The sequence below is a fragment of the Lytechinus variegatus genome, chromosome 1 (assembly GCF_018143015.1).
Source record: "Lytechinus variegatus isolate NC3 chromosome 1, Lvar_3.0, whole genome shotgun sequence".
NCBI classification, from domain to species: Eukaryota; Metazoa; Echinodermata; class Echinoidea; order Temnopleuroida; family Toxopneustidae; genus Lytechinus; species Lytechinus variegatus.
The window spans coordinates 74,095,438-74,213,794 of record NC_054740.1 but is presented as its reverse complement, the minus strand read 5'-3'; the positions used below and the strand labels follow the sequence as shown (position 1 = coordinate 74,213,794).

General features: G+C 36.7%; 6 protein-coding genes across 10 annotated transcripts; 3 read left to right on the top strand and 3 right to left on the bottom strand.

Annotated features, from left to right (window-relative positions):
• Positions 1-10,417: 10,417 nt before the first annotated feature.
• LOC121422730 (cholinesterase 1-like) lies at positions 10,418-17,381 on the top strand. The gene is made up of 10 exons (XM_041617909.1): positions 10,418-11,241; positions 11,737-11,896; positions 12,392-12,469; positions 12,697-12,815; positions 13,147-13,311; positions 13,925-14,053; positions 14,499-14,663; positions 15,448-15,788; positions 16,052-16,236; positions 16,628-17,381. The coding sequence occupies exons 1-10, from the start codon at positions 10,789-10,791 to the stop codon at positions 16,720-16,722; spliced, it is 1,890 nt and encodes a 629-aa protein (XP_041473843.1). The 5' UTR covers positions 10,418-10,788; the 3' UTR covers positions 16,723-17,381.
• An 823-nt stretch (positions 17,382-18,204) lies between these two features.
• On the top strand, positions 18,205-27,318 carry LOC121422714 (cholinesterase 1-like). 2 transcript variants are annotated; one of them, XM_041617896.1, is made up of 10 exons: positions 18,205-18,643; positions 19,924-20,083; positions 20,293-20,370; positions 21,615-21,733; positions 22,168-22,332; positions 23,172-23,300; positions 23,734-23,901; positions 25,250-25,587; positions 26,301-26,485; positions 27,061-27,318. In XM_041617896.1, exons 1-10 carry the CDS (start codon positions 18,266-18,268, stop codon positions 27,153-27,155), a joined length of 1,815 nt encoding a protein of 604 aa, XP_041473830.1. In that variant the 5' UTR covers positions 18,205-18,265; the 3' UTR covers positions 27,156-27,318. The 2 variants fall into 2 exon arrangements, with proteins under 2 accessions (XP_041473830.1, XP_041473823.1); XM_041617889.1 differs by having other exon boundaries at positions 25,247-25,587.
• A 12,086-nt stretch (positions 27,319-39,404) lies between these two features.
• On the bottom strand, positions 39,405-54,469 carry LOC121422688. 4 transcript variants are annotated; one of them, XM_041617863.1, is made up of 6 exons: positions 54,296-54,469; positions 45,911-46,636; positions 45,286-45,412; positions 43,674-43,845; positions 42,510-42,543; positions 39,405-42,224 (listed from the first exon to the last, which is right to left on the bottom strand). In XM_041617863.1, exons 4-6 carry the CDS (start codon positions 43,744-43,746, stop codon positions 41,045-41,047), a joined length of 1,287 nt encoding a protein of 428 aa, XP_041473797.1. In that variant the 5' UTR covers positions 43,747-43,845; positions 45,286-45,412; positions 45,911-46,636; positions 54,296-54,469; the 3' UTR covers positions 39,405-41,044. The 4 variants fall into 4 exon arrangements, with proteins under 4 accessions (XP_041473797.1, XP_041473789.1, XP_041473804.1 ...); XM_041617855.1 differs by having other exon boundaries at positions 54,327-54,469; XM_041617870.1 differs by having other exon boundaries at positions 45,911-46,039; positions 54,327-54,469.
• Positions 54,470-61,451: 6,982 nt separating this feature from the next.
• LOC121422680 (dehydrogenase/reductase SDR family member 11-like) lies at positions 61,452-75,741 on the bottom strand. The gene is made up of 7 exons (XM_041617847.1): positions 75,379-75,741; positions 68,765-68,974; positions 67,949-68,043; positions 66,790-66,919; positions 65,675-65,761; positions 63,828-63,893; positions 61,452-62,450 (listed from the first exon to the last, which is right to left on the bottom strand). Exons 1-7 carry the CDS (start codon positions 75,514-75,516, stop codon positions 62,412-62,414), a joined length of 765 nt encoding a protein of 254 aa, XP_041473781.1. The 5' UTR covers positions 75,517-75,741; the 3' UTR covers positions 61,452-62,411.
• A 3,748-nt stretch (positions 75,742-79,489) lies between these two features.
• On the bottom strand, positions 79,490-90,843 carry LOC121406545 (dehydrogenase/reductase SDR family member 11-like). The gene is made up of 7 exons (XM_041597556.1): positions 90,594-90,843; positions 86,270-86,479; positions 83,917-84,011; positions 83,110-83,239; positions 82,296-82,385; positions 80,543-80,608; positions 79,490-79,871 (listed from the first exon to the last, which is right to left on the bottom strand). Exons 1-7 carry the CDS (start codon positions 90,783-90,785, stop codon positions 79,833-79,835), a joined length of 822 nt encoding a protein of 273 aa, XP_041453490.1. The 5' UTR covers positions 90,786-90,843; the 3' UTR covers positions 79,490-79,832.
• Positions 90,844-106,289: 15,446 nt separating this feature from the next.
• LOC121431872 (transmembrane protein 145-like) lies at positions 106,290-116,424 on the top strand. Its single transcript, XM_041629646.1, has 7 exons — positions 106,290-106,306; positions 107,139-107,175; positions 113,348-113,477; positions 113,856-114,012; positions 114,825-114,945; positions 115,332-115,385; positions 116,407-116,424. The coding sequence occupies exons 1-7, from the start codon at positions 106,290-106,292 to the stop codon at positions 116,422-116,424; spliced, it is 534 nt and encodes a 177-aa protein (XP_041485580.1).
• The last annotated feature ends 1,933 nt before the right edge of the window (positions 116,425-118,357 follow it).

Here is a 118,357-nt window from a genome sequence, read left to right as displayed (position 1 = left end):
TTAAAATAGACTGTGTATCACAATTCTGTGATTTCTGTCCACCCCTTTCTCTGATTATCATTGTGACTGACTATGCTGTTCCACTACCATTGTCCCTTGCCTTGGCTTTAATCACTGCTCAAAAACCTCTCTTTCACCCTGTATACTGTGGTAACTATCATCATAGAAAAACCTTGATTTTGATTGGCCGTTGAGCCCCCTTACCACTGTACTTATCAGAGACAAAGTCACATTGATGTAGTTGTCAAAATGATAAAGTCACCTTGATGTAGTTGTAATTTATATATGAAACAGAGTGAACAGACCATTGGTAATTTTTGTTGATTCTTCGTCCTAAATATCCTCTTTATTTTCGTCATTTCCTTAATTTTCCCTGTCAAAGGAAGGATGTGATTTACCCAGATCATGTGTAAAAAAACGATCATGATGTAAGTGCACATCTCGGTAAAGAAATGATGAAGATTACTTGGCTACCTCAAGCTGTTTATGGATTATTATTAATTTTTAAATTTAAAGAATTTGTATACATTTACTTTGTAAATAAAACATGAATGATGAAGATATATTGATTCAAGAATGGTATTGAGATCTTTACACAACATCTCAATCAGCATCACAATAGCTTTCCCATGTTTCAAGTTATTCTAAGCCGTTTTTCATTAAAAATAACAACCCCACAGTGCTTTAAGCTCTCCACCCACATCTGTAACTTAAATGTATATTCATCCATTGTTGTGGGGCTTTTTTGCTCCTGTGTTTGCTCATCATTGCTAATGCTGCTTGGCTGTATTCAGACATCAGGGGCCTTGTTCTTCATTCTTGTTTTAATAAGAAATTTGCAACAACAGTCTAAAGCTACTGAAATAGTTCAATTTGATCGTGAAATTGTTGTATAATGATAATAGTAATAGTAATGATAATTATTATAATAGCAGTAATAAGAATAGTAATATTAATAATAACAATAACAATATAGTTTGATTTATTAAGCATACTGTGTATTAGAAAAAGCTCTTTTTTTACAATTACAAGTTTAATGAAGTGGGCCTCATGTACAAATGCACATACACCGTTTATATGAATAATGAGACATATAAATTTGTTAATATATTTATGGTTATGAGGCTGAATTCCTTTTTGTAGGGAATGATAGCATATAGATGATAACAGTACTTATTGCATTATGACGAATGTGAATATTATGTTTGTGTTACTTTCTATGCATTCCATGCTTAAAATTTTGATACATCTCAATTTATTTCATTTCTGATTTACAATTCCTTTCAACCAGATTTTCTTCCTTTGAGGCTAAAACTCAGTACATGATTTATTGTTTTCCATTAGTGCAATATGAATGTTTTATCATTAAATAATTTTTACCTCCTAAATCTATGTTTTTACAATTTTAACAATATTATGCATCATAAATTGTATGACGTAGCCATTCCAGTATGCACTGTTAAAATGATTTGACTTCATAAATGTGCTCCAGGGCTTTAAGAAGTAAACATACTTGGAAGATTGAATTCAAAACATTGTTTTAAAGTAAATCTATTTATAACATGTACAGATATCATCTGCATTCCATAATATATTGAATGATAATAAAAAAAATAATTCAGTTTTTTAACACATCGTATTACAATCATCTTGACTTGTAAATAATCTTTATCGTTGACATGTGTGATGCATTTATCAATCATTGTTTAAGCTGTAATGACTGATATACACTAAATATTAAAAACAATGAAATAAAAAAATGAATGTTTATGCCTCCACCTTCTAAAACCTTGCTGAAGACATGTTATGAGATCATCTGCCTTTTCAGTTTTTGTAAGTGAATCAGAGTTGGACTTTGTCCATGTACACATGGCATTGATGATCTGTGTAGTCTATGAATAGTTGATCGTATTTTTTTTCAGATCGGGCAGTTGCAGGGGCATTGATTTTGACTGCACAGTCACAAATTCATCTAGTTATCTCTTTTTTGGTCATTGAAAAAAAGTAAAAGAAAGAAAATGTTAGAAGGGAGTGAAGTATATCATATACCCAAACATGAAATTGCATGCTTACTATGTGACTTGCTGTTGTGAATGTCTTTTTTTATCATTATTATTTATTCATATGGCAATATAAACCCATTTGTTGGCATTGCAGTTACTTTAAAAGTGTGCCTATTAAAGGGAAACTTCACCTTGACAAAAAGTTGATTGAAAACAAAATAATTAAGAATATGAAGAAAAGTTTGGGGAGAATCTGATATTGATGAAGGTTTGATGAAAATTCATCAAAGATTTTATAAGTTATTACAGTTAAACAAAAATAGATTTTTTGATTTTTGACGTCAAATGTGAGCAGCTTATGTTTTTTTTATTTAAAAAATGAATGAAATGTCATTTACTAAAAAAGATTCGAAAATTTGTTTCATTGTACATTCAGTATATCAACAGACAAATTATTATTTTTCATGTTTTTATGTTAATGAAAGAAGAAAATTTGCAGCCATCATGAACCAATAACAAATTGAAATTTATATTACATAACATATGAAACTGATGCTTGTATATGCCGTCAGAAGTCAACAATTCAAATTTAAAATCATGTTCTTAATCTTAATGGATTTTCTTCAAACTTTCACCAACATTTTCTTATATTGTTTTTGCTACAGACTTTTTGTCACGGTAAACTCGCCCTTTCAATTCTGTAAATTCCTATTTAGGGGAAAAGAAAATCAGTATTTGATAGGAAATAAGAATCTGCTTATTTCTGGAAACCTTTAGTCATTTGTCTATTTCTTTGCTGTCTGAGTTAGCAGGAATGAGTTGTCAATCAAAGATATTTACTAAAAGTGTTTAACCTCAGATCATTCATACTTGTCTGGTAAATTTTTCTATTATTTTTGCTATTATTGAACTTGTCTCTGACAAGAATAATCAGAATGGCATTCATCTGCATTAAAAAAAACGGTGGTCTATTTTGGGAGATGTATTTAGTTTTGAAAGCTAATCTTGATATGACGTTTGCTGTATATTGATGATATTTGTTGATTAGGCATACTCTTAGACAATTGTTCTTTGTTCACAAAGAATGATCATTCATTTTTCAATGCATGGTCGAGTTTTTTACCTTGAATTTATTTTGAAAGTTTGAAAAATAACCCTAAAATGATCAAGATATACAAGAACCAGGAAAATTATGAAATAATTCACAACGAATAAAATAAACTGAAAATGAATATTTTTAGTTTTTAACTCCTATAAAAAGCTATAAAGGATTAATAATAAAAGGATAGCTTTTCATGAAAAGCAGGGGCGGCGATCATAGGGGAGGGGCGGGCGTACAGTGCCCCCACTCTTTGAAGCCCTCAAGATAGTGCCCTTTTTTACACAAGAAAAATGCCCCCTCACGAACGTATAATGTGGCCCTTTCACCTGAGGATTACCCCTTTTAGGTGTGCCAATTTTTCCAAAAATGCCCCCTCTCGAATGTGTTCTGTGCCCCTTTCACATGAGAAGTACCTGTGTCATTTTTCGTAGATCAGTGCCACTTTTTACAAAAAATGCACCCCACGACCGTGTTCAGCGCCCGTTTCACATGAGAAGGACCCATTATAATTATGTGTAAACATGTGCCCCCTTGCGTTCTAGTTAGTGACCTTTCTCGAATCATTACTCCTTTTTACCAAAGAAAAATGCCCCTTATGAACGTTTTATGTGCCCCTTTCACCCGAGAAGGACCCATTTTATGCCATTAGCAAGTGTCCCGTTGCCTTCTTAAAGGTGCCCTTGCTTGTATCAGTGACCCTTTTCGCCTAAGTGCACCTTACAAACGTGCTTTGTGCCCCTTTTTTCCTGAAAAGGACAAGTCTTATGTGTTAACGAGTGCCCCTTTTAAACAAGAAAACAATATTTCCAATTTTATATGTTACTACTTATGAAGGAAAAATAATAAGAGTTATCCTAATCTATCACAAAATTTGATTTTCATTATTAAATGTGTCAAAATTTTTGCTCGCAAATTCTTGTAAATTTTATGTGATGCGACATATCTCCCTCAAAATTTTGGCCCTTTACGCCACTGTAGATTAAGTCATTCTTTGTTTTAAAATAGTGCCCCTATCAAAAGAAAGAGTGCCATTTTTTTCCTCGTGTCCCCTTCCACTTCGCTCCGCCGCCCCTGATTAAAGTGCCGATGGGAAGAAAGATTGTGATTTGTTTAATAGTGCTATGCTCTGCTTTATCCAACAATCAGGTCCACCCAATCAACAAGATGATATGAATCAATATAGAAAAATCAAACAAGCAAGCATAATGCTGAAAATTTCATAAAAGCAGATGTAAAATAAACACTCTAAAAATGAAGTGCTAATTCAGCTCTTAAAGAGCGTGTATAGTGACTGCACTTCGGAGTGCTGGTTTGTCTAGTTCAAATTTGAACGAGGAAAAAATGGCACTCTTTCTTTTGAAAGGGGCACTATTTTAAAACAAAGAAAAAATGACTTAATCTACAGTGGCCTAATGGGCCAAAATTTTTGAGTGAAGTAAGTTATTAAATTTTGAAGTTTCGCTTATTTTTCACAAAGCAGCTATATGCACAATTCAGTGATATTCAAATGAGAGATTTATGTCGCTCACTATTTTTAAAAAATTGAATTATGAATATTTCAATTTTAACAGATTTTACGATAAGGACCATCTTGAGTAAACCACAAATGTTTGAAAACAATGGACATGCAACATTTTCAGGGGGAATAAAACCTGCGAGACGCAAAAAAATGTATACATAGTGCAGTGATGATCACATTTGCGTTACTATTCATAATGCTCATGATGACTATAGATCAATCTTGTTAAATAGAGAGATCACCGAAAAACGACATTACTTCGTGTTTATTTCCTAATCAATATTTTATCATTTGATTCACTTTTCATCGATTGGACAACGAAAACATTTTCACTATGCCTATAATGGGGTTTATAAATCAGTACATTTATATCGTATTTGTCCGCGTGAATATCTTTCATTTCATTTCATTTTTAATTTCTTACACAATGATGTACAATAACGTAAATTTGAAAATGAAATGAGCTTTGTTACGCTCAATATCCGGGCTCAATGAACTTTGGACAAAGCGATTAGATGTTAAGTGCTTGATTTGTAATGAAAATGTTGACTATGTTTTGAAGTGATTGTTGATTATTTACCGATATTGTCCGCAACGTCATCAAATGAGTGTTGTGATCATGTTTTAGCGTTTATCTTTATCATTTCGTGTGATATTATGGTTGTTTCTTTGATTGACGAGGGAAAATCGTGATTACTGAATGTATAACGGCTTGACTAGATACTCCAGACTCTGTGACGTCAGTGACAGACTGTCACGCTAATATATTATGCTAGAAACAAATTGTATTTACACTTGGTAGGAGGTCTATTCTGTAATTCATTTGTTTATTTTTTTTGTCATCTCTTGCTTATAATCTGTATTATCTTTTTGTTGTTGTTTTGGGGACCCTGAGTCAATTGTGCAAACCAAATATATGCCATAATTTTTGCAGACCTGGGCCCGTTTCATAGAGGTTTAAGTTTTTATTTTTTTATTTTTTGTATGTAGCTTTGTCATAATGATCACTACCGTGGTAACATTAATTTTCTTTGGTTAATGTGCTTTTAATCCGTGGTATATTGACAAAGTCATTGTAATAGTCTTCACCACACACAGTCTGAATTTTCTAAATAACCTTTTTAAACGGCGGGGGTGGGGTGTCAGAAATTATTTACTCTACTTGAAGCTGTGAGGGTTGTAAAATTGCCCGGCATTTTAGACTACGGTATATACGGTATATACAAAATATACAAAGTTATAGGATATGCCAAGGCTTCACTTTCCATTGTAAAGTTGCGACAGCCTACTGCAGCATTGCCTTCCCGATAGGCCTCGTAAAAATATTGCGATTAATTATAATAACAATTAAACGGCGGGAAAGGTGATTTTAGCGTGAGGCCATTATTGAATTATGAACGGGCCAAGAACTCTTCAAATCCGTATGAGGGAAGGGCAATATCTACATGATCACTTTAGATTGTCTCGCCATAAAAACCCATAAAAAAATCGGAATGATTTCAGATTGAAATAAAATAAGATTAAAATGAAATAAGATTCAAATAAAGCCAGATTTAATATAAGACATTTGAATCAAGTAATCTTTAGAAGAGTAAATAAGATCAAGATAGCAGGTAAACTATTTCGAAGTCACTGCACTTTAATCATTGCATATACCAAGTAATAAATACCAAACAACATTTAAACAAACTTCTGGTTTATTCAATACTCAATCAGTCTTCAAGCGAGTTAAAATTCAATGACAAAAGCTCAGACCTGGACCTAATTGTCTTGAGTGTTTTTATCGTCACTCAGAAATTCCTAACGGGATGAATTTTCAATGGCGTTTGACTGTCTGCACATCTTTATTAATTCTATTCCTTTCAGCTCACTGTTTCGTTTCAACTTCAGGGCAGCCAAGTCCGGAGTACAAATATTTTTGGCGATCTTGTCTGTTTTCTATCAGGAGTAAATGTTATTTTTTTTGTTTATTTATGGCAGTAATGTGTTTAATTGAGCAAACAAAGGTTGAGAGGTCTAGCAAAAATTGTCCATGGGCTTGTTCCAAATTTGAAATCCATTTTGTCATGAAAGCAGGAAATGTGAAAAGCATTATGCTTTGCGAAAAATCCACTTTAGAATTGCATTTTTTTTTCATTCTCGATTGATGACGTCAAATGTATAGCTGCCACATATATCATGTTATTTGGATTTCGTGATATCTAAATTGTTTTGCCTGTGCATTCGAGACGGATTGTGCCAGTAACAGTTTAGGCTGCTTTTTGGTAGGGTTCAGAGAAAACCATATTAATTTTTTTTATATACATTAATCCTAATTTTATTTTCTCATTCTTGTTTTCAGAATATACATACGAACGTTATTATATAAACAAAGTGAAGTTTTCCTTTAGATATCGCTTTATAATGTGATTTTACAATTTTCCTCTAGGTCGAAATGACCTGTTGATCTTCAAAGAAATTCTGGCAAACACAGGTTTAGAACTGTAGAATATGAGGAAATAATGAACATCATGGGCAATGATCGGGTATTACTTGAGGTATGATTGTCATGTTTAGCATCAAATCCCTTACCGATTTCACACACACACCCTCACACACACACTTAAAAAAAAACAAGTTCACACCTAGTTACCAGTAACGCATATAGCATTTCCATGCACACACGCACACACACACACACACGCACACACCCACACACATATATATATATATACGTGTTATATTCAATTTTCCATTTCGTAATTTCGTTGTTTATGATGTGGAAATAAAGAAGGAACTTTCAACTTCCAGTAGAAAAAATATGTTTTTATTTTCGTTTGTCTTTTTTCCGTGATCATTCAGACCTCTTTGAAAAGTGACATGTTTCATTTTCCACACTAGGCCTAACGCGTAACTCGTTAATGTGGGAAATTGTCATGAATATAAATGCATGTTCAGGTGGAAGTATGTCGTGCTCCCAAATTTGGGTTGATGTGATTATGTCAAGCCATTATAAATGGAGGTATATATACTTACTTGCAAATAGTTGGGTATTCATGCGAATTAAGCGATGTTCAACTTGCCGATTTCGTTTCTCGTAAACTTACATTAAAGTCTGGTATTGTAGTCATAAGGGACTTTTTGCTCTACGACGCTTGACCTATTCAAGAACATGGAAAATGTTTTGTCAAATATGCCCTTCATGACAATGAACAACCAATAAGACTTTGTCGAAAAATGGTTAATTAAAAACAGTTTTGACTCGTACTCTGGAAATGACAGATTAGGGCACTTCATGTATAGTTATAATAATAATGCACTTCCCCATATTTTTGATGCCATGTTCCCTAAAAATCAATTTTATCTAACTACCCCACGAGACACTCTGACGAACTTCACATTCCACTTTACAGAACTTTACTGGCCAAAAATACATTCCTATTCAACGGTCCTAAATTCTGGAACTCACTCGCTAATAATGTTAAAGGACAAGTCCACCCCAACAAAAACTTGATTTGAATAAAAAGGAAATAATTCAACAAGCATTACACTGAAAATTTTATCAAAATCAGATGTAAAATAAGACAGTTAGGGCATTTTAAAGTTTTGCTTATTTTCAACAAAATAGTTATATGAACGAGCCAGTTACATCCAAATGAGAGAGTTGATGACATCACTCACTATTTCTTTTGTAGTTTATTATATGAAATAGGAAATATTTTTATTTTCTCGTTGTCATGTGAAATGAAGTTTCATTCCTCCCTGAACACGTGGAATTCCATTATTTTAACATTTTGTGCTTCAGGCAAGGAGGTCCTAATCGTCGAATTCGTAAGAATTGAAATATTGTATAATTCAAACAATGAAAAAGAAAAGAAATAGTGAGTGAGTGACATCATCGACTCTCTCATTTGGATGTAACTGGCTCGTTCATATAACTATTTTGTTGAAAATAAGTGAAACTTTGAAATATCATAACTTTCTTATTTTACATCCGATTTTGATGAAATTTTCAGCATTGTGCTTGTCTGATTTTTCTCTATTGATTCAAATCAACATTTTTCTGAGGTGGACTTGACCTTCAAAGACAGTGTCTCCTTGAATTCATTCAAACGTAAACCCAAACTTATCCTGCTTAATTCCTATAATTCTTCGCAACGGAACTAACACTTCATTATCTTGATTATAATCCTTACATTTTTCATTTTTATTTTTATTTTTTTTTCATCTATATTGTCCAGTTATATCTTTTGTTATTTCACCAGATCAAGCTGGGTTCATGGTCAGCCCTTTCCCATTCTTAGTTTTACTCCTTTTTAAAAAATAGTTGTCTTGTACTGTCCTGTCTCTTGTTTTATCTTGTCTTCTATGTCTTGTCATCCCCTCTCTCTGTTTTTTTCCTTCTGTCTTGCGCAACATATCCTTTACAACGAAGACCTTTTCGTGTGAAAAGCTTTGCATTTGTTCAGTAATTATGTTTCCATCAATATGATTTCTTTTTTCTCCTTTTCTTTCCTGTAATACATGCATGTACGCATATAACAAGTCGACTATAATTTCTTCATTTCCAACGGGGATCCACACTTTACAAGCTTTGCTTTTTAGTGGATCCCCTCATTTCCATTTATGCTCTATATTATACTGTTTTTTTTTTTTTTTGGGGGGGGGGTCTGTTTTACGAAGTAAGAATGCCCTTCTGTAAAATTGTACTTGATTTGTATTGTTTTATATTACTTTGTATTATGTTTTGAATGGAAATGAAATAAAAGAATTGAATTGAATTGATTGGCATATTTGCAATTTGCGTGAACGCCAAAACTTTGGACTAAACTGCTGTTCCGGCTCACCAATTTTCGAAGAAAAAAAAGACATCCCATCTGGTCTTTGTCATTGACGGGCATTATATTTACTGTGTTTTTGATTCTGCCCTGCATCGCGGTGACAAAACTCTCTAATCTGACGATTTTAAAGGACAACGTTTTAGTTTTTGTCTCGCCCACAGGAGGTGAAGGCGAGACTTAGGGATCCAAATGTCGTCCGTCGTCCGTCCGTCACAAATCTAATGACACATAACTTCACAACCGTAAGATGCTTTTCAACCAAACTTGGATGGTAAATGGACTTGGGGGACGTGCATCTTATGCTGCAGTTGGAGGTCACATGGTAAGGTCAAAGGTCATTTTCAGGTCAACGTTACAGTTTACATGCAAGACTCTCTTATGACACCTAACTCCGCAACCGTAAGTCACTTTTCAACCAAACGTGGATGGTAGATGGACTTGGGGGACGTGCATGTTATGCTGCAGTTGGAGGTCACATGGTAAGGTCAAAGGTCATTTTCGGGTCAACATTAAAGTTTACGTGCAAGGCTCTTATGACAAGTGTTATTCTATCCCAGTCATTTCACAATGAAGTTTCGATACAATTTTCTTGTGTGCCCTCGCAAATCACGATGGGTGAGACACAAAAATTGCTTTTGCCTTGTATTGTTATCAACTGATAGTAGAGACCTATAATGATTAGAACACAACTGGAATCAGATTACATTGCCTATTCCGTCGACAAGAGTCCGAACAAGAGTTAACGCATGTACAAAGAATTTTTAACAAAAAATGAAGTATTGATTATTATTTTCGTTAAAAATCATGACTTTTGTCAAAAAGTCGTAATTTCTTGACTTCCGGAAGCTGCCACGATACCCTTTATAATTCGATTGACAAAAATGATGTATTACATCTTGAGGACGTCTTGTCTCCTATTCAAATATATTTTGTACAAACCATGCCCCTCCACCAAAAATGAGGTGCCAGGATAGGATTCTACTACTCATGGATGTCGATCACGGGGGAGATGGGGATATATCCTAAAATATTTCCGGTGGCCGGTGCTATCATACTGGGCTTATATCATGGTGGCTGCCGGGTACTTGTCATTCCCTTAAACAACGTAACCCCCGACTATAAATCTATTATCATATACCCCGAAGATATGAAGGAATAGGTTGGACAAAGTGAAGGAGGGAGGGGTGCAATAAAGAGAGCGGGAAGGAAACTTAGTGTATGACAACGAATGGACTTTGAACAGAAATAATATCAACCAACAAAACAGTGATAATAATTATCAAACAAGCTCAAGTGCAAGGTTATCGGTCAAGTTTGCTGTCGCGTCTCGGAGTCTCAACAACCATGTGCAAGATAATCCTATATGAAACTGAACCAACACCGCGTCTTAACTGTTGTGTGCCTCAATATAAAAAGAAAATGTCTTCTGCATTCTTCCGTTTCGTGTTGGTCCTCATGGCCTTGTTCATACAAAACTCGGCGTCTTCCGCCGATGACGCCCAGCCGATCGTGAAAACCTCAACAGCAACTTTCTATGGAAAGCGACTCGATCTACAACCTGATCAACTTCCAGTCGACTACCACGGCAGTGTATCAGTTTTTACACGGATTCCATACGCCGAACCACCTGTAGGTCAACTCCGATTCACAAGCCCCATTGCCAAGGTCATCCAGGGAGATTTTGACGCGACTAGACCTTCTGTAGTATGTCCACAGCCAAGGAATGAGATCTGGGTGGTAGAGTCGGAGCAGTCGGAAGACTGTCTTTCTCTTGATGTATTCGTCCCCAATCCACAGGTACAATATATCAATATGAGACAAGTAGTAACAGTGACATTGATTGGAAGGGGGGGGGGTGCTTGATTGGGACAACCTAACGGTAGTGTCATTTTTTGGGGTTACATGGCTATTTCAATACTCTTCTCTTCTCTTGTGGGGGGGGGGGTGTCGTCACATGTCTTCTGACTCTTGTTCCTCTCAGGACAGCGATGAGTTTCTTCGTGATAACAAGAAACCAATAACCAATGTGGGATCCCAAAGAGGGCAATGTATACATCGGACAATTGTCGCTTTTCTATATACGTTTACCTAAACAAGTGTGGGTGCGTGCGTGTATGTTTGAGGGAAGGGTGGTTGTGGGGTGAAGCACATTCCTTCGGTTCCGCATCCTGGTACAGTGGACAAGATTCCAGCTGAATTCGTGAAGAAACGTTAGGAAGTTTCATTGATAAGTTCGATTTCATAGTCCATGATGTTAATAAATGATTCAATTCATAATTTTGATCCATAAAGCCCCATAATGCAGCAGTAATGATGTGGATACATGGTGGTGGATACCATATCGGACGTGGATCTTTTCCAGGTCAGCTCCCCGCCCCTTTAGCCGCTTTTAATGACGTCATCGTGGTCACTATAAACTACAGACTAGGGGCACTAGGATTCATGACTACAGGTAAGACAATTTCTCTAAAAAATGGTCATGCTATGGCAAAACGACTCTTTTGGAGGCTGAAGATAATAGGTGCGGATGGTACTTGGCTGCGAGGTGCTCTTTGTTCATTTATTTAAGGGAACCTCACACAAATTGGGTTGAAGGAATACCTATCATTAGAAAAATACCATATTCTTGCTAGAGAGAGGTAATTTCACCAAACCCCAACAATGTGCTGGTGAAATTATTTTCAACTTGAGGGAATTATAAATACAGCGGTGACACCATTTAGAAATAGTTAGATCATTCTAATCGATGACCAGTGATTCTCACCACTGACTGGCGTCATATTACATATTTAGATGAAGAATGTGAATTTGAACTATAGAATGATTGATACCACCTGAGATCACATGAAATGAGAAAAATTTACAAAGTATATGATAATACAGAACATATATATACTTCAGTAAATAAATCAACAGGTTGATGTGTGAATGGATTTACTTTCTGCAGGTGATGGTTCGATACCAGCAAACATTGGCCTCTTAGACCAAAGACAAGCTCTTATCTGGATTCAAGATAATATTAAAGGTAAGAAAGAAGGGAAAAGAGAGCAATGGATGCTAAGAATGATATAAAGAAAGAACGAAAGACAGAAATGAAAGTGGAAAGTATATATAATGTAATATATGGCAAAGTACAGAGCTAATGATTTTGAAACTTCATGAATTGCCAATTTCAATTATAGAAACTAAATTCAGATATTAAAGATTTACTGCATATGAACACCCGTCCATTTATTGATATCATCAATTTAGCTTTCGGAGGTGACCCGACCAGGGTGACAATCTTTGGGGAGAGCGCCGGGTCAGCCAGTGTCAACTTTCACGTACTGTCTACAATGAGTGCTGGGCTCTTCTCGGGAGCTATCATGCAGGTTGGTTCAAAACACAATTGTCGACCAATTATTAGTTTGTTTATGATCTTCCAGCAATACTCTGTGCCGATGGAGGTTGAAAGTTTAAGTGGCGTCCTTAATCGAGGCATGAGGTTCATCTACAAATGCCACTCTAAACCCAGGTCACTCGGTAGGATGTAAGAGTCAATGTGGTAAACATTTAGTAATTTGAGCAAAAGTTCTTCATAAAAGAACAAAAAGATTCAAATATGCCGTTTGTCCAGAGTCCATGACGACACTGATGTTTGTTTCACCAATTTTCTACTTCTTCCATGGTCAACGCCCCCACTGTTTTTTTTTCTTCACACAGAGTGGAGCTTCCACCCTAACTTGGACCCATCACTCTAAATTGGCGGATGCGGTTAGTATGAGCTTTGATATCGGTAAAGCCGTTGGTTGCGACGTTAAAACCACCAGTGAACTCGTACGTTGTCTCCGGCGCATACCAGTTGAGGATTTTATTGAGTTAGAAGGGGTAAGAGTAGTATGAAAAACAAAATTATGATCTTTGTATATGTATATTATCTTAATAATTATATAATAATATATATCATTCTAGACTCATAAACGCATAGTATCCCCTCTTGAAGGACGGAGTGAAAATATTGAGGTGACTTGGAGGCAGGGGCCTGGGAACTGATCAATAGAATCGATTCCCCTTCTTAATTTGCTACTTTTCTCCGTCTCTATATACTTTCGGGGAGTTATTCAGAAAAATTGCCGTAAAAACAGAACAATACAATTCTCGTCAACCTTTCGTACAGGAAAATTTGCGGTATGTTGTACATTACATTCATGTCCATGCTCAAATGACTGATTTCTATTGTAGTATTTTAGCGTTCTCGGAAAATTTCCCGTCCTAGCTGTCGGGATATTTTGGACAAATAGTGAGAACGCGAAAGAAACGAGCCCCAAACCGCATAATTTTTCAGGACCAACGTATCCCCACGAAAAACTACATGGTCGACTGTGAAACCACTACTCTCGATAAGTTTCAGTTATTTTGTTTAAATATCTGTTGGTTGAAATAAAGTCAGTATATAGGTACCGGCAATAATTGTTTATTTTTGTAATGTACAATTTGTCAGATTTCGCAGATCAATAGCGATTATTTTGTACACCCTGTGGCCGATGGTCAATTCTTGCCTGATGACCCAATCAAGATGGCATCGGAAGGAAGATTTAATCAAGTGGATGTGATGATCGGCTGCATGACGGTAAGCTAATCACTACCATATCAATAATGTCGAAACAAAAATTTGCAAAACCAATTTGGAGAGCATTAAGATTTCCCTTTGAATATCAGGCCTACTGAAACGGAGATGAACGGTCAGCATATCGATTGCATACACCTAGCTACTAATAGGCCTATAAAACGATTCTTTAAGTGATCAAGTAGTAGCGGGAACTGTTAACAAAAGCAGAAGGGTAAGGGGCGTCACTTCCCATTCACTCATTTTACTCAATAAAATTGGTAAAATTTGATTAAAGTTTATTATTTTTAAGATTGCAGACTGTTCATCTCTACTTTCAAAGGGTAACAACCGAATTACGTAAAGAGTAGTTTGCCATCATTATGATCACCTTTGTAAAACAATTATTCTGTGTTCGTCAGTATTGAAGTTGTTATTTGTTTAAAGTTCTATATTAATTTTATTGCAGGACGAAGGATCTATCTTCACAATTCCTTACATGAAGGGACAAGAAGGAACTACACCACATCCTGTGAACCACTCTGAATTTCGTAAGACTATTGCAGTGACTCTCGGCACGGATGACCCAATGACTCTTGATTTAGCTGAACAACTTTACGCATCACCAGATGAGGTGAGAACATCCATCATTCCCTATATACCTCTGCGGTTAATGATATTACTACCCCTGCTCAATAGAACACAGTGGGCCCACAAATTGGCCTTAATTATGACGACAGAAACGTATAAATGTACTAGAAGAATGATGATAAATTCTTCGCTGTGGACATCTAGACAGTGTGAGTGGTCACAGGGTTCACACAATACAGGGGACAAAGTGCAAATGTGATCCACACGGATAAAATGAATAGTGTGATGGTTATTGCGTTCCACACTGTAAACACACTGTGGGATCGACACACGCTGGGACACTATTTTCTGTCAAGTAGGGACGGTTTACAAAAACGCATGAAGGGAACTCTGCCCCGGTCCCCGAACGACAGAACCGTTCTTACTTTCGATCAAGAATAAGGGTTACCCAATACTGAATCATGCATATCGTCTCCCGCTTTAAGTTTAATATCTAGTGTACTTACTTTGTACCTATTACATATCGATAAAAAATGGTAGCGAAATTCTTAAGAGCTTTCCACGATCCACAAGGTTTTAAATCGGTGATCCCCCATATTTCTGTAAACTTGTCTGGGTCTTTGAAAAGAAAATAGCTAAACACTTAATTTGTGATATTTTTCGGGAACAGTATTTCATCTTGGTCCAATTTTGACCGAGCATTTTATCTTCGACGTTAATTCGTTGATTCATTACGCGGAGACCATTCGATGAAACCGCTTCTGTATAAGAAAGCGAATCTGATGAGATTATTTTTCATTAATATGCATACAACTTTTCTCACCCAGTTGTCCAAAGCCGATGCAAACTTCGTATCACATGTCACCGCACTGTTTGGTCAGGTCATGTTCCTCTGCCCGACCTTCGACCTCTCTGTGGACCTTTCTAGGGCAGGAAGGAACGTCTACCCGTACCTGATGTCACACGTCCCTTCCTTCTCAATATGGGGCAGCAAGTATGACTGGCTAGGTGCCGCCCATGCTGAAGATATTGCCTACGTTTTTGGTTCACCTTTCCTGAGCAATTCCAACGACGACCACACGGAAATTACTGGTCGATTCGGAAACGACGAAGAGGTCGAGATGTCGCTTCAGATAATGAGATACTGGTCCAACTTTGCAAAAACAGGGTATGACTTGTAGGCCTTTAAGACATTCGTATTATATATATACACACACACAACGAAATATACTACGAAGTATGTATATATATATATATATATATATATATATATATATATATATATAATATATATATATAATATATATATATATATGAGGAGAGAGAGATAGAGAGAGAGAGAGAGAAGGGGGATCTTTAACCTGATAATCCACATTCACAACTATTAATTCAGCTGAACCATTTCTTAATCTTCCCTTTTTTGGTGTGCAGGAATCCGAATTTATCAACCGATGGCAAAGAAGCAGGCTCGAAGTATCCGACTTGGTCCAGATACACCCCATCAGCACCTGGCTACAAAGAATTTACTCCTACATTCGAGAACCGTGAAGGAACACCGAATTCAAAGGAATGCTACTTCATCAAGAACCTGGTCCCAAAACTCATCACCAACGCAGGTATAATAAGGCCGATATCTTTATTGGACGAAAATTTAACCGCACAGGTAGAGTTTAATGGAGTACCATGCATGATTGTCAAAAACTTTCTCGTAACGTAAGATGGGAAATCAGAACGAGAGCAACACCAGAAAAGAGATGAAGAAAACAGAACATATTTTATAGTAATTATACTAGATTCCTGGTAAGGTAATGCAAAGCTATACATTGGCTTCTGAGTTTAGTAAGGACACAGAAAGTATATCTATCACTAAAAACTGGCAATCGAATTTGGTAACCCCGATTGTACTATTTTCCATTAAGTTCAAGGAACCTTATTGTCTTGAAAGTTTTTAGTTCAATACGCACGAGTTTTGAAGTTTCCGTTCACGCGTTTCTTTATCCTCAACAGAAGAGATGGCCCATCTGAGATCTCTGTTAGAAGACAAGGTCAGAGAAGACAGTACTGAATCTTGTCATACCCAACAGTCATGCCCAGAACAATGAGGACATCAAACAGACCAACGAGGCATGGTTACAAATTGTTGGAATCGATGGTATAGAAAGAAGTGATTGATTGAAGTCGGAAATCATCATCAGATCAAATTTGACAATAATCCTGACTTATAGGCATTAAAGTTGTGCGATTTTGAGATGATTGCAATGCTCTAGTTCCCATTAACCTCAACAAAAGCAAAACATGAGTATGAAACGGCATGTTTCGTTGTATCAGAATTTATTCGCATTTAATGATTGTCGAATAAGAGGTAAAAGGCAGTTTGAAAGGCACCCAATATTGGATAGAAAGGGAAAATGCATGTTCGCTGTAAACATTTTTTAACCTCATATTTCAACGCAACATTGCTTAAATTCTCTTCATCCAACCGACATGCATGTTCCCATTTTATCCAATATCGGGCATACTACTTTTTTTAAATAAAGAATGTACAAGTTTAAAATAGAGGGATGTTGATTAAGGCCAATGGAACACACATATGGGGTTCAACTACACTCTCCTGTTGCCTTTCCAAAAACAACAACAACATAAGTTCTATATGTGATTTTCTGTCAATCTTCATTAAGAAACCGGAATATTCTTCAATCCGTTGCGTAGATTAATGAAGCCAATATAACACTTTATTTGAAATAAATAAAAAACGAACAAAGTATCTTAAACTAAAATATTTGTATTCATTAAAATAGATGAGTTGTGTGTGGGCATGTATGGATGCAAGAGCGTGCGGCGTTGTCTGAAAAAGAAAAAAATGAATCCTACAATTTAATATGGGAAAACAGTTATACAAGGAAAATTTTTAAACAGTTTCTGGGGCCCCAAGGTGTTTTTTTTTGGAGGGGGGAGGGGGCTTGTCACTCAATGTCACCTAATATATAAAAAAGTAGGCCTCCCGTCGTGGCCCCTCATTGGTCAATTCTCGATCGGCCGCTGGGTACGTCTGTGAGGGTATGGGTGTGTGCTAAACGTCCGTGCATGTGTGAAGTAAAAGAAGAGGGCGTTTGTCGATGTAATATTTAGATTTCTTTTTCGTACCAATATAAAAAAAAAAAAAAATGGGCCGCGCCAGAGTACATTGAGGGGGAAAGGTTGGCTCTAATGTCATGTCATCGCCTTTGTCAAATCAGAATCTTATGTAGATATATTTGTTAATGACACAATATAGGCCCTTGAGGCCTATTTGAAACTCAGGGCCAGGGGGATACTGCCTCTTCTATTGTGACGCATTCCTATATTCATTTTTGTTGTCATAATTCCTCAAGATATCGATCGCATTAAATAAAGAATGGACAAATAAAACGGGGGGGGGGGGGTACATCATAGTGAGGCGGAAAAGGAAATGTTCGGTTGGGTGCCAACAAATGAACTTTGATTAAACGCACCGTGCAGGGTTACAGGTCATCCACGCTGTTTCACGAGCTATGTAAAAACAAACAAACAATACAAATACTTCTCCATGCAAAACTGAACAAACGCCGAGTCTAAACCTACGTTTTAAACGTAACTGCTGCATGGGTGCTGCAATATTAAAAGAAAATGTTTTCTGCATACTCCTGTTTCGTTTTCGTCGTCGTGGCGTTGTTCGTACAAAACCCGGCGTCTTCTGTCGATGTCGAACAGCCGATCGTGAAAACGTCAACAGCGACTTTCTATGGAAAGCGACTCGATCTACAACCTCATCAGCTTCCAGTCGACTACCACGGCAGTGTATCAGTTTTTACACGGATTCCATACGCTGAGCCACCCGTAGGTCAACTCCGATTTACAAGCCCCATTGCCAAGGTCATCCAGGGAGATTTCGACGCGACTAGACCTTCTGTAGTATGTCCACAGGAAAGGAGTGAGCTTTGGGAAGTCAAGCCAGAACAATCTGAAGATTGCCTTACCCTCGATGTACTCGTCCCCAATCCAAAGGTACATGTTTGGTGTTCCATGCTCTCGTATTCCTTTAGCCGCACGTTATTCACTTTTTAAATGTAAGAGCGAGCGTAACGAGTGAGAAAATAACCACCCCTAGGTGTGATAAAATTGAATCTCGTAATCGCATATATACCACAGCTCTATAGTATGTCTATAAAATACCTATTTGCCTTATGATCACGGCTTGATAAGTACTTTGCTTCCCTTACTGCTTGTATCTAGATCACTTTTGAGTGAGTGCATCAAGCAAGGAAAAAATAAATAATATTGAAGAGAAGATAATTATAACGTTGTTAACTACAACATGTTGCTAAATGCTAATAATATTAGTCTCCTAGCTTGCCGATTCTGTATGTCTTTTATAACCATACCAGCATGCTCTGCGAGCAGGGAAGAATAAATATTCTCTGTATTACATACATTGCGTGCCCCCCCAAAAGGGTAAAAAATGTCATCTTGTGCTGCTTGTCCAATCTGCTTTACCGGGGGGGGGGGGGGGGCACTCGACAAAAAAAGTGGTATAGGGGTGTGCCGCGGGCGAGACATAAAACGGGGGCCTTGGAGCGGGCTCATTGTAAAAAGGAGGGTCCTCGGAACAGGCTTCTGAACTACAATTTTGTGAAAACGGGGGTCCTGGGAACGGATCGCCAGCTTGTGAGTACGTGCGTATGCACCCCTATGGAACTGGCATGCGTGCATGATGCAGCTAGCGCGGCCTCCGCCGGGTGCGCTCGCGCAGAGACGATGGTCGGACAGTGCTCGGCGGCCGCTTTTCACCAAAATTGCAGCAAATCAATGCGACCGGAACGGCATAACGAAAAATATGCGAAGCTTTGGAGCGGATTTCTTTCTTCTTTTTTCTCGATAAGAACAAAATGCTATGCCTTAATTGGAGCGGCTTTCTTTGTTTTTTTTCTCAATAAGACATAATGCTATGCCTTGGAACGGAAATTTAGGTGTAAAAATGTGGGTCCCCTCCGCGGCACATACCCACTATGCATTATATACTGAGTGCCCCCCCGGACTGCTTTATCACAACATCCTGCATACAAGCGAGAATGGGCGAGTGCAACGAGTGAGAGAAAATAAATAGGTTTTCGAGTGTGAGTGTGACGTTATCATGAGCATCATGTACAAAGTGTACGAGCGAGCGCAGCTGAGCATGCAAATAATCACAATTGGAAGATAATTTTCATTTTGAAAAAAAAATGAGGCAGTGATATTGTAAGATTAAATATCATACATGATTTAATTCATAATATTGATCCATAAAGCCCCATAATGCAGCTGTAATGATGTGGATTCATGGTGGTGGATACCATATCGGAGGCGGATCTCTTCCAGGTCAGCTCCCCGCCCCTTTAGCCGCTTTTAATGACGTCATCGTGGTCACTATAAACTACAGACTAGGGGCACTAGGATTCATGACTACCGGTAAGACAAATAAAATGACCTATTTTCCTTCGAAAGTCCTTTAAATCGTTAAACATTCCACCACCTAATGTGTGAAATGTATTGCACAGTGTAAAATATGGTCCATTTTCGTGCTTCGATAATATTTGTCAATTTGAGAGGTGTAGAATTCTTTGTAATTTGAAACTTTAATCAACATATTGATGTGTAAATGGATTTACTTTCTGCAGGTGATGGTTCGATACCAGCAAACATTGGCCTCTTAGACCAAAGACAAGCTCTTATCTGGATTCAAGATAATATTGAAGGTAGGAGAGGCAGATGATAAAAGAAGCAAGGAGAGATGCAACTATAGAGATTGGTAGAATTATTTCGCGGCGGGATGGTGGGGGGGGGGGGGTACTCAACTATGTTCCTGTACACACTCGAGACCACAAACGCACAACAAAAAAAATCACGTGATAGTTAACAACTGTGGCGTGATGCATAAAGGTTATAATATGCTATGGGCACTCTCTCGGGAATAATCTTGATTTCTTTTTTAAATTATGTTTTGTGGTATTGCTTTATAAGCGTCCTAGATCCCTTCTATTCTACACGAGTTCAGTGTATTAAAAAATGCGTAGGGCCTGCTTTAATTAAAAACAAGTCCACCCCAAAAAAGTTGATTTGAATAAAAAGAGAAAAATCCACCAGGCATAACCCTGAAATTGTCATCAAAATCCGATGTAAGATAAGAAAGTTATGACATTTTTCAGTCTTACATCTTATAGTTCAGTCAAGTCAGTCCTTATTATCAAATCTGTAAAAATTGTACAATTTAAACAATAAATAGTAAAAGAAATAGTGAGTGGAGGACATCATCGATTCTCTCATTTGCATGTTGCTGAGTTGTGCATATAACTGTTTAGTGAAAAATATATAAGCGAAACTTATGTAAAAACTTTCTCATTTTACACCCGATTTTGATGAATTTTCACCGTTATGCTCATTTGACTTCTCTCTATTGTTTAAACTCAACATTTTCTGAGGTGGACTTTACATTTAATACCGCATAGAAACACAGGTGCACAATTTAGCATTCTTTTGATCAACAAGAAGCAATGTTTATGACCTCCGACAAGAAATCACACACATTCGACTTAAAGTCACTGGTCATATTGTGTTCTGGATCGATGTTTAAACTTCTTCCAAAGTCAGGAAATCACACTTACGCATTTTAACTTATGACAACTAAACAGAAATATATTGTCACTTTGCATACATTTTAACATTAGAATGTGATTTCTTCAACATCAATCCAGTATCGCAATCTGTTATTTCCCATGGAAGACCGAGCTTGTCAATTACTGCCCCTATCCGACGTCATGCGCCCCCCTCATTGTTGACTGGCCGTGCGGAACTATTTAGTTGTTTCTCCATAGAAAGATGATAATTAACAGAGGTAGCGATTCATCAGGTAATTCAAGATTTTAATAAACATGTATTCATAATTTTTTAAAGTATTACGTACATTTTAAAAACTTCTCACTTTCAAACTGTCATGAATTAGCTTTTGGAGGCGACCCAGCAAGGGTGACAATTTTTGGAGAGAGCGCTGGGTCGGCAAGTATCAACTTTCACCTTTTGTCGACAATGAGTGCTGGCCTTTTCTCAAGAGCAATTATGCAGGTTGGTTAAATATCAAACACTCTCGAATTTCTAAAATACGAGTTGAATGTATTTAGGTCTGATAAAACAATTGACAATCTTAATTTTACTAATACACCATGACAAGAGATCAGCCTATATGGCACCGAAAATAAACTGCAACGAAGAAGTATCAGACATGTTGTTTCAGTGGCAAACAAATCTTACGAAAAAATGCCTATTTTGTTAGATCATGTAGGTCCATGGTTAGATACCGACATGGACATATTTGCAGCTATCACTAACTTGTATATTTCCCGATCCATGGACAACCGGTTTATCACAATATCCACTTTCCAAATCAAGCCTCTGATTATTCCTCAAATTCTTATTCTTCCTATTCAACCATTTCTCTTTGAATTCTAACTTTTTTCTTTTCTGTGGCTGTCATTCCTCCATTTCATGAACTGATAAAGAGTGGAGCCTCCACCAAAACTTGGTCCTATCACTCTAACATGGCGGAAGCAGTTCGAATGTCCTCCAACGTCGCTAAAGCTGTTGGTTGCGACGTTGAAACAACAAGTGAACTTGTACGGTGTCTCCGACGTGTACCTGTGAAGGATCTTATTGAAGTAGAAGGGGTAAGTGTAATGTGTTTAAAGGGTCAGATTCGGATTTTACTGTCCATGTACATATATGACTATATTTATTTTTCCTGTTATGTGAGAAATAAATAACAATAAACCTTAGGTTCAACCGGTAATGGTATGAAAATAATAATATACAAATAAAAAAGCACACCTTTTTGTGAAAACTAAAGGATGCCACATAGTATCTACCCAACCAAGTGAAAATTTCATAAAGCTGTTCGTAAGTTAAGAGCGACTGGTGATCCTTTCTTACGCGCTATCCGATCGCAAATGAACATTTTGGCGAATGTTCTGTTATAAACTTATAAATGGCAAGTACAGTATAAGAGTTGACACACCTGTTTAATAAGGAGGCACGAGAACTTTACGTTACAGGATAAGAACCTTCCTGGTGTCTTGCTCGAGAACGATAGATATTACTAAAGAATTCAGTCATTCATTCAATCCCCGAATGCAACGTTGACGAGGATTGTCCTGTCTAATTCTTTTTTTACGAAGCAACGCCATTTTGTCGGAATAGGATGCAGAAGATTGAAAGAAGCGTCATTGCCGCACGCGTGGGAGGAAAATCGAGTTGGTTGATCATTGAAGTGTAGTATTTAGCGTACTTGGCAACGTTCCCATCCTGTAAATTAAAGGTCAGAATAAATGGTTAGGGGACTGAATGGTGCTCTATTCTGATTAATTTCCGAGAAAGTGAAGGGAAGGAGCCCCAAATCCATAATAAAAAACAGACCTATATAAATTCTTGACAAAATAATTGCTGTTCTGAAAAATTAGATAAAATGAGATCTTAATTATCATCTTCATTATTATTTCTAATCCGTCAGATTTCGCGGATGTCGAGTGAACTTTTTGTACATCCTGTGGCTGATGGTCAATTCTTGCCTGATGACCCGATAAACATGGCGTCAGCAGGAAGGTTCAATCAAGTTGATGTGATCATTGGTTGCATGGCGGTAAGCTTATACCACTATATATTTTAAAAGCTATTGCATTTTCTCTCGAAAAGGACCGGGAAACCATTGATTTGGTGTCAGTAGATATAAAGTCTTCAAGAACGAAGATTCCATGAGGTCAAGTAAACGATTTAAGCCCGACATGTTTTCTTAATGAATCGAATTTTCAAGGATAGGAGACAGTACAGAAATGAGGATTAAGCCAATGTGCTCCGAGGTTTGTGGCATTTTATTACCCGTTTTGCCCTCGGTAGAATTGCTAAGATTGGGGCGTATTTATAAAGTTCTATATTCTCGCGTTGGACTTAGCTCAACTCAGATCACCATGGATGCGCAGTTTGCTCGTTATACTTCTCAACGATATCTATTCATCTTTTATTGTTATTGTAAGTAAAAAAAAAAAAGAAGGTACAAAGTATAAATTTTATGACAGAACGAAGGATCTTACCGCTTCATCCCTGATCCGAAGAAGGGCCAAGAAGGAACGACACCACATCCTATGAACCATACAGAATTCCGTCACACCATTTCTAGGAACCTAGGCACGGATGACCCCATCACTCTCGACATAGCCGAGCAACTCTATGCATCACCAGATGAGGTAAAAACACCCTTTTCCTATTTCCGAGCTAATTGGTATAAGACACAGCTTACAGAAATGTACATTAAAGGACAAGTCCACCCCAACAAAATCTTGATTTGAATTAAAAGAGAAAAATTCAACAAGCATAACACTAAAAATTTAATCAAAATCGGATGTAAAATAAGAAAGTTATGACATTTTGAAGTTTCGCTTCATATTACAAAAAAAAAATCATATGCACATCTCGGTCGGTATGCAAATGAGGGCACTGATAACATCACTCACTCACTATCTCTTTTGTATTTTATTATATGAAATATAAAATATTTTGATTTTCTCGTCATTGTCATATGAAATAAAGTTTCATTCCTGCCTGAACACGTGGAATTCCATTATTATAACATTTTGTGCTTCAGGCAAGGAGGTCCTAATCATCAAATTCGTAAAAATTGAAATATTGTATAAATCAAACAATAAAAAACAGAATAAATAGTGAGTGATATCGACTCTCTCATTTGGATGTAACTGGCTCGTTCATTTAACTATTTTGTTAAAAATAAGCGAAACTTTGAAATGTCATATAACTTTCTTATTTTACATCCGATTTTGATGAAATTTTCAGTATTTTGCTTATCTGATTTTTCTCTATTGATTCAAATCAACATTTTTCTGAGGTGGACTTGACCTTTAAGGACACTGCCTCCGACTATATGTCATGTTCTTAATTTCGATTAGACCCCAGGGAAACTTAAACAATCATGTATGTAACCATAACGATCAGTATACCGTTTTCAGTCTTTATATATAATTTGATTTTTTAGTATACTATTCTTTGGTGTGCCTTTCGTGCATCAGCTTAATCTCTTTAAGAGTTTCGTTCTATCCAAAAAGTATTCTGCTTGTTTCACTTATTTGTCATTTTTTTATTTCACACAAAACTACAACAGGCCTTTAATTTATCGAATCTAGCTTAAACAAAATTGGTACTTGTAGGAAGACAAGGTGCAGGCATACGGGTAGAGATCATGTTATATTTGTTGGAAATCGAATGTTGAATCATCTAAGGATCACTGAAGGGTCAATACAGGATAAGCGTTGAATCAGCATTAGGCATGGGCAATGTCGTGCGAAGATGCGCCGTGCGATATTAGTCCAGAGTTGGTCCATCAGATGTGTGGGACCCATATTCATGGTATTGTATAATACCATGAATATGGGTCGATCCATTGTTATGGAGAGGAGAGAATATTCCAGCCGCGGATCCAGGGGAACCAATTTCCCCTGTTGATTCTGTGTCTGGGTCATTTCATGATGCCAATGTGAAATCTTATGGGATTAGTTTTGAATTGTTCTTACCTCCGAGTTGTCCAAGGACGATGCCAACTTCGTATCACATGCCACCGCACTGATTGGCCAGGCCATGTTCCTCTGCCCGACCTTCGATCTCTCTGCGGAACTTTCTAGGGCAGGAAGGAACGTCTACCCGTACCTGATGTCTCACGTCCCTTCCTTCTCAATATGGGGCAGCAAGTATGACTGGCTTGGTGCCACACATGTGGAAGACATTACCTATGTGTTTGGTGCACCTTTCATGGGACATCCCGACGACGACGACTGGAAAATGACGGGTCGATTCGGCAACGACCAAGAAGTCGAGATGTCGCTTCAGATCATGAGATACTGGTCCAACTTTGCAAAAACAGGGTAAGGCTAGGCCCTTACTTGTGGAGAAGCCCATTGTACTCACCTTTCCTTGTAAAGTAGAACAATGTTTATATGTTCAAGTAGGATTTAGGATCAATCATTTCGTAAAAATCCTCTCTTTTATATATAAAAAAAACATTCGGGTAATTACAACTTTGTTCAGTATTCATTGTAGCCTATCTATCATCTTTTCAGCAAGATGGATCCACTTGTGATGTTAAAGCGATCACACCAAGATTGAATAGGGCATTTGTATAGTAGTGACAGAAATAGTAATACTACTACTACTACTACTACTACTACTACTACTACTACTACTACTACTACTACTACTACTAATATATGTATAGTTACCCAGGGAAGCCGCTTCAGTTTCGAAAACTATTCTCCCAGCGGGCCCTGCTATTATTATTACCCCGGCTTTAGCTGGGCTGCCTAGGCGCTCAAAGCATTCAAGGAATTTCTTCCTGCCGGGTACCCATTCATCTCACCTGGGTTGAGTGCAGCACAGTGTGGATAAATTTCTTGCTGAAGGAAATTACGCCATGGCTGGGATTCGAACCCACGACCCTCTGTTTCAAAGTCCGAAGACTGAATCCGCTTGGCCACAACGCTCAATAGCGAGGGAGAGAGAGAGCGAGCGAGAGACAAAGAAAACCGAAACTATTACATATGTGATTAGCAAATTTCTTAATCTCCTCTCTGATGTGTAGGGATCCAAATTTATCAACCGAAGGTGAAGAAGCTGGCTCGAAGTATCAGGCTTGGTCCAGATACAACCCATCAGCAACTAGCTACAAAGAATTGAATCCTACATTCGAGAACCGTGAAGGAACACCGAAATCAAAGGAATGCTACTTCATCAAGAACCTGGTCCCAAAACTCATTGCCAACGCAGGTGATATGATTGCCGTATTAAGTAAACAATGTTGTTTAAGAGTAGGGTTACAGCAGATATCGTTGTAAACTGGTTTAGAGAACGAAGTAATTTGGGAAAAGAAGATGACAATAATAAAATGTGAGAATAAACAAGTATGTTCCAAGAAATTGTTTGCCATAGGTAACGCAATCAATCACGTCGTAAAGACGTGTCATTGTGCGCTGTATAAGTTTTATTCACATAGTTATGTCACAAATGTTCTGAGAGGACTTTAAGTCACTACTTGGGTTGGCTACTTATATTTTTTCTTTCACTTAAAAGAAACCCGGGATAAATTTTAAGTCTATAATAGATCCCAGTCATGACTAATGATTTTATATTTTTAATGGACTAAAGGTATGTTTCTCACGACAAGTAAAATATGATTGGCTGTTCTTGAAATTGATTCAGCATTCTCAAATCATTGGTTGTATTTTGCAATGAATGCAAGTGAGCTCCTTGAAACACACCATATTAAAAAGTCGAAGACCAGTTCCATACTATTGCCAATCGAAACTAACGTTTCCGTGCACACGTTTCCTTATCCTCAACAGAAGAGATGGCCCACCTGAAATCTCTATTGGAAGACAAGGTCAGAGAAGACAGTACTGAATCTTGTCATACCCAACAGTCATGCCCAGAACAATGAGGACATCAAACAGACCAACGGGGCACGGATACATATTTTCTGAGAGGATGGTTCAATGGCGCTTCATATTGGTTGAGATCGCTCGATAGCTCCAACGGATCAAATTTGACTAGAATCCTGACATAGGCATATGTACTTGTACCATTTGTTATAAAATGATTGTCATCTCTGCATTCCTCTAATTCCCATTTGTCATTTGTAGATTTGCTGCTGGGTCTGTGTGTAGGTGTATAATGGATGAATGTATAAAGAGTTAGTGGGTATGTCCGTGCATGTGTGATTTGTCCTGAACAGAATTACATTTACTTAAACCTCACAAAGAAGCTGAAATATACAGCGCGTATCAAAAAAAAAGTTTATACTTAGAATAAATCATGTAAAATTATATATTTGTAATATTCTGACGATTTTTCCACATTTTAGCATTGGTACAGATCCATTTGAGCAAATGACGATATAACTGTCGAAAAATATTTCCGCTTGAGTGAGCACCACTTACTTTTGAAAAGTTAGTGAAAAATGATTTGCGCAGAACTTTAAAATAGTTATCCGAATAAAAGTAGACCTTAATCATTTTCTCGGCGTTTATGTGTATTGTATGCTTTCATATTATATACATATACATGTATAATTTGTTATTGCTTTTTTTTTAATCGCAATTAGCCAAAGTACCTGCTCCTGCTGCCCGCTTTCTTTCTACGTCATGTACACTGCACTTCTCTGTCCCTCCCCTCTTCATCCCCTAACCCCCCCTTCCACCTTAATGCTATAAAACAAAATATTTTTATGCATGATCCACCTGTTCCTTTTCGTAAAGTGCACCAAAATTGTTTGTATTTATTTGAAAACAAAAGCTCTATATATTATTACGACCCAGTGTTTTTTTGTGTGTAATGAAACCAAGTTTATTTAGGGTCTTGCCTTTCGTACAAGCTTTGCTTTTTTCGGCAAGACCCTCCGTTTTACTTTCAAATACAAATGTCATATTAGGTTTTTTTATTTGTTAAATTGTGTTCCTTAAGTCTAAGATTATGTTATATATATTTTATAATGTTTTGCAGTATTTTCGACCTTGTCATGTTATATTTATCATTCTTATGTTGTGAAACGGAAATCAATCAAATCAAATCAAATCAACACGTGGAGTTTAGCGAGTAAATTTGATTTGACGATATCTTTTACCTTTTTAAACTTGTTTCCTTGCCCAAAACACTTCGAAGAGTGCATTGCGCCCCACCCCACTCCCCTACATACTGAGGCCATCGTGACGATATTTGCTTTACACTGAGCTGTGATTTACATGAAATGGCTTAGGCTTGATTTCCATTTTTTAATCATTGTCAAGCTTGGGAAAAGTGTGGAGAAACAAGTATTAAATGAAAAATGAAATGTAAACCCACTTTAGATTATAAAAACTTAGTGAAAAATGCTGGAGATGTCTGATATAAACTTTTGTTCAGATTCAGTTATATCCTCGATCCAGCTGGCACAAAAGGGTTAAGGTTGTGCTTACTAAATGTTGAAAATTGTCACAAAATGCTTGAATGTATCCGTTTTATTTCGTTTGGCTAAAAGTGCTAGGGAAATTTATGAAAAATGCTTCGCAGGGTGAGTTTGATTTCGCCCTTTCCCATTGACACAGTGTGAAAACAAGCATTTCTGCGAGCTATACAAAAAATGGACAGTGCTCACTCAAGTGTAACATTCTGTCAAAACTTTTACTTTCATTGGATAGATAAGACCCAAACCCAAGATTATATGTGAAAAAAATTACCCACATGTATTTTTTTTTAATTCCCAGGGCTTTTTCAAAATGTAAACTTTTTTTGATACGCACTGTAGATTTGTTCCTTACAATTGCCTTTGGGTGTATTCTAGATTATATAAGAAATCAATTAGGAAAAGATTGTCGTGAAGTGAACTAGAAATACTTCTTTGAAAAGGAAATATGTGAAAGAATCAAAGAAGTTATAAACAGTGAGAAATAGCATCACAGCGAGTCCTACCAAAACTGATGATGCTGCATTTTTTCTCTTTCATAATGTCTTATTTATTCTAATATGCCATAGTTTGATCTTTTCCTTGTTTTTGCCTATGTAATGTAATTTTGAATGTTGAAACACGTATACAATAAATAACCACATGGGGTTTTATATGATTATATTTTTGGTGTAAAAATAGAACAAAATAATGTTGATTTAAATTGAAAAAAAAATCGGAGAAAAGTATATCCGGAGATTAGCAAGAGTACTTAGCAAGAAGATCAAAATGAGGAGAGCAGCGTTCAGGAGCAAGAAAATGGGAAGAGGAAGAACAACATCAACAGTAGGCCTGAGAACAGAGCAACGACGTAACCAACGAAAAAGAGGGAGTAAGTTCAATGGAAAGAAAGAAGATAATGGGAAGAAATAGGAAATACATAAATATGCAACCATACATAAAAGGACTGGATAGCGGTGACGGGGTTACTAAAAAAACCTACAAGTTGTAGTTTGATACGACTCAACATGATAAATTGTCAAGGTTAAAAAGTTAAGTTGTATACATATCATCAAACAAATAATACAGCCATGTGCGTTTTAATAGAGTTTTTTGCGTTAAAAGAAAAAATAGAAAAGGAGAGAAGAGAACTTAGGCCAAAAAAAAAAGAAAATAGAGAATGTTAATTAGAAGGAGAATAGACTTAAAGAATAAAAATAAAAGAAAAATAGTTTGAGAGATACAAGGTGAGAAGGAATAAGAAATGAAAGAGGAGAGGGAAAGAAGAACAAGAAGAAGGAGAAGAAGAAAGAGAAACCATAAAAAGAATAAGAAGTACATGTAGAAGATGAAAGTGTTGGAGGTCGGCGATGATGTTTACGTCATCTGTACACTGTTAGAAAATTTATCCTTAAAATAAAAGAAGTTCCTGCAGCAGAGTCTCGAGATCATCTGTAATCTTACCGAACTGCGTAATCTTACAGGAATTTGGTGTATTGAATCTTACAAATTTCCTTGAATAAAAGACCCTTTTCCCCTTTTTAAACAGACCTGTTATGTTAAATTGCAGAAAAATTCCTGTTTTATGAATTTACAGAATTATTCTGTTATTGCTTTCTGCAAAATCTTCTGTTTATTTTCTGTAAAATCACAGGTTTTTTAACAGTGTAGACTTCATGAAGGCCTTCGATAAGGTCCCGCACCAGAGGCTTTTAGCCTAAGTTGAGGGATTTGTCATTTCCAAGCCCATTTGTGAGTGGGTTGGACCTTTTCTGGTCGGTAGAAAGCACCGTGTTTGTGTTAATAGTGCCTTATCTGACTGGGCTGATGCTCCTAGCAGAACTCCGCAAAGTGTCCTCGGACCCTGTTTTTTTCTTATTTACATCAATGATCTGCTATATCAGATTTCGTCAAGTAATATTTATTTATTTGCAGATGATACGAAGATATATAAACATGTAGAGAATGACAATGATGCCGAGTTACTACAAGCAGTTTCTTAGTCTGACAAATGGCTGTTAAAGTTCCATCCGGATAAATGTGTAATTACATATGGAAAAAATGATGAATTTAATGGCTACACACTGACACATGGTAATGCCACACATTAATTATCACAAGTTGAAACTAGTAACGATTTAGGTGTGGTCGTTAACAGAAATCTTACAGTTTTGACAAACATTTCAGGCAGAGATGAATAAAGCCAACAGTTAATGAATCTAATTAGAAGAACATTTTGTTTATCAAGGCCAACTTTTTATTCCAATATGAAGCCTTGATCAGACCACATTTAGAGTATGCACATGCCGTATGGAGTCCTTACTTGAAGAAACATAATCATGCACTATTATATATAAAGAAGGGCCATTAAATTTGTACCTGAGATAAAAAATATCAATTCGAACAAAGATTGATTCAACTTTGATACTGCCTAAATTTACATACCCGGCCATCACCGAGGGGATGATTGAAACTTACAAGTTAATTTCATAGATATGACTAGGAGATAGTGCCAGATTTGGGTCAGGTGCATGGGTCTACCGGAGGTCATGATAAAAAAAGTGTTTATCCCAAGATCAGTCACTGAGAAACATAATAAATCTTTTTATCTAAAAATGAGAAAACCTTGGAAAGGTTTAGTAAATGCACCCAGTGCCTACAGCTTCGAGAATGGAGTGGACAATAATATATGCCTCGGATCCAACATTTCCTCCCAGTATGGCTAGCGATGTGGATGCCGCAGCGGCTTGCGGAGAAGAGCATGGATATGCTTACATTGACATGCTTCCGATTCGGAGTGGTACTTCAGAAGATCTCATGCACACGTATATGGACACCGAAGTCTCTCTGGTGACGCCACGTCCACTGACATATGAGCAAAATGATGACGGGTTGATTGATAATGAACTGTATCAGACATCGAACTAAATTTATTCGATTTCATTTATATCGCAGTTTTAACAAAATGAAAATATTTAGGAGGCTTACATCATGAATAAAAAACACGTTTGGTCGGTCGTCGAGGGCACTGGCGTAAATCCGGGGGGCGCGTTTCCGTTTTACACCCTGGCGAAGGCATTTTCCGGAAAAGTAGCCAAAAAGCGACTAGTGAAGAGTCTACACACGTCGCTGGTTGCATGCAGCGTGCGACACAGGCGAGTCCACCACCGCATGCAATTTGCACAGTTACTGATCAGAGCACAGAGTTCCTCGGCACTTCATGTACAGAGAGAGCGGCAGTCAGGAGTGAAATCCGAACATGCTTTTGCAGTCGCGTTGTTTATGATTATAAAAAATTATTAACTAAATGAATAGAATGACAGGCAAAATCAAAATAAACAGATACTTATAATGGAAAGACAAACTGAAGTTTGATGGATTGATACACTTAGAAGCTGCCGAAAGATAGATATAGAAGACTGATATAGATAGAGACAAGATAGACAGATAGATAGATAGAAAGAGAGAGAGAGAGGTGGATAGATAGATAGAAAGAGAGAGAAAGAGGGAGAGATGGATGGATAGATAGATAAATAGAGAGAGGGGAGAGACAGAGAGGTCGATATATAGAGGGAGAGGGGGAGAGAGAGAAAGAGAGAGAGAAGGATAGATAGAGAGGGAGAGAGATGTTGTAGATAGAAATATGGACGGACAAAGACAGAGAGAAAAAAGACAGACAGATGCTAGAGAGGGAGAGAGATAGAGAATTTGAGAGACAGATAGATAGATGTTAGATAGATAGAAAGATAAAGAATGAGAGAGACAGAGAAGATAGACAAATTAACAGATAGATACATAGATAGAGATAGAGAGAAATAGAGAAAGACAGACAGATGGATAGATAGAGATAGATAGATGAGAGATAGATAGATGTTAGATAGATAAAGAGGGAGAGAGACAAAGATTTATTAACAAATTAACAGATAGATAGATAAGTTAAAAAATAGATAAATAGATAGAGAGAAATAGAGAAAGACAGACAGATGGATAGATAGATGGATAGAGAGATAGATAGATGTCAGATAGATCAAGAATGAGAGAGAAGAGCGACAAATTAACAGATAGATACTGTAGTTACATAGGTAGGTAGAGAGAGAGAAATAGAGAAAGACAGACAGATGGATGGATAGATAGAGAGAGATAGAGAATTTGAGATAGATAGATGTATTAGATAAAGAATGAGAGACTACAGAGAAGATTATTAGATAGATACATACTGCAGTTACATAGATAGGGAGAGATAGAATTTGAGAGATAGATATATAGACAGATAGAGAGAAAGACAGACATCAGCAAATCGGCAAGGCAAATGATCAAGGCAAAGAAAGTATAAGCTCAGCTGCATTTGAAAGTACGGTATGTTTTGCGGATAACTTCGGTGCGGACTTTGGATCGCGTGCCCAGCTGATAATGTAAACAAACGTAGACGTAGACTCTTCACTAGTCGCTTTTTGGCTACTTTTCCGGAAAATGCCTTCGTCAGGGTGTAAAACGGAAACGCGCATCCGGGGGGGGGGGGGGGGGTGGCCTGTGCAAACATCCCCCACTTGTTACGATAGAAATGAAAAAAAAAATCACAAGAGATAATTGTTTTATGGTGAAAATTCTTCCTGAAATACCGCTTAACAAATAAAACAACATCATTGAATCATAAAATGCAAAAGAGCCAGATCGCCATTTCCAAACGAAATACTTGTGTCCTTATAAGACCTTATTATAACATTGAAATAAACCCCAGTTTCATCCCATTTATCAATGTTCGGGTCTTTGGGAAGGGATTAAGATGAAATGTATTTTTTTTAGTGTAATCTCTAATAAAACTATTAAACCATCATGGGGTAAAAACGATAATAATATTGCAGGGGTAAGTACGGGGGGATGGAGGGCACGTGCCCCCCTCCTAATCGGCTGACCCCCCCCCAAAAAAAAAGGGGGAAGGAGAAAAGAGGGAGAAAGGAAGAGAAACGTAGTGGGAAAGAAAAAAATATTCATTATAATGTTATATTATAATTATGTTGTGTTACATTACATAAAAAACATTTTTATCATAACTTTATGAAACATAATTTGCCCAGGGACTACGTCTTCATTGTTCCTGGTGCTCGAATTGTCTGTTTAACGAGATATATAATCTTTTTGTACTAAAGCATCAATTTTTCAAGTTTTTATAAACCAAATGTATTTCCTAGCACCTCAATTATCATTGTTTTATGTAATGACAGGGATAAGGGTGAAATATGATATTTTCTGAATACTATTTCAAAATCTATCACAGCTTGGCGTTTACCAGCATATTGTCCTGCCGAGTTCCTACGGGATGTACCAAACAGAAACTGCAACAGAATTTTTGTAGTAAAAATGTCGAAATTTTTGCTCACTCGCTTCGCTAGCTCACAGCTTTTTATTAATCTTACTCGATACGCCAAAACGACCCCCTCGATTTTTATTTTGCTCATTACGCAACTGAAATATCTGAGTGGCTGAAGGATGAAGAGACCGGAGATGATTGCCATCTTATAATTCTCGTCCATCCTCTCTATGCAGGCATCTGCAACACCTTACTACTAGCTAGTCCATTATCCGACTTTGAAACAAATCTGCTTATTTTCTGAAAATGTGAAGAAGTATTGGGGTTCAAATTAACTATAAGACTACTAATAGATCAGGAGCCTTGATTCCATTGTGCCAAGTACAAATATTCTTGTATGTTGAGGTCAAACCAGTAATACTCCCCAATACTCTCTTAGTTATTCTGAGTATTCCAAAGTTAATCGCTTGTGTCCATCATCTACATGTGTTTATGCGAGATATTTGGTTTGACATATATATTTGACATTCTACTGAGCAAAAAAACACACAATATTTTACACAGGCTAGCTTCAATAATCCTATCTAAGCACATGTCAGTAATTAAGAGATTGGTTAATACTCAGAGAGGTTCTAGCCCCTCATATTAATTGGTGTCAGAATCCAAAGTTGCAAAATAGCAAAAGAAAGATCAATGGAAATGTAATGGAATTAAACAAGATTCCCAGTTTATCACACATGTCCTTCGTGGGCATATTTAAAGGGGTTGTCCGGGCTGAAAATTATCTAAATAAATAAAGTAAAATTCACAGAGCAAAATGCTGAAAATGTCATTATAATCGGATAACAAATAACGAAGTTATTGAATTTTAAAGTTTATCAATATTTTGTGAAAACATTTATAGGCATATCGCCATGAATATTCATTAGGTGGACTGATCAGGTATTGAGGCAGAAGGGGTAGCTGAAGCTTTGATGTAGGTCTTTTCTAGGCTAGGAGTGCCAAATGAAATTCTTTCGGATAATTAATGTTAACCAATTTGTGTTATGTGTAATGAGGGAGGTATCACGTTTGCTTTGAGTTAAACAGCTCCACACTATCCCATATCACCCTATGGCGAATGGTGCCTGTGAAAGGTTCAACGGCACATTAAACCAAATGCTTAGGAGAATGTGCCACGAACGGCCAGAGGATTGGGATAGATAAAAAGATTGGGACATATACTTACCTGCTCTCTTATTTGCTTACCGTGAGGTTCCTCATGCATGTCATGAGAGATTGGGATATTTCCCCTTTGAGTTGATGAAAGGAAGGGCGGTTAGGAACCCTTTAACGATAGTATAGGACTTGTGGTTTGAAGAAATAACAGAAGTTAAGTCGACTTACCAGTATGTTCTTGACTAACATGCAGGGTAGCCAAGACTGAGCTTGAGAAGTCGTCGAGGAAATACAAGAAGCATTTCGATGTCAAGGCTATAGATCGAGGGTTCGAATGCGGTGATCAGGTATTGCTGCTTCTTCCTAATAAGCTGTTGATGCAATGGAAAGGACCATTTGAGGTAGTAAGCAAGGTTGCTCGGTACAACTATGTTCTGCAGATCGGAAAGAAGAGGAAATATTCCACACCAACATGTGAAGCTATATGTAGGCAGGTCGCCAAACGAACTAGACGAGGACGCCGAGAGGATCGATTGAGAAAGATCCCAACGCAGCTGAAACCAAGAGTACCAACAGGTAACACAAGCTGTTGGTTGTTGACGACCACGATATCAATTATGAGAATGGTGATAGTATGTTAGGAATTCCTTTTCCTTTAAGGGATCAGACTGAAAGAGTTGGTGATGTAAGGTTTGGTGAAAGGATTGATGAGAATCAACGAGCAAAGATGGAGACGCTCATCATCCAAGAGTATGCCGATATTATGACATAATGCCCTTGGACAGACAGATATCATTTCTCACGGCGTCGAATTAAACACAACGTTTCATATACGCTCGAGACCTTTCAAGTTCCACAGGCCTTCGAGACACCATTCAGGAAAAGGTTGACATGATGTTGAAAATTGGAATCATCGAGAATTTTCATATGCGGCACCCGTCGTCATAGTAAAGAAGAAGGTCGGTAAGAAACGGTTTTATGTGGACTATCGGAAAAAACGCCGAAACGGTGGTCGACAACGAACCCATACTATACATGGAAGAAATACTTGCAGATGTTTGAGGAGCGAAGTCCTTCTCGAAGATTGATCTCTGCAAGGGATACTGGCAAATACCGGTAAAGGTTCACGACAGAGGAAAAACTTCCTTTGTAACCCCGGATGGCCAATACCAATTCAAGGTCCTTCTGTTCGGCATGGTCAATGCCCTTGCTCTCTTCACGAGGATGATGAGAGGTCTACTACACGGTATACCACATGTCGCCAACGATATTGTCGACAGGCTTATCTTCAGTTCTACATGGGATGAGCACATCGAGGATGTCGAGAAAGTGATGACTGCTCTTCGTGCAGCTCATCTCACGGCAAGACTAACCAAATGCTACTTTGGTTGTACTTCTGTCGAATACCTCGGATATGTGGTCGGCGAAGGTGAATTCAAACCTACCCCCAAAGACGTCGACAAGACACTCAAGGCATCGACGCCGATGACAAAGAAGGAGGTAATATCTTTCATCGGCCTAGTGAGCCATTATCGTAAGTTCATTCCAAATATGGCGGTAACAGCTGTACCTCTCAAAGACTTAACTAAAGCATTGCAACAAACAAGGTAGTTTGGGGTGAGACTCAGGAGGAAGCTTCCTGGGCCTTGAAGGAAAAAAATATGTAAGTTCCCGGTCCTTCGCCTACCCGACTTCGAGAGGGAATTCGTACTTTGCACCGACACCTCGGATGTAGGCATTGGTGCCGTTTTGTTGCAATCCCATGATGGTATGCTCTACCCAATTCAATTTGCCAGTAGTAAGTTGCACACTATAGAACGTGCTTATCCAATCATTGAGCGCGAACATCTTGCGCTAGTTTGGGCGATGAAGAAATTTGCCTATTTTCTTCATGGGCGAAAATTCCGGTTGCACCATTTTCCGTTACCCATTCTGTCAAAGATGCAAACGAAAATCCACGTGTAATGCGGTGGGTTCTGGTAATGCAGGCATAATAGTATCATGTTGAAATAATAATACTCAGATATTACTGGAGCAGACTACTGCTGCCAGCACCCGCTTCCCAGAGCCATGCTTTTAAACCGTTTTGAGACGATTTTGAAACTTGTCGCCGCGCAGAGACGTTTTCCGAGGCCCCACGACGTTTCATTGGTCTCGGGAATCTCAAAACTGTCTCAAAATCGTTCAAAATCTGTCTCAGAGACGTCTCCAGTACTCCTTTCCCGTAAAATTGTCGGTGAATTGCCATTTGGTCTAACCCATTTTGACCAATGTCCTTTCTGTCTCGTATTACATTCCATTTTGTCTATAACCAGTCGGTCTAATTATCTTTTTGTCTACGTAGCAATTCGCCTATTCACATTTCGTATAATGCCCACTTCGTTTACCGTGTATTGATGTATCACCACTTGGTCGCTCTCAGTAATAAACTGGTAATAAACTAAACATTCATTTGGGCATTACATGAAAATGCAATTAGACCATTAGGCTATTAGACGAATTTGTCATTAGACCAAATATATTTTAGATAAACTGCAAAATAGACCAAATGATTAGTAGACCAAATGGGTTAAGCCCATGTGTTATTAGACAAACGGAGAATTTGTCAAACTTTTGTTAGACCAAGTGGATAAAAACTGAGTTGTCCACGGGCTCTGCTGCTGTACTCTACATTAGTCTCACCCAAGGGTAAATTGCCTGTGATTTAACTAATGGCCTCATCCTATAAATGGTCCAATTCCATTTCGTCTACAACCAATTTACCCTTTGGCCTTATTTTGCCTTTTTACCATTCCGTCTAATTTCTATTTGGTCTAACACCACTTGGTCTATTCCTGTAACAGACTGGAAATATTTATTTGCCATTTAGACGAAAAGGCGATTAGACCATTTGACTAATTCGACGATTCGGCAATTACACCGAGTGGTCAAGAGACCAAGCAAGGATTCGACCAAGTGAAGTTCGACCCAAATCTTACTAGAGCAAATGGGTATGTAGCTCATATGGTATTAGACGATCAAAGAGTTTGACCAAATGTTACTGCAAGTGGATATAACCCCCCCCCCCGAAAAAATAATGAAAAAAAAGTAATTCACACAATACACACACACACAGACGCACCATCTCTAACACAACGCACATAACCCTACCACAAACAACAACAACACACACCATGATGCACATACACTACACACCAGACTGGTGATTGAAGACAATTTGTGTAATGGGCGACAATATGTGGTTCTAGGTTTCTTTTTGCCGACACAAATCGGTACAATATGCTTAAAAATTGAGACCGGCACGTGCAGCACAAATTGTCGCGAGGCGACAATTAGTGCAAGGGGGGGGGGGGCAATTTTGTGTCAGTTTTGGCATAAATTGTTGCGGTTTGACAGTTTGTGGTGCAACACACGATACATATTTTCGGGGAGGATGGTTGCTAGATACTTGGTTGAGATCGCTCAGATAATTATTATCAGATCAAGATACTAGACATTTATCCTTATGCGACTTTGAAACAGTTCTCCCAATTCCATTCTCATGGTCCTAGCTCAAAATCAACACACTTCAAAACATGACTGTAAACACGCACGATATGACATGTGATTGATTTCAGACTTTATTCTCATTAATAATTAAGATTAACAAGTGAAAGACAGTTTCACAGAGTACTGCAAGTTAAAAATGAAGGATATAGCCATAGGCTGAAGAAATACCCCAAAGCGCTGATTTACTAAGGTAATATTTACAAGACAATGTTACAGTTGTGAAGACAGATAAAAAAGCTGTCATAATTAGTCAAGCTTTTAGTATTGAAACAGTCTGTACACGTTTGTCTAAGTGCCACATAGCAGCGATTATTACATTTCAAAATAAAAGAATTACGATATATATTTATATATACAAAGGTAAATTGTAGGTCTTTTTCAATTTCACATTTAAAGTAAAATGATAATGATTTATGCATATGGTATTGGAAATTATGAAAGCTGCACACCAAAGTTAACAAAAAATATATTAAAACACATCAGAAAAATATCGTATATCCAACCAATACAAAACCATTTACCGTCAATATTTACATCTCACAATGGTACAATAGTAAAATAGGTTACAATGCATTTTGTGTGGCACATAGAGCATTGTTAATTAAAACATCAAAAACTTATTTTAATAGTTTAGATGAATATTGCTTAAAAATTTTTCATCGTGAGACAGAATGGAAGAGTGTGTGTGTGTATATATATATATATATATATACAAGCAATGAAAACCTATCGTATCTTAATATTATGAAAAAAAATTCCTAATATCTCAACGGCAGATTCATATTCCATAAATAATCATATAAGTTACATAACCATTATTCTTTTGGGATGTTAGAATATTTTTCGAATTGTTCAACATTTAAAAGCTTATGATATGCTTTAGATATTTCACCACGGAACACATAAAGCCTAACTTATATACTAAAATATGTACGCACAAGTAACTTGAATACATCGGACTATCGACCGAGTTAAAATGACAAAAAGCTATACCCCTACATATTATAACAAAATATTAAGAATGATACAACCTTTCCAAATATGACAAAATCCTCAAATAATTTCTAGTCGCCATTGTTGCAATCTATACTCTACAAATTTGCTCTGATCAATGATGATGTTCAAAATGTTCACAAATTCTTTGAATTAAACACTCGTATGATATTGACAGTAAATCTGTATTTGACAATAAGGAGTGAAATGATATCATGCAGCATTCGAATTTCAATACATTAAAAATAGTCAGTTTTTATAATGAATCTCAATGACTAGTACTGTCACGTATAGTCGATTCGTTTAAGTGTAGGCAAATATAGATGAAGTTTAATGATGGCAATGATGATGTTCCACCATTCAACAATGTGACTGTGTAGGAACGAGTTTTATCTTTTATAAATTCGTTATAAAAATAACACGTTTTCCGCAATTTCTTTTCTTTCATTGCTGCTTTCAATCATATTTATCATATATTTTTCAAACAAAATACAAAGAAATTTTATTTGTAATACAAACGTCTACATTGAATAAGCAAAACAAAATGATGTTTAAAACAATTACAGCACAATATCAGTTGTCCATTGCAAGTTTATCATCAAATGAAAGAGAATATGCAATAAAATATCATAAGATCGCCATCTCATTTCATACTCAACAAAACTTGAACTTTCTGTTTTCTTTTCATAGACAGATACTGGGAGTTAACTTTTGAAATATTGCCCTCAGTATCTGGACAGAAACATTGGGAAATAAGATGGGGCAAATGCCTTTCTTCATATATGTAATCAATAAAATTATTTAGATAGTCTTTGGAGCAGATTAACAAACTGCATTTAATTACTCAGATTTCTCCTTGGAATGCTCACGTGATTTGCTTGATTTGCTTTAATGCCCCAGACACAGGCTTGAAGGTGTCTCGTGCATTCTTATTCTTTTTTCCCATTCGTCCTGCTGTAGAAAAATGGCCTTACCCTATCAAAATTAAAGGTAGGATATTTCAAAGATAATCTCTAAAATACTAAATGAGTACAAAAGACGACACTATTTGTACTTCCTTATTATTCAAATTCACATCATTTGATTCCCATTCAAAAAGTCAATTCCTTAAAGTGAATAGGGTATTGACATCAAAACCCTTATGATGTGGGCTCTTCTATTTGATAGTTTTCAAGTTCATGACTTGAAATTCAATACGCTAATAATGACAAGAGCAGTAAATGAATTAAAAGTTGAATAAAATGGGAGTGGGATGTATTGAAAGGTTACTACATGGGATTGTCTTAGTCTGTATTATCCTTCTTCCCAAAATATCTAACGTCTCGATTTCTTTCTCTGCGAAAATTCCAACCCTGTTTGATTAAAAGAGGGGAAAGAAGTACAATAAATCAACATTTTCAACCTAACGGGTATGACGTCCAGTAGAAGACCTATTGAATTCACCTGTAACGTTAGTGTTTTGAGGAAAGATTTTAGTATAATCGTTGTTATTTATTGTTCTATCACCCACATGCACATCACTGACATGATTGTTGAAATCAAACTTAACATCTCCTTGAACAGTCAAATGAACATGATTAGCGTGAATACTACCAGTAGTATCTGGAGGAGAGGCCCTGTCCGGAGGGGCGCTTCTAGGTGCCCTTCGCTTTACTTCTGGACTTTCCTGGTATTCACCAGACGCTTGCAATTTTGAAGGACCAAGTGATCCACTGGGTTGATTCGATTTCATTGGAATAAGACGTTCCCCCTCACTTTCCACTTCTTTATCAGGATGCTTCTCACCTTTGAATTGAGGTTGCTTGTTCCGTTTGATTTGAGCCTCAACCACTTGCGAATCTGAAGCAAATTCATCGGCACGGCCATATGATACCTGTCTTCCATTTCCAGAGCTTTGGTCAAACGGGCTCTTTGTGGAAGAATATGCTCCTTCCTTAAACCTGTCGCGAAATTGTGAGTTATTGTTAGAACCTAATTTTGCAAAACATGTAGACCTACAACTCCCATCCCTTTCCAATTCAAACACTTCGTCGTCTGAGTTACTACTCCCACTACTGTGCTTATCTTTGTCCAAACCCTCACCAGTTATGCCATGGTCTTCCAAATCTTTTCCATCATCAACACTTCCATTCTCTGGAATATTGTTGAGGGTACGACCAATGTTTATCTGGATCGACCTGGCTTGTTCGGTCTCATTGTTTCCATGCTGTCCTTCTCCATGAAGACTGCCGCGAGGATGAAACTTGAAGATTTTGTCATGGGTTCCACTCTGGTGTACCACAGCAGTGGTCTTTGGCGATATATCCTCTTCATCAGTTAGCAGAGAGGTGACAACGGTATCAGGGGTGCCCGGTCGATTCGGAGATTTTTCCGATGGGATTGCTCTTATTTGTTCTACGAATTCCCTCTGAACCCACTCTGAAGTTTGGAGATGCTGGTTATCTGGTAACAATTTGATGGCTGATTCATTATTACCCCCCTCATCAGCCCCATGTGGGAGGAGCTTTACACTGGTACCACTATGTACATTTCTCTGTTCCTCTTCTCTGTTTTTATAATAAACACGAGATCCATTGGCTGATCTGCAAATCAAAAGTACGCAAAGAAATCCTTTCGTAAAAGTTTCATAAACTTCACTTCATAATATCGTGTAAGTGTTAAACCGTTACATTCACATTGTATGTCTGACGTTAATGGATAAATTGTCTTTTATTTTTTTTTAAATATTTTAGGGGAACAAATAAAATGTTATTACTTGCTTAAGCTTAACATTAGAAAAATATTCCATTTATTATTTTTAGGAAAACTTACGAGATCGTACTAAATATTGTATAGTGATATATAACAAAACATATCAATTTACATACCTGGGATTTATTGCAAGCTCTGATGAAGTGTCACCTTTACAGAAATGAAGGGTGAAAATCGAGTTATGTAATACATCTACATGGAAATACATTTGAAACAAAGCCAATGATGATTAATCAATTTTAGTACACTCTTCTTTGTCTTCGTCCCCTTCTCTCTGTTCTCAATTTGGCTTCCTTTTTCCCTTTTCGTATTTTCTGCTCGTTTTTCTGACCCCTCTCTAATTTTGCTCAATAGCCACTTGCACTGAGGATAAGATTTATCTCATAAGATAATGCTGCAAATAATATTGATAACTTTATTTTACCAACGCATTAAAAATATACCTATAAATAAGTGTTAGTTAAACGATGAATAGGGGGAATACAGGCCGATGTTCAGTGACCTAATCGTGAATTCGGATTATACATGTATCCTCGAACATCGAATCCATTGCAGTGTACGCTTTGAAGAAAGGGAATAAACATGTCCCATAATTTATGTCAAATATTATGATATAAAAACATATACACCCTTAAATTTTGATAAGATTTTTCCCCGGAGGGGCCACTTACATTGACGAGTGGATACCATGCGCGACCAAAAACACGTAAAAAGATGTCTTTTTCACGACAGGGCACGTTACGTACGTAACGTGATAAGGGTGTCAAAAACACAGAAATAATGAAAAAAGGGTATCTATTTCACTAGAAAAATTACGTGTTTACGGTCGAATTTGCGAGGATGATAAAACAAAATTAAAATGTTTTATAAAGGATGTCCTTTTCGCCCCAACACTTTGTGTTTAGAGTCCGATTTGCGCGAGGTGTAGAAGGTGGGGTCGTACTAAACCAAATAAGGTAAAGCCGACGACCGAAGGACTCGTAACAATAAAACATTCCTGTACTTGTTTATCATTTCAGGGAATATTTGCCAAGGGTATCGTTTTGTTTCCAATACTTGTTAAGGGTAGGGTTTCACACGCCAATACTTGTTAAGGGGTGCATTTTCAGAATATGGAAATTACGCGTTTAGGGTGCTTTTCGAGACCCCATGGTCGGGCATGGTATCCACTCGTGAATGGAAGTGGCCCCCCGGGGATTTTTCATATATATTTTGTTCATTAAATTCATTGACAATTAAAGCTAATTCGTATTCATAAAAGAATATTTCGATAAACTTACTTCGTTTATTAAGACCACACCAAATCAACCATTCATCCGAGAAGCAACTTGTTCTTCCATATTTCCGACGCATGTAGCAAACCACCAACACGATTATGGTAATAACAGCAACCCCCAAAACACCAGGGGATGATCAGGATGAGGTGATCGAATTTGGGACTTTCAGTCGGTTCTTAACATGAAAAGAATAAAAAATATCAATTAAGGGACGGCAAACGTAAAGTTGATAACTTGTCACGATTGTCCACTTAATCACGTATTTCTTCATACTCTTCGTACAAGAAAATCATACTCTCAACTTCAATTCTTAAGCGAGACTTCACTATATACTGCAACACACTCACAAACTATAGTTTTTCAGATCCGATAAATTTCTTTGATTTTGTTTAGCTGAATAGCAAAGTTTCTACCGTAACAACAAGTCCTTTCTATTGATGAAACACCCATCCCTCCCCCTGACCAAGAGTCTAAAGCCAAGAAAGCTAAGAGTGCGGTGCATTACTGACATAGTCTGCTATGCAGACTCTGAATGGCTCGTGAGGTGGGATCTGCTACTGGTTTGCAAGGGCGAGCGAAGCGAGCTGTCTGCAGCCACAGTAGACGTAGTCTGCTATGCAGACTCCTTGAATCAGCTGTGTTACACACACTGCAGATCTGGGTCTACATTTGTAGACTAATATTGACATGCCAAATTGGAAAACTTACCCGCGGAAGCTATACATCTCTGTAATAGCTCCATGATTAGGGATACAATTTCTTTTTGCAAAATTCAATAAGAACTAAGAATTTCATGAAAATTTCAGTGAAAATCAAAGCAAAATACAAAAAAAGTGCATATTATAGCAAAAATGGGGGGGGGGGGGGGTTAACTGTCCCTCAATCACCATGTAAGGCCATGGGATGCCTGACCCAACTTTTGTTCTCTGTGAGGGATTTGTTTTGTTAGTTTGAGGGGGGAATTGCGTAATGAGTCTAAAAATTTTCGACGACCAGACATGACGTGATAGGCCAACTTTATTTTTTTTCAAATGCGAGCGAGCAAAGATTTTGACCTTTTAGTGCAACAATCAAATTTTGTAACAGATTTTGACATAATATCTAACACATACATGTATATATCAAATTTACAATATTTCTTCGATGGTCCCAATGCCCACATGCATCTGCATGCCAGCGTTTTTTATATTTTTTTTTATAGTTTTATGTACAAGTTAGCTTATTTCTCCAACGAGAGTAAGTACTACTACTACTACTACTACTACTAGTAGTAGTAGTAGTATTAATATTATGAGCATACTGATATGATTCAGTGTATCAAAATATGATATTCGACCTTAAATGATTGGAGGAATGATAACACAGGCCAGGCCATCCCCCACCTGAAAATTGGGGGAGGGGGGATATACTCCCATGTCCCCTCCCATTAACGCTCGCTCCTTCTCTCGTCATTATGAGTGTGTTTTAGCGACCGAGAAAATTTTGACATTTCTATTATTCTACCATAATACACGAATGAGGCTTTTTTCACATCCATCAAAATAACACAGAGTTGCCCATTCCTTTATTCCAACTCCATGAGTAATGCAATGTGGAAACGTAAATGAATAATTACCATCATTTGCATCCCTGACCAAACGGGCAATGATTGGCTGGCGCAGGTCATGTGATATCCCAAATCTGTAGTTCATCTTTTTCAAAATGTCGTCACCATTCGAATCATCAGCAAGGAAGGGGCTTACCTGGAAGAGAAAACAGAAAATCGAGGTCGTTAAAGTAACTATAGAAGAAAAGGAATTGTGAAATATCTCAAGGGACATGGTTTAGATTGACGGGATTTCTTTCATTTTTACTATGATGATAATGATCAGGAATATTTTTCTTCTAATGAAAGGAAATATTTTTGTTGTTCTAAACTAAAGTTATACATATTGCCAAACTTATCAAATAAATAGCATGTACTTTTATTCAAAGTTCCAAACTCGACTTTTTTTTTTTAGATATGAGCAATGTCCCTATCAATGTAATGGTGCAAATATTTTTGACAAGACAAAAATTTTGTATAATATGAAGTTCACTTAGATATTGCTGGTTCCTACATGACAATGGGACAGTCCATAAGCATCTACAGATGAGAAAATAATGAGATACATTTCTTCCACAAGTCGTGCTTTCGTTGATTATAAAGTTTCTTTGACAAGTCGGATGTTAACTTAAAGAATATAAGTTTAAAGACATACCGCAAAGGAACATGACTTTCCCACGAGGACAAAAATGACCCAAAGAGTTCTTGACACGATTAGAATAGGATTCTTCATGCTTCATACGATCTCACGGCAAGTTTATAGAAGATACTCGAGGAAAAACCACTGAAAGTGCGGTGCTTTGGTGAGGTATCCTCGGGTGCAAGGTGTAATTATGCTAGACTAAACACGTACTTCGTGATAAAAATGCGGTAGGTGGTGTTGTAACGTGGATGTGAAGGTGTACTGGAATTGGAGGGTGCTAGTCTTCGGTGTAGGCTCAACGAGATTATAATGGGTGCGGTGTTTTGTGGCCGGTGTTTAGGTTTCATCATTTCGATATCCACTGAGGGGAGCACTTTAAACAATACGTTATTCCAATATAGACTTGTATATTCCCACTTTGTAGTGTTGACAAGAGAACCAAGGTCAATTACCCGAATACCTGGAACATCCAACTTCGATGATGTATGTAAAGCGAGTGAATAATCACTGACAAATCAAATCCAAAATTAAAAATATAGAGTTGCGTATCTACTAATTAAATATCTATACTGTCATCATATATCAAGGGGGCATGGTAGAATACGTTTCAAGTAAGCAGGCACAGAACGAGTGGGCTTCACATGTAATAGGATGTTGTCACTAATACCGGATTCTGATGACATCGTTTCAACAAAACCCATTGGTAAATCTCCCTCATCCATTACAATCAATCATCACCTGCAAATAGAAGAGGAGGGAACAAGTTCAGGATGTGAATTGAATAAAACATACATGTAACTAAAGACATTCCAAAAATGAATACGATATAATGTTTGTCTCCGTTAGGGTCTTTACATAAAATGCAAGTTACTTTTAGTAAAATAAGTGTCATGACGGCCGGGCTAAACAAGCACAGTAATTGGCATCTCTGTGTAAAACCTAAGACTAGAATACCAATTTCTTAACATTCAAATTATGATAAATTACTTCCTATTTGTTTATACTTTTGGGGAAAAATCAAATCATCACCTTAAAAGAAAGAATAAAAAAGAGAGTAACATAACGCGCTTTCGCTTCTTCTCACGTTCAAATATAGTGGGGTATGGTGTGTCATCCCGTAGGACTAGCGTGCCAAAATTGATTTTTTGGTTGTTTTGGCTTCAATAGGGTCCCCTTAGACCAAAAACGATGGGGGTCAAATTTTCAGACCCCTCCTTCCCTTTGTGGGGGGTCCTTTTTGGCGCCATATTCGTCTGTACAAAGCCCAATAGGATAATCCATTGTTTTCAACCTTATTTCTCACTTTTCTTCGCCAATTTTATTTTTAAGTTGTCTGAGGTGTACAAAAATGAATATTTGATGATGTTGTGAAGTCAATATTTTTTCACTTTTGCCATACGGGGGGCGGATTTTGCGAAAAATGCCCCCAAATTGTAAAATATTACCCCAAAAATGTAATTTTCCCACTTTTTGGCACTAGAATTAGGACAAAAAGATTACAAAATGAAGTGCATATGTCTTGTTGTACAGTCCAATAACAGAGGAATACATCACACGTAATTTATATGATTATTATTAATAAATTAATGTAAAAGTCACCCCCATTTCAGGATTTTATGCAGTGAAAACCTAACTACAACACTAGAGGGCGCCATAACTTATCATGATGATATTAGTGTGGTACGGTACATCATGACACACTTCCTGCAGGATTTTTGTGCCAAAATTGTTTTTTTTTTGGATTCACTTGGGTCCAATCTATCACGAAATGATAGGGGTCCAATTTTCCCCACCCTCACCCACTGCCTGAGGGGGGGGTTCACCTATATCGAGACCCACTAAAATCAGGAGTATTAGTAATTTGCGCCCGGTTAAACAATGGATTATTTTATGGAATTTTATCATCTCTAGACAGCTAAAATGCCTATATCTGAAGGCTTCAAGTTGGACGAGCATCCTACCAACCATATCCCCTACTCCCCCCCCCCAACTGACTGGCATACAACTTTCACTATTCGGCCACTCGTTCCGGAGTACAATAACGATTAAAGTACTTCTATTCGGATTGTCAATTATGTACTTCTCGGCTAATTTCCAATTACTGATAGCCAGAAAAAAACACATAAAATATAATTTTAGCCCCCCCCCACAAACACGCACATATGCACATATTCATTATTGAAATAACATGTGATGTTTAGAGAACTTCCGAACTTACATTGTTTTTCAACAGTTGTTAGTACTAATTGACCTCAGGAATAATATACTAAAAATCTACCAAAATCTGCATCAGGGAAAGTGGTTATTTTCAAGATAGTATCCAAGATGGCCACCATTCACTTAAAATTAATGAAAACGACTCTCTCATTATCCACCCTAGAATCCTAATTAGTTTCATACTCCATGGTCTAGGAGTTAAAATAATTTGTTGACATAGGGTAGAGTGAATCTAAGGACCCCAGGATACCTGGAAAATATAAGATGGCATCAAAAAAGCCTGCCATGTGCTAAAACTCCTCAATTTGGTTTTGATTCAATGATTTTAAGGGTGAAGTAGTAAATTCGAAAAAGTTACAAGAACAGTGAGTGGTCTGGTGGGTCCAAAAATCCATGATGGCTTCAAAAAATTTATTCTGAAATGGCTGCTAAAATTAAAGCAGACATAGCTGATTTCATATCGTCCATGGAAATGTGATTTCGATGTTTAATTTTAAACCACTGGTTTGGGTTAAGTAATATATAAGGATAAGTTACAAGGACAGTCAGTGGTCTGGTATGTCCAAAAATCAAAGATGAATTCCAAAAAAATGATCTTAAAATGTGAGAATTATTTTGGTGCCTACACTTATGGGATAAGTTATCATATTGATTCATGAGTTTGTAATAGCACCCACTTGATGAATTTTTTTAATCTACCATGGATTTTAGACGAAATGGAAAACTAAATATCCTTGTTATTTGTTGAATGTATTATCTAACCCTTTATACCACCATGTAGACAACCAAATTATTCCTCACATATTAATATTGTGTAAACTCTGATCATTATTGAGTTTTAGGAATCATTTTAGATGCCATTTTGAAAATTTTCTTGGATTTTTAGGCAAAATGGACAAGTGAATATCTTTGTAACTAATCGAAAGTATTATTATAATCATGAAACCATTGAGTGGACACCAAAATCCTATGTCCTTGGTGAATTTTAAATGAACGATGACCATTTTTAAGTAACAGCATTCACTTTAGACTCAGATTTCTTCACGACATCTTGGATTTTCCGACATAGACCAATGACTGTCCTTGTTATTATATGGTAATATTAATAATCTAGGTATATTTACCCAGGGAAGCCACTTCAGTTCTAAAAACTGTTCTCCCAGCGGGCCTTGCCATTATTACCCCTGCCTTAGATGGGCTGCCTAGGCGCTTTAGCATTCAAGGAATTCCTTCGCGCATTCAGGGAATTTCTACCGGGTACCCATTTACCTCACCTGGGTTGAGTGCATCACAATGTTGATAAATTTCTTGCAGAATGAAACTATGCCATGGCTGGGATTCGAACCCACGACCCTTTCAAAGTCAAAAGACCAATCCACTGGGCCACAACACTCGAACGGTTGTAACTAATTTTCTGACTTTAAAAATCATGTTCTTGATGGATATTACATGTCCACTTGTAAATAACAGTGGCTATTTCAGACTCTATTGTTTAACATACTCGACCAACGACTCTCCTTGTAACTTATTCTAATGTATTATTAGACTCACTTTTCCATGGTAGTCACACACATTCATATTCCCGGATATTGAACAAACTATATCGGTTTTTCAAGCAGCAACAGCAATTTCAAACTCCATTTTTGGAAGCCATCTTGGATTTTTTAACATACCGGACCACCGACTGTCCCGGTATGTTGAATCCAAGTTGGCCTCCAAAAGTTAAATGAATAAAGAATGGAAACGGTATTCTTGTCCCAATTATGATCGTTGAAACCATGGTCTAGACACCGATTTCATCTATCTCAGGTATATAAAAATGTGCTATGTCCATTTAAAGTATCAACAACCATTTTAAACTCCATTTTTGGAAGCCATCTTGGATTTCTGGGTCCTTGTAACTTTTCCCGATATACTTCTTCACCCTTATAAATCTTTGAATAGAAACCAAATTAAGGTCACTTAAGTAACAAAAAAAAATCCAGGATTTTTTTTTTTTAGCCCAAGGCAGCCATTTTGTCCCCCCCCCCGTGGAGGGGGGGGGGCGAGAATCAAAACAAATTAGATGTCCATACTATGAATCGGCATTGGAAATAATTGCTCTTGAAATGTGTCAGCTTTCAAATTTATTGATAAAATTACAGTGCCTAGAATTTGATTTTTTAGGGAAGTGCTTATCATAAGTTATGGCGCCCTCTAGTGTTGTAGTAAGGTTTACACTGCATAAAATCCTGAAATGGGGATGATTTTTACATCAATTGACCAAAAATAATGATATACATTACATGTGATATATTCCTCTGTTGTTGGATTGTATAACAAGACATATTCATTTCATTTTGTAATCCTTTTGTCCTAATTTTAGAGCCCAAAAAGGGAAAAATAATATTTTGGGGGCAATATTTTACAATTTGGGGCATTTTTCGTAAAGTCCGCCCCCGTATGGTAAAAGTTAAAAAACATTGACATCACAACATCATCAAATATTCATTCTCATACACCTCAGACAACTTTAATAATTAATTGGCAAAGAAAAGTGAGAAATAAGGTCGAAAACAATGGATTATCCTATTGGGCTTTGTACAGGCCAATATGGCGCCAAAAAGGACCCCCCACAAAGGGAAGGAGGGGTCTGAAAATTTGACCCCCATCGTTTTTGGTCTAAGGGGACCCTATTGAAGCCAAAACAACCAAAAATCAATTTTGGCACGCTAGTCCTACGGGAGCTCTGTCAGTGACATACCGTCTCACACTAATAGCTGTTAAAGTTGTTTACATCGTCTTGTTCAGTTCTAGTTAAATCCCTGCAAACCTGCAACGGTGCGGTAGTACCGTCTTTGAAGATACATGTATATAGTTTCGTTTTGGACAATCAGTATTTAAAGGTGGTTTTTCTTCAATGTTTTTCACGTCAAAGATTCATGCGAAACACCGTTTTTGCAAAAGTTTCCATACATCTTCATGCTCGATTTCTTATAATTCAGAAATGACGACAACGAATGATTTGTAGCTGTAACAATACCAGCGTACCTAATGATCAGTGCATTCAAGGAAAATATCTAGAACAAGTGCTTTGTGTAGTCCCCACAGTTATGGTTGGGAGCCTGAATACAATTGTATGTCAGTCTGAATGAGAAACTTTTTCCTGTCAATTTTTTGGGCGTTATTGATATGATCATTAATCTTCCGGGACCATGGTAAAACTGTCGGGTATACATGAATGTAGAACCTGAATTTATCGTAAGAAATGCCAGAAAAGAAATTGTAAAAGTATTCTACATACTTCCTAGAGATTCCGATAAATAAAGAGAAGTAGAATGAAAATGACGGTCCTCAATTAAATACAGTGGCATTAAAATGATAAACACACTTCTGAAAACTCTCAGCTTCAAGTCTGACCAGCTTTCCATGTGAAGACATGCATAACAGATACATTTACTTTGCTAAACACAATCATAAATCAGGGATATCCCTGCATAAATGAAGTTCTGGACAAGATACACACGCATAGTTTCACGTATTGCCTTCTGTAAGGTAACAAAGTAAAGCTGAAGATAATGCTTTCAATGCCAATTAAGTGAGTGAACAATGAAATCTTTATTGGCAATGAAAGCATTATCTTCAGCATTATGATGTATATTATATATATATATATATATAAATCAAAGAGTTCGTCGGCGTCATAATGTAGAAACAAAAGACTTAATAGAAACACTATGAGGAGACATAATCTTCAAAATTTTTGGTCATAGACCTTCTGCAGGGATGATTTTATTATTGCAGGGATGATTTTATTGAAGAAGGTCTATTACCAAAAATTTGGACTTAATATTTTAAAACACGTGACTAAAAAGAATATTTTAGTATTGACGCCATCGGAAATGGATAATGGGTGGTATTCTAATAAAATAATTTTATTAAATCCATGGTTAAGTCAGACCTGGGTTAACTTAGATTACACTTTTTTGAAGAAGGATTTGTCAGATTATTTACTAGTTTAAAATTATTATTACCCGGCTGATTTTTTTTTCTAAAAAAATAACTGAGTTTTGAAATGAGAAGAATTGGAAAAAAAGGATTTTAACAAAGCAATAATGACATATTATCATTGCAACCAATATCGTAAATAAGGAAGAAATATAATGAAGCCAGTATTCTATAGAAGTGTGGTTAAAAAATCCTCTCTAGACCAGGGTTAAACCAAGTTTAAATTGTATAAGCAGATCATACTTACAGTATTACACCATGCTGTTTCGGTATTATATGCAGGCTAGACACACACAAACAACAAAAATGCGTCGTTCCTTTTTTTCGGAAAACGAAACCTCAAAGATTTTGAGTGGGTCGTTTTACCATTCATTCATACTTTTAATTCAATATAATCTTTACTACCAAAATGTTTTAGAATAACCCGACCATCTGCCTAAAACACCCAAAGACACCGTGTTTCAAAGTCCAAACACCCACTGAATCGGATGCATTATTATTCATTTCACGCACGGGGATTTCTTTTATAATTATTTTTTAAACATGAGTCATTTTTGTACAGCAGTATTTCTCGAATGATAATAAAGGAGGACACGAAGACGACCATGCACTTCCAGTGACAATCAATATCAATGTATTTTGCAAATTAATTCGTAAAAACGACAGAATAATAAATAAGTCTATTCATATGACCTCAAAATGGGAATACCTTGAAATAAAATATTTCGCTATTCCAAAGACATTTTTTGTTGTTAATCTAAAGATGTTAACCAATATTTTAAAATGCGGTAGAAGTGGTGGGGATGCTGCCCCTGTACAATTATGCTTACCATGAATCACCAGACCGACGCAATTATGACTTTAGCAAACATGGTTGGCTATTAAAGTTTCAGTACGTTTAGATATTTCGTACTTTGATTATAATGGCGTTTCCATAGTTTCCAGTTTCTTAGTAAAACACAAAGTCCACGTGCATGTTTATTGTGTAGCTGAATCAATAAAATAACACTGACAAGCAAAGTAGTAACATGACACAAAATCCGGGGAACACGATAAAAACTCGGGTAAAAACTACATCATCATTAATTGGGTCTGATCGATCAGTTAAGAAAATTGTGTGCATTGTGTACTTGTGGTGTCCTATGATGAGAATGTAACCAACATGATCCAACTTTATTTGCACTTTCTCAAATATCGTTATATGTAGTATATGGTTTCCTCAATCAATCTGAGATGAAGACTACTTTGGACCATATGATTTTAATTAACGCGATAGTGTCATTAAAATAGCACTTTTAAGCAAAAAATATCGGTCTGTTACCCTTTCGTTATTCCCGAAGGATTCAAGGAGATAATTAAAAATATTCGACAATGTTGCCAACCGACTTGGATCGTACTTGCGAAAAAGAATTGAAAAGTCATGCTTGCGAACAAGAATGAAAAAGTCATGCACCTAATGTACGTCGCACACAGATATTTTTATTGATTTTCCTTTAAATAAGAAAACAAAACAACAAAACTAGTCATTTAAGGGAACATTTGCGGATATTTTTCAAGATAAACTCTAAAATTTTCCATGTTGCTTACTAGGAGTTGATTAAAAAAAGTCTTCTGCATTATAATACAAAATAGGGTGTACATTCAGGGGGCCGGGGGAAAACATCAATTTTCTCCAAATAGTGTTGCAACTTGAAAAAAAAATGATAATATGCAATACAAATATAATTAAAACCCCATAAAACCATTAAACTTTGCAAAAAAGAATAATTTTAAAGGAAATTGTCAACGCACTAGCCTTGATGACTTTTTGGACAAATCCTCAATGCATGGTTAACAGTTTTTGGTAATGGGCAATATTTTTGTTAGATAAGGTGAACCCCTCCAAAACTCTTCAACAACTTTACAATTTGTAATACGGAGTATTGTAAACCTGAAAGATAATGACGTCATATCGAGGCACTCTGCATTTGATTTGATCCCATTCCCCGAATAGCCCATTCTGATTGCGAACGCCTGATATTATGCATGGCTGGAGAACATAGAATACCGTAGCACCCACGCAATAGATCAGCTGATCTTAGAAGAAAAAAAATAAAAGGCCAGTAAAATTTGAACGTGTTCGAACGTTCGGACAGAGCAGAATTTAGGTCACATAATATCCCTCTAGTTGACCACAACAATGCATATAATTACCTTTGAAATACAAATATCATCGATGACTCACCTATTCTGGAATCTTATTTATACCAAGGCGCCACGATGTATCCATATCACAGACATTTCCAACAAGCTACAGGTGGTTCGATATCAAGTGGCACGGAACACGAGGCGTAAAATGCGACCCTGCATTTACGAATGGCGCTCGCGCCCGGCCAACTCCTCGGCTGTGTGTGCATGACAGTGGGGGACAATGGGCGCTTTGTGGTTGTGCATTGGAAAAGGGGAATATCCCGAATTGAAAAAGATGACGTAATGTTTAAAAGAATTCTCTGAAATTCATGTTGCACGATAAAACAAAGACCATTTCAAATGGCCTTGCGGGAAGCGATGGTGCTGCGTGTGTTATTCTCCATAGCTAGGCAGCACCCCCTGGTGGCAAAATGGAGAAATGTAACCAAAATGACGTACATTTTGTAGTGAACCCCATTTTTTGCTTGTTAAATTTACATCAGCATCCCCGGTATGAGGAAAAAAATTATTCAAAATTTTCATTGCATTTTTGACCATCCGTATCGTCCCGCCATTCTTAGAATCATTGGTAGCAATGTGTGGATCCATGTATATAGCGACCCACCGGATCATGGATCTCGGATTGGCTAGAATAGACAAGTTCGTAGTTACTTTATGGACAATTTTGGTCAAATGACCTTAAATTTATGTCATTATGATAGGCAGATTTTAAAGCAAGATATTACGTAAGCTTGCCTTACATAGCAAGATGAAGAAATTGAATAGACCTGGGGAGCGTTTCATGAACGGACTTGTCAGACGTTTTATCCGACAAGTCCTGCTTTATCCGACAGTTACTATAGTAACAGTGCTAAACCAATCAGAATCCAGGAAAGTTGTCAGATCTGACAACTTGTCGGACGAAAATATTGATGAAACACTCCCCAGGTGACTAGAATAGCAAACGAATGAACACTTTATGAAGGTAAATGCCCGGGGGGCCACTTACATTGACGAGTGGATACCATGCGCGACCAAAAAAACACGTAAAAAGGATGTCTTTTTCACGATAGGGCACGTTACGTACGTAACGTGATAAGGGTGTCAAAAACACAAAAATAATGAAAAAAGGGTATCTATTTCGCTAGGAAAATTACGTGTTTAGGGTCGAATTTCCCGGGATGATAAAACAAAATTAAAATGTTTTATAAAGGATGTCCTTTTTGCCCCGACACTTCGTGTTTAGGGTCCGATTTGCGCGAGGTGTTGAAGGTGGGGTCGTTCTAAACCAAATAAGGTAAAGCCGACGACCGAAGGACCCGTAACAATAAAACATTCCTGTACTTGTTTAGGGGTTCATTTCAGGGAATATTTGCCAAGAGTATCGTTTTGTTTCCAATACTTGTTAAGGGTAGGGTTTCACACGCCAATACTTGTTAAGGGGTGCATTTTCAGAATATAGAAATTACGTGTTTAGGGTGCTTTTCGAGACCCCATGGTCGCGCATGGTATCCACTCGTGAATGGAAGTGCCCCCCCCCCCGGGGGTAAATGTTGCATTCCTACTTTGAATGCTAAGCAGCGTAGGCCTACTTGGCAAACTGTGAAATGCCAGTCGTTCGTGGATGCATTGTTTTTTTGTGGATTTATTTCATGAAAACCACGATCAAGACATCAAACTTGGTGCTTATCTCATTAGATTTTAAACCACTATGGCACTGTAGTACAAATGACCTTCTGTTCATGCATAGAATCCCTTGATCATGCGCAGAAAGGAACGACAAACTGGCTTATTTTCACACTGTTGGCTTTCAATATTACTGGCTGAAGAAAGCCATAGAATTTCACTATCAAGCTCAGAAAATGATTTGCATGTCGATCAAAATAACGAAACCAAAATATACAATATTATAAATACAAATACTGATAAATAAAACCAATTAATAAAATTCATGTTAATGCTGAAATCATATCGTTTGTCAATTATTTGAAACAGTTATGAGTATATACAAGACGTTCTTAGAAATTGTCGAGGAAAAAGTACATTTATAATTAATGTGTCAAAATTAAAGGTGTGATTTAGGCCTATGAATTGAGAAAACGTAATCTTCATTTTTTGACGTGTGTGGTTTCTTGGTGATTTACATACTAAACTTTTTGGTTCAAACTTTCTGATCCCCCCTTATATTCATGCCAGGAGGCTCTCATGCATGCATTCAATCACATTATTGATTATATTGACCATCCTTCTTTGGCGATTATTCAATCACTTGCATTTCATTTGTTTTCATTTTGATTAGATTGTCTAAAATTGCTTTAAATGATTGATTAAACTATAAATCTTTCTGTCGAAATTTACAAGACTTACTTTTGGTATTACATGCGTTACAGTGTTGAATAGAGAGGATATTTTACTTCTCTTTTTTTTCCTTCACATCCTGCGCACCTCATAGAAATGCCCACAGAACATAGAGGCTGCCGATCTTAACATGATGGGGTGATTTGAACATGACCCATTTTAAATACCCAACGCCTCAAGATTTTTTTTCGGGGGCTTCCCTTTGCTTCCTTCTTCTATCTCGATCCTTCTATCCGATCCCATAATGAGCAGCGGCCCCATTCGGGGGGGGGGGGGGGTGCAAGTTCCCCGTTCGGATATGCGCATTTAGCTTCGCGCACAGCAAGGCACGCGTGTCACTCTCGCTGTATTTTGAAATCTTTTCTAATTTTGCCTGCATTCCATGTGAATCTGCTATAAATTTGTTGCATCAAATGCTCCCAAAATAAGGGCAACACTGCACAAGAGAGCAGGACCCCGACCGCAAGGCTCTCTGCGCTTCGTGCACATTTTTTTGTCTAAGTATCCACTTCACCCTGGCCCTTTCAGGTTTACTTGGAGTCTCGGCTGGCCCTTCAAAGGAAAAGTTTGAGAATCCCTGCCATAGGCGATGGTTTAGTGCGTAAGAAAGGATCACCAGTCGTTCTTAAAGTCGCTCTTAACTTACGAACAGCTTTATGAAACACCCACCCTGGGGGGCGTTTCATCAATATTTTCGTCCGACAAGTTGTCAGATCTGACAACTTTCCTGGATTCTGATTGGTTGAGAAGCAATGTTACTATAGCAACTGTCGGATAAAACAGGACTTGTCGGAAAAAACGTCTGACAAGTCCTTTCATGAAACGCTCCCCAGGTCAGCAGCCAACTGTCTTAATGCGCGTTCCGCGCATCTAATCAAGTTGGCTGAAGTTCACCTTGAAGCTAGCTAAAAACGTAAACATTGCGCCGGAACTAATTTCAATAATTTGGGTCGACGGAGAAAGGTCATCGTTTTCAATGATTAGTTTGTTGGGACATAAAGTATTAGAATGCCGAGTAATTGATATCTAAATGATGTTTTTTCAACTTCTGCTGTTTGTTCTCACTTTCAGGCTCTGTGTTGGCGTTTCTATATCGGGATGTCTAGATATACCAACGCCAACGGTAAGAAAATATGTTGATAAAACTTTCGTTTTGATTTGATTTGTTGACTCGGGTCTGCGTTTATTTTTTTCCTCAATTGAATTTCAGTTATACACTCAGCAAAAAAAGTTCTTGGACACTTATAAAAGTTAAAATGTTCCATATAAATATTTGATTAAAGGCAAATTATTGTATGTCAACATGACCAGACAATATTCCTCTTCCAGTATGACATGAAATTTTCATGTGAACAGTCATGCATGGGTGGTTAAATGCTTTAAACAATGTTAATGCTGAAATCATATCGTTTGTCAATTATTTGAAACAGTTATGAGTATATACAAGACGTTCTTAGAAATTGTCGAGGAAAAAGTACATTTATAATTAATGTGTCAAAATTAAAGGTGTGATTTAGGCCTATGAATTGAGAAAACGTAATCTTCATTTTTTGACGTGTGTGGTTTCTTGGTGATTTACATACTAAACTTTTTGGTTCAAACTTTCTGATCCCCCCCCCCTTATATTCATGCCAGGAGGCTCTCATGCATGCATTCAATCACATTATTGATTATATTGACCATCCTTCTTTGGCGATTATTCAATCACTTGCATTTCATTTGTTTTCATTTTGATTAGATTGTCTAAAATTGCTTTAAATGATTGATTAAACTATAAATCTTTCTGTCGAAATTTACAAGACTTACTTTTGGTATTACATGCGTTACAGTGTTGAATAGAGAGGATATTTTACTTCTCTTTTTTTTCCTTCACATCCTGCGCACCTCATAGAAATGCCCACAGAACATAGAGGCTGCCGATCTTAACATGATGGGGTGATTTGAACATGACCCATTTTAAATACCCAACGCCTCAAGATTTTTTTTCGGGGGCTTCCCTTTGCTTCCTTCTTCTATCTCGATCCTTCTATCCGATCCCATAATGAGCAGCGGCCCCATTCGGGGGGGGGGGGTGCAAGTTCCCCGTTCGGATATGCGCATTTAGCTTCGCGCACAGCAAGGCACGCGTGTCACTCTCGCTGTATTTTGAAATCTTTTCTAATTTTGCCTGCATTCCATGTGAATCTGCTATAAATTTGTTGCATCAAATGCTCCCAAAATAAGGGCAACACTGCACAAGAGAGCAGGACCCCGACCGCAAGGCTCTCTGCGCTTCGTGCACATTTTTTTGTCTAAGTATCCACTTCACCCTGGCCCTTTCAGGTTTACTTGGAGTCTCGGCTGGCCCTTCAAAGGAAAAGTTTGAGAATCCCTGCCATAGGCGATGGTTTAGTGCGTAAGAAAGGATCACCAGTCGTTCTTAAAGTCGCTCTTAACTTACGAACAGCTTTATGAAACACCCACCCTGGGGGGCGTTTCATCAATATTTTCGTCCGACAAGTTGTCAGATCTGACAACTTTCCTGGATTCTGATTGGTTGAGAAGCAATGTTACTATAGCAACTGTCGGATAAAACAGGACTTGTCGGAAAAAACGTCTGACAAGTCCTTTCATGAAACGCTCCCCAGGTCAGCAGCCAACTGTCTTAATGCGCGTTCCGCGCATCTAATCAAGTTGGCTGAAGTTCACCTTGAAGCTAGCTAAAAACGTAAACATTGCGCCGGAACTAATTTCAATAATTTGGGTCGACGGAGAAAGGTCATCGTTTTCAATGATTAGTTTGTTGGGACATAAAGTATTAGAATGCCGAGTAATTGATATCTAAATGATGTTTTTTCAACTTCTGCTGTTTGTTCTCACTTTCAGGCTCTGTGTTGGCGTTTCTATATCGGGATGTCTAGATATACCAACGCCAACGGTAAGAAAATATGTTGATAAAACTTTCGTTTTGATTTGATTTGTTGACTCGGGTCTGCGTTTATTTTTTTCCTCAATTGAATTTCAGTTATACACTCAGCAAAAAAAGTTCTTGGACACTTATAAAAGTTAAAATGTTCCATATAAATATTTGATTAAAGGCAAATTATTGTATGTCAACATGACCAGACAATATTCCTCTTCCAGTATGACATGAAATTTTCATGTGAACAGTCATGCATGGGTGGTTAAATGCTTTAAACAATAGCAATGTCCGTGAAAAAAATTGCAAGAACTGGATCAGTCAGTGCATGGCTGGTTACAGGCATTAAACAATAGCAATGTCACTAAAAGAAAATGGCAAGAAAACGATCAGCCATTCTTTCAGTTGTGAAAGTTTAAGTGGCATAGATATCCATCAAACGATAAAAGCATACTTTTGTGTATATATATTTTTTCATACATTTGTAGAAAATAATACCACTCTAAAAGAGAAGAAAAAGTTATCCACCTTGGATGCTTCACTATTCCACTAGAATTTTAAATCAAAGTTTATCGATGAAACAAATGTCAAATTCCAGTATCTTGGCATAAGCAAAAGAAAATTCAATACCTCGTTTGTCCACCCTGGCTCTGAATGTGTGCAGCACATCGACGTCGCATGCTTGTCACAAATCGGCGAATTTGCTCTGGGGTGATGTCCCATTCATCCCAGAGATAACGCCGGACATCTTGAAGAGTGTCTGGTTGAATTCTTTGATTGACGGATTTTCCTATCTTTTTGTTTTATTTAAAGGAGCTCTACTATGTTGGCAGATTTGGTTTTGGCCCTAACGGCGGACAGCTCTCCTATGAATTAAAGGAAACCAAAACCCAAGAAGAGAAGCAATCTTATTGGAAAGAGTAAAATGAGAGAAACAATTTAAAAAAAGTTTCATCAAAATCGGTTATGAAATAAGCAAGTTATGGACGATTAAAAAGTCTTGTTTTACTTACTATGTGGATCCTCAAATTGGCATACGTGCTTCAAAATGGCTGATTTTGTGGACAACTCTCCATTTGTTTTGTACACATATTTTCAGATTTTCCCCTTTATTTCACATATTTCACATTATCTCCTCCCGACCTAGACGTATATGGTGTGGATTGTATTTTCCCATGACATATGTTGTGCTCAGAAGGAGGCAAGATACAATTTGAAAGATAATGAGGAAAATCTGAAAATTTGTGGACAAAGCAAATGGAGAGTTGTCCACAAAATCAGCCATTTTGAAGCACGTTTGCCAATTTGAGGATGCCCATAGAAAGTACAACAACAGTTTTCAAACTCCCATAACTTGCTTATTTCATAACCGATTTTGATGAAACTTTTTTTAAATTGTTCCTCTCATTTTACTCTTTCCAATAAGATTGCTTCTCTTCTTGGGTTTTGGTTTCCTTTAAAGTGGCAGACAGAAATTTTAAGTAGCCCCTCTGTCCCCTCAGAAAATATAGATTCAGCTTCCCGTAAAAAAAATATCAAAAGAAAGGACGGTGCCACGGTATTTGGTAGGGTTGGTTATTTTTTAACCGTACTGAACAATATGCTTCCCGCACAGGGTAGAATATTACGCCAAACATGCCAAATTGGCTGGAAACATATTTACCCTCGTAGTGGTAAAAATTTTACCAATTTGTTTTCCCTGTGTCTATATAAGAAAATGTAATATCATTATCTGAATAAAGGCTAAAAAGAATTTTAAAAGAAAAACATTCACTGGCTCAAATATTCACTGCTGAATGACACGCGTCGTATTAGCTAAAACAACAACAACAAAAACAACAGAAACATTTTTCGGCATAAGGTGTAATGGTGAAAAAACGGTCGTCAGACAGCATTACAAATCACACTGAAAATTCAAATTCAATTTCGGATAAAATTTTATTCACACAATCACAAACAGTAGCCTAATTCAATGTATGAAAGACAATAATCTATTTCGGTTTTTATTAAAAGAATACATGCCATGCTTATATATTATGATCTCGAGATTGGATATTTTTCTTCATTGGTGATTTCCGACCTTCGCTGATAAAATATCCCACAATGAATATTAATATTGCAGTGAATAAAGAAAACATCTTGTATTCATGATTTCAGGCTGAATCGTACTGAAATCAAATTCAGGCACTTCTTAGGCAATATAGGCCCTATGAAATCTTCATAGTATAAAATTACTTAGTGGATGGTCCGTGTTATTCAAATCGAAGCATGTTTGCTTAAAGTAAATCCATTACTCTTTAAATCATACGCCATAACCTCTAATGGTAATTATCTACAATAAAAATTTTCACCACAAGCTCTCCCATTTCGATGTACATCTAATTCTTATGTTAATTTCATGAAACTAGCGGCCCGTCGCATTTCCAAATAACATTTTACATTAAAATATTAATAAATGATAAAGCAAAAATATTTCGGCTTTCGTGTCATCCGATGGTGGAAACGTTTAATTATGAAATCTGAACAAAATTCACAAAAAGTGTCATTCACACAATGATTATTATATAATATAATTTCATATGGCAGTGACATCGCCATATTAACTGTGAAAAAGGGGATGACGTCATTAGTGTCATTTGAATAACAGGAATAATATATCTGGTGATCCTTTCTTAGGCGCTAATCTGCATCAATGAAAATATGGTGAAAAATCATTTACCGCATGATAGGATCACTAGTCGTTCGTAAAGTCGCTCGGAACTTACGAAAGCTCTATGAAACACACACTATAATTAGGAGAAAAATCGACTCTAAATGAAAAGTCAACAGAAAAGGCACCAATGGTAACTTGAAGAATACGAGATAAGCCACATTCACAGATTTTCACGGCTGCGTAATAGGTCGAAATATCACATCGTCAACCTATATCAAAAGGAATAACAAGAATTTTGAAATAATGATGGAATTAGAGTTTTGATTAAAGGACAAGTACATTCCAACAAAAAATTGATTTGAATAAAAAGAGAAAAATCCATCAAGCATACAACTGAAAATTTCATCAAAATCGGTATGCAAATGAGGAGAATAATGATGTCATCTTCCCACAATTTCTTTTGTATTTTATTACATTAAATGTGAAATATATCGACTGTCTCATTTGCATGTCACTGAGTTGTGCACAGCACTGTTTTGTGAAAAATAAGCAAACTTCAAAATGTCACAACTTTCTTATTTTACATCCGATTTTGATGAAATATTCAGCGTTATGCTAATTGGATTTTTCTATATTTATTCAAATCAACATTTTTCTGGGGTTGACTTGACCTTTAAAAAGGAAATTCTGTCAATTAAATGAATATATTTCCATAAATTTAATATCACATGATTTTGACTTACTTTTCTGTTTAAAATCTTTATAGGCATATTTTAAATATAGAATGATTCAAATCTCGAATCCTGACACGATAGCCAAGATGGCTTATTTCCATTTGGGCCTCGTGTAAAACCTGATACGTAGTCTTGTAAAATGTATATTTTCATATTCATCAGGTATTATGATTGGGATTAGCCTGCCAATATATGTCAGGAAAATGAAACCCAGTATATAAAATTACCTGGTCTTATGGAGATATGAACATGATTCAGAAGAGCAGAATACAATTTCCAACTGACTGTTCTTAATGACCACTTTCTAAAATATAATTGTGTTCTTCGATTTTCGTGTTCTATATGAGGTTTGTGTCACAATTGGCTATCCATAGTTAACCAACAAGCTTATGGCACATGAGTCAGCGTAATCGATCCGCGCGCAAAGCATATTGTACAGGTGTAAGTAAAGATCTCATGATTTTATTGATTAAAATAATTCATTTGAAATAAACAAAATGTTTGAATATCAAAATATAAATGATAGAAACAATGTCATGTTCATACTCTTTCATAATTAAGGTGTTTGGGGAGGCTAGACTGCATTTATGTATTTCATTTTAATTATCATTACCAACAATGCAGTTCGGGTTTTCTGGCAATGAACTGGCCAAAATTATGGTTAGTCTTATTTCAGGCAATTTAAGTTTTGATGGAGCTGGACAAGTACCCGATGAACATTATTGTGACTAATGTCAGTGAATCAAAGCAAAATTTATCGTGGGATTGATTTTTGATGATTTTTTGATGAGCTATAATGATTTAACACGTGAGTGAATGGGGGTTTGTAATGTCCATATGAGCTCTTTAGTCCAGAGTTCAGAATACGGGCCCATTAGAAACGATGTTATCGATATTTTTGCAACAACTTACCTGGATATGTTTCGGGGTGTTAAGAATATATTCCACAACGTCTGCGATATCCTTTGCCACAAGAGGCTTTAAGGTAAATGAAGATAATAAAAATTACAAGTAAATAATAAAGAAGAATACTTAACGCGGCTATCAATACCTGAAATAAAAGAATCGTGAACAGAAAAATAACGAAATAGATACAAATGTAGGAAAAAGGTAAAAAAAAAGAGTATCGGAGAAATAACAAATTAATTAAATTGTTTAAACTTGACATGTTTATTGTCACATAAAATGGAAGATTATTGCAAATGGTTATGTCTATTTTCTGTGTATAGAAAATAAGAATGTGATGTGGCCGAGTGATCTATAACACTTGAGAGTATGCGATTGATTCTCCGCCAGCGTAACTAGAGCTAGGCATTTATCTACATTCCTCTTTTGTCAAATATTGGATAAATGAAAATTTCTATATATGAAGATGTAGTAGCTGTGTGGTGTAAAAGAGCTTTTACACCTTCACAGGTCGCAACACGGATTACATCACTCTTTCGTAAAAGAAAGTAAAATCAAAATTTTAAACCTGGATGACAAAGGTATACCTCAGTCACATTCCAGTCCGAATAGATGAACGATGTACTTTCGATTTTTTAACCTAATTATATTTGATTTATTTAATTTACTTCATTTTATTTTATTATTATTTACTCATTTATTTATAATTTATTTATTCATTATTATTATTATTTTTTTCTTTTTTGGGGGGGAGGTGGCATTTTTGGACAAGTTGCCGGTCGGACACCCGTGGTCATCGTATGATGGCCGGGGCTCTCTAGTAACATCGGAGGGGTGATCGGACATTGAAAACTTGGAGCTAACTGAAATCATCCGATGTCTCCACTAATAGTCCATCCATCCTTCACATATCGTTAAGATATCTTACGAATGTCCGGCCGTGAATCGACCAGTGTCCTGAGCATCGGAGGTCAAGGCCTTATTGCTTATTGAGAGAAGACATCGGACATCGGGGGATTATCAACTGATCTCTGTCCGGACATTAGTCATTAGTATCCATTATGACCAATGTATGGCCAATGTGAGTGACATCGGTTGGCGATCACAGATGCATCAGGACCCTTTAAACACCGCGTTATTTCGCATGTAAAACTCATATGCGCGTGTCTTCACAACGCAGCACAAAAAGATGCTAATTGGGAAAGTGCACCTGCCGACTGATATCACGATGTCCGGAGGTTACTTTACAAATATTCGTTCGATGTCCAGTTTATCGTCCGTTTATCGCACGAGAACCATAGAATCAATCGGGGATGAGTATGAGATGTCCGGTCGATGTCCGACCGTTAATCGCTGCCTCCCCGCCCCCTCCAAAACCCCGGGTGTATGGACGATGTCGACACGATTATTTGGTCGGTGAGGACCGATGTTTTAAAAAGCTCGCACACCCCACCGTCTACCCCCGATGTCATGTCGCCGGCCGGCAAATGTGATGTAGGAATAAGATGTAAAAAAAAAACTGTCTACACATACGTCAATCCAGAATTCGATTCCTTGTCCAGCACTTCTGCCCTTAATTGATCAACCTATCTCGTATATACGTACATTGATCTTTGATCTCAATTGAATAAATGAAATTGCTATATTGATACAAGGGATATGCACGTTTTAAAATGGTGCAGTGACACCTGACGATATACGAAGTCAGGGTTTCGATTCCCGGCACACCTGAGTCAGGTATATTAATGTTCATTGCTCGTTAAATAGATAAATATATAGATAAAAATATTGTACACCTTGTTGTCAGCAGTATGTGTTCCCCTTTCCTTTTTTTACACTTCGATATGCCTTACCTGTTTTGGGAAAGGAACCGTGCATTTCGTTACATCACCGAACATATTTGTATAAAAACCCGTATCCGCTTGTCCAGGTGAAATGCCCTGTTATGTAGAAATACAAAGACATGTAGGATTGAAGACAATTCTCATACTGAAAATTGTATAAGCCTTAACATATCAACAATGTGGTTAAGCGGTAGAAAGGGGAACGAACTATCGTATTAATGTATAAAGCATTAAATATCATATTGTTACAATAAATTAATGATGAAATAGATGAAAGTGAATACGAGTTTGGAAACCTCACAGAAATTATGAGAGGGATCCAACATAAAAGTATACATGACTCTGCCAGTTTGTAGTTTAGGATACTAGAATGGCGAAGTAAGTCTCTAGTACCCTTTTTACACAGGCTAAAATTTCCTTAACCCCGTACTATAGGTGGGGCTAAATTGCCATTTAGCCCCACCTATAGTACGGGGTTAAGCTTAGCCCACTTTCTTTTTACACAGCATTTTTGCAAAGTGGGCTAACCCCACCTATAGTACGGGATTATTTGGCCCTGCACAAAAAGCAGGGTTATCCCAGCAATTGCCATGATTGCGGTGCTAAGAGCGATAGTACGGGGTTAAGATCGCTAGTGTAAAACGAAAGTGGGCTAAGCTTAACCCCGTACTATAGGTGGGGCTAATTTAGCCCCACCTATAGTACGGGGTTAAGGAAATTTTAGCGTGTGTAAAAAGTGTACGAGTAAAGTACTTGTACTACGAATGATCGACAAAAACACTAGTCCGGGGTTAGCGAGTTTCGTGCAAAAAGCAAGCATTCCTTATCCGGGGTTAGCAATAACAATTTGGCATGTGTGAAAAGGAAAAAAAATAGTACGGGGTTAAGGATAGTACGGGGTTAGCAATAGTCCGGGGTTAAGAAAATCCTGTGTAAAAAGGGTATAGGAGAGTATTTTATCAACAGCTAACAGAAAACTTTCCTTTATTTTTTGATTGGCTGAGAAGTACAGTTGTTATTGTAACTGTCAAAAAACCGGACATTGTCAGATAAAACGTCCGACTATTTTTTTTTGCCCCTGATTACGAAAATGCTAGTGATATTTCCAGAAGTCTGCTATTTACCGATATTCTGATGTTTGAATTGATTTCCCTCAGCTCTTGCCTGAAACCTTGTTGAATAGATCTCAACATCACCTTCGTAGCTCCGTAGAAATGCATTTCGCTGCTTGGTGACAAATGGTACGCAGAAAGACTGGAAGTAAAGAAAAAAAAAAGTTTTTGGATGGTTCTGTACTCGCCGCCATCGTCATTACGAAGGTCATCGACGTTGCATGCAGGTGTCAATCATCAGCCAGTCGCGCAGCACATATTATACTGCTTTACTTTTTCGTTACGTCGGCGTATGTCCAAACATCTGCTGATGATGTCACTTCATTCAGCAGAAGGATGCGGAGTCAATCTGCCAAGTGCTTCGAACTCCAGTCGTAGCGTATGCGAACTTAGAATTTTATTTTTCATTATATTCAAACCATCCTAGCTGGTACAAAAATTTTAAGTGGCTGTTTTTTTACTCTCCGTACGGCGACCGTACGGAAATGTGACTGAGGTACAAGCGGCATATCAGGTTAATTGGTGTCAATCAACTAGCGCCATTCGCATCGCGCACGCAATGTCCAACAGCGCCCTCTTGAATACCGGGAACGTGAACCTTTGAAGTTCATTCACTGTTTGTATTCTGTAAATGAGTATGAATTATGTACCACTCCAGAGTATTGGACAATCGCTGCTCATTGATCATGTTGATTGTAATACACTCTAAAACTACCCCCGATATTGAAATTGTACCCCCCCAAAAAAAAAGAATAAATAACAATAAATGAAATCATAGCATAAGATCAGTATTGCCGTCATAAATGGTTCCATTTAGCAAACAAGGTGCTACGCACTGGCCTAAATGCATGTATGATATCATTAATCATCCCTTCTGGAGCTACCTCTGATCCTTCCTCTGACGAGGCTATCAATTAAGAATACCCTCATATTGTGCGATCCCAGTGTAATTTTCAGTTTACAGGTCAGATTGCAATATTTCAACAACAAAAAATTGGAAAAATGGCATTCCAATAGGGTTTCTTCAAGTTTTACTCAACTTATCACACATCCTAACATCGACATGATCAATGGTAATTCGTGCCAGAATTCGACAGGCAGCAGGTTTCCTGGTATATATATATAACATTTTGAGGCTTTAGATTTCACAATCCCTAGTAATCATTCTTACCTGACAAGGTTTATAATGATGCCGTCATCGATATCTTTCTTCCTCATCAGTCCGACGGCTTCACGACAGCAACAGAGTGTTCCTAATACATTTACCTGTTTGAATGGATATATTCTCATTTCAGTAAAACATTGAAATATGTTCGTATATCTAATTGGAATTCAAAACGTGAACATGGTGCTGTATATTTTGCTAGTCATTATTAATTTGTAAAATTTAAAAAGCAAACTGACTAAAAGACAATGAACAAGATAATATGAACATCCGTTTAAGTGATTGGTGTGAACCTAAAGAAATAAAAGAAGGCCTTTAATGATTATTATGCCACGCTCATATTGGTAGCGATATTGTGGACTTGAGTGCTTTATCATAAACATACAAGGGAAATTCACTTAGAAAAAAGTTTATTTTGCTTTTAGAAATAATAGTACAAGTATAATTCGAATAGCAAAAAAAAAACCACACACACATGGTTTAGCTTTTTGAATTTTTAAAGTTCAAGCTTGTGACATTACAGACGAGCAACTCCTTATGTGGTGTAATAAAAATTCGCCAAATAGCTACAAACATAAAGTGATATTTCTCATCCAATCATGCCAGTTTGGCAAAGGAAGTAAAGTGATAGCCCTTCCTGTAATCAGTATTATATGGCCAAACATATGCATATACTTTTGTCAATCAAAAATCAGCTATATATGAAATTAAATTTCGTGGGAATTTCCCTCGGGTTGTAATGATTTGTAGTCTAAATTCAGTTGCTTGACGTCTAAATATCACTCAGAGAAGGCCTTGTCTAAAGGCTATCTTGCGATCTACCTCCTGCATAATTTTCCAACTGTTAAGATCACCCGAGAGGAGTGGTGATGGCTTCGACAGACCCGCGCACTGTACGCTGACGTCGACCCCATCAAACCTGTTCTCGGCGTTGGCATACAGGCTCCTCACGTCGGACTCGTTAGTGACGTCACATCTCATCGGGTAGACCTCTTCCGAGACGCCGCTAATTTCCAGTGACTTTGATAGCTCCTTGATGTTAAATTTAAGAAACATAATTGTGATTTTAACGTAAAAATATTATTAATTTGAGGCAAGACTATTATATGACATTGACTGGCCTTGAGGGGAACATCATGTTGCCCACAACAGAATCATATTGGCCCGAGTCAACGAACGTAGAGGACAATAACACACAATCGTGTTGCTCTGAGGAAGGTCAACTCCACTCGAACTTTGTGACCACTCTAAAAAATAAGGTGGTGTTTTAGGAACTTTGTAGAGTTGATTTTTTTTCAAAAAAATTAGCTTAAATAATCATGATTTTGACATTTTTCCTCATTTTGGAATATTAAGTCTATGACGAGGATACCTGTGGTCTCTTCTTCTGTTGAATTTCGCTGCACCACTAATAAATGCATAGACAATCACCACCGTAATAATCGAAGACATTTTTCTGGCCTAAGTGCGCCGAGTCTGGGCCGGTCGCGTAGCTAGCTAGTAACATTGTTGATGATGCACTGGGGCTTCAGGCGACTCGTCATCTTCTAGCAACATAGACAATGATTTCCCTGGTCTGATTTGAAGTGTAATGGCTTCAGTGCTGATGTTTATGAACGATGATTGTTCAAGGTTAGATTTCAAATTTTAAATTTCATTTGACTCTTAAGTCTATAAATCTGAAATAAAGGCGCTGTATCCCCGAAATCCGGGTCTAAATTTCAACTTCGAGTCCGAGATTACAGACGGCGAAAAAACATGCATCGGATGCATGCACATCCAGGCTGCGTCACGTCGAAGATCGATAGAGTAACCAAACTTCCAAAGACAAATTAAAGCTTAAACGGCCACCTATTCACATTTTCCCTGGTTTTCTTCAATTTTCTTCAATTGAGGCAAACTGATTGCAATGTTACATCGTTTGGCAGAGAGTGCCATCATCGTTTTGCATTAGACCTATCCCAGTAAATTAGGGTAGGCCTATCTTGGGATGGGGGCTAGATTTATAATTATAGACGGTCTTAATTTCTTAATTGGGGCAGAAAGTTGATTTGATAGAAAGCATCCACATCATAATTTGACCACTGATTCTCTGCAATCAATGTTTGAAGATTTTTTTTTTTACATGATTCGTTTGCCATATTGCAAACTTTCCTGGGCCTGATGGCTTGGGCTTCAAGTTGGCCGGCACAACGCGTAACTTTACAATTTTTGGTTTGGGAAATTTCGAAAGTGAAAGAGCAAATTGACTGAGCTTTTCGTGATTCCATGCATTTTCTAAAGTGAATTTTAAAGATTTCATGTCTAACGCTAAGGCCTAACGGTAATTTTTAAACCATATAATCTACTAGATCTAGACTCAACCTAGCCCATGCAGGCTGGCCTTGATCGAACTAAACCGAACATCGGGGCTTATTGCATGGACCAACCTTCAAATGGTCTAGGAGACTAGTTGTCAAGGAGAAATCCGCCTGTTTTGAGTTGCTTTTTATCTTTATTTTATTTTTGCATAGAATATCTCCTACCAACAAGTCGTGCTCGATCTAGATCTACTTAGATTTTCAGTGTGGAACAACATCTCCGACGAACAGATCGAAATTGGTCAAGGCTTTTGGCTAGTTAGACTAACATGACTAATAAAGTTAGATCTTAATCTTAGACTTGGGTCTATCGATCAACATGATCAAGATCTAAAGTTAGATGTAGACTTTACTTAATATGGTTAAAGATCTGAATTTAGAATTTTTTGGGAAAATGGTGAAAAAAATACAGAAAGATGCACGTGAATCAGTTTTTTTTAATGCCCAGTGCCATTGGCATTGCTGCCGGTTCTAATGAATAGATAAATGAGTCACGGTCTCTTGGCTGCATATAAATGCTGGTCGACGGGTTGGTCGCCACGTCCTGCTCTGCCTAGCAGAAAGTACCATTGCTAGACCAGGTTGAGATCTAAGCTGACGACGGAGCATACGTAGCTTAAGCATAGAGCGATGATGGGTTACGAAGAGCTCAGAGAAAATAAGGTGGTGATATTCAATCCCGAAATGCTTTGCGAGTGGTCACAAAATTGTCTCGCCGCAAATCACCTAATACAACCGTCTCGTAAAATCGCTGATAACAACAATCACCGATTTGGTAATGATTTTAGTTTCCTAAAACTTATATTTGTAAAGTTTTAGATTTCAAAATATGTTTTTATATGTATGTATATTCCTTAACATAATTTTCTAATGTAATCTTTGATACCGTTGTCATATTCTTTCATATTCTTTTCTTGATCGCTACTAATTGTTATTGTATTAGATCGGCATTTGATCTGTGGAGCGTTGTGGCCCAGTGGATAAGTCTTCTGACTTTGAAACAGAGGGTCGTGGGTTCGAATCCCAGCCATGGCGTAATTTCCTTCAGCAAGAAATTTATCCACATTGTGCTGCACTCGACCCAGGTGAGGTGAATGGGTACCCGGTAGGATTAATTCCTTGAATGCATGAGCGCTGAGAGGCAGCTCGAGCTAAAGCCGGGGTAATAATAATAATAACAACGCGCCTCGGAATAGATTATTTCTAGATAGATGGCGCTATATAAATGCCTATTATTATTATTTCGTTGGCGAGAATAGTAAGATATGCCCGCAGTTCAGCTGCATGCACGTATATGGAGTTGACCTTCCTTAGCGCAACACGCTTGTGAGTTGCTCTAAGGATACATTCAGTATAACCATTGGCGGCGGAAGCCAAAAAATTTAGGGGGTGTCCACCTGATTTATTGGGATGGACACAGGTAAAAAATTGGACAAGCGCCCCGAAAAAAAGGTTATCAATCTTAATTTTAGGACGTTGCTTGCCAAAAATTTTTGACAAGCAAAAAAAAAAAAAAAAAAAAAAAAAGGTCATCAACAGTATAACTAAAGACTAATCATTTTGCACCTGTTCCTAAAAAGGAAACAAAATTAAGTCATTACGAAACATAACAAATTTTAATGTTATGCATTTCATATTAGCCTACATAGCACATGGGGCAGCTACTCGTTTATGACGTCACAAATCCAAAAAATGAAATCCTAATAACTTTCTTAATCTTAATGAATTTTCCTCGAACCTTCAGCAATCATTTTTCATTTTTGTTTCTGCGATTCTTTTTACAACAAACTCTTCTTCAAGGTGAACTTCCCCTGTAACTGCTTCAACAAAATTAATAATAATGATAACGACAAACTATACTACTGCCAAATATAATATTCCAACAAAAAAATTATCATCAGCAATGATAATGATGATCGAAATGAAATGGTATTTGGTATTAATGGTAAAATGATGTTAACAATGACAATGACCTTGTTAGAGAAAAATGTGTTGATTTATTCGGATTTTATAAGATCATATAGGACTGCCATAAACGGTTTAAAACATTTGTGTACAATATATATTTTGTTTTTCTAAAAGGAGCGCCTATGGAACTACCTTTTTTCTTTATGCTTGTGAAATTAACTATCCTAAAAGTAGGCTTGTAAATGTCGGCTTGTAAATACTTTGTCCTTCATAAGTTATTTATATTATATATATTATTGTTTAGGGAACAATAGAGAACATAGTATACAATACAGAACAGCCCGGGTTAACGCACTGCAGGTCGATGTGAATACCGCTCTCCGTCGATATAAAGCGGGGGGGGGGGGGGGAGGGAGGGGTACTGCTCAATTATCATTGTAGGTCACTTATACCGTGTTTACACTTAATCGGCTTTTGGTTCAGAACCAAAAGCCGATGCAGAATCGGCTTTTGGTTTTGGTTACACGTTGTTACAGCTCGCGGTTCTGAACCGCGAGCCGATGCAAAAACCTAAAAATATACGCACACCAACAATATACGTCATAATAAACACAAAGCTGGATCAGTGCGCTTACAATTACGTCACAATGGTAAAGTAAATGATATGTGCACAAATTGCCGGTGCAGATTCGGCTTTCTGTTTACACGTAGTAAAAAAAAAACGATTCTGCATCGGCTCGCGGTTCAGAACCTACTTGGTGGTGCAAATTGCCGGTTCTGAACCGCGAGCCGATGCAAGTTACTCGCGTTTACACGCTATGAAAAAGCCGATGCTGCATCGGCTCGCGGTTCTGAACCGATTCAAATGCCGATTAAGTGTAAACACGGTATTAGGGTGTGTTTACGCTTCCACTTTTCAGGCTAGAATCAGCGCTCATCCGTCCAAAACACGGTTGCTTTCACGCTCACTTTCATTTAAACGACGGCGCGCCGTTTTCAAAACGTCGTTTGACCAGAATCAGGATTTCTGGGGAAGTATAAATAGGACCACGACCGTAAACGTGTTAAAATGACGTCATTTGGTACATTCCGGTGCGATGAAATTTCCTCGCACCAGGCCTGCTCTTCCGATGACCATGATGACCAGTGCAGTGAATCACGGTGCACGTGTTTATAATTATCATATAATTGAAGTTGTTATAACTTTATATCTATATTGTTGGTAATTTGCCCTGACGTTTGTCGTAAAATGAATACTACTAGTAAAGGGTTCAAACTTCATCGGAAACGAACTATAAGGGGGCTGTTATTATGCTAATGGGCTGACCCTGATATTTAGAATAGATATGGAATGACAAAAAATTGTGGAAAATATGAAGTTGCTCGGAGATGTTGAAATAATATCGCAGTATAGTCATATGAATGAGTATTAAACGAGTTGATCAACTCCAGCTCGAGCTCGAACTGGATGTTTTCCGGGAAAAAAAATATAAAAAGGCGAGCCCGATTTTACCTATGTTTTACGAACAACGGATGGCATTCTAGTCATTTAAGTATTCCGTATTTTCTGAAACATGCTATTTTCATAATAGTCATTGCATAGTATAATTATCTACATGTACCTTACGCATTATGTATAGTCATTAAGGCGATATATTAAATGGGGGGGGGGGGCTTCCCTTCACGAGTGCATTTCACGAGCGTCCATTGGGGTTTCGAAAAACACCCTAAACACGTATTTACCATGTTCTGAAAATGCACCCCTTAACAAGTACTTGCTTGTGAAACTCTACCATTAATTAGTATTGGAAACAAAACGGTACCCTTGATTTGAACAGCGATATTTCAAAGGTCAAGTCCACCCCAGATAAATGTTGATTTGAATAGAGAAAAATCAAACTAGCAGAACGCTGAAGACTTCATCAAAATCGGATGTAAAATAAGAAAGTTATGACATTTTTAAGTTTCGCTTATTTTTCACAAAACAATGATATGCACAGCTCAGTGGGACATGCAAATGGGACAGTCGATGATGTCCATCACTCACTATTTTTTTCTTTTTTTAATTGTTTGAATTATACAATATTTCATTTTTTAAAAGAGATTTGACAATAAGGACCTACTTATTGAATCATATAGCATTAAACAATACTAATTGCACATGTTCAGGGAGGAATAAAACTCGATTTCACATGACAAGGGGGAGAAAATCAGCATATTTTCATATATCACATAGTAGAATACAAAAGAAATAATGAGTGGGTGACGTTACCAGTCCCCTCATTTGCATAACGACCAGGATGCGCATATTACTTTTTGTGAAAACAATCGAAAAGCATGATATTCACTCGTCAATGGAAGTGGACCCCGGGAGATAAAATCATAATCATAATGTATACATATATTGATAACTACTCATTAAAATAAAAACATTAAGAAGTAACTTACTGACCCGAGAACGGACATTCTTTTAAGGGAAGTTGAATTCATTCAAACTTTATTAGTGTAAAATAATAATAATAATAATTGGCATTTATATAGCGCTTTATCAATCTACGACTGTTCAAAGCGCTTCACAATTATTATTACCCGGTCACTGGATTCATAGCATTCCAAGCAGCCTGTTAGGCGCTAACTTGCTAAACCAACCACAATGACGGTTGTTTCCTACCGGTATCACTAAACAATAATGCGATAGCAAGGAGTGAGCTAAATTTCATATAGTATATTGACTTGAAATTACTTTCAAGTCAATTCCAGTTGATAGTGACCTGAGAACGAACAGTTTAAGCATTTTGTCTAGCGGTCGCTGATAAGCCCCCAAGAAAAAAAGGGGGGTGCAAGAATTTTCCTTTCTTTTTTTCTTAGATGGAAATCACTTTGCTTTGCTACTTCGCAAATGGTTACCGTTAATCTGTTGCTATGAGTTTTTTACTAGCCGGCTTGTCGTAAGTCAATGACTCCAAGGAAATGTAGAAAGAGCGTGATGGGCCTTATATAAATACAAATTATATTTCGAATAAGACCGCAATCTCGAGGCAATACAATTTGCACCATCCCACCAGTCCAGTTTTGTAGACTTTTTTTACTAAAAGGGCTGCAACCACTGAATTTAAATTAGGACCGTTTTGGTATTGATTTTCTACAAGGGTCTTGTAAATTTCTTACCTGGACGGCATCAAAATTGATATCTGCAGCGATAATTTTCATTCCAATTTTTGCCAGTAAGCGGGTGATTGCCTCACCGAAGCCAGATCCTGCCCCCGTCACAACTGCCGAGCGACCGCTCCAATTTTCTAACCCCATGATTCTCACTCCAAACTAATGTCCACACTTTATAAATTCATGTAGAAGCGATGGTGTCCACTACAGTATATGAATTTCCCGACAACTTTTCTCGATTCGCTGATCACTGACTTCTCTATGGATACCAACCAATAAAGGATTCAATATAATATAATTGTTATTTCCACAAACGCATTGACCTGACTGACGAAAGCTTTATCATAATCATAGTCAGCAAAGCAAGGTCATACATGCATGGATATTTTCGAATACACCTCAAGATAGTTGTTTGGTATAGGCCCATTATTTGTTGTGTATATCATTCATTGATTATCATATTCCATATTAAAATAACGAATACATGCCCAACTGGACTTAGATTAGTTGTTCCTCTAAGTTCACTGATAAAACGTATTACATTCATTTTACGAATTAATATCATGGTAATATGACAATTGTAATAAAAGCTATAAAATGCTGACAGGAGCACAAATCTGATGATATTATCAGACGGTTTATAACCGTTCGTATTAAAGAGATTTTGATATATCAAGTATTTGAAGGAGGGGGGGGGGCAACAAAAACTTGAATAAACTATTTTTCAATCCTAATTCATGCCGTTTTCATGCTGGAATTTTTTTTTACCCCTCTGCTAAGATCAGTTTATCAGGATCATGATTTCATGATTGCAGGCAGAAAAAAATATATACAGTGAAGAAAAAAAGTATAGATATATTCAATGAAATAATCATGATAATGTATGTCCTTTCTACTGTATAGATCTGTAGGTTTGTCCTATACTTTTCAGAATGAACTTTATATTTTGTCATATATATATATATGTATGTGTATTTGTGTGTGAAATTATACATGTACAACAGCTTTGGCAACTCTTTTATTTCAATATTCTGTGAAAGAAATGGATGAAGAGAACAATGGTAGGCGTAGCTTAATTCAAGGTTCCCCAGAGCTATATGCCCTTTCTCTCATTAATTTGTTCCGATACAGAAAATTGCTACGAATAAATTGAATTACACATCAAAAAGGATAGTTGACCCATATCACTTGCCAAACAACTGTCCTATAGAACACTGCGAAACAGAATAATATTATTACAACAAAGACAATCCATACGCTGCAGTAACACCAACGTAACCGACTCCAAACTGACCGATGGCATGTCATTAGACATAATGACTTAGGTTACTCTGGTATAGATTATTTTTACGTGTGTGGCTGTTAATAATTCAGACGATGCAATGTAAAAAGAAGACAGCAAGAGCAAACAGCTATGATCATGATGATGAAACGACGAACTTTATTTAAATACTTGGAAGAAGTATTATCTAAAATAAATTCGAAATTACAGAGAAAATAGCGACTATGGACAAGGGATATGTCGAACATTGTCTTTGAAAGCAGAGGTGTATCATTCTTTGAATCAAACGATAACTACAGTATGTACCGTATATCACTGCCTTTTGTTGAATCACCCGGTTAGTTTGTCACATTCTGGTCGCTTGCAAGATTATGCGAGACAACCCCAGCAAGCATAATATTCTTATTCATTCTTAAGTCAAATAGTGCGCAATATGATATAAAACATGAAATATTTATAGATTTCTGAATAAAGTAGAACCATTGGACCATCCTCGTGCCCTGTAAAATTATATACTCTATTCATTTATCTATTTTTATCGGAATTGAAAATGAATCAACTGAAGTGAATTGCATTGAATTTAACACTTATTTTTCCAGCTGATGATCTATATTAGTTATTAATCAAATAATCTATATGGAATATGTATCAGCATGAGATATCATACGGCAGACTAACAACAAAAGACTTTAACACCTAGATACTTTAATTCCAGGCTTATAATGAACACAATCAGATACTGTTGATAAATAACTGACATTTTTTCATTAAATATTCATAAAATGGCTGGTGTTAGTCTGTCAAATACTCCTTATATCCCTTCATTAATTTAAGGGGATGGTCCGACTTGAAAGTATGTACAGCTTAATAAAAAGAATAATATTCACTGAGCAAAGTGCCGAAAATTTCATAAAAATCGGATAACAAATAATAAAGTTATTGAAGTTTAAAGTTTAGCAATATTTTGTGAAAACAGTCGTCATGAATATTCATAAGGTGGGCTGAGAATGTCAAATCTCCACTTGTTCTTTTACATTTTATCATATGAAATTAGGTTTATTCAATTTTTTTCCTCCAAGAACTATAAAAATTGGATTGACAACTGATTTAGTGCATTAGATATTTATTGCTGAAACTTATTTCATTATAAGCAAGACATATTATTCACACAAGTATGAAACAATGAAAAAAAAATGATTTTATGTAATAAATTAAGAAAACGGAAAGTGGAGATGTGACATCATCAGCCCACCTAATGAATATTCATGACGACTGTTATCACAAAATGTTGCTAAAATTTAAACTCCAATAACTTTATTATTTGTTATCCGATTTTGATGAAATTTTCGGCATTTTGCTCAGTGAATTCTACTCTATGTATTAAGGTATAAATATTTTCAGCCCGGACCATCCCTTTAACCATAGTGTAATTTCCCGAAAATATACCAACTCTTCTCTGTTTCACACTTTTTCTGTGCAGTTTCTTAGAGAGTATTTCTGGTGTATCAATCCAAATCATTGCTGCACTGTAAAAAAATGAAAGTGCTAATTTTAACACTTGGGGTGCTTGCATAGAGACTGCACTACGAATGCTGATTTTTAGTTCAAATTTAAACTAGAAAATAAGCACCGTAAGTGCTAAATTAGCACTTCATTTTTTACAGTGTGTCTATTTCATCTTGCAGTAAAATACCTTAAAAAAGTTTCGGAGATGAATCAATTTTCGAAAGAAAAATCTTAATCTTTTTTATTCAAAATCTGTTTAGTTGGTAAAATTGATCATCCTTGTATTTTTTTGATGAATCAATGAATAATGACTTTGTGAAGAAACACTATTAGAAAACCATGTTGATAACGTTTGTTGGTTTACTTATTCATTTGAATACTGCATGTAAAATAGATAAAGAAACCTGGTTTCAGCCGACAGGTTGTTTTTAAGCAATTCCGTAACCATAATATACACAATAATATAAAACCAACAAAACAAAGTAATACCCGATTGAATGATTAAAGAAAAGTAAGATTGAAACTAAACATTTCCCTTATATGATATCCCACACGCACACACACCCTCCCCACAGCCCACACACAAAAACAAATAAAACAATACAAGATTCTAAACCAGAGCCCAAGTAGAGAATCAATCAAAGAATGATACACTTTAAAAGCACTAAGTAAAATTTTACCAAATATTTGGTAGAAAGGGAAGCTTCTGAAGCTTCGTTATTCCGAAGGTTCGTAATTCCGAATGTTCGAAAGTCCGAAAACAAAATGAGGTTCGTATTTCCGAAGGTTCGTTAGTCCGAAAACAAAGTGGGGTTCGTAATTCCGAAGGTTCGTAAGTCAGAAAACGAAATGACGTTCGTAATTCCGAAGGTTCTTTAATCCGAAAACGTAATGATTAATGAACCTTAATCGTCTTCGGACTAACGAGCCTTCGGAACATCGAACCTTGTTTCGTTTTCGGATTATCGAACCTTCGGAATAACGCCACACATGTTCGGATTTACGAACACTTTTACGTTTTCGGATTAACGAACATCGAGGTATATAGTCAATTTACGTGTTTCGGAATTACGAACCTTCGGAATTACAAAGTGTATCCTTTTTTTACCCCATATTGGGCCATTTCAACTCAACATTGCGTAAAATTCAGAATTTTATTTCAACCAACATGTATGTTCCCATTTTACCCAATATTGGGTAAACCTGTTTTTGTGTGTAACCTGGGGAGCGTTTCATAAAAGGCCGGATAAAAGGACTTGTCGGACGTTTTTTTCCGACAAGTCCCAGTTTATCCGACAGTTACCATAGGAACTATGCTTTTCAGCTAATCAGAATCAAGGAAAGATGTCAGATCTGCCAACTTGTCAGACAAATATGTTGATGAAACGGTCCCCAGTAGTAGACTCATAACCATGTCTTGCATATACCTCTTCGGTTATACATTACATACTAAAACCGCCATGATTTCAAGCTTAACCGCTCACGACGGCGGTTTCCAGTCAAACATGTTAACGGAAAGTATATACTTTATATCCTTGTTTAGTGTCCTTTGCTATGAATCAATACACATGTAAACATATTTTATACGTATGTTTTGTTCAACTATTTGAATGAAGATATATACTAGCAAACAAAAAAAAATAAAATGACAGTGGATTATGGAATAGTGCTTTTATGGCTGTGCAACCGGGCGCAGAAGAACGTCATGAATCTAGAAAGGAATGAAAACAGAATACAATATACATTTGACAGTTGGCAGGAGAGTTACAGATCGAAAATGAAAAAAAAAACCGACGTAATTGTAAAGGGAATCGTTTTCAAATACAAACTTTGAATAACAAATAGCTCTTAAAATTTGACAGGGATTTAAAACAGATTCATGGCATCTTGAATTTTCAAAATAATGATCTTTATCGTCATCATGATTGTCATTAATCATCTTTATCGTAGTTAGTATTGTTTCTTTTGGTTCTGCTCACGTTTCTTTCTTCGGGGCGGGGGGGGGGGGGGGGGGTGGGCAATACGATCGTATCTTTTAATATTTAATAACATGGGTAATATAATGACACAGCCTATTACGTCTCTTTTTTTATATTCTCCTGTTCAATTTCTTCTCTTTTCTTCCACTGTCCTTACATGACTTGAAAACCCTTTAGTATAGGGCGATCGGCACTGGTCCTCATAAGATACTCAATGAATATTGAAATACTTTTGACTTTAATTTTGCTATGACTATTCCGATCAGTGGACGTGATTAGAGGAAAGTATTTTGGCACGGGATATTTTATTAGAAAAAGAAAGTGACGTGTTGGCTATTAAATCAGATAATGACACAATATTCATGCATTTTTCTTTAATTTAATCAGTTAGGAATATCTATACCTGTACATGCTTCGGTGTGTTTAGAATGTATTCAACTACATGTGCAATATCTTCAGCCTCGAGTTGCTATGAAACACAGAAAAACAAACGTTCGTCATTAGGATGATCATTAAAATTGTAATCGTAATTGATTATGTTAATTTTGTCATCATCATTTCCAATGATTGCTGCATGCTAAAACTACCACTACTACTACTTCTACTACTACTACTACTACTACTGCTACTATACTACTACTACTACTACTACTACTACTACTACTACTACTACTACTACTACTGCTACTACTACTACTATACTACTACTACTACTACTATACTACTGCTACTAATGATACTACTACTACTACTACTACTACTACTTCTACTACTATACTAATACTTCTTCTACTACTCCTACTACTAGTACAGCTATACTACCACTTCTACTACTACTAAAAAAGAAAAGAAAAGAAAAAGAACAAAGCGAAAGGGGAACACAAAATAAAAATAGAAAAACAAAAACAAAAGGAATGATAAAGAGAGAGGGGGGTGGTAGGCGAGTTTTTTTTTTGAAAATACATGTGAACGTGTTGGTGCAAATACAAATGCGGAGTTTGAATTACCACGGTCGTATCCACTTCACGCAAAAACGTAATCTGATGGTAAAAAATCACTTACATGCCCATTTTTACATGAAAGTATCATTTTTCATGCGAGTAATACCATGGTCACATTTGTTCTACGGCGGCCGTACGGCGAGTCGAAAACAGCCGTTTTATCAATTTTGATTCAAACCACCTATATGTAGTTGGACAAAAAATGTTGAAACGGCTGTTTTCGACTCGCCGTACGGCCGCCGTAGAACAAATGTGACCATAGTATAAGTACACTGCGCTGGCTTGCGCGATCGGCTGCGTTACTGATTTTTCATCATATTCTAATTCGTTCTGGGGGTGTCTCATGAAAGTTGTCAGCACTAAGTAAATTGTCAGTGCTGACAATTTCAGTGAAGTCTTGGTTTTGATTGGCTGTGAGGCACTTGTCTCTGACTGTTACTATGGTAACTGTCGGAGAAAGCTAACTAGTCAGTGCTGACAACTTTCATGAAACGCTCCCCAGGTTTTCGATCAAAATAGATATGCGTGTTGCTTCTATATATATATATATCATACCTTATCGAGCATGGAATGGACTGAAAATTCTAGGATATGAATTGTCAGTAACTTTCTAATATTACAATAATGCAAAGTAAATGCTCAAATGGCTACTCTAAATAAAATTATTGAAGTGTTCCCGAGAGAGGGCAATATATTTAAATTTAAATTCTAATTGCCGGAAAAAAGCCACATTTAAATTATATTGGAAAATGTATTCACTGTCTACTGCGCTTTTTTTAAAATAAAGTTCAACAAATACTTTGGTACAGTTCACAGTACTGACCCATTCCTAAATCTCGGTCGGATCTGGTTATTAATCTGCAATGTTTGATGCCATTTTCACGCAAGCTCTAACTCCAAAAGTCTTGGATTTTGCACGTATTTCAGCTAGAAGATCATTTGATTGTGAATGATGGCTTCGACTGGGTTGACATTTCTGAGTGACATCCCCAACAGGGGCATTCACATCAGTGTATTTAAAAACAAGAGTGATACTTTAATAAAACACGAGCCTCTATCGAATCTCGTCTTAAATTCAAATTATTATGATAATTGCAAAATTATCATCATCCTCATGATTTATTCATTCAATAGGAATATATATTGGCTCATTACCTTCTGTAGAAGAGGAACAGTAGATTTTGACACATCTCCACCAAACATACTGGGATAAAATCCAGTATTCCCTTGGCCTGGTGATATACCCTAGTGAAACAAGAACATCGCATGGCTGAATAAATGCACGCGCGTATTCGGGGGGGGGGGGGGGGAGGCTTTGGGGGTCGGCACAAGGGCGCCAAAATTAGGTCGGGCCAACGGGGTACAAAATTCCCGGATAAGCGCCTGAAATGGGGAAATCTAGAAAACAGTTAACGATGTGAAAAATGGCAGGGAGGTCACCTTCAAAGGCCAATATTTTAAAACCATAAAAATTCAAACAGGCAGAGACAGGTGAAATCGACACTGGTCATTTGATTTAAGAAAGAACGTTGAACATAATGGTCTTATAGTACAACACAAATGAAACGCCTCTGGCAATCTCCCCTGCAGAGCTGACTTAAAAAAACACATGTAAAATGAATAATTTTCAAAAAGAGAATAAATATAATTTATTTCATAATAAAATAACCTAAAAATGTCCTTCGCCTAGTTACCTGAAATATATACATACACTGAAAATGTATTTAAATAATTTAGAGTCTTCGTCACTGTATTATGCGAAAAGATATCATCCTAATATTTCTTTCCCCCATAGTACTGACCCATTTTTAATCATGCATTTTTCAGTCAGAAGAGCACTTTCTTAATCTCCATACTTATTGTTAAATCATGATGTCCGAATTGCACAAATAAAATTTGTTCTTCCCTTATCTTGGCTAAATGTAAAAAAAAAATCCCAAGCGCAGATGGGTTAAAAAAATGAAATTACCGATATTCTAATATTTGAATTGATTTCCCTCAGCTCTTGTCTGAAGCCTTCTTGAATAGCCTTCAACATCACCTTCGTCGCTCCATAGAAATGCAAGTCACTAATAGGCGTCAAGTTATGTGCAGCTAGACTAGAAGAAAAAAAAAGTATTTCACAAACAAATCCCTTGAAATTAAAGCAACTTTAGAAACATTAACAATTCGTTAATTCAAAGCATGATTTCCTCAATAGGAAAACTATAATAAACGGCATTTAATGCGAAAACCTATTATCAATTGCATTTCATTTGCTGTAAATGTTATAGTCATTTCAATCTAAAGCGAGTGATAGTGATCCTCAGTGATCCTTATTGGGAACATAATTATTCATTTCAGATGGTAGATTACTCTGTAACTATATTACCATGCCGATCACAATTCAATGCAATGGCATCCTTAAATGGAAGCTAATTGTAAATTGATTAATGATAAAATAAACAAATATTAAAGGACTGTTTACCACCAGAATTACTGTTAAATTGCTCTACTTGCGCATGGCCTAACATCCATTGTGTCCATCAATTGGTCGAACCATCACGTGGGCTAAGTAGTCTATTGTCATTTATTCTCATTTCCAGATAATCTAATTTCAACTCCCTCTACTTTTTACTTTATACTTTGTCAAATCAAAATTAAAATATTATACCTTAACTACAAATTAGACAAAATTGTAAATTGGCTAAATAGCAGTAGACAAAAGGTTAGTAGGTGGGATAGCTACAGGTAAACAAGCTTTTGCTAAACATTTCTACAGTGTTATCTTGGTTACCTGACTAGATTAATTAGGACGCCATCATCCACCCCATTTTTCTTCATCAAGTTGACTGCCTCTCGACAGCAGAAGAGGGTTCCTAAAACATTAACCTGTGTACATAATGATTGGCATGAAATAGGGAGAATTTCATTGGTTTATGGGCTCTCGGTGTGGGCTGCATTAAAATAAATTACGTTTAAACTATAATTATTGCGATTATGGGTTTAAATGAGGTTCTACATGATGATATTTATATGATTTTGAACGAAGAAAGTAACATCGACTAAAAACACATCGAAATAAATAAAAAAAATGACTTAAGGAACCGTAATTTTTTTGACTGAAATTTCGGCATTGTAAAGAATCTTGTCTCATGAAGAGGCGACGAGAGTGATGGTGGCACATACCACCATTAGTAAAAAGAAGGGGGATACAATATTATTGTGTCACATTAAACGAGCAAATGATGAACATTCAGTCTTAACTTACTTTTTAGAGGCAGTTTGAGAAAGGGAGAAACAAGTTGGAAGAGTTGAACATTTAAGGGGTCTTTAGAAAACGAATCACATACCACAATATTACTTCAAATAAGGTGGCAATAACACATAGGCCTATAACAAGTAATTTGGATGAGGGAAGTGCCACGGGACGTGATACACATTAGTGGCTACTGTTTTCAATTCTTAGTTTGAAAAATAAAACTTGTTGCGATTGATTGCTTTCATGAAAATTAAGTAGACAAGTTTTCAGAATTTGTGACTTTTCAAGAAATGATAATAAGAGCTGATGCAACCCTAGAAATTCTTTACAAAACAAAATCATTCACATTTAAAAAATTCGGTAGATTCACGACATTCACGATATGGTGCGCCATCTATCGGTGGCACTGATCTAAATTATGCACAAAATCAGTGCTTCTGAGTCGACATCGCGCGCAGTCAGTGACGTACCTGGCATATTTCGTCAGGGGGGGGGGGGGCGTCAGGGATCAGCAAGGTGGGGAGGGGGGGGTAGTAGGCATGGACGTATATAGGCACGATTTTTCAAGGGGGGGGGGCCGATAACTTCGTTATCTAAAATTCTTGAAAACTTATACATACTCGTACAATAACGTTCTTTAATACAATACTTTTTCGAACTCGCAATTTGGGTTCCGCGAAAATCATAGCACCTCGCATGCAATTCTGACTTTTATTAATAAAATCACTTCTTCCATAGATAAAGATTGTCATGCTGTTGGTATTTTCCTGGACTTCTCCAAGGCCTTCGATACCATTAACCACGAAATACTTCTTCATAAGCTTTCGTTTTATGGTATTGGGGGAAGGCCTTCGAGTAATTCAGGAGCTACCTAACAAACGGGTCTCAATTTGTGTCAGTCAATAACGTTATTTCTTGTACTCTTCCTATTACACGTGGAGTACCACAGGGTAGTTTACTTGGTCCTCTTCTTTTTATAACATATATTAATGACATTAAAAAAGTTCAAATTTACTAACATTTATATTTTTTGCTGACGATTCGAACATTTTCTTATCAGTCTGCTCTCAGACCCCCCCGTTAGGTACGCTAGTGCGCACAGTGCTATAGTAGTACTGTAATGTGACTTTGATGCTTCAAAAATGAAAAACATGTGACACTCACCCCAAACCGTAATATCTCTCCTACCTCCCGGACCCTTGCAAACAGCATATCCGGTCGAGCCGCGTCGGCCTTACCAGCGCTATCATTGCATGCACTTTAGTATAGAGCGCCCAATTAAGAGATGTTGACTATTTTCCATAAGGCATTGCTAATTCCGGCCTGTCCGCTGCAGCCAATAGATGGTGCACCGAATTGTGAATACAGTAATACACCGAATTAATTTATTGTTCTGTTGAAAAAGCATCTAATTGTAGTTTAAAGCGGATAAATCATGAAAATATACCCCAAGTATCCTGATGGCATTGATTTCGTAAATGCCAACAGTGACTCAATTTACCTTTGGTATATTTACACCACTTCGCCTACTCAAATGTGCTGGAGATAATATTTCCTCTTACTTTATGATAGATTATTATTATCTAAACTTCAGGTAAAAATTCGTTGGAATTTCACAATTAATAAATAATTTATTATATCCATACTCTCGTAATAGACTACCTTTAGGTCGTATCTATGAGGAAAGATGTGAGAGATTTGCGTATGTAGAATGCAAAGAGTGGACTATTCAATTTTAGACTGCATTTAAGAAAGTGGGATTATGTTTCTGATGCCACTTGCTAATTCAGTAGGCCTTTGTCATAATGTCAATAAAGTATCAGTTTGGAGTCTCTGCGCTAATATTGTAGAAATATGGATTCAAAATGTTTAACATTGTACAACTTACCTCTTGCATTATCCTCCAATCATTAGCATCACCAGAAAGGAGGGGAGATGCCTTTGAGAGACCAGCACACTGAACACTGACATCAACACCACCAAACCTATTCGCAGCCTGGGCGTACATGTTTTTGACTGCGGTCTCGTCAGCGACATCGCACTTCATGGTATGAATCTCCCCCGACATGCCGCTATTTTTCAGGGAATCAGCTACTTTCTGGTTAAAGAAAACATGTTTAAACAAAACTGAAGAGAGTCCTTTAAAAATCAAATCGAGTCTGGTCTTTTCTAGTGTATCCATCCACTCCCTCTCTACACTTACTAGACTCAGAACTTTTGGCCGTTTTGTCGTCTAATTTAGTAGACTTGTTAACTGCAAAAAAAGGGGTGAACGCTGCATTTTTTAGTACAAATGTTCCACTTGGCACAAATGTTCCTTGAATCAAAAGAAAAGGATTCATCCAAAGAGACAAGCTGTATCTATGCAAATAAGCAAGTAATTTGCATAAATTTGCATATTAGGTCGATATAGTGAAAACAAGTATTTAAGAATATATATTTAACCAGAACTGCCCTAAAATTGGAAATAAAGACTTAGGGTAAGAAAGGGGAAGAAAATTGACATAAAATGAACGAGATATCCTTGTTTATTATTACCTAATTTACATAAATTATGCAAATTATAATTTAAAACAAGGTATTTTTTCATGAATCCTTAACTGTTTTATAAATAACAGCAATTAATACACAATGTCAACATTCTACATGAAAGAGAATATATTAGCGAAAACATCGATATGCTTCATGACAGTATTAGTGTCTTAATTTGCTTAGAAAGAGGGCAAATATGTCAAAATGTATGACGTGATATTGCGCTAAAACGAGACCAAAACAACCTCTATGTCACAGTCACACTCACGAATCGGACAATAAAGCGATCAATTGTATGTCATTCGAGATACACAATCTCAACACAATAGCTTCCATCGGCTTCTCGTATCGCTTTTGTTGGTGTGTCTGCCACACCGTAATCTATGATATATACGGGCAAAATGCATTTCGGTATCGGTAAAACACTATTAATTTTGTTTTATTTGTTTCTAATTTGTTTCTCTTGGAAATTTTACAGGAGACATTGCTTTGCAGATTACTGCTTTAATGAAGCTCTGGCACATGAATCACGACGAATGTACCCCACCTCAATCCATATTTTAACTTTGTTGAAATATATATCTTTTGGAGACCCCGAAGTGGCAAAACTGCATTCCTTCGCAGCATTCCCGCTACTTCACAAAACCTGTTTGACTTGTATTATCGACTTGGAAAGGAGAGATGTATGAGACATCAGTGAACATGTTTTTTTTTTTATTATTTAAGCCTACGTCCACGGGATCCTTCCTAATTTACCCCGTCCCCTCTCTGTATTTCGACACTAAATTAAAAAAAAATATCGTGTTTTAAAGCCACCGGCAAGGCAAATTGCGTTTTTGGTATAATAAAGCAACTGTAATATCTATATTTCATATTTATGTATATCAATATTATTATTATCATTATTATTATTATTATTGTTGTTATTATCATTATTATTGTTCTGCAGTTTGTAATAATGCTCTAGCACAGTAAAAGCTATAACCCAACAGGAGCATGCTTAGGATACCCTTTCCCGTTTTGGTTTAATGTATTCAAAAATAGTTTTTCTTTAGAACTCTTAAAAGATTACTTTTTTATATTGATATCTTGGAATAGATTAACATGTAGAAGAGCTATGGTATATTGAAGAAAAGTCACACGTAAGCTCTAAAATACTAAAACCCCTCTATTGATTCCACTCTATGTTAAATCTAAATTATTTTAGAACCCATTCGGAAGAAAGATACATTTTCTACTACACACAGTAAAGCCTCTTTACTTTCTCCTCTTGAAAAAAAAACATAGAAGGCATTGTTTTATATCGCATAAAATAAATTCGTGTACATTTGATTTTATTGTTTTCTTCTGCAATCACACCATTCGTATATAATACATTTTCCATAACATAGTATATTGAGAACTTATTTGGCATGAATCATAACTAAGTGTACTAAAATTATCATTACAAACAAAACTGATCTCATACCAACTTAGTTAACATTTACAATTTGCAGAAGGATTGTCATCATAAGCAGATTGCGTGAAAAAAATGGCAACCCCAGGTTAAAATTCATTGATTAATATAATACATTAATACAACATAATCGATATACATGTACATGACGGAGGCCTGTCGAAGTTGCCAAACCCTTTATTTTGTTTTGACAATATATATTTAGAATTTCGTCTAAATGAAGCCCTCATCTGGAAAAGGGCACTTATTAAAGGCAGCATCTACATTATATAGAGGAGGCCCTGGTACTCAGAAGCGGGGGCTGAAGCCCTCGCAAGATCTTCCGGAAGGGGGGGGGGGTGCTGCGTGTGTTAGTGCGATCCTTTTTGTTTATTTGCTTGTTAAATTTCTTGATGTAAATTCTTGATGGGGCACATAATCATATTGCTTTACGTCTCAACATCCAAGTTAATCCAAGTAAAATTTGAAAAGCAAAAAAGGTTTAATGTAAAATTTTGGTCCCAAGAAATTTAACGAGCTTCAGCCCCCGCTTCCAAGTACCAGGGCCTCCTCTATATAATGTACATGCTGTCTTTAATAAGTGCCCTTTTCCAGATGAGGGCTTCATTTAGACGATATTCTAAATATATACTGTCAAAACAATATAAACGGTTGGGCAACTTAGACAGACCACCGTCACGTACACGAACTTATTTTATGAGATATATAACCATCTTCTATATGTTTAGTAGAAATGCATCTTTCTTCCGATTGGGCTCTAAAAATATTTGAATTCAACAGAGTGGAATAAATAAGGGGCTGTGTGGCCGTTCTTCAACGTACCACAGCTCTTCTACATGTCAGTTGTAGAGTAATTTATCCTCAATCTATTCCAAGATATCAATACAAGCAAAAGTAATCTTTTAAGAGTTCTAAAGACAATAAACTATTTTTTAATACATGAAACCAAAAAGGGAAAGGGTATCCTAGACAATCTCCTGTTGGGTAATAGCCTTTACTGTGCTAAAGAATTATTACAAACGGCAGAACAATAATAGTAATATTAATAATAATTATAATAATATCAATAATGATGAATGTAAATATAAATATATAGATATAACAGTTGATTTATTATACCACATAACGCAATTACCCTTGCCGATGGTTTTAAAACACGATATTTTTTTTAATTTAAAGTCGAAATACGGGGAGGGGATGGAATAAATTCGGAGGGCTCCCGTGGGCGTAGGCTTAAATAAACAAAAACAAGTTAAACTGGTTTTGTAAAGTAGCGGGAATGCTAGGGGAAAGCAATTTTGCCACTTCGGAGTCTCCAAAAGATATATATTTTGATAAAGTTAAAATATGGATTGAGGTAGGATACATTCGTCATGATTCATGTGCCAGAGTTTCATAAAAACAGTAAACTGCAAAGAAATGTCTCCTGTAAATTTTCCAAGAGAAACAAATAAAACAAAATTAATAGTGTTTTACCGATACCGAAGTGCATTTTGCCCGTATATATCATAGATTACGGTGTGGCAGACACACCAACAAAAGCGATACGAGAAGCAGATGGAAGCTATTGTGTTGAGATTGTGTTATCTCGAATGACATACCATTGATCGCTTTATTGTCCGATTCGTGAGTGTGACTGTGACATAGAGGTTGTTTTGGTCTCGTTTTAGTGCAATATCACGTCATACATTTTGACATATTTGCCCTCTTTCTAAGCAAATTAAGACACTGATACTGTCATGAAGCGTATCGATGTTTTCGCTAATATATTCTCTTTCATGTAGAATGTTGACATTGTGTATTAGTTGCTGTTTTTTTTTTAACAGTTCAGGATTCATGAAAAAAATACTTTTTTAAAATTATAATTTGCATAATTTATGTAAATTAGGTAATAATAAACAAGGTATCCCAATTATTTTATGACAATTTTCTTCCCTGTCTTACCCTCAGTCTTTATTTCCAATTTTAGGGCAGTTCTGGTTAAATATATATTCTGAAATACTTGTTTTTACTATATCGACATAATATGCAAATTTATGCAAATTACTTGCTTATTTGCATAGATACAGCTTGTCTCTTTGGATGAATCTTTTTCTTTTGACTCAAGGAACATTTGTGCCAAGTGGGACATTTGTACTAAAAAATGCAGCGTTCAACCTCTTAACAAGTCTACTAATTAGGGCAGTTTCGGTTTAAAAGAATACAAATGTTGCTATATTCTTACCTGGACAACTTCAAAGTTAATATCTACAGCAATAATTTTCATTCCAATTTTTGCCAGTAACCGTGTGATTGCCTCACCAAAGCCAGATCCTGCCCCCGTCACAACTGCTGAGCGACCGCTCCAATTTTCTAACCCCATGATTCTTACTCGATACTCGAATAAAATGACAATATACCAGTAGCGATTGTGCATACACCCTTTAGATCATGACTCGTGATCAACATGATCGATGCTTGTGATCATTCGAGGTGAATATGAAATAGACGACCGGTTCGCTAATCACTGAGGTCACTGTAGATGTATATTTTATTTGTGAATAGCCACCTTAACAATTGGGCTGTGACCACTGTTCAGGGGCGTCGATCCATTTTTCAGAATGCCCAGATTCCAGGTCTAAATCTAAAAAAAAAAACATCACGTGTTTATTGAGATACGCAGTTCTTTATTCAGAATGTGCTTAATCAGAATATAAAAAAAATAATCTTGTGTTTCGCGTTGCATTATTTTGATTGTAGAAATATGTATTGTTTTCATGGGTAACTGCAAACAATCCTTAACAGGTTCCTTTTCGATCAGTCCAGAACGTACATTAACAATATCTGCTCGCGAGTCACATTCACATCTTGTGAATCACAAACAGAATATTCTTCTGGACAAAATAAATGAAAACAAAATCACCTTGCGCTTCGCGCTCGGACTACTCAATTAGGGCTTTTATAAGACTATTATATATTTATGTTTTGTAACAATAAAGCTAAGACGTGACTACCCGATCAATGAAACAAACAAAAATCAACTTTCAGCAGCCGATTGGGGAAAACATGGGTTATTCCCCCCCCCGTTGGCGAAAGCTGGACTCGCCCCCGCCATATGCATATAATTTTTGGAACAAAAACAGTTTTTGATCTAACGTATCAAATGTTTTTCGCAAATTAAGAAATTAATCTATCGATGTACTCTTATAAGTGTCATTTGTAACTTTCTGAATGAATTCATTTAAATGCTGACGATGTGGAGTGACCAAATCTAAACCCTTATTGAAAATGAGTACAAAATAAGTGCGGCTACTTAGTCGTGCCAACTTCTGCATCAAGTAGTCCAACGTTGAACAACAGTATTTTGCATTAAAAAAAAATCTGAAATTAAGAGGCCGGGCGGGGGATTGGGACAAAAGGCTTCCAAGTGCTTTTCACTAGCCTAATGTCCGTAACGTCATGTTTAGAAGCATTGTGATGTTATAGGTTTGATAACAGAAAAACTTGTAATTTTTCTGCTTTTCAGATTTTGACTTCGATTTTTATTTAAATTACAGACAAACTGACGATGACAATTATTAGTTTTCAAATGGATGTAAACCTACATCTCTTCATTAGAATTTATGTGATTTCTTTGCTTAGCTTCTTATTGGAATTAAATTGCTATGTTAGCATGGGTGTCGATCACGGGGGGATGGGGGGGGGATATATCCCCCCAATAATTCAAGTGGGGGGATGGCCTGTATTTTCACCCCGCAATAATTTAGGGTAGAAAAATTATAATGATGATGATGAAAAAATAAAGTTTGATCATGATGATTACAGTATACCATCAATCAGTTGGTTTCCCTCGCAATTTGTGTATATTGTTATTAAATAAAAACATTCCTTTTCAGGGCTTTTAAACAGATGGGTGGAGATTCAAATGAAAAAGAATGAAATGTTTATATGTATATGATATTTTTAACACATGACATAAAAGGACCCTAACGGAAAACAACTTTTGTTGATAGGGTGTTTCATCCCAACAGTGGTGAATAAATCAATTTTGATGAATCAGTTAATTCAAAAGGGTGGAAAAGTAAAGCAGAGTAAAAGGGTGGCAAGATAAATCGTGTAAGGAATGACCATATAGCTATTACAGTAATAACTCTATGGAATGACGGTAAACCCGATGGCGCACGAGAAGCCACACAGTATGTAATTTGTGCTAGTCTTAATTGGTCCGAATCTACATTTTATCATCATGCATTAACATGATTAAGAAAAAAGATATTGCCAGTCGGGTTAGATTTAAGAGAAGTTGTATACACAGAGGCGTCGATCGGGGGGGGGGGAGATATCGTTTTGCCCCCCAATAATTCCGCATGTGCAACTAAAAAATAGAATAAAATTGTAATGCTACACTGAAATCAGCGAGCGAGATTGAGATACCAACTCGAATTTCATTTAAAATCGTGCTCAAAATGTCTGCTTTTCAGATTGGAATATATAGGTTTTCAGCTAGCGCTTCGCGCTCGCATGATTTCTGTACCAACAACCCATACTTTTCAACATTAAATAGGTTAATAGAATTTCCCGTTTTTAGTTCTAAATCTCAAAAGAACTCCCGCTTCGATTTGCAATAATCTTTTGTTGGATATGATATTATTTAATCTTTTTAATTAGTAAAAGTGTCCATTAAACTATCTTTTTTTCCCGGGGAGCGTTTCATGAAAGGACTTGTCAGATGTTTTATCCGACAAGTCTTGTTTTATCCGACAGTTACTATAGTAACAGTGCTTCTCAACCAATCAGAATCCAGGAAATTTGTCAGATCTGACAACTTACCGGACGAAAATATTGATGAAACGCCCCCAGATCGAAATATCAAAATTTTCAGCTCGCGCTTTGCGCTCGCATCTATTGTTCTTCTAGATACCCATCTTAATCATTGGTACCAAAAATGCTTAGAATGTCAAGCTTTCAGGTCAGAATATACAGGAATTTCAGCTCGCTCTCTAGTGAGATACATACTAATCTATCCTCGTGAGTTACTAAAAACAAACCTAAACAGGTACATTTTTCCTGTTTTCATGTCATACTTGAAAATTTCAGCTCGCGCTTCGCGCTCGCATTGTTGGTGAGGGTGATATATATATAAATATAAATATATATATATATAATATATATATATACATATATATGTGTGTATACATCATGCTCAATAAACAGATCACTATGTACATGGTCCAGACAATTTTTGTCATTTTTTTTTCGTATTAGTTTAGAATAGGCTTACACAAATTGAATTTTCAGTACACTACAACAATGAAGGAATTTCCAAGAACTCCATGCATATCAACCACTCTCAAATGTCCTAACTTGTGATTTTAGGGGGTAATGTTGAAAGATCCCCATCCACATGAACATTTGTGTCAATCAGCCCCCAACCAAGAGTACCGATCGACACCCATGTATGTTAGGAAAAGATGTTACACATAATCTGAATGCAGATAGAATTGGAAAGCTGCGCTAAATAAGCGGGATATAAAATGTGGTAAAAAGTAGTAAAAAAACTGTAGATTTCATCAATTCACGCTTGCAGGAAGAGAAATTTATAGTATCTCTAGGTGATAAAAGTGAAAAAGATCAAATGCGGAATCTGAAAAGCGGGGAAATCACCGATTTTTTTTCAGTGTACAACTTTATGGAATCATAACATGACGCTTTGAACACAGCATGACGTCACAATGTTGAGGCGGGGGATACACGTACAAGAAAGCATATTTTCTAAGCCCAATCATTGCAGCTATATTCTTAAAGGACAAGTCCACCCCAGCAAAAAGTTCATTGAATAATAATTAGAGAAAAATCCAACAAGCATTACACCGAAAATTTGATAAAAATCGGATGTAAAATAAGAAAGTTATGACATTTTAAGTTTCGCTTAATTTCACAAAACAGTTATATGGTCGGCATGCAAATGAGGGAACTGATGACATCACTTACTATTCCTATTGTATTTTATTACATGAAATATCAATTATTCTAGTTTTCTCCTCTTTGTCCTGTGAGACAAAGTTTTATTCCTCCCTAAACATGTGGTATTACCGTTGTTATAACATCTTATGGCTCAGTTAAGTTGGTCCTTAATGTCAAATTGGTAAAAAAAGAAATATTGTACAATTCAAACAATAAAAAACAAAAAGAAAGAGTATGTGATGGACATCATCGACTCTCTAATTTGCATGTCACTGAGTTGTGCATAATTATAACTGTTTTGTGAAAAATGAGCAACACTTTCTTGTTTTACGTTCGATTTCGATGACATTTTCAGCATTATGCTTTTTATTTTTCTCTATTGATTCAAATAAACATTTTTGGGGGTGGACCTGACATTTAAAGGGGCTTTCATAATTGCTCGTGCGATCGTTTGCGATCATTTGGTCACAAAAATATGTTGCACAGAATCGCAACGGTTGTAAGCATTCGCACCACCAATTGTGGAAGGGGCTTTTAAAAGTAGAATATTCGGATACTAAGCGATGAAAATGCTCAAAGCTTGCATTAAGGGCCCCTTTCACAATTGGTGGAGCGACTGCTTACAACCGTTGCGATTGTATGCAACATAATTATTGTGACCAAATTATCGCAAATGATCGTACGAGTGATTGTGAAAGCCCCTTACCCCAACGATCGTAGGAGTGATTGCGAGAGCTCCTTAAACATGTTGAAGGACAAGTCCACCCCAACGATCGTAAGAGTGATTATGAAAGCCCCTTAAAGGACAAGTCGACCCCAACGATCATAAGAGTGATTGTGAAAGCCCCTTAAAGGACAAGTCGACCCCAACGATCGTAAGAGTGATTGTGAAAGCCCCTTAAAGGACAAGTCCACCCCAACGATCGTAAGAGTGATTGTGAAAGCCCCTTAAAGGACAAGTCCACCAGAAAGATCGTAAGAGTGATTTTGTGAAAGCCCCTTAAAGGACAAGTCCACCCCAACGATCGGAAGAGTGATTATGAAAGCCCCTTAAAGGACAAGTTGACCCCAACGATCATAAGAGTGATTGTGAAAGCCCCTTAAAGGACAAGTCGACCCCAACGATCGTAAGAGTGATTGTGAAAGCCCCTTAAAGGACAAGTCCACCCCAACGATCGGAAGAGTGATTGCGAAAGCCCCTCGAGAACTAGGAGTTGGTTGCGTAAATCGTCGCATCTGAACGTTTTACATGTTCAAAATCCAAACCCGATCAAATTATGTTCGATTCACTCGCGTCAGATCATACTGCACGGCACTTGCACAAATTTTTGTAGCTTATTGGATTTCAATAATGTATGGTTCATTTAATAGGTTTTTGTTATTTCTTTATGGTTTTGAAAGGTACATGCATCAATTTGAAGGCCCCAAAGGAATATTCTGCATGGTATCTGACCGGTATCTGACCTTACCTTAGATAAGCAGTGACCCATGTCTTTTGTGCACTTATAGCATAAAGGCGCTCATAAAGTGACAAAAGGGCCCTTTGAATGGCTTTAACCCTAAATAGACTGGGCTATTTCGACGCCTAAAAAGACGGGGGGGGGGGGGGGGGGGGGCTGATTCAGCCCCCCCCTTATGATCTCGGCCGTTGATCGCGCGATCGCGACGGAAATTGGCACACGCATTACCCATGGCATTATCTACAAAACTATAACATCAAATTCGGCAAAAAATCTCATGTCTCATTAATTATGCTAATTTATGCGTAAAATCATAAGTTTGCTCTAATTAATAAAATAATGCCCCTGAAATGCTAATTTTTTGTTTCACATACTCTAGATAGGCATCTGATCAAATTGATTTTAAAAAAAATTTCAAAATCAAATTTATTTTCTTATGTATTCTATTGTTTTCTAAATTTCTTATGTATTTCTTTGTTTTTCGACTTTTTGTTTTTTATTGTTTTTTCAATGGAAATTGTCGGGGACTTTATTTTGACCATAAACAAGATAAAATTAATTGATTTTAAGCAGTAAAAGGAAAAATAATAAAACATTTATGAATTTTGGCTAAGAACACTATTTGCATTGGATTTGTACACAAATTCACGTTTTTGAGTAATTTTGGGTCTGCATGCACTTACGAAATGTTGCGTAATTTTGGAACCGCGTACCCGGGGGTCACAATTTTGGTCTCAAAAGTTGCGCAAGACTTGAAAGTAAAAAGTCGGCGAGCGACGCGGTCAAAAAAATTTGCGCAGCGGATTTATCGCGAAAAATGTCGAGGGGGGGGGGGCTGAATCAGCCCCCCCCCAGTCTTTTTAGGGTTAAATTCCTTTTGAAAAAACATGTTGCTTTCCTGGATAATATCAATGCAAGTTTACCCACTGAAAGGCAGGTTTTGATGGAAAGAAAATTATCAAGTAAGCCTACTGCTGAAATTTTCATTAAAGTCTGATGTGAATACATAAAACATTGTGATATTTTGAAGATAATATGCTCATCCTATCAATGGTCGGTATAGAAATAAGGAAATAAATGTCACCCGCTGACTATTTCTATTTGCATTTTGTCATGTCATTATCTTCCTCATTATTTTAAACAAGGTTTGATTCAAAAGTTGATAGATGCATTCGGGATTGTCCATGGCCCTGGTAGCTAGGGGGTGCTGGGGTGTTTTGCTTGTGGGTGCTTCTTGATATGTTATTCATAATAGGCAGCACCCCCTTGAAATCAGGTAAATATGGTAAAAGAAGTAAAAAAAAATAAAAATACAATCACCTTCGTTTTGTAGTGAAAACATTTTGTTTTTTGCTTGTCCTTTTTTTCTTCCAACCACCACCCCTTATTAAAAAATTCGTTTCCAGGGTCCTGGGAATGCTATGTTTGCAACCTATTGTGATTTAATGAAGATGCATCCTTGTAGTCCAAATCGGAAAATATTATAATTTGTAATAAAATACAGAAAAAATAAATGTATGTCATCATTGACCCTCTTAATTGCAATCACCCACTATGTGCATAAAACTGTTTTGCAAAAATAAGCGAAAACTTTAAAATCTAATATTTTTTACACCCGATTTAGGTGAATTTTTCTCCGCAATATTTCGAGTATCTTACTAAGCACAAGGGTTAACAGTTGTTTATAATTTTTTGCTTTTGTAAGTTTTGTTTTTTTTACTTTCGAACAGATTTATGAAACGGCCCTTAGTTCTCAATCTGAAAATTCGTGAGACAGGCTGATGAAGACCGGCACAATGGGCGGTGACACGAAATTTGCACCTGCGACATTTACTCCGCCGGGTCTTAATATCTGAGAGGGCACAGGGTTTGCGTGAAATTTGTGTAATAGATTGTGGGTCAGAATAATGTAAATGTAAGGATTATGGTTTATTCAGTTTTGGAGAATGGGTTTTATGCTGGGCTTAACTCGCATATTTTCTATCGGAGTAATTATGGTCGCCGGAGCAAATATCTTGGAATCCAACGGGGTACTCCTATATCTATTCAGGCCATGACGGTTCTCATTGTTTTTACTTTTAGATTGTCTAAAATTGCTTTAGATATAAATTAAACGATAAAACTTTTTGTCGAAATTTATTGGGCTTACTTTTGGTATTACATGCGTTACAGTAATGAATAGAGATTTTTCCTTCTCTTTTTTTTCCTTCACATTTTGCGCCCCTCATAGAAATGCCTACAGAACATAGAAGCTGCCGATCTTAACGTGATGGGGTGATTTGAACTTGATCCATTTTAAATCGCCAACACCTCAACGAAAAAAAATATTTTTTTTTCGGGGGCTTTTCTTTGCTTCCTCCTTCTGTCTCGATCCTTCTTTCCGATCCCCGTAATGAGCAGCGGCCCCATTCCGGGGGTCGGGGGGGGGGGGGAGTTCCCCCTTCGGATATGCGCATTTGGCTTCGCGCACTGCAAGGTACGCGTACCACATGACAATGCATAATTCACGCCATCCCTGAATTTGACAAAAATAAATCTCATTTTTGAAATAAGATCTAGGCCTAACTGTTAGATCTTATTTTGTCGAAATATACAGAATTTGAATGGGCATATTATATCTAAATGATGTTTTCCCAACTTGTGCTGTTTGTTCTCACTTTCAGGCTCTGTGTTGGCGTTTCTATATCGGGATGTCTAGATATACCAATGGTAAGAAAATATATCATGTTGATCAAACTTTCGTTTTGATTTAATTTGCTTTGTTGACTCGGGTAAGCGTTTATTTTTTTTTACCTCAATTGAATTTCAGGAAATTCAGTTATACCCAATTGTTGTGTGTCCAGACAGGTTGAGTGTCCGGACGATCAATTTTAGAAAATCATTTGGTAAAATTAACAAGCGAATTTTTATCATTTTTAGTACAAAATATTGGGAAATATTATAGAGAACAAATTAGAAGATGATTACTGAATTCAAAAAGAAGGCTTCAAATATAAAGTGTCCGGACACCCGACCCCCCATCCTAAATTACTTTCATACGCACATTTGACTTTCATTTATTTTGTCCGCTTGTATTTTTCAATTGTCTATCTTTTTGTTTTATTTAAAGGAGCTCTACTATGTTGGCAGATTTGGTTTTGGCCCTAACGGCGGGCAGCTCTCCTATGAATTAAAGTGGCCGACAGAAATTGTGAGTATCCCCTCTGCCTCTCAGCGTAATAGGCCTTCAGTTGAACCCTGAACCCCATTCAGCAAAAAAGTTCAGGTTCCCGTAAAAAGATATCCCCCCCAAAAAAGGACGGTGGGCTTCATAGGGGTGGAGGCAAGAAGACCTTAAGGCCAAGTTGGATTTTTTTCAATGAAAAATTAAGGGTAGGTTCCAACACTTTCTTGTTTCTAATAGATCTAGGACTATTGTTTATTCCCACTTTTCCTTTTCTATATCTTTTTTCTTCTTTTGAAATCTGTCGGCTGTGATACCCTGCTTCCATCAATATAGTCACTGCAGGGGCATCCCTACAGGAAGAATGGTGTCAAAAAAGGCAAAGCAGGGAAGAAGAAAAATGAAAATAAGGAACAGGGATCCTTTACTGGCAAGATGACTGTATTCTAAGCACAGTTGGTCTATCTCTAATCATGTTTTAGAATTAAGAATCAAACTTATGTTTCCCATTCTCATCTTAGGAGAAGCGCCCGAAATACGGTATCGCTCTTCTAACAGCTTCTCAGCACATTGCTACAAGGCTTAATTCCCTGGTAAGTGATGGGTAAAAACAACTCTATGAACATGATTTAGATGGGACACATCATTTGACCGATAACTTCCTGTTATCCCTTTCCACATGTTCTATAATTTTGGGTCAATATTTTTAGAAATACTAATCTTGCTGTACACTGCAAAAACGCTGGTGTCAATTTAACACAAACCCGGAATCAGAGAAGTATTGCAACAACACCAATTTGGAATCAAACCGATGTTGTTTACTAATTGGTGTTATATAAACACCTATCTGGTGTTAGACCAAGACAAACTGGTGTTGTTTACACATCTCTGGATATATAGATTCTGGGCTTGTGGTAAATTAACACCGGATTTTTTGCAGTGTAGGTTCCCTCCTTTTTTAAACTTACATAAATTTATCTTCGCCATGGCTGTGCGGAATTTAATTTTCTGTTATAGGTCCGTCCGGGGTCCTGTATTATCAGGTTTCTTTATGTCATTCAACATTGTGTGTAAATGGCATTAAAGAACGCACCAATACAAGTTTGGTTGATACATTGTTAGTATTTCTTAATCAAAGTTTCATTTCTTTATGTTCATTTCCATGCTGATATACAATGTGAAATACATTGAAATGAATTCTAATATAAAGAGAAATCATGTTTAAAAGTGCCGCTAGTTTTCATAACACTTGTACACTCTGGCGACTCATGTAAATGTACTCAAAAATATTCCAACCATTGCTGTCTTTCATGTTTAAAAATTTACTTTATCTTGTCGCATCATGTTTGGGCAATAATATTGAATTGAGAGAAAGTTATCTTGTCATTATTTCATAAGACTGCAGAATACTAACCACTCGATTATTGAAACGTATTCCAAGATTTACTTTTCTCATTTTGATTTGTATTTTCATTAGATAAAACAATAATTATTAATGAACAATAACGGACATATAATAAGATACAAAATAATAAAAAGCAAAATTTTGAAATGAATGAAAATTTTGAGGCTAATGAGAACAAAAGCTCATGAAGAGCATGCAGGCATCGGTTTACAAACAGAAACAAATATAATTGCACGTAATCATGGGTGTCGATCGGTATTCTTGGTTGGGGGGATGATTGACACAAATGTTCATGTGGATGGGGATCTTTCAACATAACCCCCACTAATATCACAAGTTAGGACATTTGAGAGTGGTTGATATACATGGAGTTCTTGGAAATTCCTTCAATGTTGTAGTGTACTGAAAATTCAATTTGTGTTACAAGTAAGCCTATTCTAAACTAATACGAAAGAAAAAAAATGACAAAAATTGTCTAGACCATGTACATAGTGATCTGTTTATTAAGCATGATGTATACACACATATATATGTATATATATATGTATATATATATATATATATATATATCACCCTCACCAACAATGCGAGCGCGAAGCGCGAGCTGAAATTTTCAAGTATGACATGAAAACAGGAAAAATGTACCTGTTTAGGTTTGTTTTTAGTAACTCACGAGGATAGATTAGTATGTATCTCACTAGAGAGCGAGCTGAAATTCCTGTATATTCTGACCTGAAAGCTTGACATTCTAAGCATTTTTGGTACCAATGATTAAGATGGGTATCTAGAAGAACAACAGATGCGAGCGCAAAGCGCGAGCTGAAAATATTTCGATCTGGGGGGCGTTTCATCAATATTTTCGTCCGACAAGTTGTCAGATCTGACAACTTTCCTGGATTCTGATTGGTTGAGAAGCACTGTTACTATAGTAACTGTCGGATAAAACGTCTGACAAGTCCTTTCATGAAACGCTCCCCTGGAAAAAAAAAAGATAGGACGCTTTTACCAAAGAACAAGATATATTATATCCAACAAAAGATTATTGCAAATCGAAGCGGGAGTTCTTTTAAGGTTTAGAACTAAAAACGGGACATTCTATTCACCTTTTAATGATGAAAAGTATGGGCTGTTGGTACAGAAATCATGCGAGCGCGAAGCGCGAGCTGAAAACTTATATATTCCAATCTGAAAAGCAGACATTTTGAGCACGATTTTAAATGAAAATCGAGTTAGTATCTCAATCTTGCTTGCTGATTTCAGTGTAGCATTACAATCTTATTCTATTTTTTAGTTGCACATGCGGAATTATTGGGGGGGGGGCAAAACGATATCTTTTCCCCCCTGCCCCCCCCCCCCCATCGACGCCTCTGTGTATCCAACTTCTCTTAAATCTTACCCGACTGGTAATATCTTTTTTCTTAATGCATGATGATAAAATCCAGATTCGGACCAATTAATACTAGCACAAATTACAAACTGTGTGGCTTCTCGTGCGCCATCGGGCTTACCGTCATTCCATAGAGCTATTACTGTAATAGCTATATGGTCATTCCTTAGACGATTTATCTTGCCACCCTTTTACTCTGGTTTATTTTTCCACCCTTTTTAATTAATTGATTCATCAAAATTAATTTATTCACCACTGGTGGGATGAAACACCCTATCATTGTTTTTCGTTAGGGTCCTTTTATGTCATGTGTTAAAAAATATATACATAAACATTTCATTCTTTTTCATTTGAATCTCCACCCATCTGTTTAATAGTCCTGAAAAGGAATGTTTTTATTTGATAACAATATACACAAATTGCGAGGGAAACAAACTGATTGATCATATTGATGGTATACTATAATCATCATGATCAAACTTTATTTTTCATCATCATCATAATTTTCTACCCTAAGTGGGGGGATGATAATACAGGCCATCCCCCCACTTGAAATATTGGGGGGGATATACCCCCCATCCCCCCGTGATCGACACCCATGCACGTAATTATAAAGGCTCAAGGGGAAGGGGGGGGGGGTTAAATGGTTAATCGCAATCTCGAAAAATGTGATGACACAAATCAAAATAAAATGTAAGGAAACGTTTATATACTCCTACCGAGCTTAGAATATATTATTTTGATAATCCATTTTCCCCTTTTCGATAGACATGCAATCAGAAGTTATCCAAATCTCGCATGATAACACCCCAAAATTACTCCATCGACATGGAAGGAGATTTGCAGGTAATGTATACGGCTAAGCTTTCTTTAATATTTTGTTTTTTTCAAATGCCTATTAATCCTGCATGATGAGTGTTGCAGAAAAGGTTGCATTTCAACGTCGATTAATCAAATATTAACCAAAAGTTGTAAAGTATTCAGATTGACTGGGCAATCAATTACTGGTAAGTTTTTTTAATAAGCAGAGGACGCAGAAACGGGGGGAGTGGAGGTGTGTGGTGCCTTCCAATCTGTTCCAAAATAAAATCGTGCACAAAAACTTAAATATTGCCATATCATTGTGATGTTTTGCATGATCAGCACTCAGCCCACCTCCCCCACATTAAAAACTGTTCCGCGTCCCCAGATTTGCAATCGTCTACTTTGACATTGGGATTCAATTGAATTCTTGTAACTTGGCAGCGGAAGATATAAAGACGCTTATATTTTTTCATAAAAAATTCAAATGGTTTGACTCTGTTGTCATTTACGACAATCTTTCACAAATCAACGTATACTGTCCGCTTCAAAGCTATATAGTGAAAAATCATATTCAACGGCATTTCATTTATTCTTGAGTGTTTTGAAGAAGTTTCTGAAATAATGTTGCGCATACAATAGCAAATTTCAGCTGGCCCATATTATAAGGAAAAGATTATGCTATCTAGTATTTTAATTGTAGGCTACCTTAAAAAAAATATGTTGCGTTTGAACGAAACCCTAGAAATCAAACGCAAATCCCAAAATAAGTTTTTCTGAAATGTTGAAAATCAAATTGCGTTATTTGCAATTCTTTGTGAACAACCGCCGAAAACATTAAATTAATACATATCTTCATTATTTCCATTACTTGACTTGTTCTGTTTATGACTTCGGAGATGTAGGGTATAACTTACACCAAAGATGCTTTTCTTGTGCAGTTCACAAAGTGCCATGGTCAGGATACATTCAAAGACGAGTCTTTCATCTACATCACCGATTGCCGATCTGGTTCTGGTGGGCTCCATGACGTCACATATAACATTACCTTGAGGAATCAAGGAAAATCCTTGAGAAGAGAGTTTTCCGCTGACGAAATGTGTACGTGTAGGCCTATTGGCAATTGATAACGAAATTTCTAACCTCATAAATCTATGCCTAAAGGAGATTGAGAAATATATACCCAAACCCTCAATAAATTGCTCAGTTTCAGTTTAAGTTACATCCCAAATCAACTCAAAAAAGATGTAATACCGGTTTCAAACAAACTTTTTGCTGACTTCAAGCAGACTTCATTCTATAGATTTATTCTTACCCACTTTGACGTCTCACGGAGTTAAAAAAGATTGTTTACAACAAATTCTTCCTCTCATTGATAGAAATATTATTATCATCACCATCATTATCATCATCATCATCATCATCATCATCATCAACAACAACATCACCATCATCATTATCATCTTCATCATCATCTTCATTTTTCATTTTTAGATTTATTGCTATTTTTATGTTATCATTATTCATGCGAGAGTAATTTAAAAAATGAAATTTTGTGTCAAGTTTTGAGGGTAACTCCCTTTCTTTACCATGCTGACATCTTCCTTTTTTAAAAATTTCTCCCTTTTTTAAAAATCAACAGAAAAGTTGGAACATAGTTATTAATGTCTGTTGAAAAAATCCCACATAGAATCACGGAGACACCAAATTTGTGAATTTTCAGTTGGTGACATTACCAAATTTAGTAAACAAAAGTCCGTAAATCGAAATTTCTAATGATTATGATGCCACAAAATAAGCATATTCAACCACTTTAGAGTATCTAATGAATTATCGAACGCAGAGTTAACCACATTTTCATCTTTTTTAAAGAAAATATTTTCTGGTACATATATCACATTGCTTATGGGGAGCAACCCTTATCTACACGTCGTAAAATGAAAACTTTGAAAATCTATAACTTGGTGGATTTTCATTGAACCGTTATAATGTTTTCCTCGCATATTTATTTGTAAATTTTATTAAAGCTAACTAGATATAAGAATGAACGCTCCCTTTTACACGAACACTTGAAGATGAATTTTGTTTCCTTCTTACTTTCAGACATGTTAGAAACGGATTTAGCTATCCTTTTCGTGTATATCCTGATGTTTACTATGGGGACCTGGCTGCTTGGTAAGTGATTAAAACTCAGAGCATAAGTATCTTGAATTGTATATGGGAAATGCTGATTGGTTACGATCTCGATAGGTAGTTAGGTATAGTAATGAAACCGGTTCTTTTATCGCGGAAATCTACAAATATTGATAATAATAATAGAAGGGCCCTCTGGGAGAACAGTTTTCGGAACTGAAGTTGCCACCCTGGGTAAATATACCGTTATTAATATCATTATTATTAAAATTCAAAACAATATCACTAAAGAATATTAAGGCAGTTGTGTGACGATTTAGTTGACATTCATTTTCTTGGCATTTTTATTTTTGTCGTTGTTTTGTTAACGTCACCTGGTTGGATCCATCCTTGAATATTGATGACATTCATTCTTAGAAGAAAAAAAAATAGATACTCGACAATTAGCCTCAAACAACTCGCGCGGTCGTGAAGGTCACCTTTCGGCCAACATATCTCTTAAACTTCAATTTTGACTTGAAAGTTGGAAGATGTTGTTGGCATCCCTGCCATCCTTCCATAAAAAAATACAATGGTAAATCTGTTCATTCACATCAATTGAACTTAATTAAATTTTTTTCAATTTTCTTTCCCCAGTGAATTTTTTCAGGACTAGATTGAAGTTCATCTTTCGATGGTATTATCTGTCCCTCTGCTCACAAACATGCGGTATTCTTATCGCAACAATAGCTTTAGCATGCTTCTCACAGACCGGCAGAGCTCTCATTCATGTACAGAGAATAGGTAAGAATTATTGCTGAACACAACCGGATTATACACCATTTTTAAGGCCATACGAACCAACAGCCTTAATAGCCACGCCTCAAGAAAGAAAAAAAAACTGCTCATATTCGGCCACGTTCATCACCCACAATGCAACATTCTGTGAATTGCAGTCTTGTAATACAGGCCCACTTAAATGCATTCATAAAGCAGTGATTATGTTACCAAGTAGCAAAACGGTCAATTTATCCTCTCAAACACATTTTAGTTTCCTCACTGAAATCAAATAGCACAGTATTATATTCTCTGTATTGTAAGTTCAAAAGGAGCATTTTAAGACTATACGAGACCACACAAGTCCTGTTCATTTTGCTCCCCGATAATACACAAGAATAAATTTATTGAGATGTCGTTGGTTTACGCTTTACGTTTATATCTCGCAAAAACTAACCGATTTGTTTTTAGATTTATGATAATTCCTGAAATCATATGTTTTCTACCCTTCATTGCAGGTCAAACTTTCAACTGTTTGAGTACACCTATTTTATCAGCTCTTCTGATTGTGATAGGAAAAAGGACATTCTGTAACACGGTTGGTGGTATTCTGATGGTCATTGTTTAATGAAACCCGGGTCGCGTTTCATAAAGCTTGTTATAATAACAAAATTGCAATAACAGTTTAAAGCTACCAAAATCCTGCAAATCCATTGGTTGATTCAAATTTTGTCGTGGAAATTTCGCACTTGTTAATGTAACAAGTCTTTATAAAACGGGACACTGGTTTAACTTGGACTACATTTTTATGGAGTGCCAGATAAAACTTATTCGCCAAGTGAATAGTATTCAATAATAAATCAAGTCTGGAAATGGGAGGTATACGAAAGTAAAAAAACATATTAAATTGTCACGAATATGAAAAAAAAATATTATACAGCCAATATTCAATAGAAGAGCGGTTTAAAATTCTTGTTTAGACTAGGGTGTGCCCCAGGTTTAATTATCAGAATACTATACCCGGTGAGTTTATCGGGAAGATTACTTACATTTTTATATTTATAACGTAGAAGTAACAGCAGCAGCAACTACAACACAAGTACGAGTGAATTAAAATCGTGCGTTAGGTCACATCTAATTTACGAATGAATGACTTCATAAAGGGCCTGAGTGTGATTGATCCCATCAATCTCAACTGTCGCATGCCAGCAACACCATCATCCTGAATAGATATGCCCTTTCCAGATTATGTGACAGCTACTCGTGTATTGTCATTTTAGGAATCCCCATGGTCTCAGCAAGCGGATCTACTTTTTTTCACAACACAACAATTTCTTGTATGGAAAGAGTGGGGGGGGGGGGGGGGGTAAGATGGGGAATATTTTCTTCACGTTTATGAGACATAAATAACCTTTTATTTTCAAATTTAACACGGGGACACTGAAAATATGAATAATTTCATCCTGTATGAATGATGGAACAATAGGGGCCCGTTGCATAAAACTTTTGCCATTAAAAGGTTTGGTAAATAAAGCAAAACACTGGCAAACAAAATTACACATTAAAAAACTCTGGCAAAAAATTTACCAAAGTTTTTTATAGGCAAAAGTTTTATGCAATGGTCCCCAGGTAGAATGCAATACTTAAAAAGATCATATCAAGAATGATTTTGGTTGAATTTGAACATCATCTGTTTTCAATCTCTTTGTCGTATTATGCAGTCGTTCTATATCTGCGGCAGATAACGCAAGGGTTGGTGCCTATGCCAATGACCTTATAATATATTACTAGACCGAAAGCTGCGCGCGCGTTCAGCACAAAACAAATGAGATTAGGCTCCGCCTACCGCGATCATTTGAAGACAAAAATAAGCCCCCATTGACATTCATGAGCGTAAATATATTCATATTCCGCCTTTTCATTGGCTAAGAGCGTCATTAATACGCGATTTCCCCGATTCTTTGTCATTGATACTAGTGGTATCGTGTTACAGAAGTAATTATTCATTTGACCTCATTACGTCATCTAATTTATTCATTCTGAACCCGAATCTGAAACTTTTCTTTCCACACAAAAATGGACCTACGAACACTCCGGTGAGTACGTATAAATTGATATAACCACATGAATTCAGTGGACTATTTACAAATTTCACACAGTATTTTGTGATCTCAGGTTATTTCTCTACCAAATTAGAGAGTTTGCTATCATTCTTCTGTTAAAGGAAAGCAGAATTTGGTCTTTGAAATTGAAGTTAGATTGTCATCGTCGCCCAGTGCAGCCTGTATGTTGCTTGCAGTGTTGCGGTTATGCCGCTGTGTTAACCACATGTATTTTGTATGGGCTCCTAGCCGATTGGTCATCGAGAAAATTTCGGGCCGGTTTGGTTCATTTCCAATTAACAAGGACCAACCCATGATTGATTAAATCAAGAAGAATGAAGCTTCTTTTTGTATACTGTAACGTTAGATCTAGAGGGAGATGGAGGGAGATCTGCATCTATCTTCAGTAGATCGAAACCCAGTCAGGAATAAACTGTGAAGTGGAGTGTGGATGAAGATATATTGCCTGTCATTGTGTCAATCCTCACTTTCAGTTTCAGATATCAAATTTATTTTGCATAACTTCAGGCTTCTGCATTTAGCCCCCATAGGCGGCGGAAGCGGGGGGACGTGTCCCCCCCCTAAATTTTAGGTGGGGGGGACGGTCCCCCCTAAATTTTTTTGCTACCTTTTTTTTTTTTTTTTTTTTTTTTGCTTGTCAATTTTTTTCCCTGCGTCCCCCCCTAAATTCACGTGGACCCCCATTGAAACGTGTGTTGTCCCCCCCCTAAAATTATTTAGGTTGATTAGGCCCTACCTTTTTTTTTTTTTTTTGCTTGTCAAAATTTTTTGGAGCACATGTCCAATTTTTTACATGTGTCCATCCCGAAATTTCAGGTAGACACCCCAAAATTTTTTTCCTTCCGCCGCCAATGTTAGCCCCCACCCATTTTAACTTATTGTTATAGGGTCTATAGTTAGACTCTGTCTTAGAAATAACTAGACCAAAAGCTTCAGTCTCTCTATTTTGGTTGTTCCGCTGAACTGTGTTGGCTCACTCACGAATAGTTAATGTCAGAAATTGAATAAATCCCCAGAAACGACGGTTATTCCTGTAGAGGTCTATAAGAAATAATATGCTGCTCTGCATGTTTGTCTTATTATCAATAGGCTAGATCTAGGACCTAGATCTAGATAGGCCTAACGTTAGATCTAATTTCTAACTTGGTTAGAAACCAGCAACTAGTGTTGCTTCTTATTATTATAGACTTAGATCTACGGTACTTTACTTTTATTCATCGATGCTTTCTAATTCTAGGCCAACCTAATTCAAATCTAGTCATCTAAATTATACTTTCCCAACCCGCGACACTTACCCCAGGCCCAGGGCTTATGATCTAGGTCTGTAATTTAGGCCTAGATCTAGGTCTGGGCCTAAACGACTCCATTTACATGTAGGCCTACGAGTATGTCTGTCAGTGTCAGTGGACCAAGGACTAGGCCCTAGATCTAATCTTGGTCAATAATGGCAATGAAGTTTAAACTTTTAGCCAGGAATAAAAGTCAGACATCAAATCCATATAGGCCTAGGCCTAGATCTCAGTTTAGAACCAAAGCTTACTTTCTAGGTCTAGATAGATCGAGAGTCCATCGTTACTATCTAGATCTATCATCTAGACCTACGAGTAATTTAGATACGCGAATGCTGTTGCACAGCTCTGAGTCTTGGACTAGATTTTCATTTTCTTACAAATAGATCTAGACCCAGTGCATGAGATGAAATTAAAAGATGCAGATTTTTTTTGGGGGGCAGACATTTGTAAAAATTTTGAGAAACCTAAAATTCAGAAAGCGAGGGCCAAAAGTAACCAATATTACGTATGGCCGTTTTGTGCATTTTCTAAAATAAAATTGAAGGATGTCATGCAATTCTTTTTTTGATGAAGGTTTTCACATTTCAGCTCTTACCCAAATCCCTCCCCTTTACAAACGGCCATGAAAAATATCACTTCTTATTATTGTACTCTTTTCTTTCACAAACAGGTTGAGTTTGAAGAACAAGAAAAACGGGTTGAGTTTGAAGGACAAGAAAAACAGTATAGAGGTCTACCTATGTGGTTCAAGATGATGATCATAAGTGCATGCATCATTTTGCAGATTCTCATCCAGGTATTAAAGTTAAACTAACCCATTCAAAATTACAGATACATTACATGCATTGAATGTTAACCATGTTTACATTAAATAAAAATAACCTGAGCCACTAAGAGGTAGGATCTGTACTGAACATACACTTCTTAAATATATAGGCTCTCGAGTCTAAAGTAGAACCAATGTCAAAAGATATGTACTTTGGGCAAATTTATAAAATTAGGTCATGTCCTTGATCTACTAGTAATTAAATTGCCTTTTTATTTCCTATTTGTTTATAAACAAAGCAATATTTATTTTTCATGAGTTATATTTTATAAAATTCATTTTATTCATTCTTTAGTGTGATATTCATATTTCATATTTGTAGATTTACGATTTTTTTTGGTTTTACATTTTGTCTAATAGGATGATGCAGTTTGACAATTTCCATGGAGGTGATTGATGATGATAAATAATTGGTGAAGTAGGCCTAATAGAACAGTGCCTGGACCACAAAGAGAAACACAAACTACAGCGGTATATAAGTGAGTGAGCTAGTTAGTGATTATTTTTGATAATGGAGGTTGTTCACATTTTTTGGCAACAAATAGACCTGCCTTTGAAAAACCCATTTCAATTTTGTTTTTAGATTATAGTTATTGTCGTTTTTAATTACAGATCAAAATATTCTGTGTAACAAAACATATCAACTTTAATTCTGTCTATTCATATAATTTACATATGTTAATTTATATATTCATATTTACAAGAAATCTCTGTCATTTTTTCAAAGAGTACATGTAGTTAGAATGGAGAGTGGTATGTAAACTGCAGAGAACATGTTTAAGTGATATAGAAGTACAAGTTTATAATTAGTAGAAGTAAGATTTCCTATGGTATGTGTTGAAGAAACATATATATGCATAGTCTCACTTTTCTTAAAACATTTGTTTTATAAATCATGACAATTTAATTGATTTTCTTTCTCTATTTTTTTTCAATCTGCAGGACTGGTGTAACAGATGTTTTCATTCAAGTAATCCAACTATTCAACATTGAAGACTTAGGAACCACGTGATGAAGATGGAAAAGGTTTTTTTTCCAAGTCCAATTTAAAAAAAAAAAATTATTATCACAACCCAAATTCATGACGTATGAAATTTCTTATTGATTTTCATTAAAATTGGTTGCAAAGAGAGAAGCTATAAACATACAAATAGGAGCAGCGGATTGAAGTTGCTTGAAAGTGGGGGGGGGGGGGCACAGGGAAAATGCTGTTTTATGTGAAATTTTTAAAAAGTTGCGAGCGAGCAAAATTTTGACATTTTAAAAACAAATATCCAATTTTGTGATAGATTTCGACAAAATATTCAAAATGATATATTTCACCCTTTGCTTTCCTTTTTCTTTTTTTTCTTGGTCGTGATTTTTTTTTTTGGGGGGGCAAGAGCATTGGCGGCGGAAGGCAAAAAATTTAGGGGGGGTCAACCTGAATTTATCCACCTAAATCTAAGAAGGGACCACAATAATTTCCAGCAAAAAAAGGTTGTCAACCACAATTTTAGGGGGGGCCACAATAATTTTAAGGGGGGGGTCTACCTGAATTTAGGGGGGACGCAGGAAAAAAAATTGACGAGCAAAAAAAAAAGATTCTCAACAAAAAATTTAGGGGGGACTGTCCCCCACCTCAAATTTAGGGGGGACAGGTCCCCCTGTCCCACCGCTTCCGCCGCCTATGGGCAAGAGTCCTTCAAGCCCCCCCCCCCCCCATCTGTACGAAACTGCTTATATACCCCACTCACATGAATTATTAAACTTAATGCACACAGTATTTCCTTCAGAAGTATATCATAGAAATGAAAATATTGTTTTCTTGTTTCAAAGGGCACTCGTCATGGTGACCATAAAACAGATCCTTCTCAAGTGAAAGGGGCACATAATAAATTCTTTAGGAGCACTTTTCTTGGGTAAAAGGGGACAGTTATTCAAATAAGGGCACTTTCAAGAAGGCGAGGGGGCACTTTTGGATCTCAGTTGGAAGGGCACAGAACACGTGGGGGGGGGCATTTTTGGGTAAAAAAATGCATATAAGGAAGAGCACTAATTGGTATTACCTAAAACAGGTTCTCATCAGGTGAAAGGGACACAGTACACGTTCGTGATGGGGCATTTTCTTGCATAAAAAGGCACTTTTCAGTGCTTCAAAAATTAGGGGGAATTGTGCCCCCCCCCCAGCATACAAACACAAATTTCTTTTGGTTCAAACTATTAACATACGCTTAAGAAAAAGGTAAAGCTTAATCCTCTGATAATTTCTGGATAATTAATAAAATTCACCACTAACCAGAGAATTCCTTCATGTCTTTCATTTGTGTTCATATAGTATTTGTACAGAACTAACTGAATGAAAGGGATTTGGAATTGGCAAAATTCAAAATGAGACGGAGATCGAGAGAGGGAAAGACTGATGAGAAGTGGGTTGAAAAGAGATGAGAAAGAAATGGAGGGGCACATAATTAAGAAGAGATAATTTAGAGGGGGTGGTGAGAGAGCTGATGTTGGAAGTAGGAACAAAAGGGGTGGAAGAGAAATAAGACGAGATTTTCGGAAACCAGGAGACAGATAACAAGTGGGAAAATTAGAAGGAAATATATGAAAAGTTAAGTAGCAAAAGGGGCTAGGGCCACTCCAAGAAAATCATTTTTTTAATTCTCCCATATTGCAATATTCTTATGCGAAAATGGATTTTCATGATACCCTACCATTAGAAATTCAAAAATTGGGTATAAAAGGATCTACTTATCTTCATATTTTTTAAGATATTATTTTCCAGAAAAATTATGTATGGACCTAACCCCTTTTGAAAAAAGTGAATTTTCTTTTTTTAGTTCACTTTTTTTATGGGAATTTGATTAAAAATTGACCTAACCCCTTTTAAAAGTGAGCTCTTCATATGTAGGAGAAAGGTGGCACAAAAGAACATGAGTGGGAAAATGATTAAATGGAAAAAAAAAACAGAGTAAGAAATGCTGGAGAATAAAGGGGACAGGAAACATATTGAGCATGATAAACTGGGGCCCGTTTCATCATGAGTTACAAGTACTAGTATGGTAACTACGAATACCAATCATAATCAAGGTTCCCACGGTTATCACAATAACAGCGATGTTTAAATAGCTCAGTGTAATTCATTATGAAACGGACGCCAGAAGAAAGCAGGCACGGGGATCCATGAAGATTTTAATTTTTTTTACTTCTCCAATAATTTTAACAAGAAATTACTCTTTTAGTGGTGAAAGTTATTTTTTTCAGTATTCATACTCAACCAGTGAAAATGAATACCATCATTGTAATAACCATGATTTGCCCCACCCCTAACCCCACCTTTTTACCTAATCGCGACTTGATCTACTCTTTTCATCTTCCCTTTTAGAATTAGCATAGGCTTTTAAGACGCAATACAATACAAAACATTGTTTTGTTTTTAAGTGATATCGCTTGTGATATCGATACTTTATAAAGCGCAACGTATCGTCTCAGATTTGCGCTTGCTTGATTCGCTGAATCCTTCGCGTCACGAGCGCGTAACAAAATGAATACATTAATAAATTTGCCAAGTTGACCTTTGTCATTGCGCTGGTGTACGTATTGTCTAATACATGTACAAAACCACAGTTGACGAGAGAGCATCTTACGAAATTAATATTAATGGGGGCTTATTTTAGCTTCTAATGGATTAAACAAAATGGCGGTAGCTTCGGGGGCCTGCCTATGCCATTACGTCAGCAATAGCTAGTCTCATATCAAAGCTGTCGGATTTTTCATCCGATGATATCTATGACTTCCCTGATCAGTATAAAGTCATCTTGATAATCAACGGAATAGGTAAGCATTACTTATGCGCAGTCGAGAGTTTATCATTTTTTTTTTATTTTTTTTTTATCAAACTTTACATTTTCAATTTATTTGAGATCCTATTATTTTCATTTTTTCCATTTCGATGAAATGGATGAATTATAAAGAATATTCCTACAAAATTTCCGTGCCCCTTTTCACCATTTATTCTTTTTTTTCCGGTTAACTGCACAAGCTCAGACATCGTTTCATAAAGATTTGTTTTGATAATGGACAATTACTAAATTTACTATTGCTATAACAAATTTTCTATCACCCAATTAGATTGAAGGATTCAGTTAAGTATTATTTAAAGTTTGCTATTAAAACAAGTTTTATGAAATGCATTCCTTAAATTCTTTCTGACAGGTGCCCTTTGGTTACTAACCAGTGTTTACCACACCCTACGACCACGCCCAAAGATCATCCCGTTCTATGTTCCCTATCTTATCTTCTACTTTCTTTGGTTTCTGGCCGAGCCCATCTTTCTACTCGTCGCCTTCTATCCATTACCTCAACTAGACACGTAAGTTGATACAAACATCTATTTTCATTTTATTGTTCTATATACAGTATGTATTGTAAAAATTAAATCACATTAGAAGAAACAGAGTATAACGTACACGTATGGTTATAGAATGGGTATCATGCATAAGTAATTACCGACGCAAATACTTATGCATGGCAACTTTACCATATGCATGGCTAGCCATGCGTCGGAATTACTTATGCAAAGTTGTAAAATTTGATTTTCGCCCCCAACAAATCCATTCTATAAAACAAATGATACACAGATTTGTTCCTGCATTGGTATGACTATTGAGCATGCAGTAACTATTGAAGTTGGTCTAAACACACTCGGCTGCACCTCATGTGTTTAACAGTTTCATAGTTACCTTATGCTAAAAAACACCTACCGATGCACTCTAACCTGTGCATCATTAATGTGAATGGATCCAAACTTGGAATATCAGAAATGAGTCATTTGATTCTTATAAATTTACACCAATTATCTGCGTAAAAAATTAATAATATCCCCTAAATCTAATGTTGAGATACAGAAAATATCTCACGATCAATTCGATCGCTTTGTGCCCTCGTATTATTATCCCCTCCCATTATTTTAAGCATTCATGTTTGCAAGTTTACAAATACATGTAGATTCTACATGCGGCATTGAAATCTATCTATGATTATCGTCATTGGAGGGCTTTTTAAAAACACAAGCATTTTGCAAAGTGAAAACTTTGACAGCAATCCCAACGTCTTTTTTTTCTCATTTAACTGTGGTGCTAGCACTCCACCCTTCATTCTCCATCTGTATAATCTTTTCGATAGACCTAACACCAAGAATGGTGTTTACTGGACCCTCAGCGTCCTGGGGCATGGTGCTTTCTTTCTTGTGATCAGACCAAGAGGACTAGAGAAACGTTTTCCTTTCAGCATGCCTGCCAATAAGGTTCGTTAAGGGGTTTGAGTGGCGGCGAGTAAGGGGGGGGGGGTGGTTATTTAAGCATCAAGGATTTCCTTGAAAACAGTTGCAGACATTGAATTCGTTCTTTTGTTAATGAAAATACGAATTATCTTAGGTAAAGAAGCACATACCGATGGTTTCGCGTCTTTCGAGGAATTTGGTAATCGGTACTGACAATGTACTACATGTACATTATTCAACATGATTGTGAGTGCTACGGAACAATTTCGTAAGAAAAGTTAAATTATTTCACTCAAACATTTTTTTCCATACGTACCAAGTGTTGATATGTTTCTTCAGTTCAAACTTTTTTTTGGCGAATACTGCATTTCTCCCCCCCTCCCCTGTTTATTCCCTGACTTCTATTTCAGGTCCACATGGAAACGCAAAGCGAAGGCGATGACACGAGGAAAGAAACAGAGGAGGTGATTTTTGTTTCTTTTTATAGTTCACCCTTCCACTCATATTGAAACTCTGCTGTAATGTCTTACTTCATAATTTATTTTCTTTTAAAAAATGCCATAGTTGGCTAAGCCATCTGCGACTTTGTAGTAATGATTTTTTCTGATAAATCGTCGTAATTATTATCATGAGTACGATTGCTATCACTATTATTTTCATAATTACCATTCCCAATGTCTTTGGAGCGTTGTGGTCCGCTGGTTCTGTCCCTCGCCTTTGAAACAGAAATTCGAAGGTATGAATCCCAGTCACGGCGTAATTTCTTTTAGCAAGAAATTGATCCACATTGTGCTGCACTACGGCGAATGGGTACAAATCAGTAGGAGTAATTCCAACATGTCCAATGCACCAAGTGCTTTTATCAGCTGATTGTATCGAGGACTATTCACTCTAAAAACAAATCAGTCAAAACGACTGGTTAATAGGGTCAGCTGGGTGCAACTGTTATTCTAGTCATACTTGACCATGTTCTTGTCGTATTTTACTAGAACATAGTTATTTCTGAATCAAAATATATGTCAGAAATGTGACTATCAGTGATTGTCATATCAGTTGCATCCAGATGACTACTGGCTAGTCACTTTGATTGATTTGTTTTATGAGTGTTTGGTCAATATAATTTGTTATAATAACAATAATTATTTTGATAGTGATCATTATCATCATCATAATCATGATCGTCATCGCCGCTGCCGCCGCCACCACCACCACCAGGGGCCCGTTGCATAAAACTTTTTACCCGAGAAAACTCAGGTTGTTTTTAACATGTTTAACAGAGTTTTTGCCCGTGTTAGATTCAATGGCAGAAATTAGACTAACTTTAATTTTGTTTTTACCAGAGTTTTCTCAGGTAAAATATCATGCAACAGGCCCCAGGATAATCCTCACTTGTCATTTTAAATCTTGTATTTTAAAGTTTAATGTTTCTGATACTTATTCGTATATTTTCCCACCTTTCCCCTTTATTTCCCATTTTATTTACAGGAAGCAGACACCAAGTAAACAGTGCTTGCTGATTTTATCGACAGAAGATTACCAAAACAGATGATATACATCACTATAAAGTTGAAATTATTATCATACACGATACATTCTTCTTAAAAGCTCTCCAGAATGTGACATTACCATATATGATATATAGGTACATGTTTCCTTTTCATTTCCGTATGGAAATATTTTCTTGAAAATAAATAGTGATGAGATTCACTAAATTCAGCTTTGATATATCTTGGCCTAATCTATGTGTTTAGCAAATAATTTACACTTTATAGTGTTAACAAAGTCACTTGACTGCATGGCCCTTCCCGTCTTCACCAAGTTAAAACAATGAGAATGATTAAAAAGGGTTAAAGCTATATATGTATGATACTGTTCACTTTCGGTTTTCGATAGGGAAAAATAGTGATAATATAATTACTAATTTGATTAAAAGCCCTCCATCATTGATATTGGCCTACTCTCGAAAGTTGCAGATTGATTAGGTTCAAGTTGTTGCTATTTGCAACTCCAACCCTTCTGCTCCTCAACTTAGGTAGCTTGTCAAAAGTCCACGCACCGTTCTTCATCGTTCTTCCCGCATCCGGGTTTTCGCTTCGGCTTTCCCGCCCAACGTTCCCTTGTCTTCAAAGGAACGGCCGCCATCAAAGGCCCTTTAATGCCACCGTTCTTTTGTTCGTCTTTCCTGCAAGTCTTAATTTCTGTCGAAAGGCCGAAGAATCTATTCTAAATAGCTCCCTCTACGACCAAAACAAATGTGTGCCTTCATCATGTTCATATTGACTGTCGGATCGAGAGTTCGGTCACTGTTCTGAACTGTGGTTCGCATCTATCGGGTGCATTCATAAAGCCACGGTAGCTTAAAAAAAATCACGCATGTGTCGAAAATCGTTACTGATCTTTCGAATTTGCTGCAATAACCATGAAAACCTCTTTTTTGCAATTGGAAGACAGTTAATTCATGTTTTAGGTGGGAAAATAAGATTCCACATATTTTCGTTTCGTAGGCCCAAGCCATTCGTAGAATTCACGTCGATTTGGAATATTAATTATTACTCGCATCTCAAACAGGTGTCGAGAACGCCCCCCCCCAAAAAAAAAAAACAGAAGGAAATAGAATGATAAGATAAATATGACCGGAACAGCTTAGCTCTATTAGGCATAGAAGGATAAAAGATTTACAAAGATTTATTAGAAACTGTTTTAAATAGTTTTTTTCATATTTTTGACGGGCAACCATTTCCCCAGGATAACATATTGTCTCTTAATTTTCTTTATCTCCATGTTTTAAAGAAACGGGACCAAAAGGGATTGTGAAAAGAGGAAAAAGAAACTAAGAGGTCAAAGGGAGAGAAAAGGGAGGGGAAACAGAGAGAAATAAGAAAATAATATTGGGATGGAATAAGAGGAAGGGTGAAAAAAATGAAGGAAATACAGTTGAAAGAGTGGAAAAAACTCGGAAATTTGAGAGGGGTTCTCCCGATTTCTGCCTCTGCATCGAAATCAATATTCATGAGAAAGCAGAGTTGTGTCCTCGCAGAAACCGTGATCAGGTGGGGGTGAAATTATTTTATGACTTGCGTCTTCGGAATGAGAGTACGCATGCGCGTGGACTGGATATTTACGAAATTGTGGTCGTCTATTTCGAAAATTGTATGCCATGAATGAATCAGCATCCTCAAACTTCCTGTACCCTTCTATCACTGGGGATTTAGGGGGGAGCCGCCCTTGCCCCTTCCATTATGAGAGGCACAATTAGAATTTGTAATGCAAAATGCAGCCAAAACAGAAGAGTGCCCCCCCCCCTAAAAGCGGAACCTTTTTTCCCCGTCATGGATCCTCCCCTGACCTTTAGACATTATGTTGTATAGATCCGATTCTTGGTTGGATTTACATTTACAAAGGCCCCCCCCCCCCCCTATTGGCGGAGCAAAAAAAA

Bases quoted from the DNA above. Each gene is read 5' to 3' on its own strand.
- LOC121422714 (XM_041617889.1), top strand. From the start codon at position 18,266: ATGTTTTCTGCATACTCCTGTTTCGTTTTCGTCGTCGTGGCGTTGTTC. The intron at 22,333-23,171 runs GTAAGTGTAATG...CTAATCCGTCAG, and splicing joins ATCTTATTGAAGTAGAAGGG to ATTTCGCGGATGTCGAGTGA. The intron at 23,902-25,246 runs GTAAAAACACCC...CTTACCTCCGAG, and splicing joins TCTATGCATCACCAGATGAG to TTGTCCAAGGACGATGCCAA.
- LOC121431872 (XM_041629646.1), top strand. The intron at 114,013-114,824 runs GTAAGTTGATAC...TCTTTTCGATAG, and splicing joins CCATTACCTCAACTAGACAC to ACCTAACACCAAGAATGGTG. The intron at 114,946-115,331 runs GTTCGTTAAGGG...CTTCTATTTCAG, and splicing joins TCAGCATGCCTGCCAATAAG to GTCCACATGGAAACGCAAAG.
- LOC121422730 (XM_041617909.1), top strand. From the start codon at position 10,789: ATGTGCAAGATAATCCTATATGAAACTGAACCAACACCGCGTCTTAAC. The intron at 11,897-12,391 runs GTAAGACAATTT...TACTTTCTGCAG, and splicing joins ACTAGGATTCATGACTACAG to GTGATGGTTCGATACCAGCA. The intron at 15,789-16,051 runs GTATGACTTGTA...TTTGGTGTGCAG, and splicing joins TCCAACTTTGCAAAAACAGG to GAATCCGAATTTATCAACCG.
- LOC121406545 (XM_041597556.1), bottom strand. From the start codon at position 90,785: ATGCACAATCGCTACTGGTATATTGTCATTTTATTCGAGTATCGAGTA. The intron at 80,609-82,295 runs GTAATGAGCCAA...TGTGTTTCATAG, and splicing joins CTGTTCCTCTTCTACAGAAG to CAACTCGAGGCTGAAGATAT. The intron at 79,872-80,542 runs GTATAGATATTC...ATTCCTTTCTAG, and splicing joins ACACACCGAAGCATGTACAG to ATTCATGACGTTCTTCTGCG.
- LOC121422680 (XM_041617847.1), bottom strand. From the start codon at position 75,516: ATGGGGTTAGAAAATTGGAGCGGTCGCTCGGCAGTTGTGACGGGGGCA. The intron at 65,762-66,789 runs GTAAATAGCAGA...TCTACATAACAG, and splicing joins ATTCAAACATCAGAATATCG to GGCATTTCACCTGGACAAGC. The intron at 63,894-65,674 runs GTAAGGCATATC...TTTACCTTAAAG, and splicing joins CGGTTCCTTTCCCAAAACAG to CCTCTTGTGGCAAAGGATAT.
- LOC121422688 (XM_041617863.1), bottom strand. From the start codon at position 43,746: ATGCGTCGGAAATATGGAAGAACAAGTTGCTTCTCGGATGAATGGTTG. The intron at 42,544-43,673 runs GTAAGTTTATCG...ATTTCTGTAAAG, and splicing joins GTGTGGTCTTAATAAACGAA to GTGACACTTCATCAGAGCTT. The intron at 42,225-42,509 runs GTATGTAAATTG...TTTGATTTGCAG, and splicing joins GAGCTTGCAATAAATCCCAG to ATCAGCCAATGGATCTCGTG.